Source organism: Ranitomeya imitator, chromosome 10 (genome assembly GCF_032444005.1).
Source record: "Ranitomeya imitator isolate aRanImi1 chromosome 10, aRanImi1.pri, whole genome shotgun sequence".
In the NCBI taxonomy this organism is placed as follows: Eukaryota; Metazoa; Chordata; class Amphibia; order Anura; family Dendrobatidae; genus Ranitomeya; species Ranitomeya imitator.
The window spans coordinates 107,158,713-107,302,891 of record NC_091291.1 but is presented as its reverse complement, the minus strand read 5'-3'; the positions used below and the strand labels follow the sequence as shown (position 1 = coordinate 107,302,891).

The window sequence follows — 144,179 nt, the reverse complement described above, 5'->3', positions numbered from 1 at the left end:
GCATAAAAATGGCCAATTTACTTAAACATATACGAGTTGGCGACTCTGGGTTCAGCACCTGTTCACACTGTGTCTATGTTTGGATGTGCAGATCAGGTTTTTGAAATGTATTATCCCTGTACTGTGACATCACTGCGTGTATTATCCCTGTACTGTGACATCACTGAGTCTATTATCCCTGTACTGTGACATCACTGTGTGTATTATCCCTGTACTGTGACATCACTGTGTCTATTATCCCTGTACTGTGACATCACTGTGTATTATCCCTGTACTGTGACATCACTGTGTATTATCCCTGTACTGTGACATCACTGTGTATTATTCCTGTACTGTGTCATCACTGTGTGCATTATTTCTGTACTGTGACATTACTGTGTGTATTATCTCTGTACTGTGACATCACTGTGTGGATTATCCCTGTACTGTGACATCACTGTGTATTATCCCTGTACTGTGACATCACTGTGTCTATTATCCCTGTACTGTGACATCACTGTGTATATGATCTCTGTACTGTGACATCACTGTGTATATGATCTCTGTACTGTGACATCCTATGACTATGAGCATTATCTCTGTATAACAGCACTGTGTTCATTATCTCTGTACTGTGACATTACAGTGTACATACTGGACATTACTTGTGTAAAAGGAAAAGCTGAGCAGAATGATACACTGCTCAAAAAAATAAAGGAACACTAAAATCCCACATCCTAGATATCACTGAATGAAATATTCCAGTTGCAAATTTTTATTCACTGCATAATGGAATGTGTTCATAACAATAAAACAGAACAATTGCAACGTAAATCAAAATTAATATCCTATGGAGGTCTGGATTTGGAATGATGCTCAAAATCAAAGTGGAAAATCAAATTACAGGCTGATCCAACTTCAGTGGAAATGCCTCAAGACAAGGAAATGATGCTCAGTAGTGTGTGTGACCTCCATGTGCCTGTATGACCTCCATACAATGCCTGGGCATGCTCCTGATGAGGCGGCGGATGGTCTCCTGAGGGATCTCCTCCCAGACCTGGACTAAAGCATCCGCCAACTCCTGGACAGTCTGTGGTGCAATGTGACGTTGGTGGATGGTGCGAGGCATGATGTCCCAGATGTGTTCAATCAGATTCAAGTCTGGGGAACGGGTGGGCCAGTCCATAGCTTCAATGCCTTCATCTTGCAGGAACTGCTGACACACTCCAGCCACATGAGGTCTGGCATTGTCCTGCATTAGAAGGAACCCAGGGCCAAACGCCCTGATCAAAAAAAAAAAAAATAGTAATAGTAAATCAAACCTCCCTTTATCACCCCCCTTAGGTAAAAATAAAATAAAAAAAATATTTTTTTTCTATTTTTCCATTAGGGTTAGGGTTGGGGCTAGACTTAGAGCTAGGGTTAAGGTTGGGACTAGAGCTAGGGTTAGGGTTGGGGCTAGGTTTACAACTACTGTTAAGGCTGGGCTATTGTTGGGTTAGGGCTAGGGTTACAGCTACGATTAGGGTTAGGGTTAGAGCTGGGGTTAGGGTTGGGCTAGGGTTAGGGTTGGGGCTAGGGTTAGGGTTGTGTTGGTGTTAGTGTGGTGTTAGCATTAGGGTTGTGGTTAGGGTTGGGATTAGGGTTAGGGGTGTGTTGGGGTTAGACCTGTGTTAGGGTTGAAGTTAGAATTGGAGTTTTTCCACAGTTTAGGTACATCAGGGGGCTTCTCAACGTGACATGGCCCCCGCCATTGATTCCAGCCAAATTTGAGTTAAAAAAGTCAAACAGTGCTCTCTCCCTTCTGAGCTCTGCCATGCGCCCAAACAGTGGCTTTCCCCCACATACGGGGTATCAGCGTACTCAGGAGAAATTGCACAACAAATTTTGTGGTCCATTTTCTTCTTATACCCTTGTGAAAATACAAAACTTTGATTCCAAAGTAATTTTTCTGCGAACATTTTTTTTTCCTTCCATATTGCTTTAGTTCTCGTGAAGCACCTGAAGGGTTAATAAACTTCTTGAATGCGGTTTTGCGCAGCTTGAGGGGTGCAGTTTTTAGAATGGTGTCACTTTTGTTCTATTTTCTGTTATATTGACCCCCCCCCCCAAACACGCTTAAAATGTGTTGTCTCTAAAAAATTGTTTTTGTAAATTTAGTTGGAAAAATGAGAAATTGCTGGACAACTTTTAACCCTTATAACGTCCTAACAAAAAAAAAACGATGTTTCCAAAATTGTACTGATTTAAAGCAGACATGTGGGAAATGTTATTTTGTGCAATACGATTCTCTGATTTAAGGGCACAAAAATTAAAGTTTGAAAATTGCAAAATTTTCAAAATTTCTGCAAAATTTGTTTTTTTTTTTCATAAATAAATGCAAGTTATATCAAAGATATTTTACCACTAACATGAAGTACAATGTGTCACGATAAAACAGTCTCATAATCAGTGGGATCTGTTGAAGCGTTCTAGTGCTATAACCTCATAAAGTGACAGTGGTCAGAATTGTAAAAATTGGCCCGGTCATTAAGTACAAAATTGGCTGTCACTAAGGGGTTAAAGAGGTTGTCCACTACTTGGACTATTTCTTCTCGTACCCCTTGCTTGGCCCCCACAAAATAATAAAGCCTATACTCACCTTCCGTACCGGTGTGGTGTTGACAGTCACTCATCCTGGCGGCTCTCATGCGGTGTTGTGGCATGTGACACCGGGGCCCAATCAGCACTGGCGTTACTGTCCCCGCCCCCTTACGAATTGAGCAGGAAGAGGAAGCCAGAGATCAGCTGCAGCCTGGACTTCCTCTTCATGTTCGATTTGTCCGAAGGCGGGAACAGGGACACCAGCGCTGATTGGGCGCCGGTGTCACAACATCGCAAAATGGCCCCGGGGCCGCTATTGCTGACACCACTGGAATGGCGATGACACGGGAGGATAGTATAGGCTTTATTGTTTTATCAGGGCCAAACATTTTGATCAAGAAGGGGTTGTACTAGTAGTGGACAACCCTTTTTATACAGTCTCCAAAAAATGATGGGGTGAATCCCCCTCCCCAGAAAGTGATAGGAGATGTGAAGACAGAGCTTTACCTGTGTGGACAGTGTTACTATCCAGCCTTATATAATAATAATGAGAACACTTTGTTTATTCTGTTCCAGTCTATACAGTAAAGCTGGCAAGCATGGCTAGACACATAGCCTCATGAGCCCAGCTGATCATAAAGTTTTCCAATCCACCAGCGACTGCAAGCATGCAATCTATATTAACAGAGGGCCCCCTGTCATACTGGGCCATTGTGCAGGTGCACAGGTCATACATATGGTGGATCGGCGACTACTCACCTGCAGAAAACACGGAAGGGCCAGTGTAAAACTGACATATTTCAGGATTTTTAGATAGCCACATAAACAAATTAAATAATTTGTCATTTTATGATGTTCTTGTGAGAGGGTAGATGGGAAGCATGGTGGCTCAGTGGTTAGCACTGTATGGAGGTTCAGTGGTTAGCTCTGTATGGTGGCTCAGTGGTTAGCACTGTATGGTGGCTCAGTGGTTAGCACTGTATGGTGGCTCAGTGGTTAGCTCGGTATGGTGGATCAGTGGTTAGTACTGTATGGTGGCTCAGTGGTAGTACTGTATGGTGGCTCAGTGCTTAGCATCGTATGGTGGCTCAGTGGTTAGCACTGTATGGTGGCTCAGTGGTTAGCACTGTATGGTGGATCAGTGGTTAGCTCTGTATGGTGGATCAGTGGTTAGTACTGTATGGTGGCTCAGTGGTAGTACTGTATGGTGGCTCAGTGCTTAGCATTGTATGGTGGCTCAGTGGTTAGCTCTGTATGGTGGCCCAGTGGTTAGTACTGTATGGTGGTTCCATGGTTAGTACTGTATTGTGGCTCAGTGGTTAGCACTGTATGGTGGCTCAGTGGTTAGCTCTGTATGGTGGATCAGTGGTTAGTACTGTATGGTGGCTCAGTGGTAGTACTGTATGGTGGCTCAGTGCTTAGCATTGTATGGTAGCTCAGTGGTTAGCTCTGTATGGTGGCCCAGTGGTTAGTACTGTATGGTGGCTCCATGGTTAGTACTGTATGGTGGCTGAGTGGTTAGCACTGTATGGTGCCTAAGTGGTTAGCACTGTATGGTGGCTCAGTGGTTAGCACTGTATGGTGGCTCAGTGGTTAGCACTGTATGGTGGCTCAGTGGTTAGCACTGTATGGTGCCTAAGTGGTTAGTACTGTACGGTGTCTCAGTGGTTAGCACTGTATGGTGGCTCAGTGGTTAGCACTGTATGGTGGCTCAGTGGTTAGCACTGTATGGTGCCTAAGTGGTTAGTACTGTATGGTGGCTCAGTGGTTAGCTCTTTATGGTGGCTCAGTGGTTAGTACTGTATGGTGGCTCAGTGGCTTACCGGACCCTCACATGCCCCATACATTCAATGGGAAGGAGGTTGTGTTTGCACAGTCACATTTCTAGAGAATGCAGAGGGCAGGAATTGATGGAACACTCATGGCATGGTCGTAGCACACCACTACGGTTTTTGGACGCTTTTTGTGGTCGCTATACGTGAACTCACTGTTAAGAAAGTTCCTTTGAAGAAAAACTACAACTCCCAGCAGGTCCTGGATATCTGCAGCTGTCAGGGCATTGCGGAAGTTGCATATCCACATAGTGGAGAAGTAGAACTTGCGGCAGGAGGGCAGGATACTGGGTGGCCTCACATATTATGTATCTCAATTTTTTTTCTGCCCTCTACCTGAGCTCAGAAACCCGGATAGAAGCTGCGTACCTGCCAAACTGCAGGGGTTAAGAATAACATTTGTCCACGGTATTCACGGTGGAAAATGAAATGCTAGGTGAAATCCCAAGAAACAATGAAAACCCTATATTAAGGGTCACCAATCTAACCCAAGAAGAGGTGCGAAACCGGCTAAATAAGATTAAAATAGATAAATCTCCGGGTCCGGATGGCATACACCCACGAGTACTAAGAGAACTAAGTAATGTAATAGATAAACCATTATTTCTTATTTTTAGTGACTCTATAGCGACAGGGTCTGTTCCGCAGGATTGGCGCATAGCAAATGTGGTGCCAATATTCAAAAAGGGCTCTAAAAGTGAACCTGGAAATTATAGGCCAGTAAGTCTAACCTCTATTGTTGGTAAAATATTTGAAGGGTTTCTGAGGGATGTTATTCTGGATTATCTCAATGAGAATAACTGTTTAACTCCATATCAGCATGGGTTTATGAGAAATCGCTCCTGTCAAACCAATCTAATCAGTTTTTATGAAGAGGTAAGCTATAGGCTGGACCACGGTGAGTCATTGGACGTGGTATATCTCGATTTTTCCAAAGCGTTTGATACCGTGCCGCACAAGAGGTTGGTACACAAAATGAGAATGCTTGGTCTGGGGGAAAATGTGTGTAAATGGGTTAGTAACTGGCTTAGTGATAGAAAGCAGAGGGTGGTTATAAATGGTATAGTCTCTAACTGGGTCGCTGTGACCAGTGGGGTACCGCAGGGGTCAGTATTGGGACCTGTTCTCTTCAACATATTCATTAATGATCTGGTAGAAGGTTTACACAGTAAAATATCGATATTTGCAGATGATACAAAACTATGTAAAGCAGTTAATACAAGAGAAGATAGTATTCTGCTACAGATGGATCTGGATAAGTTGGAAACTTGGGCTGAAAGGTGGCAGATGAGGTTTAACAATGATAAATGTAAGGTTATACACATGGGAAGAGGGAATCAATATCACCATTACACACTGAACGGGAAACCACTGGGTAAATCTGACAGGGAGAAAGACTTGGGGATCCTAGTTAATGATAAACTTACCTGGAGCAGCCAGTGCCAGGCAGCAGCTGCCAAGGCAAACAGGATCATGGGGTGCATTAAAAGAGGTCTGGATACACATGATGAGAGCATTATACTGCCTCTGTACAAATCCCTAGTTAGACCGCACATGGAGTACTGTGTCCAGTTTTGGGCACCGGTGCTCAGGAAGGATATAATGGAACTAGAGAGAGTACAAAGGAGGGCAACAAAATTAATAAAGGGGATGGGAGAACTACAATACCCAGATAGATTAGCGAAATTAGGATTATTTAGTCTAGAAAAAAGACGACTGAGGGGCGATGTAATAACCATGTATAAGTATATAAGGGGACAATACAAATATCTCGCTGAGGATCTGTTTATACCAAGGAAGGTGACGGGCACAAGGGGGCATTCTTTGCGTCTGGAGGAGAGAAGGTTTTTCCACCAACATAGAAGAGGATTCTTTACTGTTAGGGCAGTGAGAATCTGGAATTGCTTGCCTGAGAAGGTGGTGATGGCGAACTCAGTCGAGGGGTTCAAGAGAGGCCTGGATGTCTTCCTGGAGCAGAACAATATTGTATCATACAATTATTAGGTTCTGTAGAAGGACGTAGATCTGGGTATTTATTATGATGGAATATAGGCTGAACTGGATGGACAAATGTCTTTTTTCGGCCTTACTAACTATGTTACTATGTTACTATGTATGGAGTTTTTTTGAGTTGGTAAAACAAAGCAGGGAAGGGGGTTGAGGTCAGGACCGGGTTTAGGAGTTGGTGCCGGTTTCGGTGTTCCATCAAAACTGAAATTGACAGATGTAGCAGAGCTGAGTTCATGAGTTGCATCAGGGCAGAGTTTATCAAATGTAGATAAATCCCCAAATCGTGTGCAAGGATCTGGTGTAACACGTTATCTAACATTCCTGGATCACGCTGCGCAGCGGAGGCAAAGTGACAAAGTGAGCTCTGCTGCGTGTGTACGGTGCGCGCCGCCATAGATACATAGGAGACATACAATGCAGACATGGATCATCACACCATTATCAGCTACACAGAAATCGTGCAATTAGTCAATATTTGTGCATGTTATTGATGGTATCTAGAAATTGTGGACTGTGGCAGAAAAAAACAGCTTTCACCCAGCTTTCCTGCAACCCTGAAGGGCAAATCTAGCTTACTATGTAGTGATGTATGACCACCTAGTAGTCTAGTGACATAACGTGAAGCTTGTGGGTCCCAATATAAAAGCTCCAATGGGACCCCCAATTATTGCAAGTCTTTAATAGTAATGGGCCAACTTTTTGGGGCCCTCGTGGCTCCAGAGCCGGTGTTATCTGCTCCTCTAATAAATATGTGCTACCTACCAATTATGTCTCTTCGGAGGCGATTGCCCTCAGATCCTACCTGTACCTGCCGGAAATTACACTGGCAAGATAATTTCCATACGACACCCATTAAAATGATCAAATATCTATAGCCTGCTATTCAAAAATACACAAAAATAAAACATAAAAAGCAATAAATTGTTATTAAAAAATAATCAGCTTAGTAATTTATTTTTTTTTAATTTTTTTGTAAGCATAAATAACATAACCTCCATTATGTAATACACAATAAAGGCTACTGTCAGCCAGGATGGCTTAAAAATGTTAATTATTTTGGCTTTTAATTAGAAAAATATATAACAAACTTAATTACAATCCTAAGCATAAAATACATTTTTACATTACAAATGTCAAATAGAAACATATATATATTTACATTTATTATATATATATTTTTATTTTTTTTTCATGTACCGTAATTTGAAATGTTTAAATGTATTTTTAGTCAGAATGTAATCTGCCAGCTCTAATATTATTATCATATTTTATGGGGGAAATATAACAGTAATTTATTAGTTTAATTATTATTATTATTTTATTTAAAAGTGAATATTATGAATATTAAAGGCTTTTCTCAATTCATTCTTAATTTCATATTAAAAATTCACAAATCATTCCCATTAGTTTCCGTTACCATTTTTTTTTATTTTACATAAAGTGCAATTAGTGTAATCTTTTGACATTATTTCCGAACCAGCTGGAAAGCAAAAGCAAACCAAAGTCAGACATTTCCTCCATTAATTTAGAACAAATGTAAACAATGTATATGACAATAACATCTAGGACAGTCATATTCTCTGCAGGGCATCATGGTGGAGGTGTGCTGTTTTTTTTTTTAAATATTAACCCTTTTACCACAGACGATTTTTTCATCATGGACAACGTTCCACATTTTCAGGAGATCTTTCGAGCTCAACTTGTGGACCACCAGCAAGTCCTTATAGAAACAAGGGTCTCTGTTCATGGCACTTGATCTCTTTTTACTAATTCCAAAGGTCCTAAATCCAGGATGCAACTTGGGCTCTACATCTATGGCCTTAAGACACAATCCCAAAAACACATCATCAATGGGAAACAACTGGATCTTCTCAGAAGCTACAAAGAGCTTTCTGGCGAGAGCAGATGCCATTAGAAAGCCACCTCCACCAGCGTAGACTGGATAGGCTTTGTCGTACAGCTCTTTGGGGATATAATATTTACTTTGCTTATTCCTAATTGGAACTGCCCTAGAAATAATGTCTCCTACAAATAAACTAGGAAGTAGAGGGTCTTCTTTTTTGAAGGCCAAGAAATCTAATATATTTTCAGTGTTCACAAAAATATCATCATCACCTTTAAAAATAAACTCAACATTTGGGCAATATATGTGAAACCATTTTAAGAAATTGACCTCTTTAAGAGTCAAGTTAAAGAAGGTGTCCATGAAATCCCATTGTAAAATGTCCCCATAAATCTGGTTCTCTTGCTCAATAAGTCTCTGGAGGTTCCTGTGGTCTTTACCTATGGATGTAGTTCCAAGGAGAAACAAAGTCTTTATTTTTTTGCCATCTACTTCTTTCTCCTTGCCCCATGTTCTCCTCACCGCTTCTCTTCGATCATGTTGCTCAATGATAGACTTCACCACGATGAGTAGGTGGACATCTTCTTGACATTTCTCAGGGTGGTTCAGCAACAGCGGGAAATACCTGCAATGCCTGTGCAGGATAAACTGATGGAATCTAGGATCCACGTGTCTGAACCAAGGTTGTCTTCTTAAATTAGTGTCTTCAGGACATTTACTCTCATTAACATCCCACCTTGGTGTAGGCAAACTTATCCCTACTGAGGTACCACCACCATCAGAGATACCAGTAGTTCCATCACTGATCCTTCTGGATGAAATATTGTCTGGTTGCAACCACTCATGCATGATTCGGGAGTGGAATGCCAAGGTTCCCTTCGTCCCTTCCTCAACCAATTTCAGTTTATGGATGGTGACCAGTGTGGCAAAAATTAGGGACAGGGTTATGCTTGTTTTTAGCAATCTCCTCCGTCTGAACAGGCAATCCATGGTTGAAGTTGTGATGGAAGGTTCTTGACTGAGGTTGGGAGCCCTCCTGCCCCTTTGTCTTCTATGGATATGAGATAGGTGATATAGGTCTGCATAGCATGGTGGCAAGAACCAGATCTCTAAAAAATGCATGAACAGTGAGGAAGCAGCTCATGAAATATTTTTCAGAATGAAGGAACTTGGATCTTTTCCCGTGCCATGGCAGGCTGCTTATTCAGTAGTCTGTTCATACCTGCTTTGCAGACGTTCTTCAGTCTTGTCCTGGTGGAAGCTGGAGGGCTCATGCCTTGTAGATAATGGACCTTCTTCTGCAGACAGTGGACTGTAGACATCTGTCCATGGTGCACATATGGATGAAGATCATCCTGCTTCTGAACACTCAGCCTGATGACTTGCCAGATGCAGACTGATGCTTAGAGTTTTGGTGTGTGCAGCCAGTAACTTTTCTGCAGATCACATTACTGGAAGCCACACTTGGTCGGTTTAAGAGCTTAACCCTTTCATAGCAAAAGGATTTCAGTTTGGCTTATGAGATTCTTGAGGGTTTTTTTTTTGAGAGGCGTTTCCTCAAACCTCCTGAGCAAATCACAGATCTGAGCGCCTTCGCACACATCTCATGATGTCTAGAATATTGAGCTGTTACATATTTAAAGTGACACTACACAATTTACGATATTGATTTCTACAGAACACCTCGAGGGACATGGAAACTGCTCTGATTTACTGATCTTCTATGGAGCGCTACATTATAAAGGCTCAGGTCTTTTGTGTCCAAAAGTGGCTTAAAGACCCTGCATCCACAGAAGAGGTCAATGGTTTAAAAGGGTTGTCCAGACTTGGGGCAAAAGTTTGCAGTTGCTTTATGTGACTGCTGAATTGTAACAGCGTCAGTTGGGCGCACTCTATGAACATCGCACGCTGTCATGATACCCCATTATTGCTGGTGCAAGCGGAGGGTCCCGTGACAGCTTGTATGTGATTTGCACACTTGCGGTCATGTCCAGACTAGACTTGTTTGGACTTTCTCATCAGAAGTGAAGTCAGAGAAGACTAGTCGGCATGTGACCGCAAATGTGCAAATCATAAACATGCAGTACGGTAAACGCACGCTTGCACCAGCAATAATGGGGAATCATGACCGCATGCGATGTTCACAGAGTGACTGCAGGCTTTTGCCTCAAGCTTGGACCACCATTTTAATAACTGAGGAGTAATCGTTTTGGACCTCTAATACAGATTTTGCTTTTGGGTTCTGAAGCTACATCCATGATTTGGCTAACTCCATCATGCAGATGTGAGACATGAAATCACTGCTCCTGTGATCGGTGGGGGGCCCAAGGATTATTCATATCCTACCTAACATGTAAGTAAAAAACACGGGCCCCCACCAACAAGAATAAAAGGATCTTGATCCATTGTGCAGTGCTGCACCAGGTGCTTTCATATAATGGATGGTAATTGGTGATGGCATCAGATAAGTCCCCATGTTATCGTTCAACACCCCCGTCCCACCTTCTTGAGGAAACACAAATGTATGGACATGGTTACTTTAACACCGAACTAAGCTGTGACTTATGGACCTCACTGACCTATATACTAGGGTCTGCTGAGGTTTCTGTCCTTTATTCTACCTGTGGGTCACACATTGTCCTCCTCCCTGTTGGATTACAGGACTCCAGCTAGTAAAGGGAGTGATCCTAATAAGTATACCTTAGGGAACGATTATTTGGGCTCTTGCCCAGTATATTAGGGCAGGACCTCCGAAGGAGACGCTTTGTTTCCCAAAACATTTATTGTGAAAGAAACAGAAGAAATATTATACGGTAATAGAAGGTGGAGGGACTTGTATCACTCAAGAAGAACTGGATTCTCTTAACCCTCAATTCTACAGTCTGAATATAATTATACAATCGTCGTCCTGGGCTCAATGTTGATGGAAAGCAAAAGTGACACCCATCATAAAGCCGGCGAGTTGGAGCCGAAAATCGTGTAATTTCCACTGTGAATGCTTCATCTGATGAGGTTTTAGTTTTCTACAATTAACAAATTATAGAGACAAAGAATTTAGAAATTAAGTAAACCTCCACAGTAATGCAAACCCTTCATCATATGACTAATGTTACACTCCCAAGACCCAGAGCAGTTGTCTAAGCCCAAAATGCTACAAATTTCTGCTTCTGATGCATTTTATAGGGTCCATCTTATGGCATCGAAAAAGTACGGTGATCTACACCGTATGGACAAAGGTATTAGGACACCTCCATATTCCTCCTTCAGGAGCTTTCATGACCTCCCATTCTAAAGCCAAGTCCTTTAAGGCCCCTTCCACATGTCCTGGTAGACTAGAACTAGAAAAACCAGTACCATGAGTTTAGTGTGCCATCTGTGTGTCACCATCCGTGTGCTGTCCGTGTGCACCATCAGTGTGACAAGTACTAGAATAGAATGACGGTGTTAGATGTGCAAAGGTAGAGATAGATAATAGACAGATTTTAGATGCATAGATAATAGATAGGTAGATAGATATGATAGATAAATAATAGATATGAGATTGATATACAGTACAGACCAAAAGTTTGGTCACACCTTCTCATTTAAAGATTTTTCAGTATTTTCATGACTATGAAAATTGTACATTCACATTGAAGGCATCAAAACTATGAATTAACACATGTGGAATTATATACTTAACAAAAAAGTGTGAAACAATTGAGAGTATGTCTTATATTCTAGGTTCTTCAAAGTAGCCACCTTTTGCTTTGATGACTGCTTTGCACACTCTTGGCATTCTCAAGACCTCCTTCTCTCCTCGACACTTATTCGCTCCTCACCCAACCGCCTCCAAGACCTCTCCAGAATATCCCCCATCCTCTGGAATTCTTTGCTCCAACACATCCGACTATCAACCACATTCGGGTCCTTCAGACGGAACCTGAAAACCCACCTCTTCAGGAAAGCCTACAGCCTGCACTGACCCCGCTGCCTCCTCACCACTACCGAAGCTACCGCCTCACCAACACCGGTGCTCCTACAACCCCCGACCTACTGTCTCCATCCCCACCATCCTGTAGAATGTATGCCGGCAAGGGCAGGGTCCTCGCTCCTCTGTATCAGTCTGTCATTGTTAGTTTGGCTTACTGTAAGTGATATCTGTAATTTGTATGTAACCCCTTCTCATGTAAAGCACCATGGAATCAGTGGTGCTATATAAATAAATAATAATTCTCTTGATGAGCTTCAAGAGGTAGTCACCAGGAATGGTCTTCCAACAATCTTGAAGGAGTTCCCAGAGATGCATAGCACTTGTTGGCCCTTTTGCCTTCACTCTGCGGTCCAGCTCACCCCAAACCATCTCGATTGGGTTCAGGTCTGGTGACTGTGGAGGCCAGGTCATCTGGCATAGCACCCCATCACTCTCCTTCTTGGTCAAATAGCCCTTACACAGCCTGGAGGTGTGTTTGGGGTCATTGTCCTGTTATAAAATAAATGATGGTCAAACTAAACGCAAACCAGATGGAATAGCATGCCGCTGCAAGATGCTGTGGTAGCCATGCTGGTTCAGTATGCCTTAAATTTCAAATAATTCCCAACAGTGTCACCTGCAAAGCACCCCCACACCATCACACCCCCTCCTCCATGCTTCACGGTGGGAACCAGGCATGTAGAGTCCATCCGTTCACCTTTTCTGCGTCGTACAAAGATCTCAAATTTGGACTCATCAGACCAAAGCACAGATTTCCACTGGCCTAATGTCCATTCCTTGTGTTCTTTAGCCCAAACAAGTTTCTTCTGCTCGTTGCCTGTCCTTAGCAGTGGTTTCCTAGCAGCTATTTTACCATGAAGGCCTGCTGTGCAAAGTCTCCTCTTAACAGTTGTTGTAGAGATGTGTCTGCTGCTAGAACTCTGTGTGGCATTGACCTGGTCTTTAATCTGAGCTGCTGTTAACCTGCGATTTCTGAGGTTGGTGACTCGGATAAACTTATCCTCAGAAGCAGAGGTGACTCTTGGTCTTCCTTTCCTGGGGCGGTCCTCATGTGAGCCAGTTTCATTGTAGCGCTTGATGGTTTTTGCCAGGGCACACCTGTGAAGTGAAAACCATTCCCGGTGACTACCTCTTGAAGCTCATCAAGAGAATGCCAAGAGTGTGCAAAGCAGTCATCAAAGCAAAAGGTGGCTACTTTGAAGAACCTAGAATATAAGACATAATTTCAGTTGTTTCACACTTTGTTAAGTATATAATTCCACATGTGTTAATTCATAGTTTTGATGCCTTCAGTGTGAATGTACAATTTTCAAAGTCATGAAAATACAGAAAAATCTTTAAATGAGGTGTGTCCAAACTTTTGGTCTGTACTGTATGTCAGTGAGATATATAATCAGTGATTTGCATGTGTAGCTTTCGGTATTTGTATTTAGCACAAAAATGAATGAAAAAAAATGGCATGGCGGTCCCCCTATTTTTAATAATGAGCTGAGTGAAAGCAGACAGCTGTGAGCTGCTCTAAATAGTCTGGGAAGGGGCCAATATCAATGGACGTTCCCAGTCTATTAATATAAGCTCACAGCTGCCTGCTTAGCCTCTACAGTTTATTAAAAGGAGGGATCCAAAAAAATAACTTGGGGTCCTCCCTATTTTTAATAACCAGCAAAGGCTAAGTAGACAGCTGCGGGCTGATATTAATAGACTGGGAAGGGCCATGGATATTGTCCCCTTCCCAGTCTAGTAAGGCCAGCCTTTAGCCGCCCCAGAAATGGAGTATCCATTGGATGTGCCAATTCTGGTACTTTGCGTCAGCTCTTCCTGATTGCCCTGGTGCAGCTGCAATCGGGGTAATGGTTGTGTTTAATATCCACTAATATCAAGCCCAGGGGTTAGTAATGGAGAGGTGCCAGTCAGACACCCCCATTACTAACCCTGTAGTGAAAATAAACACACAGACAGAAAAGTCCTTTAATTGTAAAAAGCATTCTGCTAAAGTTCCCTCTTTTACCCATTTATAAAAAAAAAAAAAAAGTAATCTACAGGGGTGTGTGGTAAATCTATAATAAGGAGGTCCCACGAGAATCGCCGACTCTGCTACATCCGGAGGCTGTGATGAGCAGTGACACCAGTAACGTGTGACTGCTTCCCATGGCCACCAGTACACACTGAACATGAGAACCCGACTGCAGTAATGGGCGGTGATGGCGTACCACAGGTCTGTATGGACCTTGTGTATTGGGCACAGTCATGGGGAACAGAAACCAGCCTTCCCCAAATTGTTTCCACAAAGCTGGAAGCTACAATTGTCCAAAATGTCTTGCGTGGTGCAACATTAAAATTTCCCGTGACTGGAACTAAGGGGCCAAGGATGACCCCTGAAAAACAACCACATAATATAATCCCTCCTGTAGGAAACTGGCACAATGCAGTCAGGCGGTGTAATGTATTCCTGGTATTTGCCAAACCCAGACTCATCCATCAGACGCCAGATCCAGAAGTGTAATTCATCCCTCCCTGGAAGACATTTCCACTGCTCTGGAGGACAGTAGCAGTGGGCTTTACACTACTCCATGCAAAGATATATATTGTGCTTGGTGATGTAAGGCTGCATGTAGTGGATCAGCCATGTTTGTGCTGATGTGAATACAAGAGAAGGTTTGGACTTTGCAGTTATGGGTCAGTCAGCCGAACGTTGGAGACTATTAAAGGGAACTTGTCACCCCCAAAATCGATGGTGAGGTAAGCTCACCGTCATCAGGGGCTTATCCACAGCATTCTGTAATGCATTCTGTAATGCTGTAGATAAGCCGCTGATGTTACCTGAAAGAGAAAAAGACGTTAGATTATACTCACCCAGGGGCGGTCCCGCTCCGATGGGTGTCTCAGGTCTGGTACAGCGCCTCCCATCTTCATTGCATGACATCCTCTTCTTGTCTTCACGCCGCGGCTCCGGCGCAGGCGTAGTTTGTTTGCCGTGTTGAGGGCAGAGCAAAGTACTGCAGTGCGCAGGCGCCGGAAAGGTCAGAGGCCTGGCGCCTGCGCACTGCAGTACTTTGCTCTGCCCTCAACAGGGCAAAGTACGCCTGCGCCAGAGCCGCGGCGTGAAGACAAGAAGAGGACGTCATGGAATGAAGATGGGAGGCGCCGGACCGGACCCGAGACACCCATTTGACCGGACCGCAGCGGGACCGCCCCTGGGTGAGTATAATCTAACCTCTTTTTCTCCTCTTTCAGGTTACATCGGGGGCTTATCTACAGCAGGGGTCCCCAACTCCAGTCCTCAAGGCCCACCAACGTCATGTTTTCAGGATTTCCTTAGTCTTGCCCAGGTAATAATTGCATCACCTGTGCAATGCAAAGGAAATCCTGAAAACATGACCTGTTGGTGGGCCTTGAGTTGGGGACCCCTGATCTACAGCATTACAGAATGCTGTAGATAAGCCCCTGATGACGGTGAGCTTACCTCACCATCGATTTTGAGGGTGACAGGTTCCCTTTAAACACTTTGCGTCTCAGCAGTTATTGACCCCGCTCTGTAACTTCCTGGTGTCTGCCACTTTGTGGTTCTGAACGCTTCCACTTTTCAATAATACCATTCACAGTTGACAGTGGAATATTTGAAACCATCATCAAAAAATTACCTATTGTTTATATAAGGTTTTTGTCTTAAAGGGAACCTGTGATGTAAAAAATGCTGTTAACCGGCAGTTATGTGGCTAATCATTCCAAAGCTGTGTAGCCGCCGCACTGAAAGTCCTCCGGCTACCGGGAGGAAATTAACTTTATCCCTCCTGGCATCCTCTGGCTTTCAGTCAACGATCAGTACAGTGAGCAGAAGCTGTAGTCACACCCCGGCACTGACTGACAGCCACCTCTGCAGTGCATCACTGGTGAGCCGGCTGTCAGTCAGTGCTGGGAGCGTGGTAACAGCCGCTGCTCACCGTACTCCTTGGTGACTGAAGCCGCATCTCTTTGACTAAGAGCCAGAAGCCGCCAGGATGAATAAAGTTAATTTCCTCCCAGTTCCTGGGTCACACGGCTTTAAGATGCTATTAATCTGCAGATTACCCTTTATCTGGAGGTTAGTAACGTTTTGGGACATAACAGGTTTCCTTACTATGTATTTTTTCCCATATCACAGTCTGTATTACAGACAACTTCCTGTTGTTTCAGGAAACAACACATGTACATAGCCACAATGGTCAGATGCCAACCTTATCTTTTATACTGAAGTGTCTAATGAGCCTTTGCATAAGGTTATTGTGAAGAGGGGAGCAGGTCAGAGGCAACATCAACAACTGTACAGAAAAGTGTTACCTGTCATTGCAATCCTGCCTCTGCTAATACGGAAACTGCTGAAAACTCTTCCTGAAAGGATAGAAAGTGTGAGCTTAAAAAAGGCCCCAAGTGCCCACTGTGAGAATTGCAAAATTACAACGTTTGTATTTTTCTCCTTTTAATAAAAATTGTGATACGAAATAAACATTGCCAAAATGTCTTTTAAAATACCTGTAACACAAAAACCTGATTTAAACTGATTCCTTTTGTTTATAGCTTCCCTTTAAGAGATCAGAAATGTAATGATGTGTTACACCGGTGGCTCCTATTACAGGCCGCGCTGGTATCAGGGAGTTCTGCACCACCGGCCGTTCTGTCACGTTAGTAAAGGCAGACGTCATGGCGGAGGTTATACACCGGGGGAAGGGGCCAGATGCTATATACCGGCAGATAAGGGGCGGATGTTATACACCGTGGGCGAGGGCCGGATGTTATACACCAGTGGATAAGGGGGCGGATGTTATACAACGTGGGCGAGGGCCGGATGTTATACACCAGTGGATAAGGGGGCGGATGTTATACACCGTGGGCGAGGGCCGGATGTTATACACCAGTGGATAAGGGGGCGGATGTTATACACTGGGGGTGGGGTGAGGGGTTGGATGTTATATACCACTGTATAAGGGGGTGGATGTTATACACTGGGTGTGTGGGGGTGGATTTTGTAAACTGGGGTGAGGGGCCGGATGTTATATACCGGCTAATAAGGGGGCGGATATTATACACTGTGGGTGAGGGGCCAGATGTTATATACCAGTGGATAAGGGGGCGGACGTTATACACTGGGTGTGTGGGGGTGGATTTTGTAAACTGGGGTGAGGGGCCGGATGTTATATACCGGCTAATAAGGGGGCGGATATTATACACTGTGGGTGAGGGGCCAGATGTTATATACCAGTGGATAAGGGGGCGGATGTTATACACTGGGTGTGTGGGGGAGGATTTTGTAAACTGGGGTGAGGGGCCGGATGTTATATACCGGCTAATAAGGGGGCGGATATTATACACTGTGGGTGAGGGGCCAGATGTTATATACCGGCTAATAAGGGGGCGGATATTATACACTGTGGGTGAGGGGCCAGATGTTATATACCAGTGGATAAGGGGGCGGACGTTATACACTGGGTGTGTGGGGGTGGATTTTGTAAACTGGGGTGAGGGGCCGGATGTTATATACCGGCTAATAAGGGGGCGGATATTATACACTGTGGGTGAGGGGCCAGATGTTATATACCAGTGGATAAGGGGGCGGACGTTATACACTGGGGGTGGCGTGAGGGGTGGGATGTTATATACCACTATATAAGGGGGTGGATGTTATATACCACTGTACAAGGGGGTGGATTTTGTACACTGGGGTGAGGGGCTGGATGTTATATACCACTGGATAAGGGGACGAATATTACACACTGGGGATGAGGGGGGGTAGATGTTATATACCTGTGTATAAAGGGGTGGATGTTATACCTCGGTGATGTGGGTCCGGATGTTATACACTGGCAGATAAGGGTCCGGATGTTATATGCTGACATGCTGATGTAATAAAACAGGCTTTTCATCATTTTTTGGGGGATTCTTTTTATTTTCATGCAATTCTTATCACTGAATCTAAGGGTAACATAGTAACATAGTAAGTAAGGCCGAAAAAAGACATTTGTCCATCCAGTTCAGCCTATATTCCATCATAATAAATCCCCAGATCTACGTCCTTCTACAGAACCTAATTATTGTATGATACAATATTGTTCTGCTCCAGGAAGACATCCAGGCCTCTCTTGAACCCCTCGACTGAGTTCGCCATCACCACCTCCTCAGGCAAGCAATTCCAGATTCTCACTGCCCTAACAGTAAAGAATCCTCTTCTATGTTGGTGGAAAAACCTTCTCTCCTCCAGACGCAAAGAATGCCCCCTTGTGCCCGTCACCTTCCTTGGTATAAACAGATCCTCAGCGAGATATTTGTATTGTCCCCTTATATACTTATACATGGTTATTAGATCGCCCCTCAGTCGTCTTTTTTCTAGACTAAATAATCCTAATTTCGCTAATCTATCTGGGTATTGTAGTTCTCCCATCCCCTTTATTAATTTTGTTGCCCTCCTTTGTACTCTCTCTAGTTCCATTATATCCTTCCTGAGCACCGGTGCCCAAAACTGGACACAGTACTCCATGTGCGGTCTAACTAGGGATTTGTACAGAGGCAGTATAATGCTCTCATCATGTGTATCCAGACCTCTTTTAATGCACCCCATGATCCTGTTTGCCTTGGCAGCTGCTGCCTGGCACTGGCTGCTCCAGGTAAGTTTATCATTAACTAGGATCCCCAAGTCCTTCTCCCTGTCAGATTTACCCAGTGGTTTCCCGTTCAGTGTGTAATGGTGATATTGATTCCCTCTTCCCATGTGTATAACCTTACATTTATCATTGTTAAACCTCATCTGCCACCTTTCAGCCCAAGTTTCCAACTTATCCAGATCCATCTGTAGCAGAATACTATCTTCTCTTGTATTAACTGCTTTACATAGTTTTGTATCATCTGCAAATATCGATATTTTACTGTGTAAACCTTCTACCAGATCATTAATGAATATGTTGAAGAGAACAGGTCCCAATACCGACCCCTGCGGTACCCCACTGGTCACAGCGACCCAGTTAGAGACTATACCATTTATAACCACCCTCTGCTTTCTATCACTAAGCCAGTTACTAACCCATTTACACACATTTTCCCCCAGACCAAGCATTCTCATTTTGTGTACCAACCTCTTGTGCGGCACGGTATCAAACGCTTTGGAAAAATCGAGATATACCACGTCCAATGACTCACCGTGGTCCAGTCTATAGCTTACCTCTTCATAAAAACTGATTAGATTGGTTTGACAGGAGCGATTTCTCATAAACCCATGCTGATATGGAGTTAAACAGTTATTCTCATTGAGATAATCCAGAATAACATCCCTCAGAAACCCTTCAAATATTTTACCAACAATAGAGGTTAGACTTACTGGCCTATAATTTCCAGGTTCACTTTTAGAGCCCTTTTTGAATATTGGCACCACATTTGCTATGCGCCAGTCCTGCGGAACAGACCCTGTCGCTATAGAGTCACTAAAAATAAGAAATAATGGTTTATCTATTACATTACTTAGTTCTCTTAGTAAACTGGTTTTCTGTCCTCGCTGTGAATTTCGCAGTATATGATGGGTTATTTTACTTTTATTAGGGTCTCCTCTGTGTATTTAAAATTCAAACAAATCTTCCGGATGTAGGAGAAGGTAATATTCTGAATTGACCGTTGTCTTCAGATGACCGCTACCTACAGCCTCATTTATACAGCGTCACCTCCAGCAGCGAGCCGTGCACATAGAAGAGCAGTATATGGGAAAGTATGACTGACTGTTTTCTTTTCAGGGCCACCAAACTCGCGGCCTGTGTGCTGCCAAAAAGCCAGAGAAGCACAGACTTCATATGGTGTGGAGATCGTGCAGGTGGCTGACACGACACTGAGGACACAGCGTTCTCTCATAGTCCACAGGAGAGTGACGACGCTGAAGAGGCCCCAGGGTGGCCATAAATTATCCTCATATACAGTTGTGTGAAAAAGTGTTTGCGCCTTCCTGATTTCTTATTGTTTTACATGTTTGTCACACTTAAATGCTTCAGATCAGCAAACAACCGTAAATATTAGACTAAAGGTACCGTTACACTAAACGATTTACCAACGATCACGACCAGCGATACGACCTGGCCATGATCGTTGGTAAGTCGTTGTGTGGTCGCTGGGGAGCTGTCACACAGACAGCTCTCTCCAGCGACCAACGATCCGAGGAAAGACTTCGGCATCATTGAAACTGTCTTGAACGATGCCGAAGTCCCCGGGTAACCAGGGTAAACATCGGGTTACTAAGTGCAGGGCCGCGCTTAGTAACCCGATATTTACCCTGGTTACTATTGTAAAAGTAAAAAAACAAAACAAAACATACATTCTGATGTCTGTCACGTCCCCCGGCGTCAGCTTCCCTGCACTGTGTAAGCGCCGGCCGTAAAGCTGTGCTCTGCTTTACGGCCGGCGGCGCTGACACAGTGCAGGGAAGCTGACGGCGGGGGACGTGACAGACATCGGAATGGAAGTATGTAGTGTTTTTTTTTTTTTACAATGGTAACCAGGGTAAATGTCGGGTTACTAAGCGCGGCCCTGCACTTAGTAACCCGATGTTTACCCTGGTTACAGGTGAACACATCGCTGGATCGGCGTCACACATGCCGATCCAGCGATGACAGCGGGTGATCAGCGACCAAAAAAAGGTCCTGATCATTCCCCACGACCAACGATCTCCCAGCAGGGGCCTGATCGTTGGTCGCTGTCACACATAAAGATATCGTTAGCGGGATCGTTGCTACGTCACAAAAAGCGTGACGTTGCAACGATATCGTTAACGAAATCGTTATGTGTGAAGGTACCTTAAGATAACACAAGTAATCACAAAATGCAGTTTTAAAGTGAAGTTCTTTACTATTAAGGGAAAAAGAAATCTAAACCTACAGGGTCCTGTGTGAAAAAAGTGATTGCTCACTAAGGCTACGTTCACATTTGCGTTGTGCGGGGCTGCGTTGGCGACGCAACGCACAACGCAAAAAAGAACGCATGCAAAACACATAGTTTTGTGACGCATGCGTCCTTTTTTGCCGGATTTTGGACGCAAAAAAAATGCATCTTGCTGCGTCTTATGCGCCCTAACGCTTGCGGCAAAAAAGACGCATGCATCGCAAAACGCATGCAAATGCCTGTCCGTGCGCCCCCTTGTTAAATATAGGGGCGCATGCGTCGCCGCGGCTGCGCCCGACGCAGCCCGGCAGAACGCAATTGTGAACGTAGCCTTAACCTAATAACTGGTTGGACCACCCTTAGCAGCAACAACTGCAATCAAGCTTTTGCAATAACCGGCAGTCTATCACAACGCTCTGGAGGAATCCTGAGAAGGTTCACCACTGTTCCATGTTTTCGCCATTTGTGAATAATGGCTCTCAGTATGGTTCGCTGTGGTCCCAAAGCTTTATTTCTTCCAGACTGATAGATCTCACTTTGATATTCAGCTTTTGAGGATCTTTTGGTCGACTTCACTTTGTCAGACAGGTCCTATTTAAGTGATTTCTTGATTGAGAACAGGTGTGGCAGTAAGCAGACCTGGGAGGGACTATAGAATTTGAACTCCGTTTCCCAAAGATGTGAAAAACCAGTTAATATATGTTTTAGGCTATGTGCACACGCTGCAGATTTTGCTGCAGATCCGCAGCGGATTGGCCGCTGCAGATTGGCAGCAGTTTTCCATGCGTTTATAGTACAATGTAAACCTATGGAAAACAAAATCCGCAGTGCACATGCTGCGGAAAAAAAAACGCACGGAAACGTAGCGTTGTTTATTCCGCAGCATGTCAATTCTTTGTGCGGATTCCGCAGCGGTTTACACCTGCTCCATAATAGGAATCCGCAGGTGTAAAACCGCAGGTGGAATCCGCACAAAATCCACGGTAAATCTGCAGGTAAAACGCAGTGCTTTTTACCTGCGGATTTCTCAAAACAGGTGCGGAAAAATCCGCAGAGGTTCCATCCACGTGTGCAGATACCCTTAAGGCTGGGGTGGGGGTAGACAATCACTTTTTCACACAGAGTGCTGTAGGTTTGGATTTTTTAATACTTTCATAATAAAGACCTTCATTTAAAAACTGCATTTTGTGATTACTTATGTTATCTTTGTCTAATAGTTAGACAACAAGTGCAACAAACATGAAAAAGAATAGGAAATCAGAAAGTGGGCAAACACTTTTTCACATGACTGTAAGGCTGGGGTCACATTACGTTATGGCAGTCCGTTCAACGCATGCGATAAAACGGACTGCGTTAACGCAAGTGCCGAAATGCGATCGCGCTAGCGCAGATAGAGCTAGCAGATGCTCTATCGGTGCTAGCGGTGACAGACCTGGAAACGCTGCAGCCCGCGTCCCAGGGTCCATCACTCAATGAAGGCACATCGCTAGCGCATGCCCATTATGGCATGCGTTGGCGATGCACCCGATGATAAGGGTTAATGGCGGCGTTAACGGACTGCGTTATACCACGTTATGCCGCAGTGTAACGCAATCCGTCTAACGGACTGCCATAACGCAATGTGACCCCAGCCTAAGCCATTGAGAAATAAAGCGATACGAGAAAAAAAAAAAAAGCAATACCAGAACATGGCAACACATATTAAAGAGGACCGTCCAACCAGGAGAAGTCCGAGTGCAACAGATCTCCCATTGATTGGCACTGGGCATGGCCAAGCCGCCACTGACTGTAAGATCGGCCAAAGCATCATTTGGTTGATAGCCATACTTAATCAATGAGCACACAATATTAAAGCAAATTTGTGCAGCCGATGGCCGACGCAACTGTGCAATGTTTTGGCCGCTGTCCCTTCTCACCATTTATCCTTTCCGGACTCAGCAGTGTCAATCCCAGTCTGTGATTACATGTGGATGGCATCACCTCAGCTACAATGTCAGTATTCTGGCACGTGATCGATGCGGCCACTGACTGGCTGCAGCGGTCACAATTAAAGACGTGTAGCGATGGGGGAGGAAGAGAATAGGTGCTGGTGCTACTTTTCTTATTTTATAACATTGGCAGCTGTTTTGTAAATACACTGTATACGATGGAGAACTCCTATAAGATCTTCACAGCAGTCACAGCGCCATTGTTCCTGATACAAAGCTCCAAATCCCCTACACAGACAGACGCACGTTTATTACAAGTGGCTTCATTTCAGCTTGAGTTAAAGGGAATCTGTCAGCAGTTCTGCATGCAGAAGAGTAAAACATAAAAGCTTTCATGTGGCTCATAAAAAGGAACCTTTTGGCAACTTACAGCCACCGCGCCATAAAGGCTGGGACCACACGGCGTCATGTGTCATCTGTCCGTCCGGTCTAGGACTTGTTGCGGTGTGACTTTTTATTTTGGCGCTGCGATTTTGCGGTAAATAAAAAAGCCAAGTTGCAGACATGATTTTTCATGCAGCTTCCATTGAAGTTTATGGAAATAGAGTTGTGTGTGCAGCACTAGATGGACCAGCATGCCTTTGACTTTTGGTCACATTCGCTGGCTGTTCTTAGATTATTATGAGGCCGTTCACCGCCAGAGAAGAGTGTGTTGTAATATCGATGGCTTGAAGAAAGAAGTAAACGTACAACGATGGGTGTGATAATGGGAGAGCCGTCCGCCTGCCCGGCATTGTGCAGACACACACAAGACAAATCATACACATCAAATGGCACCAATGTCATCAGATACAAATATATAATATATGTATTTTTATAACTGTTTACACTAGAACATACATAGCACAATCACAAATATGCAAAGACTAAATCACCAGCAGCGTTTAGCTATGGCTGTAATTCTGCATGGATGCACGATGCCAGCATAAGGCCCAGTTCAGATATCCATGTATCAAGGTCCAGGTACTGACGGCGAGGCTCAAACCGGCCACTGGTCTCCCACCGGAACTCAACAGCTTCATATATGCCTAAGAGGATGCTGAGTTTGGGTCGCAAGACCCACAACTGGTCAATATATCACGGATGTCTGAATTTAGCCTAAGACTCCATAAATCAGAATCGATCAATTAATTCATTTGCTCTCTGGGGGGCTCCACCTATCTTTAAGGTACAATGAAAAAACAGCTGAACATGCTGCCATTACAAGTATCCCAGACCTCTGAATACCAGACATCTGAGAGGAGAATAATTCCCGCTTGCTCTGGATGGTTTCTCAATCTGAGAGGAGAATAATTCCCGCTTGCTCTGGATGGTTTCTCAATCTGAGAGGAGAATAATTCCCGCTTGCTCTGGATGGTTTCTCAATCTGAGAGGAGAATAATTCCCGCTTGCTCTGGATGGTTTCTCAATCTGAGTGGAGAATAATTCCCGCTTGCTCTGGATGGTTTTTCAATCTGAGAGGAAAATAATTCCCGCTTGCTCTGGATGGTTTCTCAATCTGAGAGGAGAATAATTCCCGCTTGCTCTGGATGGTTTTTCAATCTGAGAGGAAAATAATTCCCGCTTGCTCTGGATGGTTTCTCAATCTGAGAGGAGAATAATTCCCGCTTGCTCTGGATGGTTTTTCAATCTGAGAGGAGAATAATTCCCGCTTGCTCTGGATGGTTTCTCAATCTCAGAGGAGAATAATTCCCGCTTGCTCTGGATGGTTTCTCATTCTGAGAGGAGAATAATTCCCGCTTGCTCTGGATGGTTTCTCAATCTCAGAGGAGAATAATTCCCGCTTGCTCTGGATGGTTTCTCAATCTGAGAGGAGAATAATTCCCGCTTGCTCTGGATGGTTTTTCAATCTGAGTGGAGAATAATTCCCGCTTGCTCTGGATGGTTTTTCAATCTGAGTGGAGAATAATTCCCGCTTGCTCTGGATGGTTTCTCAATCTGAGTGGAGAATAATTCCCGCTTGCTCTGGATGGTTTCTCAATCTGAGTGGAGAATAATTCCCGCTTGCTCTGGATGGTTTCTCATTCTGAGAGGAGAATAATTCCCGCTTGCTCTGGATGGTTTCTCATTCTGAGAGGAGAATAATTCCCGCTTGCTCTGGATGGTTTCTCATTCTGAGAGGAGAATAATTCCCGCTTGCTCTGGATGGTTTCTCATTCTGAGAGGAGAATAATTCCCGCTTGCTCTGGATGGTTTCTCATTCTGAGAGGAGAATAATTCCCGCTTGCTCTGGATGGTTTCTCATTCTGAGAGGAGAATAATTCCCGCTTGCTCTGGATGGTTTCTCATTCTGAGAGGAGAATAATTCCCGCTTGCTCTGGATGGTTTCTCAATCTGAGTGGAGAATAATTCCCGCTTGCTCTGGATAGTTTCTCAATCTGAGTGGAGAATAATTCCCGCTTGCTCTGGATGGATTCTCAATCTGAGTGGAGAATAATTCCCGCTTGCTCTGGATGGTTTCTCAATCTGAGTGGAGAATAATTCCCGCTTGCTCTGGATGGTTTTTCAGTCTGAGAGGAGAATAATTCCCGCTTGCTCTGGATGGTTTCTCATTCTGAGAGGAGAATAATTCCCGCTTGCTCTGGAAGGTTCCTCACTGTATTGCACATAGACAGGTGCTAGGGTCTTGTTGCTGAGCAGAAACTCAGGGCCTCTGGTCATTTCTTGACCCACAATGATTCAGATTACTGATCAGAAATCGGCCCGGAGCCATGTGCAAATCTATCCTTCTCCTGTACAATGTTTATGACAGCAAAGTCCCTTTAAGGAAGGAGCCCCCCCGCTAAGAAAATCACAATTAAATAGTCCCTTTATTTGATTGTATAAAAAGATAAGAACTTGATGTATATGTGACAGTGTGTGAACAGCTGCAATGTGTGTGTTGTGGGTGGGCTCACAGACCACCAGAGTTACCTCTACCTGCCCCTCCATGCTGCCAGCAGCCCATCTGCACCGATATTAGAATATGGAAACCCTTCTCTCCTTTATAAAAAAAAAATCTATCTATTCTTTAGCCAGGATTTGTCTTACTATGATGGAGCTTAGGAAGCAAAATTAGAAATAACAGAGAAACTAAACTTTTTACTAATATAATTATTTCACAGGCATCGCAAAGTTATTAATTTGTGTAATATACTACATTACCTTATTTTACTTCCTTCTCCCCCTAACACCACATCGCCATATATTACAGAAATTAAATTCTTAAATTATCCTCCAAGCAATGAAAAGTTAATAAAAAAAATAAGTTTAGTTATTCTTTCAGAAACCAAAGCTTTCAGAGGCAATCATAAGCCCTGAAGTTCATAAAATAACTTAAGAGGCTGTCAGGACTTTAGGTTTATAACAGTTTTTCTAGCATAAAAAGCACCTTTTTCATCATTTATACTCTCATCTGTGCTGCTGAGGGTGGACTTTGAACAGAATCAGTCTCCTTCCCCCTCTGGGAGCTGATAATATAAACTCTTCCTAACTGTCCCGCAGAAAGAGTCTATTCAGCTATACAGCCATGCGACTGTACATGCTCTGCTGCTTCCCTGACAAGCTGACCAGAAAGCCGTTTCTATTGGCTGCCATGCAGTAAAGAAAGGGTTGACTTCATTGTTATTTTTTTTTGGGGGGGAAGGGGGGGTAGTGACTGAGCAGGTGTCACCACTAGCGCTTGCTCATTAGGTGGATGGCTACATTGCTATACACTGTGAATACTTGCTCTTGTACTATGTAAGTATATTTGATAATTCTTCACTGGTTGGTCTTCTCCACCCTCTGGCAGCTGACACTATAGGCCATCTTACTTGTCCTGCAGCAGGGCTCTGCGATACTACTGTACATGCTCTGGTGGTAGGATCTGTTGTACAATGAGGCTTGTGGGCCCCAATGTAGGATCTCGGGGCCCCCAGCTACCTATAACACGGGCTTTGTGCATATTGCTACAGATTAGTGACTTTGTAGTGGAGCGCTGCGTGTACCGCTGTGATTAGAGGTCGCACTCGATGGCTTCTCTGTTACCCTCCTTATAAAACACGACCGTCGGTCAGATAATAGGAGTAGTAGTGGGAGACAGTGATTCAAACATTGAGGGCTTTGGGTTCAGGTACCAAACAATGCAATTAAAAAGCTCTTTTTCGGGTTCTCCGTGGCTCCGCGTCACGAGTTTTCGGTCACCGCTGCGGTTTGCTTGCAGTTTTATTCAGACCTGCTCTTGGGGCTGGGATCCTACTGCCGGCGATAGGGGGACGCTGCTTGGCTCCGGTCGTCCCCCCTTTTGCTCCTGTTGCCCCTCCAACTTTATTAGTAGCTGGGTAAAAAAAAAAAAAATTAGTGGAGTAAATGAGAATACCTGCTTTATGTACAGCAAATTATGCAAAAGGTCCTATAGTCTGCACTGGAGAGTAATGCCGGATTATCAGGCTTTCTATAATACGGAACGCAGAATTAACGGCGTTTTAGGATAATTAGGTGTAATTGTTCTACAATCCTTATTGCACACATCCGAGGACGTGCCGGTACGGCTTCCTGTGTGGTGACAGGCGGGCACAATGTATGGGCGCACACACACGCCGGCATCACTCTACTTTCATTATGTCTCATGGAGCAGAGCGGAAAATACCACAATAATAACTGTACTGAAACAAGTCTTTCCAAAGCTGCCGCTACCTGATTATATATGTCTGCAAACAAAAGGAAGAGCACAGCCGTCTAACCCCAGGGCGTCACCTCCCCGGACCCTGTGATTATATACACAGACCATAGGAAGCACACTATAGCCGCGCCTTAACCAGACAGGCAACCCTTCATTATCTATTTGCCACATAGTCAGATAAGAAGGGAATCAACTTAGGGTACCGTCACACAGTGGCATTTTGATCGCTACGACGGCACGATCCGTGACGCTCCAGCATCGTAACAATATCGCTCCAGCGTCGTAGACTGCTGTCACATTTTGCAATGTACGACGCTGGAGCGATAATTTCATGACGTATTTGCGATGTAGAAGCTGTTGGTTACTATGCGCACATCGTATACAATATCATACACACCTTTGTTACACCATGCGATCATGCCGCCACAGCGGGACACTAGACGACGAAAGAAAGTTTCAAACGATCTGCTACGACGTACGATTCTCAGCGAGGTCCCTGATCGCAGGAGCGTGTCAGACACAGCGAGATCGCTGGAACGTCACGGATATATCGCTGGAACGTCACGAATTGTGCCGTCGTAGCGATCAAAATGCCACTGTGTGACGGTACCCTTAGTGAAAACATTATATCACCTGTCTTTTACTGTTCGTGCGTTACATCTTGTATTATACCCCAGAGCTGCACTCACTATTCTGCTGGGGCAGTCACTGTGTACATACATTACATTACTGATCCTGAGTTACATCCTGTATTATACCCCAGAGCTGCACTCACTATTCTGCTGGTGCAGTCACTGCGTACATACATTACATTACTGATCCTGAGTTACATCTTGTATTATACCCCAGAGCTGCACTCACTATTCTGCTGGTGCAGTCACTGCGTACATACATTATATTACTGATCCTGAGTTACATCCTGTATTATACCCCAGAGCTGCACTCACTATTCTGCTGGTGCAGTCACTGCGTACATACATTACATTACTGATCCTGTACTGATCCTGAGTTACATCCTGTATTATACCCCAGAGCTGCACTCACTATTCTGCTGGTGCAGTCACTGCGTACATACATTACATTACTGATCCTGAGTTACATCCTGTATTATACCCCAGAGCTGCACTCACTATTCTGCTGGTGCAGTCACTGCGTACATACATTACATTACTGATCCTGAGTTACATCCTGTATTATACCCCAGAGCTGCACTCACTATTCTGCTGGTGCAGTCACTGCGTACATACATTACATTACTGATCCTGAGTTACATCCTGTATTATACCCCAGAGCTGCACTCACTATTCTGCTGGTGCAGTCACTGTGTACATACATTACATTACTGATCCTGTACTGATCCTGAGTTACATCCTGTATTATACTCCAGAGCTGCACTCACTATTCTGCTGGTGCAGTCACTGTGTACATACATTACATTACTGGTCCTGAGTTACATCCTGTATTATACCCCAGAGGTGCACTCACTATTCTGCTGGTGCAGTCACTGTGTACATACATTACTGATCCTGAGTTACATCCTGTATTATACCGCAGAGCTGCACTCACTAGTCTGCTGGTGCAGTCACTGTGTACATACATTACATTACTGATCCTGAGTTACATCCTGTATTATACTCCAGAGCTGCACTCACTATTCTGCTGGTGCAGTCACTGTGTACATACATTACATTACTGATCCTGAGTTACATCCTGTATTATACTCCAGAGCTGCACTCACTATTCTGCTGGTGCAGTCACTGTGTACATACATTACATTACTGATCCTGAGTTACATCCTGTATTATACTCCAGAGCTGCACTCACTATTCTGCTGGTGCAGTCACTGTGTACATACATTACATTACTGATCCTGAGTTACATCCTGTATTATACTCCAGAGCTGCACTCACTATTCTGCTGGTGCAGTCACTGTGTACATACATTACATTACTGATCCTGAGTTACATCATGTATTATACTCCAGAGCTGCACTCACTATTCTGCTGGTGCAGTCACTGTGTACATACATTACATTACTGATCCTGAGTTACATCCTGTATTATACTCCAGAGCTGCACTCACTATTCTGCTGGTGCAGTCACTGTGTACATACATTACTGATCCAGAGTTACATCCTGTATTATACCCCAGAGCTGCACTCACTATTCTGCCCACACAGTCATTACATTACTTATCCTGTACTGATCAGAATTTATTGCCTGAATTATTATAAGAATAAACAATAACAATAATCCTGTCTTCTGTGGAGCATTTTCGGCAGTAGCGGTCCGGGGGGAGCAGAGGTCAGTGCCTTTCACCTAATGCTGTATTTCTAGGGATCTGTTTATAGTCCGGCCTCTAACCTTGTGCTGCTGCTTGTGTTCTCTGAAGAGCCAGTATCCTGCGAGGGTTCATTTTGCATCCATCTTTCCCCATAAGGTGAGATTTCCAAGCCTGTGAAACCAAGATACAAAATTTTGCAATGACTCTTTACCATTTTTTTTCTCAATAAAAAAATAAAAGTTGTGATCAGAGATTTGGATCTTCCTGCGGAGAACAATCATTAGAAGGAACCTTGTCTATATCAATGAAGGTTTCCTCATGGATCCGATACTGAGAACCCAAACCCAGTACTGGGGGTGTCTAGTTCTGAGTTAACATTGAATAGTTAATGTCCCACGTGTGGAGTCGGTGCTCCCTGGTGCATGTAAGGAGACGCCAAAGACACTCAGCAGGAATTGCACTTGTTCAATAATTGGGCTTGCGGGGGAAAGTGCATAAAATAATAACAAATACATCACTCACCTGATAAATCTGCTGCTGCTCCCTGACAGCCTGTACAGAAAGGATGACATCCAAGCCTCCTTATGTGACTGCTCAGGTAGTGATTGGCTGCAGTGGTCATGTGAGCATTGCAGCACAGTTACCTTCCTGTGGCAGTGTTTGGCTGCAGTGCTCATAGCAGCATCTTCTACCAATGCAAGAAGATGGACGCCACCGCTCCTCCTCTGTGGAGAACTCTGCTCCTAGATAGGTCATCAATGTCAAAGTAGTTCAGCGCTCCTTGAAAGGGATTATCCAGGACGATTATATTTTTTTTTAACATTGGCCTAAAAACAAACAACCAGGTAATTGCTAACATTGACCGCTCCTGCCAGCGATTCAGCTGCTGCACGTCAACAGAGATCATCTTCTTTTTCTGTTATGTTCTGTCGACAGTGGGGGACTGCAGGCGTCATGCTGATTGGCAGCTAGCAGTTTGGTAGCGGGGAGCAGACTGTCAATCAGCATGACGGTGACATTCACGCCCCGAGCAGAGAGGAAGAGAAAACGTTGATCTGTTGATGTGACATCGGCAGAAGCCACTAAATAGCCGACAGGAGCGGTCTGCGACTTCTCTGTGCCGGAAGAGATTGGCGCCGGGCACCACAGGCAGGTAGGTAGCCACTACCTTCTTGTTAGTCCTTAGACCCATAGTAAAAGTAATATAGTCCTGAATAACCCCTTTAAGCTGCAGCTTACTCCCATCCTTCTACTGGGAACACGTGCATGCTCGGCTGAGCGTGCATGTACATAGAAGGGACAGCTTTCTTCGGCAGACGGCTATGGAATGTGTGTGGCCGGAGTTAGGGCATGTAATTCTCTTTTATCAGGCAGACCTGTGGACAATATACCCCCGTCTGGATGGTCCTCTCGATGAATGTATGACCTGGCTCAATGGAAAAAAGAACGTGGTGGCAGGTCAGTGGTATCCTTCATACTTGTGATATCACATATGAGGGAACTGGCGCTGGTGCAGTCCTCCAATGTGAGGTCTCGCGTGGCGGCAGGGTGACGCTTGACTACGGAGTGCGGGGGTCCTGGGTGTCACAGTTGAACAGGATTTAGTTGCTGGAATCATTTTAATCCCCCCTATCCAGCACTGCAGGGCTGGCTACATACTGACCCCCAGGAGGAAGCTGTCGCGAAACGCGCGTCGGGGTCTGGCAAGGAGTAGCGTGCCACGCGGCTGTCAGCAAGCATCACCAAGTTCTGGGGTAATATGCATTTGGCTGAGTTATTTGGCATTTTGATTCTATATGCACATTCTATAGTGGTTAGCAATATTTGCTTATAGTGAGGATAAGTTGTTAGATGACATGGCATGCACTGGTTGGTGAGTACGTACATATTGGATTATTGGTTGAATTGATCCGTACGGTTCAGATTCCGGCTCACTATATATACCTATATATGGCTTTTGCAGTGCCCTACAAATGGTTGTAGTACTTTTTGGCAATAGAAACACTGGATTATCTTAGGTGGTTTTGTAATCAATTTTGATATTGGTCTGGACTATTTTGGTCTAATTTAATTCACATTTGTCTATATACTGCTTATCCTTCGCCTTATATAAAGGAACTATACCTGTTATACAATATAGTGCCACGTCTGAGAGTGCATGTTTTTCCAGAACTATAATAACGCATTTAAATCTTTGTATTATACTATCAGTGATCTGCTAAAACAATTTTTGTTTAAAACGCTTACCTGTCAGTTATTCTTATTTATTCGGTTCAGAGGTATTGACTTGGATTTTAAGTATATGTGTATATGTGTGTTTTCAATAAAGTTATAACTTTTTATAAAAAGAGCATTAACACTTTTTTCCAGCGTACGATTTAATAACCGATTTTGTTGGTTAATATGTTGATATACATACTGACCTCGTCTACCAACTCTGTCTTTTAGAAATAGGTGCAAAGTAAAAGGCTGAAAACGTGCCCCCATCCCACTCTGCCAAGGCCCCTCGACCTAATCTTTTCTGGAATCAGGCGAACTATCATGTAACAAAGAAACCCCCCCCCCCTTCCTTCTGATTTTCTTTTCCAATTAAAAAAAAGCACACGACGTGAAGGCCATGCTGGAATTTCAGCAGCGAGTGAGCACAACATGCCTTTATCTGAGATTATAACTCTGTGTCCTTTATTACAGGTGCTCTGGGGAGATCGCTTACAGGAGCGTATAAAGCTGACGAAGAAATAAAATGGGAATATTCATCTCTGGACGGGGTCCGCAGGATAAATCGCGCCCGCCGCCATCCATTACAGTCATGCCAACTGGCACTCTGTCCAGGGCGACGTACATCCATGAAGCCTTAGAAAGAAAAACGATAACGACCGCAGAATGGCTACTACGAAGCTAGGATTAAAGTTACTCCAGCAATCCCACCCAAATATTGCCCTTGGGGGAGGCGTTGGCTCCGACTAAGGCAGTTCCTCAGCCCTCATACACAGACTAATATCGGCCACACTCACCGATATCGACAGGTTCAGCCGACACTTTATGCGTATGGGGGTGCCGGACGATCGTCGGTCAGGAATGTCCAAATTCAGACTGAGGATAGTTTTGTTCTCCTAGAGAGAAGCTGCTGGCAGAGATGTCTGGCTTCCTCATAGAGAACACAGGAGTGCTCGGCAGAGATGGCTAGTGTCTGAAAGTTTGGCCGGCAGCTCCCCGACTTACGCAGAATTAACAGTCACCGCTCATCCAGATCTATTATGTTGACCACACTCCGACCACACCTTGACCCTAGTGTCAGCTTAGTGTGATTACAGTGTGCTCTGATTCTATTGATGAGAAGATGGAAAAGAAAAGTCTCCATCCTCTCCATGGTTTCAAACGTGAAAATCAGACTGAACTTAGATGTCATCCGAGAGCAGTCTGATATTTTCCATGGACTCATTGACTTGCATGATTGAATATGGACGCAATTTATTTCCTCGGATAGTCTCAGTCATGGAAAACATCGGACATTTGTACGGCCCCATAGATTAACACTGGACCTAAAATACGATCATGTGTACGAGTCCTTAGAAAGATTATTTACTGTTCAGACTTCTAAGAAGGTTTACTCAGAAGCTTGATCAGGCATTTAACTGGGCAATAAAAAAATCAATTTTCTCTTAGTCGTAGGTTGTCATAAACAGTGTCTGCTCTGGGAGAGAAGACTGTGCCGTCAGCATGTCACAGGACCTCCGAAACCTGCAGCAGTCAGGTGACTGTAAGAGCGCGTCAGCACAGAAACATCTAATAACACCTGACCGCTGCCATTGGCGGTCCTGTAACATCCGGATGGTATAATTATTGCTTTAGGGAGTCAGCTCCAACCATGTGTAGTCAGCACTGGATCCACCAGGGTCACCGGAGCTGGGTACGCCGTCGTCAGCAGCTTTCCCAGAGATTACTATGAAATCAGCTGTCTTTTACAGCACTGAAGAGATTTTAGGAAGTCTCATATACACTCCAAAAAATATAAATTGTCTGGAGCTGCAAATGTGAAATCCACCATCTGTCAGTGTATCCTGCAGCTTTACCTTCTGCATAGGATGACGATTCGCCAATAATGATGAGCTAACGTGCTCAGATAACGTGTTATTCGAGTGTTTTGGGCGTGCTCATGTATTATGTTGGCGTCCCTGCGACTACATGATTTGCGGCTGTTCGAGAGCTTCAATACATGCCAGGATTGCCGGGACAGTGTCCGGACGAGAGCGGGACAGTGTCCGGACGAGAGCGGGACAGTGTCCGGACGAGAGCGGGACAGTGTCCGGACGAGAGCGGGACAGTGTCCGGACGAGAGCGGGACAGTGTCCGGACGAGAGCGGGACAGTGTCCGGACGAGAGCGGGACAGTGTGCGGACGAGAGCGGGACAGTGTCCGGACGAGAGCGGGACAGTGTCCGGACGAGAGCGGGACAGTGTCCGGACGAGAGCGGGACAGTGTCCGGACGAGAGCGGCACAGTGTCCGGACGAGAGCGGCACAGTGTCCGGACGAGAGCGGCACAGTGTCCGGACGAGAGCGGCACAGTGTCCGGACGAGAGCGGCACAGTGTCCGGACGAGAACGGGACAGTGTGCGGACGAGAACGGGACAGTGTGCGGACGAAAGCGGGACAGTGTGCGGACGAGAACGGGACAGTGTGCGGACGAAAGCGGGACAGTGTGCGGACGAGAGCAGTCATGCTTTTCTAATCTGAAAAACTCCTTTAAACTTCTTCATTTCACTTACCTCTTCTCCTGGTGTGAAGTTCTCATGGCATAATGGGCAGCGATTTGCAACTTTTTCGCCTTTAGCAGCTGTTAAAAAATAATAGAAATACAATATCAGATGGTTATGATGTGACTCTGTGATACAATTACATGGGTGGCCTTATTATAGTATTGTGTGCTAGTGGCAGTGGGACCCCAAGCAACCAGCCACAACCCCCTCCTTCATGCTTTACACACAGCAGGTTATCCTCCGCTTAGCCGCCTGTCTGCTACTTTATCTCTACCCCCATGGATTAGTCATTTTAAGGATAGAACATTCATAAGCTGATCGCATATTGCCGGCTATACTATCATTAGATGATTGGCAGCAGTCCAACTTCTGGGACCCCACAATTCTAAAAATAAAGTGATTATTCAGCAATGTGTCACCATCACTGTTTTCACTGTAGCAGTGTCCCCGTCACCTGGAACAGTGTATGGGAACAGCTGTAGATCCCTTCAAAGGGCTTGTCCAGGATTACATTATTTTTTTACTATGAGCCAAAAAAATAACGGGCGGGTAGTTGTTAACTAGTTCTATCCAGCGCCGTAATAGATTGGTCACTGGCTGCTCCTGCCAGCGATTCTCCTGCTCCATAACAGCAAATTTTCCTCTTCCGGGCTGCTCTGTCAATGGAGCGTCAGTGCCGAGGTCATGATGTACGACAGCCGACTCCCCGCAGTAAGGCCTCCTTCACACGACCTGTACAGGAAAACCAGTACTGGTGAGATCTGTGGTCAGTGTCCGTGTGCAGTCCTTTTGCTGTCCGTGTGTCATATCCGTGTGCCAAGTACTGGCGCCAGGAAAGAAGCAGTACAGTTTGTGCTGTTTCCTGGTGCCGGCGGCTGCTGAAGGAAGTGGTCATCATTGTCTCCTGGTCACGCTGATCTCAGAGAGACCAGGAGACAATGATGGGAGTTGTACTAAGCAGCAGCGGTGTACATCCTATGTAATATGAATAATTAAATAAAAGCCCCGCCGTGGGCTCCAGCGCAATTTTGCTAACCAGCAGAGGGAAAGCCCACAGCTGGGGGCTGATGTTAATAATCTGGGACAAGGGTCAATACCCCATAAGATTCCCAGGCTATTAATAACAAATCACAGCTCTTTGTTTAGCCTCTCCTGGTGAATTTATGGGGGACCCCAGAAAATAAAATTATGTAGGGACCCCCTATAAATTCAAACCAGCAAATGCTAAACAGACAGAGCGCTGAATCAGTGGTATGGCTTCTTCATTATCTGGATCTGTGGGACCTCAACCAATGATAAAATGGAGGTATATGGAGACTACTCCAAGTGGAGGAATACCCCGAAAATAGACTAGGAATAGTTAAAATTAGAAACTGATGGAAAGAATGGATCTTTCTGATGTGCATCACATAGATGAAGTCCTGACACCATAACAAAGGCCGGTGTTGTAAGGGAAGGCGGCCCTCGATACCAGAGCGTCAGATCGGACTACGTAAATTTGTCATGGCAGCAGAATAACAGCGAGGCAGCCTTCCCTCATCTCAGAGTGGAATCCTATCCACAGCTTGACTCCTGATTGTAGGACATGGACACTTTTCAGGAAAAAAAATAAATAGACATTTGTTTACTTGTCGGAGTCTTATGAGTGGAAGAACCTCGCTAATGCCTGAACTGGACCTCTCCTCCTGGCTGCCAAACAGTAACAATCATTGGCCTCCACAAGAAAAGTCGTCCAGCTGGTGAAGACGTCTCGTGTACATGGCACACCCAGGCCTTTGTGGATTCAGTCACAGTAACTGTAAGGACTTGGAATAATGTCCGCTTCGGATGAGGAAATTCTTTGGGAACGGTGCAGGAGCCGCGCCTGTGATCGTTGTATGGCCGGTGGCAGGCCGCCAGGGTGCGGGGCAAACTCAGCTGCCAGTTATAACGGTTGCGCTTCAGTTTTTGTTATTTCCTATGTGGATAAAATTATTCACTTGACAACTCTCAGATGAAAAAAAAATAAAAATCATGTCGCGCTGCCTTGTAGGCCGCAGCCAACCTGACCGTGGCACCGGGGAACACAAAGACCTCTACTGTTGTAATGTCAGCAGCTTCCATGCAGTGCACAACACGGTCATTAACAAGACTGCGAGCGCCAGATCAAGATAGTGAGAGGTTTATATAAGTCGTGCGGGTTGTGCCCCTACTGCTGGCATCAATTACTGTCGTGCTGACCCATTCCCTTGTGTAAGTCACTAAGGCGAGTATGTATAAGAAGCAGCTCTATAAGTAGAGCCCTGGTATTGTTACTACTGATAATACGCACCTATAACAGTCCAGCAAGATGGCCATCGTCTCTGTGTTTAGGCTTTAGGGTAACGCAGCGGTCATCTTGCTTGGTGAACAGTAATTCTACTTTTCACAGGTAGAAATACGGCCTACATATCTATCTTTGTATACCATGTAGGCACAGATAGTGTTGTCTACCTCTCTCTCTGTAAATAATGTAGGCACTGATAGTGCCGCCTTCCTGTGTCATGGCGGTAACGTGCATGACTCCTCAGTGACGCCTTACTCACCGTTGTCACTGCACTGCTTCTCCTCGTGTCAGGCAGACTCGCCGAGTTTGCCTCTTGCAGCACTTGCCAGCACTGCTGCATCTGTATGCTGCTTCTACATGGCTATAGGGAGGTGCGGCCAAATCCTGCAGGAATTTAACTCTGCTGTGTCCTGCAGGGTTTGATTCCCCAGCCAATCCCCAACGAGTGAGTGCTGTATCAGGCACAGGCAACGCCGCCCTCCACACCTTTGCCGGAGCTTTAGTTGCAGTTTGCTGTTAGCTAGTGATGAGCGAATATACTCGGTACTCAAGATTTCCCGAGCACGCTCGGGTGTCCTCAGAGTATTTGTAAGTACTCGGAGATTTAGTTTTCAGTGCCGCAGCTGAATGATTTACAGCTATTAGCCTGCTTGATTACATGTGGGGATTCCCTAGCAACCAGGTAACCCCCACATGTACTTATGCTGGCTAACAGATGTAAATCATTCAGCTGCAGCACTGAAAATGAAATCTCCGAGCACTAAAAAATACTCGGAAGACCCCCGAGCATGCTCGGGAAATCTCGAGTACCGAGTATATTCGCTCATCCCTACTGTTAGCATCTAGTTCTCAGTCAAGGTGCTTTGTTATTTATCCCTCCTGTTACTGACTCGTCCTGTCTGACCTCTCTGCTCCTGACTTCGGCTACGTACCCTGAAACAGTGCTGCTCGCCCCAACCCCGGACCGTCTGACTACACGTCTATCTCACCCCTTCTGCACCTCGTATACCTGCTCTGACCGGTGGGTCAGCTGCTGCAGGTCCGGACGTTGCATTGAAATGGCATCTGGTGGCTATCCTGCGGCCTAAGCCTATCCTTACCATCAGAGGAGCTAGTAAACACCAGTTAGCCACTTAGTCACGCCCCTCCAGGGATAGCCTGGCCCGTGGGCTAGTGGCTCCCCACCAACTAGCGTTACACCCTGTCGCTCTGTAAATGACGCAGGCACAAATAATACCGACTCCTGTCTCTTGCTGTAAATAATGTAGGCATGGATGGTGCCACCTCACTGTTTCTCTATTTTCAAATAATGTAGGCAGATACTGTCGCCTCCCTCTCTGTAAATGCTGTAGGCACAGATAGCACCGCCGTGTCTCACTCTGTAAATTGTTAACACACCTCTCCCGGGTATCCCAGGTTCCGTTTCCTTCCCCCAAGTTTGCTGCCCTCTGCTGTGCTTCATGCTGAGTTTTGCAAGTTGCTCAGTGTAGATCAATGACCTATTTAAGACCCATTTAAACCTAAACCTGTGTTTCTCTAGTAGTATATTGGATGTGCTCCACCATCTGTGCTTCTTATGTTTGTGTTTGCACTCATCCCTACTGGTATCCTCTCCATTCTTCCTGCTGCACCCGAGATTGCTGCGTGTGCCAAGTCCTCGCTCCCCACGGGCCTTCCTGCTTGCTACTCCAACGCCCTGGGTCCGTGTGCCCACCTGGAACTAAGGCTTAGAGGATCCACCTTACCTGGTGAGCCCAACACAAATTATGTAAATACAGATAATTCTAACTCCTTGTCTTTCTGTACATGATATAGGCACAGATAGTACTCTGTGTATAAATGAAAAAATATATATATATATATACTGTATATATATATATGCAAGTGCAGACAGCACTGCCCAATGTCTCTCCCTGTAAATGATGTAAATACAGATAGTACTTCCTAAATGTCTGTTTCTGTACATCATGTAGACACAGATAGTGCTGCTTCCCTATCCCCATCTGTAAATAATGTTGACACAGATAACACTGCCTACCTGTCATTATTGCAGGCACAGATAGTGCTGCCTCCCTGTCTCTCTCTGTAACTAATGAAGGCGCAGATAGTGCTGCCTCCCTGTCTCTCTCTGTAAATGATGTAGGCACAGATAGTGCTGCCTCCATGTCTCTCTCTGTAAATGATGTAGGCACAGATAGTGCTGCCTCCCTGTTTCTCTCTGTAAATGATGTAGGCACAGATAGTGCTGCCTCCCTGTCTCTCTCTGTAACTAATGAAGGCGCAGATAGTGCTGCCTCCCTGTCTCTCTCTGTAAATGATGTAGGCACAGATAGTGCTGCCTCCCTGTTTCTCTCTGTAAATGATGTAGGCACAGATAGTGCTGCCTCCCTGTTTCTCTCTGTAAATGATGTAGGCACAGATAGTGCTGCCTCCCTGTAAATGATGTAGGCACAGATAGTACTGCCCTGACTCTCCTGTAAAAATTGTTAACACACCTCTCCGGGTTATCCCATGCTCTATTTTCCTACCCCGAGTTTGCTGCCCTGTGCCGTGCTGCACATCATGTTTTACTAGTTGCACAGAGTGGATAATAATAATCTTTATTTTTATACAGCGCTAACATATTCCGCAGCGCTTTACACACATTATCATTGTTGTCCCCATTGGGGCTCACAATCTAAATTCCCTATCAGTATGCCTTTGGAATGTGGGAGGAAACCGGAGTACCCGGAGGAAACCCACGCAAACACGGAGAGAACATACAAACTCTTTGCAGATGTTGTCCTTAGTGGGTCTTGAACCCAGGACTCCAGCGCTGCAAGGCTGCTGTGCTAACCACTGCGCCACCGTGCTGCCCCGTAAACCTATTTTAGACCTATTTAGACCCACACCTGCGTCTTGGGATTGTTTCTTTAGTAGTATGCTTGGCGTGCTCCACCATATGTGCTTTTTAGGTTTGTACTGGCATGCACCCCTGCTGATATCCTCTTCATTTTTCCTGTGCTCCTGAGATCCTTGTGTGTGCCATCTCCTCGCTGCCTAAATGCCTACTGAGTACACCAATGCCCAGGGCCCACCTGGAACCAAGACTTTAGAGGATCCACCTTACCTGGTGAGCCGAACACAAATGATGTAAATACAGATAGTCTACCTCGCTCCCCATAAATGACCATGATTACGGTATGTTCCACGGGCTGATGTCTCTTATTGGAAATGTAGGCTACCAATCTTGTATAGAAGGCTGAGACACGAGTCATCTTTCACTTCCATAGTTGCACTGTAGGTTTTGGGGTCTGTCGGTGACCAGATCACAAGAGCTGCGCCCAAACAATATACCACTAATACGTATACCAATTTATGGAATCTTCTCTCACTCTTTTTCTTTTCTTATGTTTGGCTTTTTAGATCTTCTTGATTATCAGTTACCGTATGAGCTCAGGTGGATCATTTGCTGGGGATCTTGGATGCAGATAGAATTAGTACATAAGAAAAGTATGGCACAAGGCAAGAAAATCATTTCACAAAATCCCATTTGCATGTAGTAGAAAAAAAAAAAAAAAAAAGAAGCAGGCCATATAATTTCTAGATTTATTCCAAACACTCTGCTGTGGGTTTGCACCAATAAATCAAAGAGATGACTGATCCCTGCTAATTACAAGATTGAAGTTAGGAAAGATGTGCAACTTCATTTTCTGTTGGCTCTGGGCAACTTTTTCCTGGTGGTCGCCTTACTATGGAGGCCAATAGAGATGAGAGGATCAATTCGCACGACCCAGGTCCATGTGTCAGGTCAGTGCTCTCTGGCCGTGGACTCGGGGATCCCAGGATCTGCTTATGATTTGCTGTGCTGGCGCATCATCACCAGAGAGCAGTGACCTGGACCACGAGCGTGTAAAGTGGTCAGTTCATCCCTAGAGGCCACTCGTGGCCTCCTGGAGAAAGATGACCAGTGCTGAGCGGATGGTGTAGAAGCTTTAGTCTAGTGATGTGGAGGTAAGGGTACATTCACACGGTATCTCGGAAAGATCTACGTATACCTCTGACATGTACAACTGTATACGCATAGATATACCATAGGTAGTAAAAAAGAAACTCTTGCAGCCTCCGTCAGGCGAACTGGATCCAATGGATGTGTTTAACGTACACGCCAGGAGAATTTAAGCGCTAGTGCCATAATAATGCATCTTAAGCCACATGCCCTTGACATCCAGGATAAGAAAACCCAAGCAGGTACTTACGGTTACAAGTCTTGGCCTTGACATGCTCTAGTAAGTGATCCTTCGATATGGCTTCAGTGCAGCGCTGGCATTTGCCAAACAGGTCTTTATGGTCACACTCAGTCAGAAGGTGATCAGTCAGACTGGCAATTTCCACAACCTGGTTAAGATATGGAGAAATTACATAGGAGTTTTGTATGAGATATTGATGAAGGGACAAGATGACAGCTGTATTGTCAGAGATGGACAAGAAGCCATTTACCTGCTTGCAGTGTTCACAACGTTTCAGCATAGGGCACTGCTTCCAGTAATGGAGATCCAAGCCTTCCTCGGTGAACGACTCATCTCTTTCCCCACAGAAGATGCATAAACTGCAAATAGGACACATAATCAAAAGGAACAAGAAAACCAAGCAGCCATGAAGTCCCATAAAATAGTAAATTTTATTAAACAACATTAAAACCACCAGATAAGAAACAGTGATGCAACATAGGGGAATAGACATGCATTCCTAATGGCCATAAATAACGGGCCAGGACACCAACCCGGAACCTGTTATAGTATAATAGTACGCCTTATTATAACAAATGCCCATAGCTGTAAGAACAAATATTGGAACAGTGCCATAGCATGGGAAAAAAAAATAGATGTAAATCAATCGGCATAGGTACATACCCGATGTACGCAGGCTGGATGGGTGGCCGGACCCGACGCGCGTTTCGGAGCGGACAGCTCCTTCATCAGGGGGTCCCATGTACGTCAGAGCCGTAACCCGTCTCTGTACACAGTGGGGCAACGTTATAAACCCAGGGGCACCAGGGGGACAATTTAATAGGAAGCCAGTTAACCTTGCAGTATGTTTCCAGTGTGAGAGCAGTCATGTTTCACCAGCTGTTGAACAACTACAACTCCTCACATGATCGGAAATGGCGGACTGGAGGATAAAGGACCTTGGAGAAACCTGAAGTACCTAAAGGGAATCTGGTTGATCCAAACTCAAGACTCTAGACCACTGAGCCGCCTACAACCTGTGCTCTGACATAATGGCAAATCAATGTTTTGCCAGAAATTCTGCAGTCAATCAACAGGAAACATCGCGTGCACGTATTTTTTTTTTTTTTTTTTAAATAATTGTCAGAAATTGTCACTCATCCAGTTTGGGAAGACTTTTATTTTATGTGTATGACTAGCTCTACAAGTGCTGGCATATTGCTAGGATATCCCATCAGTTTCTGATCTGTGACGGTCAAACTCCAAGGATCACCAACATTAAATAATTGGGCTCCTGTGCCCTTTTAAAGGGCCATTCCTATTTCAACTCGTCATGGTAGAGATAAGAATAACTCTGTCCACAACAGGCCACAGGAGACCACGCAAACAACCGAGCGTGGCCGAATTACATTGCTATAGCTCCTGCATTCAGATCTCAGTCATGAAAGGCTCAGGAAGGAATATCCCTTTAAAGAGGACCTTTCATTGGATTTCTACACTCGAGAACCTCGTCCAATTTCTGCTGATTATGGAACTGCTTTTCTTTTTCTTCTGTGCCCCTCTGTTCCAAAGTTATGTCCCCCGGTAAGAATGGTGTAAAGTTTCCCTTCCTGGGCGTGTACCACAGAACTTCTCTGAGGGCATTTCTCTGATGTCAGCCAATCAAAACACAGCCACGCCCACATAGAAGTTCTGTAGTACACGCCCAAGAAAAGAATATTGTTATTATTATTTCCGGGGGACATAACTTTGGAACAGAAGGGCACAAAAGAAAAACTGTTCCATAATCAGCAGAAATTGGAGGAGGTACCGTACTCCGTTTAAAGAGAAGCTGTCAGCAGTTTTGGCCGATATAAGATGCGGTAATCACCTTTCAGGGCTTATACACAGCATTCTATAATCCACTATATAATTGTCTAAGGGTCACTTCCGTCTATCTGTCTGTCTGCAACGGAAATCCCAAGTTGCTGATTGGTCGTGGCCGTTTTGCCGCGATTAATCAGCAACAGGCACAGTCCGGGGACGAAATGGCCCCTCAAGAACCTGGAGCCGGCCCTGGCTTCACTGATTGTTCGCGGCCGGGCGTGACCAATCAGCGATAGGCGCAGTCCGCCCGCAAATTGGCGCAGAATTTGAAGCACGCTTCGCTAATTGGTCGCGGCCGGCCGAATCCGGTGTATAAATTATATTATTCTGAAAACTTCATAAATAAACTACATACATATTCTAGAATACCCGATGAGTTAGAATCGGGCCACCGTCTAATGCTGTATATAAGTCCCCATCCCTACCTGGAAGAACTGAAAAATAACTTTATTATACTCACCTGCGGGGCGGTCCAGTCCGATGGGTGTCACTGGTCTTGGTCTGGCGCCTCCCATCTTCTTATGATCGCCGCCCTCCTGCTTGCTTCTTGTGGATGACGCAACCCAGCATCATCCACACAGGCTCCCCGGCATTGCACTTCTTTGCAGGTGTACTTCTCTGCCATGTTGAGGGCAGCGCAAAGTACTGCAGTGCACAGGTGCCGTGGTTCTTTGGAAGCAATTACAGCATTGCAGACCTTTGGCATTCTAGCAGTTAGTTTGCTGAGGTAATCTGGAGAAATTCCACCCATGCTTACAGAAGCCCTTCCTACAGGTTGGTTTGTCTTGATGGCCACTTTTTGCGCACCATACAGTCAAGCTGCTCCCACAACAGCTCAATGGGGTTGAGATCTGGTGACTGTGCTGGCCACTCCATTACAGATAGAATACCAGCTGCCTGCTTCTTCCCTAAATAGTTCTTGTATAATTTGTAGGTGTGCTTTGGGTCATTATCCTGTTGTAGGATGAAATTGGCTCCAATCAAGCGCTGTCCACAGGGTATGGCATGGCGTTGCAAAATGGAGTGATAGCTTTCCTTTTTCCGTTTTACCTTATACAAATCTCCCACTTTACCAGCACCAAAGCAACCCCAAACCATCACATTACTTCCACCATGCTTGACAGATGGCGCCACACTCTTCTAGCATCTTTTCAGTTGTTCTGCGTCTCATAAATGTTCTTCTATGTGATCCAAACACCTCAAACTTGGATTTGTCTGTCCATAACACTTTTTTTTTCCAATCTTCCTTTGTCCAGCGTCTGTGTTCTTTTGCCCATATTAATCTTTTCCTTTTATTAGCCAGTCTCAGATATGGCTTTTTCTTTGCCACTCTGCCCTGAAGGCCAGCATCCTGGAGTCGCCTCTTCACTGTAGACGTTGACACTGGCGTTTTGCGTGTACTATTTAATGAAGCTGCCAGTTGAGGACCTGTGAGGCGTCGATTTCTCAAACTACAGACTCTAATGTACTTGTCTTGTTGCTCAGTTGTGCAGCAGGGCCTCCCACTTGTCTTTCTACCCTGGTTAGAGCCTGTTTGTGCTCTCCCCTGAAGGGAGTAGTACACACTGTTGTAGGAAATCTTCAGTTTCTTGGCAATGTCTGGCATGGAATAGCCTTCATTTCTAAGAACAAGAATAGACTGTCGAGTTTCACATGAAAGTTCTTTTTTTCTGGCCATTTTGAGAGTTTAATGGAACCAACAAAAGTAATGCTCCAGATTCTCAACTAGCTCAAAGGAAGGTCTGGTTTATAGGTTCTCCAATCAGCCAAACTGTTTTCAGCTGTGCTAACATTCCTGCACAAGGGTTTTCAAGGGTATTCTTACCATCCATTAGCCTTATTACATAGTTAGCAAAACACAAAGTACCATAAGAACACTGGAGTGATGGTTGTTAGAAATGGGCCTCTATATGCCCAACAAATCAACGGCACTCAATCTGAGAAGGTTATTTTTAAATTTGCAAATCCCTTCTGACAATGTCGGAAGACGGGTTGTGGTATCCTTAGACGCCCATAAGGCCTTTGATTGCGTGGAGTGGAGCTATTTGTGGTCAGTACTGGAACGAATGGGGTTTGGACCTAAATTTATTTCATGGGTGCGGCTGTTGTACTCTTCTCCGGTAGCCAAAATTAGAGTGAATGACGCTCTCTCTGAGACCTTTTCTTTGTCTAGAGGTACTAAACAGGGCTGCCCTCTGTCCCCGCTGCTCTTTGCCTTAGCAGTGGAACCCCTTGCTGCGAAGATCAGAGGGTCCCGGGAGGTGAGGGGTTTTATGTACGGGGAGGCAGAGGAAAAAGTAGCGTTATACGCTGATGATATTCTGCTTTTCTCGGAGGATTCTGAGGAGACCCTGGTCAAGACGGAAGCTATTATTGAGGAATTTGGGAGTTACTCGGGCCTAAGGATCAATTGGGACAAATCGAATATGATGTTGATAGATGGGGATAGTGGTGACGGTGGTGGGGGGGACTCTTCTACAAGGTTGAAGCTAGTTGATAAATTTAAATACCTGGGGATCCAGATCGCTCTCCCTTTGACTAGTTTTGAGGAACCGAATTTGGCACCTCTTTTGCGTAGGATACGTACCAAGGTCCAGGCGTGGAGGAGGTTACATTTATCAGTAATCGGCAGGATAAACTTGATAAAGACGATTGTGATGCCGCAGCTACTTTATGTGCTGCACAACTCCCCTATATGGATATCGCAGAATAGGTTTCGGAGGATTAGATCTTTGTTTGGGGAGCTGATTTGGGGTGGAAAGAGCCCCAGATTTAAACAGGAAACTCTACAGAGACCAAAGACGGAGGGAGGGGTGGCACTGCCTAATCCGTGGTTGTACTTTTTGGCCTCACAGTGTCAGCATTTCAAGGGATGGGGAGATGTGTCAGGTGGGACGCGGGCACCTTGCAGCCTGAAATCACTGATTGGGACGAAGTTACTGAGTGAGGGTCTGGAGGGGGGGCATTTCCGAGAGAAGGGCTCTAAATTTTGTACTATTAGGCTCATTCACAAGGTTTGGGACAAAGTTAAGGGGATTAGGGGTGTGCACGCACTCACTAGATTCTCACCCATTTGGAATAACTGTGTCCTACAGGAGTTTAGACAGATGGAGGGATTTCATATTTGGAGGGAGGCAGGCATCTCTCGGATGGGCCAGATTCTACATCAGGGCAGAATTAGAGACTTTGAGGCATTGCAGGAGGAGTTTTTACTACCGGACTCTGAGTTGTTTCAATACCGCCGTCTTTCTCATGCGCACCGGGCACAGTGTAGGAGAGGACTCGTTGAAATCCAGGTGGACCTTATGCTGGATTTTATCCTTGTAGGGGGTGGCACGAAGGGGGGTGATCTCGGGAATATACGAATTCCTTTTATTCTCTTTCTTGGAGGAACACCCTATTAGAGCAAGGGCAAAATGGGAGGCTGACCTGGGGGAGATTGATAATGATCAGTGGGAATCAGTACTGGACTATGTGCCCAAAATATCAATGAGCGAGCCTGTGAGGCTGTCACAATTATTTGTTATTCATAGGGCTTATAGAACTCCGGATATGTTATTCAAAGCCGGATTGAGATCTAGTTCAGAATGCCCCAGATGCTCGCAGTCCGAGGCGGGCATCCTTCATATGCTGTGGCAGTGCCCCAGGTTGTCCTCCTTTTGGGTGGTGGTGCTGAGTAAAGTGGGACTGGCATATGGTTGTACTGTGCCGCGTGATCCTTTGGTATGTGTTTTGGGCTATGTTGAGGAGATTATAATTGATAAGTTGTATAAAATGGTTATTGCTAGACTGTTATTTATCGCGCGAAAGTTGATCGCCAAATTCTGGATTAGGGAAGAGCCACCAACAAAGAGAGACTTCATGAAGCAAGTGAACCATATTATTGCTTTGGAGAGGAGTATCTACGTTAGGAGGAACAAGACGGACCTCTTTGACAGGTTGTGGAACCCGTGGCTTGAATCAATGTGATTTAAAGAACTTTCGCCCCATTAGGAGGATTATTGACAAGTCGTCTTCCTTTTCTTGTACTTTTATATATGACAATGTGGGGGGGGGAGTCGTCTCTCGACAGGTCTCTAGAGGGGGGGGGGAAAGGGGGGGAGTTTGATTTGGGACTAAATATGTTTTCTTTAAAAATGTATTGTACATTGGTATATTGCTGATAACAAAGTATCCCTTTTATTGTTTATGTACAATATTTATGGTTTAATAAAAAATATCTGATTTAAAAAAAAAGAAATGGGCCTCTATACACCTATAAAGATATTGCATTACAAACCAGACGTTTGCAGCTAAAATAGTAATTTACCACATTAACAATGTATAGAGTGTATTTCTGAATAAGGAAATTTCAAAGTGATCCTAAACTTTTGAACGGTAGTGTGTGCATATATATATATAGATCAATATATTCCCAGAATAGTTTGCTTTAACTTCTCTTACAACCCTTTAGGTACACAGGGGCAAATCTTAACGGCTTGTGCCTTTATCTTCTGGGCGGCTGCTATCAAGAAAGCAAATATTGGACTTACTTGTCTAAGTAGTTATTAACAGACGACTGGTCATCAGGGGTTTCGCTGTTTGGAGACATCAATAGTTTCTTGCCACGGTCGTCTTGAAAAATAAAGTAAATGGAAAATGTACAAAAAGGGGATAATTTAATAAATTATTTTCATACTTCAGCCCTAAAAAGACATTTTATCTTTTTTTATTATTGATTTACAGTATTTCTTGCACAAAAAAATACCCCGTCCATCATTTTTTACTTCCATCTTTGTGCTGCTGAGAATTCAAGTTGCTGGGGACAGCCGTTGGATAAAATCAGTCTTCTTCCCCCTCCAGCAGCTTACTATGCAGTTTATTCTAACTTCGTCTGCATCCGAAGTCTTCTCATCTAAACTGCCATACTATTACCGAGGTTCTGCGACTTCCCTGACAAGCAAGCCAGAAAGTTATTTCTGTGGCTCGGGGCTGAATACTAAATAACTATGAAGAGACCTGGCGGCTGTGGGGATGGTGACTGAGCATGTGCGACCACTCAGCTCATAAGGTGGATGTGCATATTGCTGTACACTGTGAACAACAGGTGGTACTATACTGTATAATAACATATTATAGCTTCACTGGCACGTTTTTTGCAGCGTGTCTATGGCAAAATTTGATCAGTAGCAATGGCATGGCAGTATAGATGACTCAGTTAGAATAGACTGTATAGTAAGCTGCCAGAGGGGGAAGGAGACTGATTTTATCCAAAGCCTGCCCCCAGAAATGTAAATTCACAGCAGCACCATGATGGAAGCAAAAATGATAAAATGGGTATTTTTAATTGTGCTATAAATACTGTAAATTAAATAATACAATTTTTTTTTATCCCATAATGCATCCTACATACCTATGTAATGATGTACACTAATAAACTTTACTGATTGCCATCCTCTCTGGTTCCTAGCACCATTCCAGTCCCACTTGACCGCTCCTTTTCTTAGCGCACTCATTGAGGGACAGTTATGAGGAGTGGAGGTTCATCTGAAGCTTCAGAAAGAGGCTCAATAGATGGATACTGAAAAGGCAGTGTACGGTTCACACACAAATCCCTGTCTGGGCCGGTTAGTCTGTTTGTAAGTCATTTGGGCCAGAAGAGGCCCGGAGTGGCGCTGGAAATTGGAGAAGACGGCGATCTATACGTATTTTAATGCACTTCCACATCATTACATAGATAATTAGGACTGATTAGAAAATAAACATTTTGATCTGACATCTTCTTTATGGTAGCACTGCTTTTTTTCTCGATAACTAGACCTGATTTTTGATTGTCTATCCCATTCAGCATTTTATTCCACTACACTCTATCAATCCTAGGATGTATCAGCAGACCATGTCATGGGCAGCCAGAGCTAGAACCATCTCTGCTTGCTAGGAAGGGGAGACATTGATCATTCATCTTTTTATATTCCCCTAATTAAGCGAATAGATTACATACAAGTATGCAGTCAGAGAGGCTGAAGTGGCATCTCCGCCATTATAACTGCATGACAGGAGCTGTTTAATCATAATCAGGAACTGTGATAGAAGTTTCTGTCACCATCTGTTATTCATTGGGAGAAGAGAAAGTGTTTAATTCCCAGGGTGGACATCAAGAGATCACATGATCTAACTGAAGAGAAAATGGCCATGAATTTTCAGATAGGGAGGAACCACTCCATAATGTGACTAGTGACCACATGAATTAAAAACACAACCTGTAGTGTTACTTTAATGATGGGACGACTCTTTTATAGAGCATCTGTTAGCAAGAATAACCCTACCCCCCTCAAAACTGCATGTATGGGCACGCAGGGCTTTGAAGGCTAAACCAATCGACACCTTTATATCTTCTATCTGTTGCTGCATTCCCAAGGAATCAGCATTTAATATCTATCTATCTATCTATCTATCTATCTATCTATCTATCTATCTATCGCAGGTGGCGGTAATTGTTGTGAATTCTGTGGTCGAGCTCCCTCCTGTGGTCATGAGTGGTACTTCGGCTGGTTGTCTATGAGCTTCCTCTGGTGGATGTGAGTGGGGCTGTGGCTTCTGAGTTTCCTTCCTCAGGTAACGAGGTTAAGTCATTAGGTGCTGCTCTATTTAACTCCACCTAGTTCTTTGTTCCTGGCCTCCAGTCAATGTTCCAGTATTGGTCTTGCTCTCTCCTGGATCGTCTTGTGGCCTGTCTGCCCTGCATAAGCTAAGTTCTGCTTGTGTTATTTTTTGTTTGCTATTTTCTCTGTCCAGCTTGCTATATTGGTTTTTCTTGCTTGCTGGAAGCTCTGGGACGCAGAGGGAGCACCTCCGTGCCGTTAGTCGGTACGGAGGGTCTTTTTGCGCCCTCTGCGTGGTTGTTTGTAGGTTTTTGTGCTGACCGCAAAGCTATCTTTCCTATCCTCGGTCTATTCAGTAAGTCGGGCCTCACTTTGCTAAAACCTATTTCATCTCTGTGTTTGTATTTTCATCTTTACTCACAGTCATTATATGTGGGGGGCTGCCTTTTCCTTTGGGGAATTTCTCTGAGGCAAGGTAGGCTTATTTTTCCATCTTCAGGGCTAGCTAGTTTCTCAGGCTGTGCCCGAGGCGCCTAGGTCTGGTCAGGAGCGCTCCACGGCTACCTCTAGTGTGGTGTGATAGGATTAGGGATTGCGGTCAGCAGAGTTCCCACGTCTCAGAGCTCGTCCTATGTTATTAGTAACTATCAGGTCACTTTGTGTGCTCTTAACCACCAGGTCCATTGTGTTTCTGAATCACCAGTTCATAACAGGTAATCAACTCTACCTTCCCATAAATTGTAGGTTTAGCCCAGAGTGACATGTTTTGTCCATAGTTGTAGACTGGTGGCCCAAAATTGGCATGTACAGTAGAGTAGGACCCATCAGAAGGAGATCACCTTGCCGTGGTTGATGGGCACACATGAATTGGCCAATTTATGCGCTAAGAATCTTCATTTCATCTATTACTGTAAGTTTTATGAAAAATATTTTTTTGAAAAAATTTGTGAAAAAAATATTTTTGAGAAGTATAATTCGTATTGAATATTTGTCTGTGTTTTCACATGGCCTAGATTCATGTACATGTGCTGCTCTGTTCTTTTTCATCTATATGATGCAGTTTGCACGTGCTCACATTAGGAGTGCTGGTTGTTTTTTTTTTTTCTTCTGTATTTAGTAATTGGATGTTGACTGCATCCAGACTGATCTTGCACTCCTCCAATTGACCTTGCAGGTGGCGGTAATCAACTCTACCTTCCCATAAATCGTAAGTTTAGCCCAGAGTGACATGTTTTGTCCATAGTTGTAGGCTGGTATATATATATATAAAAACGAGTGTATGTGTGTATTGACGCTGATGTCAATGGTTGTCATGGTGATGACGATGTCATAAAGGTTGCCATGGCGAAGAGGAGTTCAATGGTTGCCATGGCAACGATGTTGTCATAATAGGTTGCAATGGTGATGGTTATATCATAATGGTTGCCATGGCGACGATGATGTCATAATAGGTTGCAATGGTGACGGTTATGTCATAATGGTTGCCATGGTGATGATGTCTTAATAGGTTGCCATGGCGACAATGTCAGAATGGTTGCCATGGCGAAGATGATGTCATAATGGGTATATGGGCACGGAACTATGGGATAGAGGATGTGTGATGGTTATATGGGCACGGGACTATGGGATGGAGGATGTGTATGATGGGTACATGGGCACGGGACTATGGGATGGAGGATGTGTATGATGGTAATATGGGCACGGACTATGGGATGGAGGATATGTATGATGGTAATATGGGCACGGACTATGGGATGGAGGATACGTATGATGGTAATATGGGCACGGACTATGGGATGGAGGATATGTATGATGGTAATATGGGCACGGACTATGGGATGGAGGATATGTATGATGGTAATATGGGCACGGACTATGGGATGAAGGATATGTATGATGGGAATATGGGCAGGGGACTATGGGATGGAAGATGTGTGATGAGTATATCGGCACGGGACTATGGGATGGAGGATGTGTATGATGGGTACATGGGCACGGGACTATGGGATGGAGGATGTGTATGATGGGTATATGGGCACGGGACTATGGGATGGAGGATAATCATTATAATTTGTTATAACTAACTACAGTTAGTTACTATGACAGGGCAACGCCGGGCTCTTCAACTAGAAGACAAATAAGACATTAAGTGCTCTGGGCGTGATAGAGCACTTAACTAGCCTCTGCCTGTTGGCATCAAGACATCCCCTATATAACGCATAGTTGCTGCCAGGTCACACAAGCACAGCACTGGTCTCAAAGCTCAAAAAATGGGGCAACTTTATTCATATGTTATGGAGTGATCTATTTTTCTATGTAGATTTCGGTATAGTTATGGGACATGTGTTTCGCCATCATTGTGGTTCGAACGGTGTCTGTTAGCCAATAATTCCCAAGGACAGAATGGTGAATTTACAGGTTACAATTACAAGCTTCCCCGTAGACTAGGACATCAGCACACTGCCTCTGAGAGCAGGAACATGGTCTCTATGAGCGGATACCCCGAATAAATGACCACGGCTGTATCCTCTCCTTTATTTCTCTGCCTCAGACGTCTTTCTCCCTTAGTTTTGGTGCTGCTGTATTTTATAAGTTCTTTATAACTTGGCGCTTAGCAACTTTCTAAGACAAATAAAATCTGTTATTCCAAAGGCAGTAAAATGAGATTTAATCCAGAAACACCTATGTCAGCGCCTCTCATCTCATCACCCTGGCACATCAGCGGGGGGGGGGGGGCAATACACAGGCCAGTGTGTGTATATTAGGATTCCTGGTGCCCAGACAGCTATGCCAGACACCTTAGATGGCAATGTACCCACAACGACCCCACTGACCTATAAAGGGATCTGCCAGATATCCGGTATTTTTGGTGGCAGACCTATAGACTGCACTGCTCTTGAGAACCTTCATGGCAGGTATATCAGACATACGTTATTTGTTGCCATGTTCCGAGACCCCTAATTTTTATTTTCCTGTTCGTGGAGCTCTAAAACGGATCATTTTTTTTATGGGACGAGCTGTCATTTTCATATTGGAATACCTATAACTTTTTGATCACTTTTTATCTAATTTTTATTTTGGGTAGGTGGGATTGGGAAACACCAAGGATACTTACCGATAGCCGTTTTTCCCGGAACCCATGACAGCACACCTGAGAGAGGGGATCCGCCCAGTCTGGACAGGAACCCTACTGAAAATAAAAGGGCGGTACCTCTTCAGTTGGTTTTCAGAGCATGAGAGGCCCTCCTGGTTAAGTACACATGGCAAATCCATCACCACATCATGTCAACTAAAAAACACCCAAAACTATAGCGCACACCGAAGGGGTGATAAAGGGGGGGGGGGGGGGGGAAATATACGGGTGCTGTCATGGGTTCCAGAAAAACAGGCTACCGGTAAGTAACCTTGGTGTTTTCCCTTCACCCATGACAGCACACCTGAGAGACTTTTGTAGAATGAAACCTTAGGGAGGGACCACCGCTTGCAGTACCCTTCTACCAAAGGTTAGGTCAGCAGAGGAGGATAGATCTAGCCGGTAATGTTTGAAAAACATTGAGGGTGAGGACCAGGTAGCGGCCTTGCAAATTTGATCAATCGATACCTCAACCTTTTCTGCCCTGGAGGTAGCCACCGCTTTGGTGGAGTGAGCCTTGATGCCTTCAGGAACCGGAGTGCCACTCAGAGTAGGATTTACTAATGGCCTCCCTGATCCATCTGGCAATGGTACTTTTAGCTACCCCGCACCCTCTTCTGCTACCCGGAAAGGCTACGAATAGGGTTTGGTCTTTCCTCCACTGGCTGGTCATGGGCATATATTGTAACATGGATCTGCAGCGCCCCAGAGTCCAGGTCGTTGCAGTAATGTCACTCAGCCACTAAGGGGAGTGATGTTATGTCTGATTGCACTAAAGGAGTTCACCTGACCAGGTATCACAGTCACACATTACACTTCACACTCCGGCCACCAGGGGGAGCAAAAGGCACTATGTATTAGGCCATTCCTCACACTGGTAAAACTGGGGGTTGGATAGGAAGTTAGAACAGAATGCAGCCTGGGAGAGCTCCAGGGAGGACCTGTCAGGGGTGGGTTCCTGGCAGGTACCTAGCAGAAAGGAAAGAAAGTGACGGAGCCGCACCTGCACTACCTTGCGGCGGCATGCTAAGGAAGGACACGAAGCGAAGGATATTGTGGAGAAGTGAGAAACGAGATCACAACACAAAGAAGAACCAGTAGGAGTCGTGCCCCGAGAACGGCAACATCCTACTGAGGCGCGTAGCCGGTGGCCGGAACGCCGAGGAAGTAACTGACTCCAAGCATTACTTCAAACAGTAGCAGGACAGTTGATTATAGGTTGGCTGTCTACCATACATCACCTAAGAAGACATAGTGGGCAAACGTGAAGAGGGGCGTCTCTAGGGTCTCAGAATAGCTCCGAGCCTTCCCGTCAAACGGGTGCACCCTAGCCAGATATACTTGGGGGACGGAGAAGAGAGAGAGAAAGAACGAATACGAAAGTTGTGAGGACTATACCGAATGCTCAGCAGGGAAGAACTACAACACACAGGCGCTAGTTGGTAGGCACTGATTTCCACCTGCAAAGGGAACTCTGGATGTGCCTTCGGACCAGCCGGTCTCAGCCAGCCCTGTTAGCAGTGCTCTGGATTGCGGATCCCGAAGTCTTCAGTAAAAGGTAAAGAGACTGCAACCCTGTGTCCTCGTTATTAACTGCGCCTCACATCATTACCACCTACACTACTGGGAAGCCCTGGGGATATACTTCACCTGTGGGAAGGTATACCATCTAGCTGCCATAACATCACCCCAGTGGGCCCCAAGCAGCGTCGGTCATCCTGACCGAATACCACAGGTGGCGTCACGAAACCTTGGCCAACTTTCATCACCCTTTCATTGGACGCCCCTTAGCAGGGTCACGGACCGGGTCCAGCCACCGTGACAACCCTAGAGCCAGACAGAGAGGACCGGTACCGAGAAACCCGCGGCCCTGCGTCTGGGGGCGCTCCAGACCTTCTTACGTCAAACGTATGGAACTTTTGTTCCCCAGGATTCCTAGGATTATTACAAAATGATGGTAAAGTAATCTCCTGACTCCTATGGAATTTAAGGACTACCTTGGGGAGATATGCCGGATCTGGTCTTAGAACTATTCTGTATTCGAAAACCTGAGTATAATGAGAGCATATAGACAGGGCCTGTAAATCACCTACCCTACGGGCCGATGATAAGACTACCAGTAGCACTGTTTTAAGAGTGAGTAATTTAGGTGACAACTCCTGCAAAGGCTCAAAAGGGTCTTTGGTTAAGGCTTCTAAGACTAAATTTAGATCCCAAGGAGGGGTTTTTGGGATAATGACCGGCCTAGACCTACTACAGGATTTTATGAATCGTGAAATCCACCTATTTGATGCTAGGTTGCAGTTGTGTAGGGCACCCAAGGCTGAAACTGCCCTGCAACCCTGCCTGCAGAAACTCTAGGATGGGTCCCACTGGAGATACATCCCCCAACGGTTCACCCAGGAAGTCAAGAAACTTCTTTCATGTCCTACCGTAGATTCTAGATGTTATAGGTTTTCTGCTTTTCAATAGGGTGGAGACTAACCCTGGTGAGAATCCCTGGCGACTCAGTAAAGCCCTCTCAAATTACAGGCTGCCAGATGAAAGCCTTTCACCTGAGAGTGACTCACTGGCCCCTGGGTCAGCAGGTCCTGAATTTCTGGCAGAATCCATGGGTCTGTTATTGACATCTGCCTTAGAAGGGAGAACCATGGCCTCCTTCACCAAAATGGAGTTATGAGAATTATTCTCGCTTGATCCTCTCTGACCTTCCGGACTACTGTTGGAATCATCACTATTGGGGAGAACGAGTAGGCCAGAGAGAACCTCCAGGGTATTCGTAGGGCATCTACTGCAAAAGATGTTCCCTTGGATTTAGGGAGCAGAACTTCCTGACTTTTTTGTTGTGTGAGGTGGCAAACAAGTCTATTTCTGGTTTGCCCCGGGCTGGTACTATTTGTTGGAACACCTGGGGGTTTAAGGATCATTGCCCCTTTCTCAAGCCTCTATGACTCAGGAAGTCTGCTTGTGTGTTTTCGACGCCTCTTATGTGTAGAGCTGTAAGGGATGACAGGTGTTGTTCTGCGAACTGAAACAGTAGATCTGACACCTTCATGAGGCCCCAGGACCTCGTTCCCCCTGTTGGTTGATATAAGCCACCACTGCTCGATTGTCCGTCATGTTCTGAGTACGGCGGCCCTGAAGCAAGGGGAGAAAATGTCTCAAGGCTTTTTCTACTGCCCATAGTTCTTTTTCGCTTGAACCATGATTCCTATCTAGCAAGGACCAGGTTCCTTGTACTGAGTGAGACCTTAGGTGAGCTCCCCAACGTATACCGCTTGCGTCGGTCGTGATAATGTCCTCGACCGGTTTCTGCCACTGGACCCCCATTATCAGATGTTCCTTCACCATCCACCAGATTAGAGAATCTCTTACGCCCAGATAAAGATATAGATTTCCTTCTAAATGCCCTCTTAACAGTTTCTGTGCTGACAGAACTTCCCACTGCAGCTGTCTCAGGTGAAATTGTGCCCATCCTACAGCCGGTATGCATGACGTTAATGAGCCTAGTAGGGACATTGCTTTTCTTAGGGTCATTGATGGCTGATGTATTGCTATACAAACCAGGTTCATTATTTTGGCCACCTTGTTCACCGGTATGAGGTTGAGCTGACGCTCGGAGTCCAGTATTAACCCTAGGAAGAACTGTACTTTTACTGGCACTAATCTTGATTTGGGTGTATTTATTATCCATCCCAGCTCTATTAGAGTTGACGTTACCTCGGTTACTTGATGGGTGCAGTGGGTCTCCGACCTTCCTACCACAAGGAAGTCGTCCAGGTATGGGACAATCACTACGACCCAGGATCGGAGGTATGACATTACCTCTACCATCACTTTGGTGAAGACCCTGGGAGCTGTAGACAGGCCGAATGGAAGGGCTGTATATTGGTAATGTTTGATCTGATTTTATATGTAGAGGGCCACTCTCAAGTACTTCCAATACTCCTGATGCATTGGGATATGGTAATACGCATCTTTTAAGTCCATTACTGCCATGAAGCAGTGTTGGAACAGGATTTTTGTGGTTGTGTTGATAGACTCCATCTTGAAGGAATAGTTCTTTACTGATTGATTGAGATTCCTCAAGTTGACTATGGTTCTCCAGGAACCATCCAGTTTTTGTATCAAAAAGAAGGGGGGGGGGGGTAAAATCCCCTTCATTCCTCCTGAACCGGGACTTCCTGTAGAACATTTTTGTGAACAAGTCCCAAGACCTCTGTCTCCGGAGCCGATTCTTCCTTGACCCCTAGTGATCAAACAGAAAAAATGAACCCTGTTACCATAAGGGTGACATTCACGTAGATCACTCACCACCGCTGACAGTAAAGGGTACCGGTTTTGGAGGCTGGACAGATGCACGTACAGTGTCCCTTCTGGACGCCGAGGAGTCTTGCCGGACAGGACAACTGCTGCTCCTACCACTCGAGCGGCTACTTATCCTGGTATGCTGGTGGCTCGGCAAGGCCCCTCTTGCTGCCCCACTTCCATGATGAAGTTTTGGGCATGAGTGCATCTTCTGTGGTCATTCCCCATTTATGAGGGATCCACTGCACTCCCCCCGCCTCCTCCGGTGCCCAATGGTAGCCCATCCCCTGCCACACTGTGGGAGTCATTTTTCGTTGGCCGGCGTTTTCTTCATGGGCGCCGCCATCTTGGATCCGGTGCCCGCCCCAGACATCACACCCATTCCCAGCGTGACTTGCGCGTGACGTCAGACGTGCGACCCGGAAGCGGCTGCCTAACCTGGAGTTTCTGGACGCCGGCAGAGAGGGGAGGGCGGCGCGGCAGCCACGGAGGAGCCCTGGACACCCAACCATGCTGCACCGACACCCGCTCGGACGCTGAGGCCCAGAGGACTCGTGGACGGCGCTTCCGAGGTCCAGCGCACAGGTCCTGCCTGTTCTTCCACGCTGGGACAGGAGTGGGTAAGTAAGAATATCTTCTGCCGTGTTCAGCACGAGGGTCCCTGTCAGGACAGGAAACCCAACTGAAGCGACGGAGAGGTACCGCCCTTTTATTTTCAGTAGGGTTCCTGTCCTGACTGGGCGGATCCCCTCTCTCAGGTATGCTGTCATGGGGAAAAGGAAAAAAAGCAATATTAAAAGTAATTTTAATACATGGTTATTCACTCGCTACTTTCCCAAGAAAAATAGCTGTAGCTTCTAAAAGAGACGGTCGACCTTTCTGAACCTTGGACTGCACATACTTTGGTTCATGAGGAGTGAGAGTGCAGTTAACCTCAGAGACAAGAAACATCCTTGCGTGGAGTGGTCTCACTGACCTGTTGCCCACCCGGTGGTCTCCACTACGAGATAGACTTGCTGCTCGCCTTTCTGTGCATCGACTGTTTACGCGTGGTGCTTGCATTTCACCCCTGCCAAAATACTTCTTCATTTGTTAATATACAGATACAGTTTGGAGGAGAGTGTTTTCATTGTGAAAACTTATTGGAAAACTGAGTTCTTAGGCCGGGATCACACATGCGAGAAACACGGCTGAGTCTCGCATGTTAATACCCGGCACTCAGGAGCGGAGCGTGCGGCTCAATGTATTTCTATTCGGCCGCATGCTCTGCTCCGGAGTGCAGGTGGCAGGGCTGGGTATTAACATGCGAGACTCGGCCGTGTTTCTCACATGTGTGATCCCGGCCTTAAAGAAGTGCCAAAGTGAGTTTCTAAAGTAGTTTGGAGGTCGAAAACTGCCACCAAAACGGTGTATTCTGTCATTGGTGAATAACTGGATAGGCACAATGGAGGACGTCTGAAAATATCTGAGGAAACAATTCAAGAAGTGAAACAGCAACTTCTGGCATCTCCACATAAATCGTTGCACGGTCTTTGCCAGGAGGCAGGCAGGTCGTATTTCACATGTCAACGAGCGGCCAAGAATGGTCTTGTTCGACTGTGCAGAGTCAACGAGCGGCCAAAAATGGTCGTGTTCGACCGTACAGAGTCAACGTGCGGCCAAAATGGTCGTGTTCGACCGCGCAGAGTCAACGAGAGGCCAAGAAAGGTTGTGTTCGACCGTGCAGAGTCAACGAGCGGCCAAGAATGGTTGTGTTCGACTGTACAGAGTCAACGGGCGGCTAAGAATAGTCATGTTCGACCGTACAGAGTCAACGAGTGGCCAAGAATGGTCGTGTTCGACCGTACAGAGTCAGTGTTGTTCAGGAATTGAAAGGACCAGATCAAAAAATTAAAAATTCGTTATTGCCGGATTTTTTTTGTTTGGGGCCATTTGAAGAGTCAGGTGTACAGTAACAAGCCACGAGCATTACAGACACTCAGAGTAAACATACAGCGACAAATTCAGGCTATGACCCCGGACGTCTTGCGGAATACATTCACCAATATAGAATGGCGTGTGCAGCGGTACTTAAATGCGAACGGTGGACATTTTCAACACCCGCTTAAAAACATCAGTTTCTCATGAACCAAGGAATGTACACTCCAAATTTCAGTACGGCAGACCAGTGAGACTTCAATGGGCAGCATCTGCTAGGACAACTCATCAACACTCCCGTGATCATGATGTTGGACATGTAGTGGCAGAGGGGACCTTCCCTCGGTCTTAACACTTAAGATGCCACGATTACTGTTGACTATAGCAGTAAAACTGTGGGGGTCGGAGTCATCTCTGATCCCGGCAGTTCCCAGTTGTATGCTACATCTGCTGAGCACATGTCAAACATTCCCTTCTGACACGTGATGTACATATACACCACATGTTGGGTAGTGGTTAAAATACTTTTTTTCTTTTCCTTTGGGTGCAAATTGGAACCTTTAAAAAGGATTATCTCCTCCCCTTTCAAAACAGCGCCCCTTTTTGCCCATGGGCTGACACCGGTACTGCAACTCAGCCTCATTCACTGGCTGTAAATTTAAGAAGTTCCTAATAAGACACATGATTACACAGTTAGAGAACCAGTCCGCTTATTAAAATCCCAGATAATGTGATAATTGAGGTATTAAGCTGCCCGAAACGCGTTACCAGCCAGGATCATCTTACTAAAGACACAAATGTTTTACTTTGAGGTTTCAAGGCGAATCGTCACTTTGCATATTAAGATACAGGTGGGAAAGTTATGAAGGCATGTAAGTAAGTGGAGGGTGACGGTGGAAATAGTTGGAGACTACCACTGCTCTGGAGAGTGATAATGGAACTATTTCTTGAAATGACGCCATTACACCAGCGGAGAAGAATTAGTAAGAGAGAAGAGCGACCTTTCTTCTATAGAAAAGAATATGATACAGAGTGGAGTTTGCCATTTGGAATTTGGAATAATGAACCATGGTAAATCAGTGGTTAAACATCTAAACTCACGCTCACACCACGTATGTGGAGTACGAGCCACGCATCTGTAGTCTCTGATGTAGGACTATACAGATTCTTTTTGCTATATGTCTCACGTTATACTTGCCATGGCAATAATTTTCCACCAAACCTCTTGAATGTTATCGCCCCCCCCATACATAGTAGACGAAACTCATCGCTATCAGACCACAGTCTATTGTGCATGAGGGCCTCTCGACTCACTTCCACCCAAGATTACCGTATTATTATTATTTATTTATATAGCACCATTAATTCCATGGTGCTGTACATGAGAAAGGGGTTACGTACAGAGTTATAGATATCGTTTACAGTAAACAAATTTACAATGACAGACTGGTACAGAGGGGAGAGGACCCTGTCCTTGTGGACTTACATTCTACGGGGAGATGATGCCGGGGAGAGAAGGATCCAGCCTGTTGGATTTCCAAATGTTGTTCCATTTGTTCTACCCCAAGACAAGCTGCTGCCAAAGGATTCTGGCAGCGCCTCTTTCATAGAGACACAGGACTGTCTGGCCTGTAAGGCGGAGAGGTAACTGTTGGCCGGTTCATCATTGCGCCCGCACAGCTAGGCGCAAGGGGGCTACAATCGGGCATCTGAATAATACTGTTTTACAAGGTCTACAAGGGTCATGAAATGAAGTATGTTCTATGTGTTTCTTTCTTTCTTTCCGACTGACTTGTTGGACCGGTTATTTTCTCTTAAACCTTGGTAAATATATCATTATAATGATGGACACTAAACAAATCATCAATTTTCCTGACTTCATCATTGCTGTACGGTGTGTGACATAGATGGGCACAGTCCACACCAGGTCTAAAAATAAGATCAAAGTCTTGGGTGTAACCACGGCCCACATTTCCTGCATCTAAAGGTATAATTAATGATACCTAGAGATAAGAGTCCTTGTGGTCTGGTTAGTTGTATCATAAAAATGCTAAAAATACAGTGCAAGGAACCATGGACACGGGGAGAATATTGGACATCGCCTAAAGGTGAGATGTTAAGGATAAGGGTTCCTAGAAAATCTTGTTTCAAAATAATGTGGTCTAAACAGGTTGCCGACCACCCGAAAAACAAGAAAAACTCTGATCTGACACCTGGCCTGAAAAGTTAGCATTTATTTTCCAGTGTTACACATGTGTAGATGAAAACTAATTTTCCATAGGTTTCGGAAAAGCAAGAAGACCAGACAGACGTTGTGTGAACAGAACCTTCATGTCTAGGATCCGAGCAGCAGCTTCTGCTTATTACTGTCACATACAGGAGTGTATACAATGAATGCAACCTACTCACCTGTTTTTGCTTTTTGGATTTGTTCCTTCCCCTAAAACAAAGAAAAGAAAGTTCAGATGAATGTGCAATTTGGAAAAAAACAAAACAAACAAAAAATAAATCACAAGGAAATTCTGGTGGACTCGTGAATGGGAACATGCCACATCTGTTGCACAACTAACAAGTGGCATCTAAAGGTACCTTCACACATAACGATATCGTTAAGGATATCGTTGCAAGGTCACGCTTTTTGTGACATAGCAACAATCCCGCTAACGATATCTTTATGTGTGACAGCGACCAACGATCAGGCCCCTGCTGGGAGATCGTTGGTCGCTGGGAGTGATCAGGACCTTTTTTTGGTCGCTGAACACCCACTGTCATCGCTGAATCGGCGTGTGGGACACCGATCTAACAATGTGTTCACCTGTAACCAGGGTAAACATCGGGTTACTAAGCGCAGGGCCGCGCTTAGTAACCCGATATTTACCCTGGTTACCATTGTAAAAGTAAAAAAAACAAAAACTACATACTCACATTCCGATATCTGTCACGTCCCCCGGCGTCAGCTTCCCTGCACTGTGTCAGCGCCGGCCGTAAAGCAGAGCACAGCGGTGACGTCACCGCTCTGCATTACGGCCGGTGCTGACACAGTGCAGGGAAGCTGCCGCTCCACCCGGGAGGGGACATTTGGTGACACAACGGTGTGACGTTCAGTAGGTCATGATTGTGTCCTTTTCTAATGAATAAAACACACGTACGATACCTGCACCGGGAGCTGTCCGCCCAGTGTGCACCATGGAGGATAGGAAGGACAGAGAGAAGCTGCACAAGCCCTCGCACTAGGAGCTGTCCGCCCAGTGTGCACCATGGAGGATAGGAAGGACAGAGAGAAGCTGCACAAGCCCTCGCACTAGGAGCTGTCCGCCCAGTGTGCAGCATGGAGGATCGGAAGGACAGAGAGAAGCTGCACAAGCCCTCACGCCGGGAGCTGTCCGCCCAGTGTGCAGCATGGAGGATCGGAAGGACAGAGAGAAGCTGCACAAGCCCTCGCACCGGGAGCTGTCCGCCCAGTGTGCACCATGGAGGATCGGAAGGACAGAGAGAAGGTGCACAAGCCCTCACGCCGGGAGCTGTCCGCCCAGTGTGCAGCATGGAGGATCGGAAGGACAGAGAGAAGCTGCACAAGCCCTCACGCCGGGAGCTGTCCGCCCAGTGTGCAGCATGGAGGATCGGAAGGACAGAGAGAAGCTGCACAAGCCCTCGCACAGGGAGCTGTCCGCCCAGTGTGCACCATGGAGGATCGGAAGGACAGAGAGAAGCTGCACAAGCCCTCGCACTAGGAGCTGTCCGCCCAGTGTGCAGCATGGAGGATCGGAAGGACAGAGAGAAGCTGCACAAGCCCTCGCACCGGGAGCTGTCCGCCCAGTGTGCACCATGGAGGATCGGAAGGACAGAGAGAAGGTGCACAAGCCCTCACGCCGGGAGCTGTCCGCCCAGTGTGCAGCATGGAGGATCGGAAGGACAGAGAGAAGCTGCACAAGCCCTCGCACTAGGAGCTGTCCGCCCAGTGTGCAGCATGGAGGATCGGAAGGACAGAGAGAAGGTGCACAAGCCCTCATGCCGGGAGCTGTCCGCCCAGTGTGCAGCATGGAGGATAGGAAGGACAGAGAGAAGCTGCACAAGCCCTCACGCCGGGAGCTGTCCGCCCAGTGTGCAGCATGGAGGATCGGAAGGACAGAGAGAAGCTGCACAAGCCCTCACGCCAGGAGCTGTCCGCCCAGTGTGCAGCATGGAGGATAGGAAGGACAGAGAGAAGCTGCACAAGCCCTCACGCCGGGAGCTGTCCGCCCAGTGTGCAGCATGGAGGATAGGAAGGGCAGAGAGAAGCTGCACAAGCCCTCACGCCGGGAGCTGTCCGCCCAGTGTGCAGCATGGAGGATAGGAAGGGCAGAGAGAAGCTGCACAAGCCCTCACGCCAGGTGCTGTCCGCCCAGTGTGCAGCATGGAGGATAGGAAGGACAGAGAGAAGCTGCACAAGCCCTCGCACCGGGAGCTGTCCGCCCAGTGTGCAGCATGGAGGATAGGAAGGACAGAGAGAAGCTGCACAAGCCCTCGCGCCAGGAGCTGTCCGCCCAGTGTGCAGCATGGAGGATAGGAAGGACAGAGAGAAGCTGCACAAGCCCTCGCGCCAGGAGCTGTCCGCCCAGTGGGCAGCATGGAGGATAGGAAGGGCAGAGAGAAGCTGCACAAGCCCTCACGCCGGGAGCTGTCCGCCCAGTGTGCAGCATGGAGGATAGGAAGGGCAGAGAGAAGCTGCACAAGCCCTCACGCCAGGTGCTGTCCGCCCAGTGTGCAGCATGGAGGATAGGAAGGACAGAGAGAAGCTGCACAAGCCCTCACGCCGGGAGCTGTCCGCCCAGTGTGCAGCATGGAGGATAGGAAGGACAGAGAGAAGCTGGACAAGCCCTCGCACTGGGAGCTGTCCGCCCAGTGTGCAGCATGGAGGATAGGAAGGACAGAGAGAAGCTGCACAAGCCCTCGCGCCAGGAGCTGTCCGCCCAGTGGGCAGCATGGAGGATAGGAAGGGCAGAGAGAAGCTGCACAAGCCCTCACGCCGGGAGCTGTCCGCCCAGTGTGCAGCATGGAGGATAGGAAGGGCAGAGAGAAGCTGCACAAGCCCTCACGCCAGGTGCTGTCCGCCCAGTGTGCAGCATGGAGGATAGGAAGGACAGAGAGAAGCTGCACAAGCCCTCACGCCGGGAGCTGTCCGCCCAGTGTGCAGCATGGAGGATAGGAAGGACAGAGAGAAGCTGGACAAGCCCTCGCGCCAGGAGCTGTCCGCCCAGTGGGCAGCATGGAGGATAGGAAGGACAGAGAGAAGCTGGACAAGCCCTCACGCCGGGAGCTGTCCGCCCAGTGTGCAGCATGGAGGATAGGAAGGACAGAGAGAAGCTGCACAAACCCTCGCACCGGGAGCTGTCCGCCCAGTGTGCAGCATGGAGGATCGGAAGGACAGAGAGAAGCTGGACAAGCCCTCACGCCGGGAGCTGTCCGCCCAGTGTGCAGCATGGAGGATAGGAAGGACAGAGAGAAGCTGCACAAGCCCTCACGCCAGGAGCTGTCCGCCCAGTGTGCAGCATGGAGGATCGGAAGGACAGAGAGAAGCTGCACAAACCCTCACGCCAGGAGCTGTCCGCCCAGTGTGCAGCATGGAGGATCGGAAGGACAGAGAGAAGCTGCACAAGCCCTCACGCCGGGAGCTGTCCGCCCAGTGTTCAGCATGGAGGATAGGAAGGGCAGAGAGAAGCTGCACAAGCCCTCACGCCGGGAGCTGTCCGCCCAGTGTGCAGCATGGAGGATAGGAAGGGCAGAGAGAAGCTGGACAAGCCCTCGCGCCAGGAGCTGTCCGCCCAGTGTGCAGCATGGAGGATAGGAAGGACAGAGAGAAGCTGCACAAGCCCTCACGCCGGGAGCTGTCCGCCCAGTGTGCAGCATGGAGGATAGGAAGGACAGAGAGAAGCTGGACAAACCCTCGCACCGGGAGCTGTCCGCCCAGTGTGCAGCATGGAGGATAGGAAGGACTGAGAGAAGGTGCACAAACCCTCACGCCAGGAGCTGTCCGCCCAGTGTGCAGCATGGAGGATAGGAAGGACAGAGAGAAGCTGCACAAACCCTCACGCCAGGAGCTGTCCGCCCAGTGTGCAGCATGGAGGATCGGAAGGACAGAGAGAAGCTGCACAAGCCCTCGCGCCAGGAGCTGTCCGCCCAGTGTGCAGCATGGAGGATAGGAAGGGCAGAGAGAAGCTGCACAAGCCCTCACGCCGAGAGCTGTCCGCCCAGTGTGCAGCATGGAGGATAGGAAGGACAGAGAGAAGCTGGACAAACCCTCGCACCGGGAGCTGTCCGCCCAGTGTGCAGCATGGAGGATAGGAAGGACAGAGAGAAGCTGGACAAGCCCTCGCACTAGGAGCTGTCCGCCCAGTGTGCAGCATGGAGGATAGGAAGGACAGAGAGAAGCTGCACAAACCCTCGCACCAGGAGCTGTCCGCCCAGTGTGCAGCATGGAGGATAGGAAGGACAGAGAGAAGCTGCACAAACCCTCGCACCAGGAGCTGTCCGCCCAGTGTGCAGCATGGATAGGAAGGACAGAGAGAAGCTGCACAAGCCCTCGCACCGGGAGCTGTCCGCCCAGTGTGCAGCATGGATAGGAAGGACAGAGAGAAGCTGCACAAGCCCTCACGCCAGGAGCTGTCCGCCCAGTGTGCAGCATGGAGGATCGGAAGGACAGAGAGAAGCTGCACAAGCCCTCGCACCGGGAGCTGTCCGCCCAGTGTGCAGCATGGAGGATCGGAAGGACAGAGAGAAGCTGCACAAGCCCTCGCACTAGGAGCTGTCCGCCCAGTGTGCAGCATGGAGGATAGGAAGGACAGAGAGAAGCTGGACAAGCCCTCGCACCGGGAGCTGTCCGCCCAGTGTGCAGCATGGAGGATCGGAAGGACAGAGAGAAGCTGCACAAGCCCTCGCACCGGGAGCTGTCCGCCCAGTGTGCAGCATGGAGGATCGGAAGGACAGAGAGAAGCTGCACAAGCCCTCGCACTAGGAGCTGTCCGCCCAGTGTGCAGCATGGAGGATAGGAAGGACAGAGAGAAGCTGGACAAGCCCTCGCACCGGGAGCTGTCCGCCCAGTGTGCAGCATGGAGGATCGGAAGGACAGAGAGAAGCTGCACAAGCCCTCGCACTAGGAGCTGTCCGCCCAGTGGGCAGCATGGAGGATAGGAAGGACAGAGAGAAGCTGGACAAACCCTCGCACCGGGAGCTGTCCGCCCAGTGTGCAGCATGGAGGATCGGAAGGACAGAGAGAAGCTGCACAAGCCCTCGCGCCAGGAGCTGTCCGCCCAGTGTGCAGCATGGAGGATCGGAGGGACAGAGAGAAGCTGCACAAGCCCTCACGCCAGGAGCTGTCCGCCCAGTGTGCAGCATGGAGGATCGGAAGGACAGAGAGAAGCTGCACAAGCCCTCACGCCAGGAGCTGTCCGCCCAGTGTGCAGCATGGAGGATAGGAAGGACAGAGAGAAGCTGCACAAGCCCTCGCGCCAGGAGCTGTCCGCCCAGTGTGCAGCATGGAGGATCGGAAGGACAGAGAGAAGCTGCACAAGCCCTCGCACCGGGAGCTGTCCGCCCAGTGTGCAGCATGGAGGATCGGAAGGACAGAGAGAAGCTGCACAAGCCCTCGCACTAGGAGCTGTCCGCCCAGTGTGCAGCATGGAGGATAGGAAGGACAGAGAGAAGCTGCACAAGCCCTCGCGCCAGGAGCTGTCCGCCCAGTGTGCAGCATGGAGGATAGGAAGGACAGAGAGAAGCTGCACAAGCCCTCGCACTAGGAGCTGTCCGCCCAGTGTGCAGCATGGAGGATAGGAAGGACAGAGAGAAGCTGCACAAGCCCTCACGCCGGGAGCAGTCCGCCCAGTGTGCAGCATGGAGGATAGGAAGGACAGAGAGAAGCTGCACAAGCCCTATAACTCATTAGTTTCCTCATTATAAGGAAATCTATATCTGCACTGACATTTTCAGCCTTACACGTGTTAATTACTGGTTTAAAGCTGCGGTGGTTTCTGTCAAAACGCATTAGCCAAGAAGAGCAAGGAGCGCGCTCCATCCTGACACTTTGAGGCCTTCTGGCTTATATCTGCAGCCATTCTGGCTTCTGTCAGTAAGTGACAGTGTATACATGAAGAATAAACCTGGAAGAAGCCAAGTCTCCTGGATACGGGACACGTGCGGCCTGTATACACAGCTGTGTACCTTGCCAGCCTGGACCTCAGACTGCATCTCCTTGAGAGCCGCCAACTGTTCCTGAAGAGCTCGGATCTCCTCTTTCTTCTTCCTTTCTGCTTCTTCTGCTGCCGCCTTCTTCTGTGCCTGATAAATGTCACATTAAAGAAAGAAATCTGATTAAAAAAAAAAAATCCAATACACACGAATATAGAAAGGGGCTTTAATCTAGACACATATTACATACACATTGGCCTGTGCATCTGCAAGCTGCATTACAGCATCTGGCAGAGCCTAATTCCCTATCTTTTATCATATGAAAGTATTTGCTCAATCGTGCGATGTAAGTATAGATATGGGCAGCTTTGTACTGATAACTGTCTGTTCAGTACTCAGTACCTTAATAAAGGGGATCTGTCAGCCGATTTTTGCTATTTAATCTGAGAGCAGCATAAGATACAGCATAAGATCCTGATTCCACCGATGTCTCACTTTTTAGGCCGTGTTGTAGTTTCAATACAAATCAGTATTTTATCAGCAGGAGATTATCACTGTAGGACTAAGTTTCACATGCAGACCAGTCCAGCTAGTCTGTGAACCCCGCCCACCAGCACAGATTGGCAGTTTACACAGAAAGCTGCCAATCAGTGGCGTGGGCGGAGTTATATACAGCTCAGCATTCCGAGCTCTGCTACATCTACAGCAGGGTAAACTATGATACTAGAGAAACTGTATCAAACAGCCCAATAAGTGATACATCACTGGAATCAGTGTCTCTGTCCCTACATCATTCTGCTCTCAGATTATATAGCAAAAAGCTACTTACATACTCCCTTTAAGTAAATCTTGGATACAAATTTTTATAGATGTGTACCCTCTTAATTGCAAACTGATTGGCGTTAGGGGGTTTTGGACCAAAGCCACAACAAAAAGTAAAAAGCAGCCCACTTAAATCTGGACTCCTACCTTTAGCTCAGACTCTGTGGGTCTACCATCAATTTTTGAAAATCCATCAAACAGGGTTTTATAAAGGATGTTCTTGCGTATGGTGGCTTCGTCCGTCGGCATGTGCTCGAGAACCTGGGCTCTGTCCTGCTGGTACAAGTGGAGTATAATCTGCACTGCGCGGTCACGGACTTCTGCCGTTGTGTAATCCAGTGCACCTAAAGCAAACTAACAAGAAACCATAGATTACAGTCATATAAGAAGGATATGAGAAAGGCTGCCTCAATGCCAGGCAGCTGCATCAAAATGATAACTTTATATAAGGGCGTCAGCTGCATGCGGAGGAAAGGTAATAAAAGGAATAACTGCAATACAGAAATAAGTGGCCAGACCTCTTTTCATTTTATTTTCTAGAAACAATAAAGAAATATGGACTTAGCCATATCATGAGAAGTTGGTGAACAGTCCTGATCAGGTCATGAAGGACTTATTTTACCCTGCACTTAGTTTGGTCACTTTTGCCGTCACTTGGATCAAGCATTCAGGCCCTTTAAAGGTTGAACCTGATCAACTTTTCAAAGCTCTGTAAGTTTTGTTAAAGCGAAACAAACGGCATTTTCCACTAGACGTCAGATAAGTCCATGAGCCCATATGTACCCGATGGAGGACAATACCGTGTCCTTTTGGCCGCTGCTTTTTACCTTGGGAGCCTTTGGAGAAACTTTGGGATACGTTGGAGATACTCATCGGGCCCTAACGTCACTTCTCCTTTTCTAATCTAGGCGGCATTGCACAGCACTATGCTCCAGCGCGATGATGCCTGATGGGGGCGCTGTCGAGAACCATCAGAAAAGATTTCCTGCATTCTTTTACTAATTTGCAAAAAATGCCACCTCGTTAGAGCCTCTTCACAATGTAACAGCTGGTTGGCACGGCCCACTGGCGTTCACCGTGTCCGATCGCCTCGGGGGGTGGGGATGAAGTCATCAAGGGTGTGCACGTCAGCTAGAAAAATGTCAGCGAGCAGACAAAGCAACAACACAAACAACTCCCTGCAAAGCCCGGACTAGGAGACAGCCGGCTCCGCTTTAACCCCTTTAGGACCTGAAAATATATATATATATATTTTTTTTTTCGTTTTTCCTCTTTGCATTCTGGAGGGTCATAACTTTTATTTTCTGGTTTGATGTCAGAAAAATTAAAACTCGATTTACTCACCCTCCCCAGGTCCAGTGCTAAATCTCTGTTTGTCTGCAGCGCTGAAGCCACATCAACAGGACTGCAGTTTAGCAGCTGGTGCCATGTACATTGGCAGAGCTGCAGAAGTCAGTGATTGACTGCAGCACTGCGGAGGCCATCGCTGCACACAACTGCCTGTAACAGCAGCAAGCAGAGCTTATTCTGATCGCTGCTGTTTAGTCACTTAAATGCCGCTGTCAATCTCAGACAGTGACCTTTAAATTGGCCGGATCGTTTAGCGCACGAGGAGAAATTGAGGAAGATAACGGAAACAAATAGGTTAACCTGCACTGCCGTCGAAGACTGATGAGAAAAAAAAGGAATCCAAGTATTGCAGTTTGTTCGTCAAGAACTAAAACTTCATCAAGGCAATCCACGATCAATGACGATCGCGGTTTGTCCTGACGAAGAAGTTTTAATACTGCGAAACGCGTTGACAAACAAACTGCAATACTTGGGATTCCTTTTCTTTCTCATCAGTCTTCGCCGCCTGCGTAAGTTAACCCATTTATTTCCCCAAAAAAATAAAATTAGAATATAAAAAAAGTAAAAAATAAAAAAAAAAATTCAAAATGAATCGTATTTTAAAAAATAAATGAATAAATACTAATAAAAACATATATTTGGAATTGTTGTGTCCGTGAAAGTTTGATCTATGAAAATATGAAATTATATAAACCTTACTTTAATTGCTGAAAATTAAAAAAAAAAAATCGAAACGTCAGAATCTGCGTTTTCTTTTAACCGCGGCAATTCCCCTCTCCCCAAAAAATATAATAAAAACTCATCAAAATGCCAGAATGGAACTCAAAATGGTATGAAAAAAACAAACCTCTGTCAATGTAAAAAACCCAAAACAAACAAACGAAAAAAAAAATACAAAACCCCCGATACTGGCTAATTTGGTGGGTATGAGGGGATTAATGGGCCGTTATATAAAGATTAGGCTTTAATTCCATGAAATGCCTCCCGTGTTTCGGGGGTCCGGGGCGATCCGAGCACATTTACCTTCATCACGTTGTCGGCTGTGAAGCCAGAACTGTCTGCGCCCATCTCCTTCAGCAGGTTTTCCACCAGCTCCACTTGGCTTAAGGCCAGCCGTGACGGGAGCGTTCCCTTCAACGGTTGAACCAAATGAACGGGAATTATCTGCAGGGGTTTCACTTCCTTGAACAGCGCCATCTCCTACAGAGTGAAAAAAAAATAAAAAGAATTTTATATGGATTTATATGCGGTTTTGCATACACAGGAGCCATGAAAAACAGTAAAAGCTGCTGAAGTTCATTTTCCAGGAAAACAAATCAGAACATCCTGGCGTACGGTGACCCCAAAAATATTCCTCTAACAGTAATGGGCCTGACATGCAGCAGACCGAGGCGGACTCCTTAATATATGGCAGGAATGTATCCTTTCCTCAGTTATTGGAAGGAAAACCCTAGGGATTATCTGTATGAACTTTAAAGGGATTGTCGCCCTTCACCAAACTTCTTCCTATAGCTCAGAAAACTAAAAAAAAAAGAAAAAAAAAGAGAGAGTTTGCTCACCCTCCCCAGGTCCAGAGCTGCACCTCTGTTAAAATGAGTATAAGTTGGTATGCATGCAAAATAGGAGCATGTTCACACAGGTAATTACACAGACAAGGGCGTCAAGGTGTACCAAAACCGGGATGATGGTAGCCTCTGGTATTTAAAGTCTTATTTGTCTGCAGCGCTGATGTCACATCAACAGAACTGCAGCCAATCAAATTTCAGCTACACGCATCACTTCATTACTTTCCACCTCCTACCCATCAGGTACACGGACAAGGTGGATTCTGTGCCACCAAGGGAGGCCGGGTATAGCAAGCAGAACCAGGGCTATTCATATCGTACACTTTATCTCTTCCTTATCCATCCCTGCCCTACTTTTCTCTATGTTCACAAACTAGCAACGTGAAGATCTTAATATAGCAGTACTGAGCAGAGTAGCTGCGCATTCTGCTCTGGTGGGAGATAAACACTCACCAGAAAGCAGCAGCAATGGACCAATTTCAACCTGGTTTTATTCCTGCTTTTCCCTCATTTTTTTCCATCACTGGAACCGTATGGTGGAATTTAAAAAAAGAAAAAAAAAAAACGTAATACAGAGGGGAGCAACGAAAATAAGGACTACTAGAAAAAAAAAAAGAAGAAGCAGGGGATCCACAGGAAATATAGTGCCGTCGCTGAGGGTCCTAACAATCAGTTTTTTCTACGCGGCAGCGATGGAGCGGTCTTCGGCGCCGCTCCTTGATCATTTGAAGGTTTTCTTGCGGAGTTTCGCGTTGTGAACAAAACCAAACTATCGTATTAAAAACTCTTTGACATTGAATTGCAGCGGTCTCACGTAACGCCTCTGCTAGAGTTTCTCCTGCGTCTGTTCACTTCGGCGCTCCGTCTCTGACCGGCACAAAAGTGCGAGGGTAATGAGTTTCCCCGCTTCCTTTCAAGTGTACGATTACGAATCTCTTGTGCTGGAGCCAAAATCTGCCCATGAAATAATCCTGTGCCACCGGGGAGATGAGCGAGGGGGCTACGGCCCTCACAAGGCGGCCATTAACTCCACGTCTGCGTCGGGAGGAAACGCGTGTTTTATTTTCCGCGCTGGTAAAATCACTGCACACGTCCCCGGAGGCGGGGGGCTCACACAGAGCGTTACTGTTTCCCTGGCTGAGTGGGAACATAGCAGAGCCCGTCAGGCTCGTGCAGGACAAGGCACGCATTGTTCACACCACGCAGCCAACAGATTTGCCCTTTTTGTTTGCTATGGAGATTTACATTGTGGCTTTCATGAAGTATTGTTGTTCTGCGCTCTGCAGACATTGTGTGCACTCACCTGTCAGTGCGGAGCAATTACACAATCTAGTCCTAGAAGAATGCAGTGGAGTTTGTGGAATGCTGGGTGACGACCACTAGGGGCGCTCTAACAGCTGCTATTAGAAATGTGCTATGGCACTCACATCATGGGTGCAGTGTGCGCTGGAGCTATACCATAGGCAAATACGACAACTTATAGCCACCATCATTTTTTTTTTAGTATGTCACTATATGGACTATTGCTGCCTTTTGCACTTAAAAAAGACATGTCGGCACTATTTTGTTCACCCTGTATGGGGGAGTCCGGGTACATCAGACCTATACACCTGGAGCTTCCCGGTACATAAGGCAAGCAGACGCGGCTTGTGCAGTGTGGATGTTGTTTTACCTGTGTAGCAAATAATTCAGAGAGAGTGACATACCGGCTCTGGCATGCCAAGGTAAGGAGGCAATGCTCCTCTGGGAAATTTAATATGCAAATTGCCTGTACAGAGAGGGAGAGGTTTTAAACTCTGTAGCGCCACCTGTTGGTAGCAGGACTCCTATAAGTCACTATTGATCCTTTAACGAGTCTTGCAATAAGACTTAGGCTAGGTTCACATTGCGTTAGGGCAATCCGTTAAGCGCATAGCGCTAGCGGATTGCGCTAACGCAATGTTTATTTTGGGTCCGCGTTCGCTGTCCCCGCTAGCGCAGAAACCCTGATCTGCGCTAGCGAGGGACGGACCTCGGACGTCCGTCACAAAAGAATGGCACATCGCTAGCGCGTGCCGAAAATGGCATGCGCTACAGGCACAAATCACATTGCTGTCAATGGGTGCGCTAACGGACCCGTTGCACGGCGTTAATTGCGACATTTTCGCCGTGCAACGCAGTCCGTTAGCGTTAACCCATTAACACAATGTGAACCTAGCCTTAGAATACCTGCCATCTCAGAATCTCAATTTACAGACACGATGTTTCGGGCTGTTGGCCCTAGTCAGTGCAAAGTATGAGATTTGATTTGGCTAGGTGAGAGGCTCTGGACTGGGGTCTAAGAGGGAATGTTTCTCCTTGTAGAGAATGACATACTGGCTCTGGCATGAATAAGCCTCCTTACCTTGACATGCCAGGGCCGGTACATCACTCTCCACATGGAAAAACGTTACCCCTTAAACATTGGTCCAGAGCTTCTCACCTAGTCAAATCAGTTCTCATGCTTTGCACTGATGAGGGCAAATAGCCAGAAACACCGTGTCTGCGAATTGAGATTCTGATTTATCTTTTATCCTAAGTTGTATAAGGCGTCGATAGTGACTTGTTCAAGTCCTCGTCCTCTCTGAAGAGGCAATTTGCATATTAGACTTAAAAGAAGAAAGAGGTCTAGATAAAATCTCCATCTGAGCCAAGTTACATAGCACACGGACTTGCCATTGATGTCTTATTAGTTGGGAACCGCTGCTGTCACTCCTTTTGAGCCCAAGTCGCTAAAACAAAGTGGCCATGATACTTGAAGGCAGGAAAAAGCATAAAGTGAAATAACCAGAACTCCTCCACATAATTCTCTGCTGCCTCTTCTCCAGTCCTCCTGACCGTCTTCTGTTATGTGTCTAAAGTGATAAAGTCCCCTATACACGTCCATGACTGGCCTCAGTGGTCTTGTGCTGTAAGCTGCTGAAGTAGTGATTGGCTGCAGTGGTCTCGTGGCATATACAGGAGGTCATCACTGCAGCCAGGTAAACCGGGGACCAGAGAAGCCATTCTGGAGTGATGGGGGAGTAAATGGGCGAGTACAGCTTCTTTGATGTTATCACTATTCTTGGCGTGGCCTCCTTCGGGTCCCCCCTCCACATATGGTATAGATATGGCACGGAGTAAATCTTTACGGCAAGCATTAGACCTGTCCCAATTTCAGATCAGCCATGTTTGTTATTCTGATACCTGAATGAAGTTGAATGCGATCACCCGCTGCCTATTGGCGGTATCGCCCGTTCTGGACATCAGGTCTGGCAGCGTTTTCTCCACGCAGTGCGTCGTTTCCCCTTTGCCCAGTTTATGTTTGGGAATATAATGTGTGATGATCATTTTCAGAAGTCTCAGCGAGGCCAGAAAAACCTGATCAAAAGAAAAAATAAAACACATTTGGTCACAAAGACATGAAATTCAATATTAGAAGTACAGTTAATTTAATGCAGCAAGGGATCAATCAGCTGTGGCACAAAGGGAACAATACAGTGGACTTTGCCCGGCGGTACTATAGACAATGAATGGAGCATGTGCACCTTCTCCTCCATCCAACATCAGCTCTAGATCCAGAGCTGATTCTTAGGATCACTGAGTGATAGTCACCTCTCTTCAGCCAGTTCCCCAGGATCGTTCTTCTCCTCCAATCCAAGCTGCAACTGTTCATAAGAACTATACAAGAGACTTCAAGGGGGTTTCCAATATCGCACCTTCTCTCCTATCCATAGAATAGGTGTTCTGACATCTGGGACCCCTAACAGACCCCACTGCAGAGACCCATCATGAATGGAGTGGAGATATTCATGCTCAGTTTTTGCTTTGATCATTAACAATAGGAATGGAGTAACTAGGCGAGCTCTGTGCTCCACTTTCTCCAGCAGTCCTGTAGACAATGAATGGAGCGGAGGTTGAGTATGCACACTTTATTTTCATTCAATATAGGGATCTGCTCGGTCAGGTTATCGCGGCGGAACTCAGTCAGACCCCTGCGAACAGTAAGTTATGGTGATGACTTACAATTCTGTGAGCATCCGCATTAAATGTCCTATATGCTGAAGCAGTAAATATTAAAAGAAATTATTAGTAAGTTATCCCCTATATATAGGGGATCAATGGGGTCTGACTACTGGGAACCTTGACGATCCTGAGATCCGGGACTCTCAAGGTCCCTGTGTGAATGGAGCAGAGGTCCATCATGCCCATGGGAGCAGAGGTCCATCATGCCCATGGGAGCAGAGGTCCATCATGCCCATGGGAGCAGAGTTCGATCATGCCCATGGGAGCAGAGGTCGATCATGCCCATGGGAGCAGAGTTCGATCATGCCCATGGGAGCAGAGTTCGATCATGCCCATGGGAGCAGAGTTCGATCATGCCCATGGGAGCAGAGTTCGATCATGCCCATGGGCGCAGAGTTCGATCATGTCCATGGGAGCAGAGGTCGATCATGCCCATGGGAGCAGAGGTCGATCATGCCCATGGGAGCAGAGGTCGATCATGCCCATGGGAGCAGAGGTCGATCATGCCCATGGGAGCAGAGTTCGATCATGCCCATGGGAGCAGAGTTCGATCATGCCCATGGGAGCAGAGGTCGATCATGCCCATGGGAGCAGAGGGCGATCATGCCCATGGGAGAAGAGGGCGATCATGCTCATGGGAGCAGAGGGCGATCATGCCCATGGGAGCAGAGGTCGATCATGCCCATGGGAGCAGAGGTCGATCATGCCCATGGGAGCAGAGGTCGATCATGCCCATGGGAGCAGAGGGCGATCATGCCCATGGGAGAAGAGGGCGATCATGCTCATGGGAGCAGAGGGCGATCATGCTCATGGGAGCAGAGGGCGATCATGCCCATGGGAGAAGAGGTCGATCATGCCCATGGGAGAAGAGGTCGATCATGCCCATGGGAGCAGAGTTCGATCATGCCCATGGGAGCAGAGGTCGATCATGCCCATGGGAGCAGAGTTCGATCATGCCCATGGGAGCAGAGTTCGATCATGCCCATGGCTGCTTCATTCATTCTTAATGGGAGTGCCGAACACCAGCTGAACACTGCGCTCGGCTATGAATGAATGGAGCCGCATTGCGCATGACCGACCACCCACCGCTTCATTCACACGGGAGCCTTTTTGCCCCGGTTTGGAGGAATGGTGGGGGTCCCAGTGGTCTGACTCCCAGCAATCAGGAAGTTATTCTATTTGATAGGGGATAACTTTCAGACTTGGTATAACCCCCTAAAAGCCTATAATATACTTCAGAGCTGAATTCAAAATTCTGCCGATTGTTACTGAAAACACCTTTAATAACTGTTGGCCAAATGTTCGCTTGGTCGACAATCATGCCAACTCTCCCCTACTGAGTGTGGAGGTGATTTTCGCACAGAGGGGCTTATTTCCTGTGTGAATAAATCACATATGTTGAAATCTGATTTTTCTGCAAAAATCAACCATCATGGTTAGAGTTGGGACACCTGCATACATTAGATGGTCATGGAACCTGTCAAAAATTGGCAGGCTGGAAGTATTTTCCTTTAGTGCACGATCACCTTTAGATTTTATTATTGTGCAGTGCTGGGTGTAAAGTCAATCCTTGCCGGAATCATTATTTCACATATATTGGGAGATTTCAGCTCTGAAGGCGTCAGAATTATAAATACAGGATAAGTGATGTATTTGTGGAGTTGCGTGGAGATTCATCTTCAGATGTGTGGTTTACACCAGTTTTTAGGAAATGTAACAATTTTCAGACAATGGTAAATTTTGGAACCGGAGCTGCCAGTCAGTGGTCGATAGTCAAAATTGTCCTGGTGCTTTACACACTGACTACGAGGCTCAATATCAGAGTACAGACTACTGTGATTCCCAGCGGAGGGTCCATATTGGGCAGTGGTCCTCTAGGTACAACACCGGATCGGTTCTGCCCGGCCTGTTCCTTTAATGGCTCGCTTACGGTTGCACCGTTTGATCACGGAGTATCGACATTAAGCTATATGAACCCAGTTTTGGCGGTAGACATAGGCTTAACTGTACCTTGTCACATTGTGACATGCCAGGAAGAGGCGCCAGTCCTGGAAACAGCGCTGCACAGAATGCCCTGAATTACTGTGGTTATTCAAGTGATCTAACCCAGGGGAAGGGGGGAAAAAATCTAACAAATCATCACATCCAAGTATCTAAATAATAGTTTCCACATAAAAGTGAATAGAAATTGTCACTGACTTTACATGCAACGCTTCTTAGTTGCTAAGTACGGTCCTCCTTTCGTTCACACTTACATAGCACGATACCTGGAGGAGTAGGAAGCAGGGCTGTGGAGTTGGAGCCCATTTTGGTGGAGTCGGAGTCATGGAAATTGCGGAGTCGGTTTGGCTTACCGTGTCAGGGCTATGGAGTCGGAGTCGTGGAGTCTGAGTCGGTATTATGGAAATTGCGGAGTCGGTTTGGCTTACCGTATAAGGGCTGTGGAGTCGGAGTCCTTTTTGGTGGAGACCGAGTTGGTATTATGGAAATTGAAGATTCGGTTTGGCTTACCGTATTAGGGCTGTGGAGTCGGAGTCCTTTTTGGTGGAGTCTGAGTCGGTATTATGGAAACTGCGGAGTCGGTTTCGCTTACCGCGTCAGGGCTATGGAGTCGGAGTCGTGGAGTATGAGTCGGTATTATGGAAATTGCGGAGTCGGTTTGGCTTACCGTGTCAGGGCTATGGAGTCGGAGTCGTGGAGTCTGAGCCCTTTTTGGTGGAGTCTGAGTCGGTATTATGGAAATTGCAGAGTCGGTTTAACTTATCGTGTCAGGGCTGAAGAGTCGGAGTCCTTTTTGGTGGAGTCTGAGTCGGTATTATGGAAACTGCGGAGTCGGTTTCGCTTACCGCGTCAGGGCTATGGAGTCGGAGTCGTGGAGTATGAGTCGGTATTATGGAAATTGCGGAGTCGGTTTGGCTTACCGTGTCAGGGCTATGGAGTCGGAGTCGTGGAGTCTGAGCCCTTTTTGGTGGAGTCTGAGTCGGTATTATGGAAATTGCAGAGTCGGTTTAACTTATCGTGTCAGGGCTGAAGAGTCGGAGTCCTTTTTGGTGGAGTCTGAGTCGGTATTATGGAAATTGCAGAGTCTGTTTGGCTTACCGTGTCAGGGCTATGGAGTCGGAGTCGTAGAGTCGGAGTCCTTTTTGGTGGAGTCCGAGTCAATGTCATGGAAATTGAGGAGTCGGGAGTCGGAGGTTTGGCTTACCGACTCCACAGCCCTGGTAGAAGGGTCCATCACAAACTTTGGTAAAGCAGATTGTTCTGTAACTTCTTGTGTGACTTTTTGAGAAAAAAAAAGTCTATCATGCATACACGTGACGGTTCCTAAATATTGGAATGAAATGATCATCAGAGCCACATGGTGCTGTGGCGAGGCACCAACGTAAAGATGGGTCATTGGGTTACTGCGTTTACACAAATTTGTAACGTAAGTGAAAATGTGAGAGCGAAAGTTTGACGAGTAGTTATGCATTCAGATAATCAATGTCTAATCACGTGTGACCCAAAAGCAGGACAAAACTATAAACTGGTTCAACGGAAAAATGTAGAAAAAAAACCCTCAAATTCAATTAAAATGGCCTGGACAAAATATTATGGTACTCCTTAAAAAGACTGAAAATAATTTGACTACATGGTAAACCTTGGTGTGTCCTGTAACTAGCATCACAGGTGACTACAAACGTGTAATCAGTCAATCTGCGTATTTAGAGGGTGAAAAGTAGTCACTGTGCTGTTTGTAATCATGGTGTGTACACACTGAACATAGAGCAATGAAAGCTAAGGAGAGAGTTGTCCCAGGAGATTAGACAAACATGGTAAAGGTTATAAGACCATCACACAGCTTGAGGTTCCTGTTACTACAGATGCACATATTATTCGGAAGTTTAAGGTCTACGGACTGTGGCCGACCTCCCTGGACATGGCTGCAACAGGAAAACTGATGACAAGTTGAAGAGATGGATAACACGAATGGTCTGAGTTGCAGGTGATGGGTACTCCAAAAGGATAATGACACGAAACACACAGCTATAAACACCCAAGAATGGCTGAGAGCAAAGCATGGGATTCTTCTGTAGCTGTCTTCTATGAGCCCAGACCAAAGCCCTACTGACCATCTGCGGAACAAGCCGAGACCTGCCGTCTGGAGAAGACGCCTCCACACCTGAGACCGTGGGACAAGTTTGCTACGAAAGCGGCCAAAATATCTATGGACAGGAGCAGACGTCTCATTGACAGATACAAAAATAGTTTATCTGAAGTGATTGCATAGAAAGATTAGGCAGCAAAATAATAGTGGATATTCAATAAAAAAAAGGTACAGAAAAAAAAAATACAGGGGACCGGACACAGATCAAAAGTGTCCAGTTTTTGCTATTATTTTATTCCTGTTGTTCCCCCATGTATACCGCTTTTTCCTTTTTTAAAATACGCCATATAGTTCCAGAGATATGGGCCTTTTTTTTAAAGTGTGAATTGTTATGGTCTTCACGGAGGAGCGGCTCACAGGATCCTCTGGGGCGTGTCTTTAGTTGCTCTGCATAATTATGCCATTGGCCACGCCCCTTTAGAAAAAAAATGCATAAAAATGAGTACTAAATAAAAAGGCCCATATTTCTGGAACCGAGTGATGGATTTTAAAACTGAAAAAAAAAGCTAAATTCTCAGAAGAGGAGCAGGAATAAAAAAAAAAAAAAAAAAAAAGAGAAGACACTTTAGCAGGCTCTGGTAGCAGGTGCCACCATAAAAATGATTGCCTTCTATAGCCTCGGTGTGTGCCATTTCTATTTCTGAGAAGGAGTTAACTGAGGGTCCGTCGGTGAGCTCGTTACGATAATGAGACGTGGAGTATGTCACTGTTATCTGTCTTTTTCTGAGCTCCTCTCAGCTGAATCATGTCTATGGACAACAGTAAAATTGAATCTGCAGCAAAACAAGCCAAACTTGTTAGTGAAACCCAATAGCAAAAATTATTATTAGCCCCAAATACGTACATTTAAGTAGAATAAAAAAAAAAGTTGCCCCAAGGTGGACAACCCCTTTAAGAAGCTGGAAAGTCAGCTCATCCTTTTCTCTTGTATGCTAAGTGGGACCACTTCCCAAAAGCAGCTGTTCCCCATTAAGATATCATCTCCACTAAACCCTCGCTGGCTCCCTCCGAGGGTGGTTTGCTTTCCACTAGCTCGTACATTACTCATATAACCATTGTCACGGTCCTGCGTACGCAGCCCAAGTCCAAAAAGTGGAGGAAATTACACACACACGGGGTATCTGAGACCTCTTTGTTCAAAACGGAGGGTATGACAAGCCTGGGATTCTGTGCAGAGACGCCGAGGGCCGCGGATCCAGCCGGGCAGCGCTTCACTATGGCAGCGACACGGAAAAACAATGCCCAGAATCAGGATTTATTATTGTAATTAGTCATCCGGACTCATTATCGTCCCTTTGGCGGCACTGCCCTGGAAAATATAAGCGTGGCTTGGTCCATGCTGGGCAGATATTACCGCAAGCTGTGTGTATCGCTCGATCTTCCATGGGGGAATACTGAGACCGCAGCTGCGGACGGGGGTAATGCAGGGGACCTCATTAATAGTCTGTATATGGGGGCTTCTGCATCTATTAGAAAACAATTATTTTGGGGGTCCTTTACCAGTCACCCGCTAATTCACCTATATACACAATTGCTCGGAGGACAGGTATCGGTCACGACTTCTCCATACATGAGCGCTTGGCGTTCAAGTGTTTTCGACAGGAATATGGAAGAAAGCCGCCGCCAGACTCTTGGCAGCAGCTCAATCTCCTCTTAAAAATTAAAAGATTGCATGCCCAAACTCCAACAGCCCGATCCTTCTTCTCCCCGACATCATCTGTTGGGAACGAGGCAGGAGGCACCATTCACATCGGATGGTCAGTCGGTCACATGGCTGCCCGGTCTCACCGATGGCATCGGAGAAACCTGACAGCACAGGCCGGGTGCGCTGTGAGGATTCGCAAGTCTGCAGTGACAGATGACAGAGTGACTGCAGACTTTTGTGCCAAACGTGGACAACCCTTTTAAGGGGAGTGTTACCTTTATTCATAGTGCTAGGAATGTAATCGTCCTTTGTGGTGGGGTTCTACAGGTTTGCACGGATGATATTAGGATGGACAGAACGGAGTAGAGACGGTTGTGGCTTCCTGCACAGTTGGTGACCGTGATCTAAGATGCTTCGAACCTCTTGAAAATCTTCACTTCTCGGACTGATATTTGGTGCAGGGCATAATGTGACTTTAGAGCTGGCACCAGGAGTGTGCGATCACATCTACCGGTCTCCTTACAATTTGTACAGTTCAGGGAAGGGAAAATAAAAAGGGAAGAGAGTGTGAAAAAAATGATCCTAGATTAGATTAAAACCATATTGTTTGTGCAGATGCGTAATTAATACATATTGGCACAGTGTCCCGGCTATTCACTTCCATGGATGGGGAGACAGAGATGACAGGGACACACAGAATGTGAAACAGGCCTCACCTGGTCTTCTGGAGACTGGGATTTCTCCCGGGGGATCCTCCACACTGGCATTAGTATATAAAGTGTGGGACGGGGGAATGAAACTGATGGGTATAAAGGGATTCACCGAATACACACCGTTATGGCGAAATCCCACTCTGGGCAAAGTGTCAAAGCTCCAGGGCTCCTCCGATTGTCCACATTCCTGTTTGCTCCCAATTATTTACAAACTCCGTTCTTAAGTTTTAAACCGCCCCATGACGAATTCAACTTATTGGGTAACACTTTGTACCAATACCTACAAATCCGACATGATCCCGCGGATCAATCGGGTCTGATGGATCCCAGCATACATCATCCCCTAATAGATACTATCGCCTCTACCGGCCAGATGAAGGGTTTATTCTCTACCGTATAGAAATATATTGTCATTCCTCTGACAGCGGAGGTGGACGTAGGCGCGATAATCTGAGGAGCCATGGAGAGAAACTTTAGAATCTGTTCCAAAACCATCACTATGTTTTGCATCATGGCCATATCCCAGGTGTGGGATGGATGATGCGCCTCTGATGCATAGGATGTGGGGTGAAGACAGATAGGCCCATGTTGGAATGATAGAATGGGTGCATGGAGTGAAATTATTCACAGATCCCCGTATATATGTATATTGGGATTATTTGAAGATGGAGTAGATCCTGTCTCGCCCCGATTCATAGGAATCTCTTCTATCTTATTTCAAGCACGTAAACTTCTTGCTAGACGCACAACCTACGACTAAAGCGAAAGATAACAGTTAGTGATAAGCGAACGTGCTGGGATAAGGTGTTATCTGAGCATGCTCCGGTGCTAACCGAGTGTCTTCAAAGTGTTCAAAAAATATGTTCTAGTCCCTGCGGCTGCACGTCTCGCGGCTGTTTGTTAGACAATCCCTGCATGTGTTGTGTCTGTCGAACAGCCGCGAGACGTGCAGCCGCGAGGACTAGATCACATTATCCCAGCGCGCTGAAGACACTATTAGCACACGAGCATGCTCAGATAACACCTTATCCCAGCACGGTCGCTCATCATTAATAATAATATCTGGTTGGAAAGAGGAGTCTACCCTAAATGCAAGCTGATTCACAAATTCGAAAAGATATGGAGTCCTTGGCGGGATACTCCAGGGCTGCCCACGAATGTCCCAATTAGAGATAGACTATGTCTGATCTTATTCCCTAATCGTCAGCCCCTCTTTCCTTTATTCTAGAAAAGCCATGTAAAGGACAATGGTTCTGTCTGGAATATTGGGTTATGGGAGGGTTAGGGAACTGAACTTGTGACGTTTTATCTTTGCTTTATAATATGAAATTATTACGTTAGACATGATTATTGAAAATGGAAAATTTGTACTTTTCAATAATTATCTGATTAAATAAAAAGATGATTCAGCTATCCCTCTGTTCATATCACTAAATTAGTGTCTTGACAGGATAACCCCAGAGTTACACTATTCTTCTAGGGGTGGGATTGAGCAGTCACACGGCCTATTTAAAAGAAGGTGTCATGATTGACAGTTATGTCAGCCGATAGGGACAATGTTCCCATATGCATAATCTGTAACTGCAAGAATAGAAAAGACATCGCACCGTGTGTCAGGCCACGCAGGAAAAACAACGGCAATAAGTAGATTGTATAAGAATTGCCAGCGCATTTATATATACATCACATGCAAGCCTTCCTCATAGGGAATAGCTGGTTAATATTCAGACAGCTGTTTTCCATGGTTGGTAAAAACACTGCAGAGCCCAGGATGCCCGCGGATGTGCGGCCTGAACCAACAGACTCATATATGGACCATGAAATACGGCAGTCCGGTCCGGGACGGTGTTTGATACCCAGATTATGTTTCCACTGCATGTTTTTCATGTGAACCGTATTTGTCCCAGTATCGGCAGCAGAAATCTGAGGCTGACCCTCATCTGCCGCAGATCCGCACACGGATTAACCCCACCGTAAGGGAAAATCTGAACAGGAACCGTTTTAGCAAGCGACTTGTTTATTAAAATGGCTTTCAACTCTGCAACGCATAAAGACGCAGCTGTAAGAACAGAAATGAGGGTGTCCCAATTAAAGCCATAGGAGGTGGCACGTGGGCGCCGAATATGCACCAAAATCGGATAAGGAAAACACTCTGATCGTACCGTAATACAGCAACTTGTCCTTCACATGCCACTTCATAGACAGGGGCCGATTCATTAAGACTGGCGCCGTGCACGCTGGCGCTGCCTCATTCTTGATGGAGTAAAAGGCGCAAAGTTCATTATAAGGTGTACGCCACTTCATGAACTCGGCACAACGTCTCAGTGGCGCGCGCCTGTGTGCCGGAGATGTCAGTCCAGTAAGATGTGCCGTCACTTTTGATGATGTTGATGGGTGGGTATGGCCACGTCCCGTCCCAGCTTACCCCATTTAAACTGGCGCGAAAATGCCAAAAGTCGCTACATTTTTGTGTAAGTTCTTGTTGCCCAAATATTTTGTGACTTTTCAAAGCTTTTACTCCAGTTATCTGATGTAAAGGCTTTGATGGAGCAAAATAGAGTTAACACTGTAAAACACATCCACTAATGCCGCTTTATGGCACTTTCCGTTAACAATAACCTTTGTCCTGAATGCACGCTGTCTAAGAATGGATCTGTGCCACGGTGCCCGCAGGATGATATACACTCACCTGTGCTCCACAGGGAATTTTTAATAATTGCAAAGTCACAAGGAATCCTGGCGGAGAAGACGTTGCAGACACGCAGGGCGCCCGTGTGCACAAGCTGCGAGCACGTGGCTTGTCATGTGCTAGAACCGGCCTGCAGCGCCAATTTTCACCAACTATTAGAAAACTGCTTAGACATCAGCTTCATAATAGTCACAGATCTGCCCGCGGCCGCAGAGCCAAGAGTGGCAGGGATGGGAGAATTCCAGTGGCCGCCCACCCACCGAGCACAGGCTGCTGGCAGCAGGTTACAGCAGCTCGCACTCGCCACTGATTAAAAGGTGATGTAGCTGGAAAACAGGAGCTGAAGTTATTAATTCTGCTGCCTAGATATGGCAGACGGTGCTGGAACTAGATCTGATAAATTACATATAGTAAAAAAGAACCGAACTGTCGAGTTTAGCATTGTACATTTTCCTAAAAACTGGAACCGTCTCGGTAGCAGGAATATTATTTTTCATTTCCAATTTCAGCTTCTATTCCAAAAAAAAACCCGCGTGTGGTTGATTTTAACGGATGGCATTGAACCTGATGTCCGCAGAGGCTCAGAAAATAGCTCACAGCATGTAACACATGGGTCATATTAAAGGGAACCTGTCACCCCGTTTTTTGAGATTGAGCTATAAATACTGTTAAATAGGGCCTGCGCTGTGTGTTCCTATAGTGTATGTAGTGTACCCCGATTCCCCACCTATGCTGAGAAATAACTTACCAAAGTCGCCGTTTTCGCCTGTCAATCAGGCTGGTCAGGTCGGGAGGGCGTGGTGACATCGCTGGTTCTTCCTCAGCTTTACTTTGGTGGCGTAGTGGCGTAGTGGTGAACAAGCGATCTGCGCTGTAATCCCTTGCATCGGTGGGGGCGGCCATCTTCCTGGGGCCGCGCGTGCGCAGATCGAGTGCTCTGCTGCACGGGGCTTCAGGAAAATGGCCGCGGGATGCCGCGCGTGCGCATTAGAGATCGCGGCGGCAATTTTCCCAAAGCCGAGATGCAAACTCTCAAAAAACGGGGTGACAGGTTCCCTTTAACTCTAGACCTGTGCGGGCACAGAGTCCCAGTGTTACCTTCCGCTGGGGGGGGTGACTGAGCCGGACGCAGGGGAGGCATATCGGGAAAGGTGTCTAACCACATGGATTTACCAAGCTAATGTGAAAAGTGGTCCTGGGGGTCAGAAATAATAGGTCACCCACCGCAGTGTGGATCTGGCGCAGTATTTTTATTAAAGGGCTTCTTTAAGATTGAAGCAAATTTCCTAAATAAAGGAAAAGGTAAAAAAATAAATAAACCTCACCTGAAATTGCTCTGGGGCTCCCCACAGGTCTACGACTACCTTGCCATGATGGCATCTACCTACATGACCACTGCAGCTAATCACTGGTGTCACAAGTATATTACTCAAGACCAATGCAACCAATCACTAGTGTCAGAGGTGTACAACAGATGACTGCTGCAGCCAATCACTGATTTCAAAGTTGTACAACACGACTGCTGCAACCAATCACTTGTGGCAGAGGTGTACAACAAATGATAGCTGCAGCCAATCACTGGGGACAGTAGCGTATAAAACAAGACCATTGCAGCATAATATATGCTGAGTATAATAATAATATGCAGAGTATAATCCTTAAATAAACTTTTTATTAAGTGACATAAATGTAACAAGGTCACAAACAATGGATAAAAAGAAACTACTGGATACCACAAATCAAAGGGAGCACTGTGACCAGCATAAGACCAAAGTCCAAGTAATCACTATAGCTAAATGCCTCTCCAATGTTCATGTGCCAAATTTAGACAAAATAGTCTGTGCAAAAAAGCTATGGTTCATATAGCAGCATTACATTTATAACTAAAATGCATAATGTCCATCATGGACTATAGTTAAGAATTGTCTATATTTGGCACATGAACATTGGAGAGGCATTTAGCTATAGTGATTACTTGGACTTTGGTCTTATGCTGGTCACAGTGCTCCCTTTGATTTGTGGTATCCAGTAGTTTCTTTTTATCCATTGTTTGTGACCTTGTTATATTTATGTCACTTAACAGGATTTTTGGTTGCTTACCGTAAAATCTGTTTCTTGAAGCCTCCATTGGGGGACACAGGAACCATGGGTGTATGCTGCTGCCACTAGGAGGCTGACACTATGCAAATAAAAAGTTAGCTCCTCCTCTGCAGTGTACACCCCACCGACTGGCATTATACTCTTCAGTTAGTGAGAAAGCAGTAGGAGATAATGAACAAGGTTGAAAACCATAACCACAAACTTGAGAACTGTAAACGTGAGAACAGTCATAGAACAGATAACAACAGAAACATTGGGAGGGAGCTGTGTCCCCCAATGGAGGCTTCAAGAAACAGATTTTACGGTAAGCAACCAAAAATCCTGTTTTCTTTATCGCCTCTCATTGGGGGACACAGGAACCATGGGACGTCCCAAAGCAGTCCCAAGGGCGGGAAAAACAGACTTCCATCAGGTCACAGGACTCACCACTGCCGCCTGCAAGGTCCTTCTGCCTAGGCTGGAGTCCGCCGATGCGTAGGTATGGACCCTGTAAAATTTGGCGAACGTGTGGATGGAAGACCAAGTTGCCGCTTTGCAAAGCTGTAGGGCGGAAGCCCTGTGGTGCACCGCCCAGGAGGCGCCGACTGCCCGGGTAGAGTGAGCCTTAATCCCAGGAGGGGGCACTCTGTTCTTGACCCGGTAAGCCTCCAAAATTGCCATTCTGATCCATCGAGCAATAGTCGCTTTAGAAGCCGGTTGGCCTCTGCGCGTGCCATCAGGAATGACGAAAAAAGAATCCGTCTTCCGGAAAGAGGATGTTCTATCCAGATAAATCCTCACTGCCCTGACGAGGTTTAGCTTGTTCAACGATCGCTCCAGAGGATGAGTCGGAGCTGGACAAAAGGAAGGTAGAACGATGTCCTCGTTGAGGTGGAAGGTGGAAACCACCTTAGGAAGAAAAGAAGGTGGGGGTCGGAAGACCACCTTGTCCTGGTGAATGACCAAAAACGGAGGGCGGCAAGACAGTGCCGCCAGCTCGGAAACGCGGCGAATGGACGTGATGGCCACAAGAAGGGCCACCTTCCAAGATAAAACTGATAGAGGAATCTCCCTAAGAGGTTCAAAGGGAGAAACCTTCAAAACGTCCAGTACCAGGTTTAGGTCCCATGCCTCCACAGGGGCCCTGTACGGCGGGACGGCGTGGGCTACCCCCTGAAAGAAGGTCTTAACCTGTGGCTGAGAGGCCAAGGTCTTCTGAAAGAGGATGGAAAGCGCAGAGACCTGACCCTTCAGGAAACGAAGAGCCAGGCCCGAATCCAGCCCTGCCTGAAGGAAGGCCAAAAGAGAAGGCAGGGAAAAAACCATAGGCGGAACGCGGTTGGACTCGCACCAACAGAAGTAGGCCTTCCAGGTGCGGTAGTAGATCCTGGAAGACGAAGGCTTCCGAGCCTGAATCATGGTGTGAATCACCCGGTCCGAAAGGCCGGACGCTCTTAAAACCGCGGTCTCAACAGCCACGCCGTTAAACTGAGCGACCGAGAATTCGGGTGGCAGATCGGACCCTGGGACATCAGATCGGGCCTGTCTGGAAGGCGCCAGGGAGCGTCCGCGAGAAGGTTGACGAGCTCCGCGAACCAAGCTCTCCTGGGCCAATCCGGGGCGATCAGGATGACCGGCACCCCTTCCGCTTTGATCTTCTTCAACAGTTTGGGAAGTAATGGAAGGGGTGGGAACAGGTAGGGCAGCTCGAACTGTGACCAAGGAATGGCCAGAGCATCGACGCCCACTGCGAGAGGATCGGGGGACCTGGAGACGAACTGCGGAACCTTCCTGTTGATTCGAGACGCCGTGAGATCCACATCCGGAGTTCCCCATCGAAGAGAAATCTGATGGAAGACCTCCGGATGCAAGGACCATTCCCCTGCCGCGAGACCCTCGCGGCTGAGGAAGTCGGCGGCCCAGTTTTCCACGCCGGGGATATGCACCGCGGATATCACCGGAACCGTTGCCTCTGCCCAAAGGAGGATCTTGGATACCTCGGCAAGGGCCAAGGAGCTCCGAGTCCCCCCCTGATGGTTGACATATGCCACAGCCGTGGCGTTGTCCGTCTGGATCCGAACTGGAAGGCCCCTGAAGATCCTTTCCCAATGGCGGAGGGACAGAAAGATGGCCCGAATTTCGAGGACGTTGATCGGCAGAGAAGACTCCTGCGGCGACCAACGGCCCTGAACCGTCAGGTGGCGAAAAACCGCACCCCAGCCGATCAGGCTGGCGTCCGTTGTCACCACATGCCAGTGAACCGGAAGGAAGGACCTGCCCTGGGAGATGAGAGGTGACGTCAGCCACCAGTTGAGAGACCGCTTGACCCGAAAGGAGAGTCTGATCGGCCGATCCAGGGAGAAGATGGACCTGTCCCACTGAGACAGAATGGCTTGCTGAAGGGGTCGAGAATGGAATTGGGCGAAGGGAATCGCTTCCAAGGTAGCTACCATCCTCCCCAGAACCTTCATGGCCGATCGGAGGGAGGGAGGCCGAGGACCCTGGAGCAAGCGTATGTCCCGACAAAGGGTGGATCTCTTGTCCTTGGGAAGGAAGACTCTGGTCTGACGAGTGTCGAAAAGCATGCCCAGAAAGATGATGCGCTGAGAAGGAATAAGGCAGGACTTCTTCCGGTTGACCAGCCACCCGAAACGGGATAAGGTGTCGAGAACAATGGACAGGCTTTCGTGGGCCTGAGCAAAGGACGGAGCCTTGATGAGGATGTCGTCGAGGTATGGAAACAGGACCAAGCCTCTGACTCTCAAGATGGCCATCAGCGCCGCCATGATTTTCGTGAACACCCTTGGCGCGGTTGCGAGACCGAACGGCAGGGCAACAAACTGAAAATGATCTTGTTGCACTGCGAAGCGCAGGAAACGGTGATGTCCGGGAAATATTGGAACATGTAGGTAGGCGTCCTGGATATCTATAGAGCATAGAAATTCCTGAGCCTCCATGGAAGCAATTACTGAACGAAGGGATTCCATCCTGAAGTGTCTCAGGCGAACCCTCCTGTTCAGCAATTTGAGGTCCAGAATGGGACGAACCTTGCCGTCTTTTTTCGGTACCACAAAGAGGTTCGAGTAGAAACCCGTGTACCGTTCCTTTTCTGTAACGGGAACGATTACCCCGGATTTGAGCAGAGAAGCGATGGCTGCGAAGAAGCCCGGAACCAGAGCGGGATCTTTTGGAGGACGGGATTGGAAGAAACGATCCCTGGGTCGGGAGGCGAACTCTATTTTGTATCCCGAGGATACAACTTCCCTGACCCATGCATCCTCTACTGCGGAAATCCAGACGTCCCTGAAACGGAGAAGACGGCCCCCCAACCTGGGAGTTGGGCTGGAGTCTTGCCGAGAGTCATGCGGAGGTGGATCTTCCAGTCCTGGGCCTGGACGATCTACCCTGGGAATAGCGAGGACGCCAGGACGGAGTGGGCCTGAAGGACAACGCCTTCTTCTCTTGACGTGCCTGTGGCCTCTGTTGCTGCTGGGAAAAAGAGTTTGATGCAGCGAAGCGCCGAACAGGCCGAAAAGAGCGAAACTGCCGTCTAGGAGGAGGGCGACGAGCTTTAGCCTGGGGGAGAAGAGAACTTGTTCCCCCGGTGGCGTCCTTAATGATTTGGTCCAGCTGGGAACCAAAGAGACGAGAGCCCTGGAAGGGCAGACTAGTGAGGGACTTTTTGGAGGACAAGTCCGCCTGCCAGGCCTTGAGCCAAACGGTCCGGCGGATGGCAACGGCATTGTTGGAAGCCTGAGCCGCACAAGACGCGACATCCAGGGAGGCGGAAACCAGGTATTCACCAGCGTGGGAAATCTGGTTGGCAAGTTCCGCTAATTGCGCGGGAGGTGCCCCGTCCAGGATACCTCGCCGTAGATACTTGGCCCATTTTGAGATGGATTTTGAAGCCCAAGTGGAAGCAAAGGCTGGACATAGCGCTGCTGAAGCCGCTTCAAAAGCAGATTTCGCGAAGGATTCTATAACTCTGTCGTTAGAATCCTTCAGAGACGCTCCGCCGGACAGTGGAAGCACCGTGTTGGTGGACAGCCTGGAAACAGGGGGATCCACCGAGGGAGAGACCGTCCAATTGGCGGTAAGTTCTGGTGAAAAGGGATATAACACCCCCAGGCGTTTTCCCCTCTGAAAACGTCTGGTCGGATTCTCTCTCCCTCTGGCCAGGATTTCCTCGAATTCAGGATGAGGAGCGAAAAATTTTGAAGGTGGTTTGGCCCGTCTAAACGAAACCGCCTGATCTGCGGGTTCCGTAGAGGGACCCTTAATGCCACAGGTTTGGTTTATAGCCCGAATGAGGTTCTGGACCGACTCACTCATGGTGGCGATTTGGTTAGGATCCAGCTCCGAAATCTCCTCTGAGGGCGCATCAGATAATGCCTCGCCTGACTCAGGGGAGGAGGATCGGTGGGACATCAACCGCGGGGGAAGGCCGTGCGGCGAGATGGAACGCGAAGAGGACTCAGACCGACATTCCTGTCTGGACCTTTTGTAGCTTAGCAAGGAGGTCTCGGGCGGCGGTTCCTGCGACCCGCTGGCCACGACAGGGGTCTGCAGGGGTAACCGATCCAGCGCGGACACCAGGGTTTGAGATACCCGTGTTAAGTCAGCCACAGTTTGTGACAGAGAGGCGGCCCAGCCTGGGATGGGGGGATCACTCTCGGGCGGAACAGCCGGGGGATCCTGGGCGGTGGGAACAATCGGGTTGCTGCAGGACTGACACAGCGGGGAGGACTGACCTGAGGGAAGTTTGCTGTTACAGGACGAACATGCAAAGTACGTGACTAAGGCAGAAGATGAAGAAGTAGGGGGGTGAGAACGGCCCCCTTTAGAAGACATTTTGAGAGATCCCTGAAGATGCCAGTGGGTTAGGGGACAGTGGGGCAGAGAAGGGTGTCAGTCTGCAGTGCAGCTACTCACGGACCCGGTCCTGGAAGATGTCCCACTTGTCCTCGGCGGAGAACTTCCCTGAGGTGCTGATTCTGCGATGCTGAGCCACAGAAGATGCGAGTGAAGGAGCGTGGCGCGCTGTGTGAGGCACTGCGAGGGCTGCTGCTGCTGTGAGAAGCGGTGCACACCGGCCGAGAGACCCACGAGGAAGGGGGTGGAGCCAGACGCAGAGGCGCCGGTGGGCAGGGCGCAGAATGTCGGGCGGGAAAAAGCCCGCCTGCAGGAGCGGAAATGAAGAAGCTGAAAAACCGGAAGTAGGCCCCGGCCGAAGTCGGGGCCTAAATTAGGCACCGGTGGCCGAGAAAAGAAGCCGCGGCGCCGAAATAGCGCGCCGGGAACAATGCGGCGAGAGGAAGGCTGAGCCGCAGGCGCCGCGACCTGCTAGGCTGCGCCGCTGAAGGGCGCCGCAGAAAACACCCTCCTGCGGCGCCAGGGCGATGCGCCGCAGGGGGAAGCGGCGCAACCGCCTGCAGGGCTGCGTCGCAGAAGGGGGCCGCAGATAACAACCTCCTGCGGCGCCAGAACAATGCGCCGCAGCGAGAAGCAGCGCGACAGCCTGAAGGGCTGCCGCGCTGAGGATGTGCCCAAAGAAGAAACCGCAGCGCCGGTCTGTAGGAGCTCCGAGAAAGTGCTGGCCACAGGGGATAAGAGCGCGGTGGCCTAAAAGGAGCCCCGCGCTGAGACAGAAGGCCCTTGTCAGAAAAAGGGGAGAAGGAATACTGGCCGCGCCACTGGAAGATACAGACGATGACCGGGTAAGAAAGTCGACAGGGAGCCCCTAACAAGAACCCCCCTATCAAAGATCTGGGATGGGAAGGGAGAAAATACTCACCTAAAAACATCCCACGCCGGTACTAACCTTAAAAGGGGGTGAGACGTCCAGGGGCTAATGGACGTCCTTGTCTCCGCCGACCGACAGGCTCCGGTGGGCGAGTGGGTGGGGGACGGAGCCAGGACCGGACTTCTGAGCACGCTTGTGTGCTAGTCTCTTGGTCCTGGAGAGGGATCTATGAGGATACGGGGTGGCAGTACACGCCGTACTCATAGTCCGCTTTGTGGGACTACAGGTGTGACTGCTCACCCTGTATCCCTCCGAGGAAATCTGTAAAGGAAACGACGCACATTGAGGTAGAAAAGGGTCTAAAGAAAGACCCGTGTCCACCTCCTACTGACACTAAGCTAAACTGAAGAGTATAATGCCAGTCGGTGGGGTGTATACTGCAGAGGAGGAGCTAACTTTTTTATTTGCATAGTGTCAGCCTCCTAGTGGCAGCAGCATACACCCCATGGTTCCTGTGTCCCCAATGAGAGGCGATAAAGAAAAAAAGTTTAAGGATTATACTCATTTTTGTGGTCATTACGTACCGCCTCTGATATGTAGCAACATAATCTAGTAAACTAGTAAGGTAAATAAAAAGTGAAGGTGAGCATGCGAACAGCGGAACTAGACTTACCAGATAACTATAGGTTATTTTTTTTACCATTTCCTCTAATTTGGCAATTTCTTCAAAATTCATGCACGCCTGCTCCTTTCAAATTTACTACTTGCCCATTTGGATCCTCTTTTATGTCATTTGTACGCGTGTCTAGGTTGCTGGCGATTACGGTCACTTACTGCAGACACTTTGTCTTTGATGGCCCTTCGGATAAGGAACACAGCCGCCCTCAGCATATTCTTTAAGTCGTCTTTGGAGGTAGTTGTGGGAACGTCCGACAGCTTCTTATACACAGCCACTAAGGCATCTTCTCTGTACGACCAAGTCTTAGAATAGGCTCCCGCAACCTAAGACATTAACAGATATTAAAAAAAAAAAACTATTTGATCGAATGCAGAAATCTTTCGTACCTCATCTATGAGCAGTTTTTCCATAGGCCGAAGCTTACCAAAGCCTCACCGAAAACCTCAATGGCAAATCCGGCCTCTCTCAGGGCTTTCTCGTTCAGTGGCTCCGGCTCCCCGGTAATCCGGCTTCTGGGGGTGTCCCCGGCGAAATCCTCATTAATGTCTGGCTCCAGGTACGTAAAAGCATCATCCTTCTGCTTCCGCTGAGCCGGAAGAGGACGCTCGTCGTAGGGTAAAGTCTCAACCTCAAAAAAGAAAAACATGGCTGCTAAATACATTGATCACTTATCCCCAGGGACCCCTAGGCTCTGAATCGATAACAGTCCTGCCAGTTGGACCCCCAGCGATCATATAATTTAATTGTACAATGAAAGTTATGTTTTAGTATTTTCCCATTGATGCTTGAGCCTAGTCATCATGGACCCTTCTCCCCATTGTCAGCACCAGGCAGGTTAATGATCTCCACTGCACCCAGTATCACCAATATAAATGATGTGGATAGGATTATAGGTTCCTTATGGGAGTTAGCAGATGGAAAGGTTAAAACACTTTTTTTTCTTCAGAGTCCATAATGGTTTTTTTTAAAGTTGTCTTTAGTGTTTGCATCAGGTGCTGGGGTATGCGCAGAGTATCTCGGGTATTAGAGTGACATGTTTGAGTCCCCGCCTGTATGTTTTGTGGCTGATAGACGGTATAAATAACATGCGGAGATTGCCTGGCATACACAGGTAATCCTTGCATGTTTTTTGGCTCCATTTAAGGTGGGCTCTCATTCTCAGGATGGCTGGAGATCCCAGTGATCAGCACGTTATCCTGTGGGTAGACAATAACCTCCCATACTGTGAAAACACCTTTAATGCACTTACATTGATTCCAGGAACTGTTGCAGCTGGTTCTGGAGGAGGAGGAGAGGGAGAACGGTGCTGGGGTACTGGCTTAGGAGAGGTGACTTTGGGAAGCTTTTCTGACACCTCTCGACGCTCCTTTTTAATCTTTTTCTCAGTCCTTCGCTCCTTCTCTGGCTGCGGTGAGGTTGCTGCTTTGTGCTGCTGGGTAGGCGGAGGGCTGGATGACTGCTCCAGTGGGTACAGAGACGTCTCAGCAGCTCTGTGCATCTTATGAGGAGGAGAAGCATTAGATACATCAGTTAGATACAGAACATGAGACAATCTGGATAGAAGCAATCACAGCACAAAGGGGTCATCTCCTCATTACCCATCAGATCTCAGCACACGGAGAGGACAGTCCTGACACCTGCACATGGTGGACGGAAAGACGGTCCCTGCTGTACAGCAAAGTACAGTAATGTATGTACACAGTGACTGCCCCAGCAGAATAGTGAGTGCAGCTCTGGGGTAGAATACAGGATGTAACTCAGGATCAGTAATGTAATGTATGTACACAGTGACTGCACCAGCAGAATAGTGAGTGCAGCTCTGGGGTATAATACAGGATGTAACTCAGGATCAGTAATGTAATGTATGTACACAGTGACTGCACCAGCAGAATAGTGAGTGCAGCTCTGGAGTATAATACAGGAGGTAACTCAGGATCAGTAATGTAATGTATGTACACAGTGACTGCACCAGCAGAATAGTGAGTGCAGCTCTGGAGTATAATACAGGATGTAACTCAGGATCAGTAATGTAATGTATGTACACAGTGACTGCACCAGCAGAATAGTGAGTGCAGCTCTGGAGTATAATACAGGAGGTAACTCAGGATCAGTAATGTAATGTATGTACACAGTGACTGCACCAGCAGAATAGTGAGTGCAGCTCTGGAGTATAATACAGGAGGTAACTCAGGATCAGTAATGTAATGTATGTACACAGTGACTGCCCCAGCAGAATAGTGAGTGCAGCTCTGGGGTATAATACAGGATGTAACTCAGGATCAGTAATGTAATGTATGTACACAGTGACTGCCCCAGCAGAATAGTGAGTGCAGCTCTGGGGTATAATACAGGATGTAACTCAGGATCAGTAATGTAATGTATGTACACAGTGACTGCCCCAGCAGAATAGTGAGTGCAGCTCTGGAGTATAATACAGGAGGTAACTCAGGATCAGTAATGTAATGTATGTACACAGTGACTGCACCAGCAGAATAGTGAGTGCAGCTCTGGGGTATAATACAGGATGTAACTCAGGATCAGTACAGGATCAGTAATGTAATGTATGTACACGGTGACTGCACCAGCAGAATAGTGAGGGCAGCTCTGCGGTATAATACAGGATGTAACTCAGGATCAGTAATGTAATGTATGTACACAGTGACTGCACCAGCAGAATAGTGAGTGCAGCTCTGGAGTATAATACAGGATGTAACTCAGGGTCAGTAATGTAATGTATGTACACAGTGACTGCACCAGCAGAATAGTGAGTGCAGCTCTGGGGTATAATACAGGATGTAACTCAGGATCAGTACAGGATCAGTAATGTAATGTATGTACACGGTGACTGCACCAGCAGAATAGGGAGTGCAGCTCTGGAGTATAATACAGGATGTAACTCAGGATCAGTACAGGATCAGTAATGTAATGTATGTACACGGTGACTGCACCAGCAGAATAGTGAGGGCAGCTCTGCGGTATAATACAGGATGTAACTCAGGATCAGTAATGTAATGTATGTACACAGTGACTGCACCAGCAGAATAGTGAGTGCAGCTCTGGGGTATAATACAGGATGTAACTCAGGATCGGTACAGGATCAGTAATGTAATGTATGTACAGAGTGACTGCACCAGCAGAATAGTGAGTGCAGCTCTGGGGTATAATATAGGATGTAACTCAGGATCAGTAATGTAATGTATGTACACAGTGACTGCACCAGCAGAATAGTGAGTGCAGCTCTGGGGTGTAATACAGGATGTAACTCAGGATCAGTACAGGATCAGTAATGTAATGTATGTACACGGTGACTGCACCAGCAGAATAGGGAGTGCAGCTCTGGGGTATAATACAGGATACCAGGATCAGTAATGTAATGTATGTACACAGTGACTGCACCAGCAGAATAGTGAGTGCAGCTCTGGAGTATAATACAGGATGTAACTCAGGATCAGTAATGTAATGTATGTACACAGTGACTGCACCAGCAGAATAGTGAGTGCAGCTCTGGAGTATAATGCAGGATGTAGCTCAGGATCAGTAATGTAATGTATGTACACAGTGACTGCACCAGCAGAATAGTGAGTGCAGCTCTGGAGTATAATACAGGATGTAACTCAGGATCAGTAATGTAATGTATGTACACAGTGACTGCACCAGCAGAATAGTGAGTGCAGCTCTGGAGTATAATGCAGGATGTAGCTCAGGATCAGTAATGTAATGTATGTACACGGTGACTGCACCAGCAGAATAGTGAGTGCAGCTCTGGAGTATAATACAGGATGTAACTCAGGATCAGTAATGTATGTACACAGTGACTGCACCAGCAGAATAGCGAGTGCAGCTCTGGGGTATGAAATAGGTAGTAACTCAGAATATATTTTCAAAGCTGACATCAGGGTGAAAACCCCATAGAATTAAACCCTTTTAATACCCATGATAGCTGGTTGATCAGGCCATTAGAATTTAACTTACAGATTGATATACACCGAGAAACCTCACGTTACATGAGACCAGAGAGAATCTTCTCTCCTTGTGAATACTTTGTCTTAAAATAGAATAAGTGTAAATTAATATGAGCACAATGTACTTTGTCACTTCTGGCAGTCGATGAATGGAAAAGTCGCTGCTTAAAATAATCAGATGGAAGAAAAAAAAAATATTGCATTGTATTATACACAGGCAAGATATGTCAGCTCTGTCTGCTTGCTGTGCTCCTACTAATGGCACATCACAAACTCTTCTTCTCTCTTGGCACTGTCTGTATAATGGGGGCTATGTGACCAGGGGGGCTCCCAATACAGAAGGGTATACCATCAATCAGTTGGTTTGGGCTGTCAGGGGAGGCTGGGGGTTGTAGTTCTGCAACAGCGAAGGAAGCAGAGATTTAAGACGGTCCCTTCAGCCATCAGCCGATTCATGCCGCCTGAGCGACGAGAACCATAAACTTGAGTTTGGCGCCTAGAAATCCAACCATGTATGCGCCACTGTGAAATCCTGCAGCGTTTAAAAAAAAAAACATCCCTAGAAAAGGGGACGATGCATTTAGGGCGACCAGTGTACGGCAGCTTCTCCCTGCCCCGTTCCTCATGACGGACAGGTCTCTCCCCATGTCGGTGTATAAGGAGAGCTCTGCAGGGTGGAAGCCGCAGCATTTCAGAGGACGGCTGTGTTCACATCGGTGTGAAATGTCCGAGTGCTGCTCGATTTGTTATTCGACAGCACAGGGACCTTGTAGAATGGATCCACACAGTCGTCCGTTAAAATGACAGACCTGAGAATGAAATCCGTGAGACTCAAAGCATCTCAGATCCGATATTGAGGATCAGAATAGGGCACATCCAATGGGATTTTGCTCTGTCTGCTAAAGAAACAAAAAAAACAAACAAAAACAAAACACTGATGTGTGAAATCAGCTAAAATAAAAGAGCCGGTCTTTGATTTAGGTCGTCACGCAGCATGAATCAGCCGACAGGGGCCCTTTAAATGGGCTTTTATTCCCACAAAAAGCTTTGGTAACATATCATCTAGATATTTCCCCTGATTATCAAATCTCCAAGGGATTCAAAGATCAATATTTCAGGCCCCTCATGGTACTCCGTGGCTTAAGACGTGCTGCATTACGTGTAACAATCGCTGGAAAGGATCTTTAAGCTCCGTCTCACATGGTCAGAGATCTTATCTCCCCGTCCTTCCTCTCCTGTCATTAAAAAGTTATTAGGAACCTGATCTCCATCAGTTAGGGAGGGAATGGGGCGGTAATTCCCCAGGAATGTCCTATCACTTGAAGAAATATCAAACTATTTATTAACTTATAGAAAAAAGGAACTACTATCAATGAGAGGCAGAAACAATGATGTATTCATGCTGTGCCTGAAGACTTCCCATGGACACATTAAAGAAAGCGTCGATTTAAATGAAATAATTCTATCTAATATATCTACTCTAATCAATCAAACTGGGTCATGTGCTATGTCAAGTTTTGGGATTTTACCCCTGTAAGTAATATGTGCTTTTGACCCTTAGTTAATAAGAAAAACCCCCCAATTATGGTATAACATGATTATGGATGTCCCTGCAGTAGGGGAACAAGTAGTCAGATGTTCTCTTCACCGTCCTCTGACTTGACAAACACATATTTAAGGGAATCCTTTTGGTTTTGCTTTTTAATCCGAGAGCAGCATGATGCAGGGGCGGTGACCCTGATTACAGTAATGTGTCACTTGCGGGGCTGCTTGCTATCATTTCCATACAAAAACAGTTTTCTCTGCATGCAGACATAACCCCACCCACATCACTGATTGGCAGCTTTCTGTGTACAGTGTGCAGAGGCAGAAAGCTGCCAATCCGTGGTGGGAAGGGAATGAACCAGGTGGCACAAGACACCTAGTGCTGTAGTGATAATATCCTATTAATGAAAGACTGATTTTATTGAAACAGTAATACACAAATGACATATGGCTAGAATCAGGGTCTCAGCCCCTATACCATGCGGCTCTCCGCTTACATAATAAAACCTGCTGAAACATTCAGTGCCTACCAGGGCAGTGTCCATCAGGTCATGCAGCTCTAACTGCTGGTAAACTTTCTGCCGATATTCTTCCATCTGTTGTTTCTTCTGTTTAGCTAAATCGTAGTCTTCCTTTTCCACGGCGCAGCGTTTCTCCACTTCATACCGTCCAAGACGTTCCCCGACCTGCGGAACAGAAGAGTTACATAATGGCCCAGGTATCTCTCATTAGTGATAGAGGAGCCCTGCTTCTCCTGGGTGCTTCAATCTGCAGATCCAAGAGGATCAGGCAGGACTCCATCATAAAAGTCGATAGTCTGGATAACTTTTGCACTGTGGTTATGAGTAAATGTTACAGGGTCCATCTACCTTAAAGGGGTTGTCCAGCCTTGGTTTACAAGTCTCCCTCTGTGACTGCAGACTGGTAAATCCTCACAGTGCGCAGAACGGTGTCTCCATGGTAACAGACTACAAACAAAAACTGTGTGGTCGGATCCTACAGTCACATTGCCGTCCAAGTGGGCCTTAGTTCTTGGTGGCCTACCAAATATATGCTGTTAAGAAGGAGATGAAAGGGAATATGACTGCTGGATCCGACTACACAGGGTTTGTTTGTAGTCTGTTACCATGGTGACACATAGGCTTGATTAGGAGCTGTATACAAGAGTAGGATATTTCTAAAGGGAAACTGTCGTGTCATCAAATATATATAGGGTTAATCTACAGGTAAACAGCATTTTGATGCTGTTTTACCTCTGCACTGAAAGCCCGGCTATCGAGAGAAGATTACACTTTACTCTTCGAAAGAGCCGCCAGCTTTCAGTCTTAGAGTCGCGCCCAGAGCGGCTACAGTCATCGCTCACAGAATTATGTGTGAACACGCCGGCACGTTGACAGGATGAGTCTTTCCGCATTTCCTTCACTTCTGTCGACAGTACGGAGCCCCCACCTTCTGCAGATCGGCAATGGCTTGCTTCAGTTTCTTGGCGTAGTCGTAGTGCTCATGGTGGACGGCTTCTTGCTTCTTCTCATCTAACTTGCGAATTATTTGTGCCACTTCCGGATCCTGGTACATATCAAAGGCCAAGTCATCGAGCGGGGAAATGGCATCAGGTTTCCTGCAAAGTAACAAAAATTCAGCGAATAGCAGCAAATTGGAAATTCCAGGACTGTGGTGCAAATCCTGGGTGGGGGGAGCGATCCGACCCGTCACGGATATTCAAGTGCTAATTAGGCTTTATTTATGCGATATGGATCATCGTCTTATAAAAGGATATATACATTTGAGGGAGATAATTTAATTGTATTTATTTTAACTTAGCTGGGACTAAGAAAAAAACACTTTTTTTGCTATTTTTTTCTCCATGTAGGTGATTTATGAATTATGGGTGCATTATGGACTTCCACCGATAGGTATGATGGTATACAGTATGGAGATTGTCACTATTCACATCATTGCTTGTCTCCGATAGCCCTCACAATTTAATTACAATTGTGAGTTTACTTAGGGCAGTCATGTCTGCAAATTGCAAAAGTGACCTGGTCCCTGTGCATCACAGACGGGTACAAAAATATGTAACCTATATCGGGCACCCACACACAAACACGTAAGCTACGGACACCTTTGACATTTACAGATTTTTTACATATGGAGAACTGTTGCGTTCAGTTTTATTCTCCAATGCTCATCCCTTAATTTTGAGCCCCCTGGATGTGAAGTTTGCAGCTTGATCCAAGTTTCAGATTTAACTTTTGTGGGAGTGTCCCTCACAGTAATACATGCTGGATGTGATCTCTGTGTGTGTCCAAGGTGCTACTGCCTTCACTAGCTCTCATGTATTGGCACAGCTTCATTCCTGGAGTGATTTCCAACTTTCACATCTCATAAAGGACTGTGTGCTTAAGGCCGGAGTCACACTACAGCGAGATACGGCCGAGTCTCGCTCTGTAAAAACAAGCTCTGGCACCGGCACTCCGGAGCGGAGCGTGCGGCTCCATGTATTGCTATGCGGCCGCACGCTCCGCTCTGGAGTGCCGGTGCCAGATCTTGGTTTTACAGAGCGAGACTCGGCCGTATCTCGCTGTGTGTGATCCCGGCCATACTCCCAGCATGAGTAAGCGGCCATTGTTACTAACCTGAAGGTTTAACCCACGCTCTGTTCTGCAATGTACGACCTTCAGCGGATCACTGCTGCTATCTCTAACATGAAGAGAAGGGAAGGGGAGAGGAGGGAGCCGGCAGGAGCAGTGTGGAGAAGGATGGTGTCAGAATTGGCAGAGCAGCTAGGTAAATGAAGGCCTGTGCAGCAGGACATTTTTAATAAAGGCTATGTAGGAATTTGCCTAATTTAGAAAACAAATTAACAATAAAGAATGAGTGCACAGGTGTCCATAGCTTTCAGTGAACTGATCAGGCTGTTTCGATGATGAATTTGATTTTTTACCCAGCGTATGAGGCGTCAATGGCAGCATCCTCCAAGCTGCTCCCCAGGTACTGATCAATAAGTTTATCTCTGGTCGGCTGTCAAAAGATGAAGAGACAGTCAGTGGCATATATCAGACACTATAACATCCATTAGACAGAGCGTGTAGTTAAAGACATTAATATTCTACACCTCAAAGAGACGACTCGGAGTGAACCCAGAAAAGGTTATCGCTATAGAGGCCTCATCTGCATTGCCCCCGTGTCACTTATGGACAAGGGCAGTTGTTACAGTAATCCTACAGACGCTCTGACAACTTCTTAGAAGACAGTCTTGGGTCTGCCTCCTGGAAAGCCCGCTGTCAGGAACACAGGCCACCCCTTTAATTAAACAAGGGTTTTTCTGCTTATTGCTGTTATAACGGGACTGTTGCTGTCAATCACATTCCTCCTCCCACTGCTGCATTGATAAAACAAGGGTGGTATATTCTACTGAGAGATGCGCTTCATAGATACTTTACTCCTTTATCAAAGGGGTCTCTAAGAATCGGGGCTTACCAGGTTTTCTTCGTTAAAGTCCACAGGATCGCCAATTATATTTATTGCTATTAGTGCAACCTGGAAATAAAAGAAAAATTAGAAATCCAATAAGCGGCATCTGAATGACACGGAGCGAGAACCTGCAATAAGATAAAGGCGTTGTCCAGCCATAGTAGGCATAGTATGTGACTGCAGACTTGTGAATCCTCACATTGCATGTAGTGCGCGCTGTCAGGATTCTCCAGTGACGGCACCTGGCGGTTAAGATACGAGTTACACACTTCTGGCCTCATTCGAACTAGAATTGTCCATCCTCGCTTAATACACTCACTTGCATTGAGTGAGGCTGCGCCCGACTAGTCGGCATGTGACCGCATGAATGGAGATCACATCCTTGCTGTCTCGTGCCCGCCGCTCCCTGGCCATACGCGAGAGCCGCCGGGAAAACAATCTGTCAGCGGACAGCTATGTCTCCCGTCTCCCCCATACACATTGTGCTTTCAGCTTGTCTAAGTGTGCGTGTATTTTCAATGGGGAGAGAGGAGACGGCCTCTGGCAGCGACTTATCTGCTCTGAAAGGAAGAAATTCCAACTGCCCAATCCTTCTCTCCCCCAACATCATCTGTCGGGGAGGACTTAGGAGGTCCACACACACATTAGATGGTCAGCTAGTCCGACGGCTGGTTTGCCCGACATTTCATAAGAATCTGGCAAACAAAGCACTGGCTTCAGATTACTCTTTGCTGATTTAAAGGCAGACCATGAACTGTAATAACCCGTGTGTTATTCTGAGGCTGGATTAGGATTCCCTATGTGGCGCTCAGCTCCATTATTGCATAGAATAAATAGAATAGAGCAATGCTCACAACAGAAATATACTGTACAATTGCTGTATACGCAGACTCCTTCTATATAAAGTGTATGCTTCCTACCGAGGAGCCTCCATACATACCCAAGCATGGTAGTTCCCACAATTCCCAGTTATCCCCGATCTATAGGATAGGGGAAAACAAACTGATTGCTGGGACCCCCTGCAATCCTGAGAATGCGGCTATGGATCCCAGGTACCCGGCTCTGCAGCTCAGTGTTTAATGCTGGACCTGTACTCCATCCATTGTCAACGGGACTGCTGGAGAAATGTGAGCACATCGATCCATTATTTCCGGCAGTTCCAGAGACAATGAATGAATGAAGAGGAGGTTGAGCATGTTCATCCATACGACACGGAGGGACCCGTTCTCAGAATCGCTGGACATCACACAAGTTGGACCCCCAGTAGTGATGAGCGAGTATACTCTTTGCTCGGGTGGTCTCTGAGTATTTGTTAGTGCTTGGAGATTTAGTTTTTGTCGACTCAGTTGCATGATTTATGGCTGCTATCCAGCCTGAGTACATGTGGGGGTTGCCTGGTTGCTAGGGAATCCCCACATTTATTCAAGCTGTCTAGCAGCCATAAATCATGCAGCTGTTGACAAAAGCTAAATCTCCGATCACTCACAAATACTCGGAGACCACTCGAGCGTGCTAGGGAAAACCCGAGCAACGAGTACACTCGCTCATCACTAACCCCCAGCAATCAGCACGTTATCCACTACCCTATATAAATGGGATAGAGAATAACTTACTATATGACTTGTTAGATGAGATTTGTAGATACCTGATTGTAGAGATTGTATCTATTGGCATAGTTCTTATGAAAGATCAGTTTCAGGTACTGCCCCACTGCGTCCACGTACACAGACTTCAGTTCCCGGGCCTTGTAGACGGTCTTTTCATTATCTGAGAGCGCTACGTAGCTGAAACAGAGACACAAGGCTGTCAAAGTAATACACGGTAATAACCATTAACCAAGTAAATGTACGACAGATGCTGAACGAGGGAAGTAAACGGTACATCCAAAAGAAACACATTACAGATTGTGTCGGATTGGAGGCAAATCTCTGACACTAGATCTCTGCTGCACGATTACCGACCCTGACTCTCCCATTACTGACACCGCTTTTACTAAGGGCTCATGTCGACGGCTGTAGATTCTCCCATCGGAGAGAATCGGGCTGATTAGGAGAATCACACCCTGACCCCAGTGTCAGCACAGTGTGATCTGATTCTCTCAGATGAGAAGATGGAGAAAAAAAAAATGTCTCCATCTTTTCCATTCTGTCAGTCCATGGAAATCAGACTGAACTCAGATGTCATCTGAGTGCTTTCTGATGTTTTCCATGGACTCGTTGACTTGCATGGCAGAGTGTGATCTGATTAGCAGATAAAACTCGAACATACTACAACTTTTTCATTGAATGTCAGAAGAAAGAAAAATAAAAAAAAATCAGACGTGCACACAGCCCCATAGAACATTGGTCCGAGTGCGATCCGATGTTTTGCACGACTGAACTCGGACCGATAACACGATCTTCTGCAAGAGCTCTAACAATGATCTGAATGAAGGTGTCGCTGCTGGAACCCCCCGCAATCGTCTGTTTCCAATGGGGGAAGTGGTAGAGTCACCTGAAAAAAACCATCATTGCACAGCACCCACTGTAGAGCCACTGGGACCCTGAACTACGCTCAACACTGAAATTGTAGCACCAGGAAGGAAAGGCCATGGCATTATGGAAATCAAAGGACGGATAGACATGCTAATTATATGCAAATGATAAAAAAATGGAGACAAAAATGATCAATATATCTGGATTTCTTCAGTCTGGAGTGTGAACGTCTTGTGCAGAAATCCCGGCACTTACAGCCTCGGCTGCCATCAATGCGCCTGTGTATATAAATGGTCCATGATTTTGCCTTCTTGGTGCTGCTATTTCAATTCTTAGGAGCGTATATAGCTGCACAAATAATTAAAACCCTTGATGACATATATCATTGGGTGCGGAGTGAGCAACCTCCAAACCAAAGCTTCTTTTCCCATTTTGGATCACACCACTGATTGGCAATGTGACGTCAGCACTGCAACCAATGCCAGTCAACGGGAGCAGCGGCAGAGACTCGTCAATGGACCGGAGGAAGGAGGGTATAGCTTGGTTTGTATCTTTATAATAGCCTGTAGAGAGGTACCAAGGGCACAATCCCTTTAAGGACAGAAGATACTGGGGCCCCCAGAAACCCACCGTGCTGCCGTTCATTGTCACCAGCACCCGGTCTTTTAGGGAGTTCTCAGGCAAAGAACTAACCATCAGCACCATCTACTGGTATGATTACGGAATGACATTCTGCACTGGACACTCGCTATACCTTCCATCAGAGTCTTGGAATTCACGTAGTTAAATCCCATCGCCATGTCTTATAAGGGGGCGTATCATTGATGCTACAACGAAAGACGCCCCTCTATTACCAAGAACAGAGAGCCGCTCCATAACAACAGCTCCCTTTGGATGACTTGGGCAGCCCTTGTATTACATGGACACTCAATCATATAGGGGGCAAATTTAAAGTCCCTAAATTTAGAGCGCAGTAACAGCAACTGCTAATCGGCTGCAGGGGGTACGTGGCATAGCAATATGATACGACACCGAGCATCCACATCGCCGGAACCGTGCTGGGATTGGAACTGAGTAGCGTTTTTTTATTTATTTATGTTTTACAAGGGGAATTCAACTTCATTTAGAAATGGCTTAACTGATTGCTCAAAAATCCCTTTAAATGGTTAAAATGGCAAAGTGCTTGTGAACAATAACCAACTTTGCGCCTTATTAAAAATCCGATCGCTTATCATTAATGCAAGGAATTTTAATTCTATGACTTGCTGATGGCTGCCTAGGTTACTGGCCACTTCTACAGTCCATCAGAGGTGGTCGGCCTCCTAGGTATGGAGCGCAGCGCTTACAAACTCTTTGGTTTAGGGTTTGGAAGCATCACTCTGAAGCTGCGCAGATGGCTGGATCTGGCCAGTTTCGGTTCCCCTGAGCCCCTCCAACGCTGCAGAGGCAAAGCTGACTCATGTAGTATAATCGGAGAGAGCACAGGTCAGACAATCGCCACTGCCATGCGTCCGGTCGGGACCCTCAATCATCAAGAAGCCATGAGGGTGAGGAGCGGTGCGCTCAATCCTGAGAAAACACTTTAAAATTGACATTTAAAAATACTTCCTAAACCCCATGACCAACTTTGCAATTTTTTGGGGGGCATTTTAAAGCAGTAAAAATAAAAAATAAGCCATTTTTTTCCAATAATTTTGATTCTCCTTGGCTTGCTCCAGTCATTTCTATGGGAATTACTGACTACCTCCCCATTGACAGCAGTGTGCCGCAGAGCCCTTGTGCCGGAGACTCCATTGGGGGGACCTGCATCCGTTTACAGCATATTAGTGGTCATGCCATAAGATAGCAAGATGGAAATAACCCTTTAAATGCAAACCTTATGGATAATGCACTTACCCCAACCTCCGGAACCGCTCCGTCTGGTAAGGGGTGAAGTATTCGGGAAGACTTTCTGAAATGTAAAACTCGATTTTGGACGAGATCATGTACTGGTGAGCGAGGAGCTGGAGCTTCCGGATTCGGCATCTCTCCACCATTTGTATGACGATTTCTTGAGGATATTGACAAAACCTATATAAAAAAAATATAAAATACAATAAAAAGACTGAAACCGCAAAGGAGGATTATCAGTGCTGAAAAACACTGCGACTGGGAGGTCGGAGGTGAAGTGTCTTTAACCCCTTCCCAACACCTGCTGTACATATATGGCACACACTGGGTGTATGGGGTGTGCTCAGGGGTCTGCTGAAGACCCCCGCCCCTGCCATCTTGGTGGTCCTATGAGGCCAAGATCATCATTTTCACTATAGAAAGCAATACTATACTGTGGTACTGCAAGATATAGAGCAAACAATTACAAATTTATGGGAACGAAAAAGGAAAAAAAATATGTTTCTTGAAAAATATATATATAAAAAAAACAATAATTAGAAATAAATAAAAATTAAGCATATTTAAAAGTTAAAAGTTCAATCTATCAAACTATTATATCATTTAGCCCTAACTGTATGCATTGAAAAGCAAGAAACAACAACCCAGAATTGCCATTTTTTTTTAATAGCCTCTCATCACTAAAAAAAAAAAGCAATAAAAAGTGATTAAAACATTCTATGGGCCCTACAATGTTAATCAATACAAAGGCAAAAAGGAAACAAAAAACACAAAACCCTCATATGTTGATGATAAAATAAAGTTATGGCTCTTGGAATAAGGGAAGAAAAAAAGGAAACAAAATAGCAAGAACCTAAATTGAAGTGACGGATGGGGTTAACATTGGGCATTGCTTAAAGGGTATTCTGGGTCCCGATTCTAGCGATGAAGCGAAGTCTTACATTTCCTTCCTATTCTGTAATAAGCTGGGACATTAATTTAGTGGTAAGGGTACAACATGGCGTAGTGTGCACCTTACCGGGGGGATCTCCAGCCGCTCACTGTAGGTGCATGGACCATTAACTCTTTGGCACTAAAGCCATCCTCTTGGCCAGAGGAGCTGATCACAACGAATCCTATCTTGTGTGGCATCCTGGGGAATTGAGGACCCTGCGAGAAAACAGAAGCAGAGATCATGTCCTGAGCTCACAAGCCAATAATGGTGCTGCAAAGCCAAGATAGGCAGGAGCTCGCTGCACCTGCACAGACAGTGCGGGCAGCACTTATAAAGGGTCAACACTTGCAAAGATGCATGCAGCAGATTCTGCTGTGTCTACCATAGATTCCTATGGAGTGCGAGATACTGTGCATGCACTACTCCGTCTCCTGGAAATGGGGGTCTCTCACCACTATCCCCAACGTCAGTGGAAGTCTCCGCAGTCAAACGCCCTCCGATCAGATCATACAATAGGTTACCCTCCCAAAAGCAACGATGCTGCCCTCCAGGAGGCCACCGATGACCATGGAGGGCAGACGCCTGGCACCTGATATACAGATCTAGACGAGGAGGATAAGCGGCCCTGAGGGGCACACTGTGCACCCATCGAGCTGCATCATGGGGACACCGACCAGGCACCACAGACAGTGATGGGACCCTGACAGTGATACCCCACAGTACAATCCTCATGGTGACGCAGCCAGATGGCATCACAGCTTACTAATGGGTTTACTGAAATCTGGGTAAATCCTGGTCACGGAGATGGGCTGGAGAGCAGCCGAGCGAGAAATCTAACAATGATAACACTGGGGGGGAGGACGAAATACAGGATGATTAATGACCACCATGTTCAGGTCGAGGAATAACAGAAATCTGATATAAAACATAAGACTTGGGATTATCAGCGGCTCCCTACGAGGTCTCCGCTGCCACAGCCACTACAGACACCTGCAGGGGTGTTAAATCACACAGGGGCCACAATACAGTGGGGTGAGGGTCAGACACGAGCCCATTGGCCGCACACAGACATATCTTCTATTCAACAGTCCAGGTCTCAGGTTTTCCTTGCTGACCGATGGTCCACATTAAGGAAAATAAATTGCTGACATGTCTCACTGTGCTCCAAAACTCATAGATTCAAGGGGATGAAAAAGAATAAAGAAACTGGACGGAGAGCGGAGGAGAGGAAAGGAGACACAAGGAGGGTAAGAAGGATAAAAGCAGAAGACGAAGTGTAGAGCCGAGGAGACACAAGGAGGGTAAGTAGGATAAATCAGAAGAGGAAGTGTAGAGCTGAGGAGACACAAGGAGGGTAAGAAGCATAAAAGCAGAAGACGAAGCATAGAGCCGAGGAGACACAAGGAGGGTAAGAAGGATAAAAGCAGAAGAGGAAGTGTAGAGCCGAGGAGACACAAGGAGGGTAAGTAGGATAAAAGCAGAAGACGAAGCATAGAGCCGAGGAGACACAAGGAGGGTAAGAAGGATAAAAGCAGAAGACGAAGTGTAGAGCCGAGGAGACACAAGGAGGGTAAGAAGGATAAAAGCAGAAGACGAAGCGTAGAGCTGAGGAGACACAAGGAGGGTAAGAAGCATAAAAGCAGAAGACGAAGCGTAGAGCTGAGGAGACACAAGGAGGGTAAGAAGCATAAAAGCAGAAGACGAAGCGTAGAGCTGAGGAGACACAAGGAGGGTAGGAAGCATAAAAGCAGAAGACGAAGCGTAGAGCTGAGGAGACACAAGGAGGGTAGGAAGCATAAAAGCAGAAGACGAAGCGTAGAGCTGAGGAGACACAAGGAGGGTAAGAAGCATAAAAGCAAAAGAGGAAGTGTAGAGCCGAGGAGACAAGGAGGGTAAGTAGGATAAAAGCAGAAGAGGAAGTGTAGAGCCGAGGAGACGCAAGGATGGTAAGTAGGATAAAAGCAGAAGACGAAGCGTAGAGCTGAGGAGACACAAGGAGGGTAGGAAGGATAAAAACAGAGGATGAAGAGTAGAGCGGAGGAGACAAGGAGGGTAAGAACGATAAAGGCAGAGGATGAAGAGTAGAGCGGAGGAGACACAAGGAGGGTAAGAAGGATAAAAACAGAGGATGAAGAGTAGAGCGGAGGAGACACAAGGAGGGGAAGAAGGATAACAGCAGAGGACGGAGTGTAGAGTGCACCTGTTCACACTGAGTCTATGTTTGGATGTGCAGGTCAGGTTTTTGAAATGTATTCTTTAGCCTTCTGATCGTGCACTCCCTGCCTCCTAGCTTCAGGTGTTTTAATTACAGCAGGTCCAATACCCCTCCATAGAGAGAGAGAATTTCAGTCTAAGAAGAGGTTCCACATGTACCCATTCAGATGGAGACGTTTATTCTCAGCGAGGTAAGGCAAGTTTAGGACCTGGTATAAGAGAGATGCCGTAAAGGGGCTACCAGGTACACATAAAATTGGCCATTTTTATGCGCTAAAAGCTCTCATTTTTCATATTTCTAGTGCAGTAATGCAGTTCAGGCTGCACCTCCAGGGTGACGCTCGGGCTGCACCTCCGGGGTGACGCTCGGGCTGCACCTCCGGGGTGACGCTCGGGCTGCACCTCCGGGGTGACGCTCGGGATGCACCTCCGGGGTGACGCTCGGGATGCACCTCCGGGGTGACGCTCGGGATGCACCTCCGGGGTGACGCTCGGGATGCATCTCCGGGGTGACGCTCGGGATGCACCTCCGGGGTGACGCTCGGGCTGCACCTCCGGGGTGACGCTCGGGCTGCACCTCCGGGGTGACGCTCGGGATGCACCTCCGGGGTGACGCTCGGGATGCACCTCCGGGGTGACGCTCGGGATGCACCTCCGGGGTGACGCTCCGGCTGCACCTCAGGGTGAAGCTCAGGCTGTACCTCAGGTTGTAGGTCAGGCTGTACCTCAGGGTGTGTAACTCAGGCTGTACCTCCGGCTGCTCCTCCGGGCACCACACAGGGCGGCAGCACAATATCAGCAATCAGTAATGTCCTCCTCTCTGTTTCCAGACTTCCCCCAGGCTCAGCACAGAGAAGGCCCCATAGCAGTAGCTGACAGCCCACCCAGCACTGCTCCCAGGACATCACCCGCCGGGCGGCACATCAGTTCCGGCTGCTATATCCCCGTAGTCATCTCCATAACCACCGCTTGATGACAACAGTTTCCAACCTCAAGGGATTCTGGGAGATGTAGTTCATTGGAGAAGCCCATATTGACGTGTACGCATGTGTCAACTCTATATTTAGATAGTGCGCATGCGTCTAAGGATAGCCTAGGAAGCGATGTATTCTTCGCTCGACAGTCGGGTAAGGAGGCGCATGCGCGATAGGAAGTTGTACCGTAATGTGCAGTGTAGTAGGGGGCAATGGGGAAGCGCATGAAGTATTTTAAAATAAGGACAGTGACAGGGACTGAGAAGTATGGGATCGGCTGCAGTAACATGGGGGAGCTCAGAAAGAAAGGCTGTGCCAAGTTCAAGGTACAGCACTGTGTGTATGTAATGTGTGTATGTGTATAATGTGTGTATATATGTATTACATGCGTATGTGTAGTGTATAATGTGTGTATATATGTGTTACATGCGTATGTGTAGTGTATAATGTGTTTGTATGTATTACATGCGTATGTGTAGTGTATAATGTGTGTATATATGTGTTACATGCGTATGTGTAGTGTATAATGTGTTTGTATGTATTACATGTGTGTGTAGTGTATAATGTGTGTATATATGTATTAGATATGTGTGTGATATATCTATAATATATATGTATATTCCTGTTTGTGTAATAGTATTACAGGTCGTTATGTATTCTGTGTGTTTATATATATACTAGCTGAAGAGCCCGGCGTTGCCCGGGCATAGTAAATATCTGTGGTTAGTTATAGCACCTCACTCCTCTCATTTTCCCAATCACATCTTTCATTTTCCCCCTCATTTCTCTCATTTTCTCCCTCACTCCTCTCATTCCCCCCTAACACTTGTCATTTCAACCTCACATCTGTCATTTTCCGATCACTCCACTATTTTCCCTCACTCCTCTCATTTTGCACTCACACCTTTTCATTTTCACCTCAGTATATACATGTTTGTCATCTCCCTTATATATAGTATACACCTGTATGTCATCTCCTGTATATAGTATATACCTGTATGTCATCTCCCCTGTATATATAATATACCTGCTGTGTGTCATCTCCCCTGTATATAGTATATACCTGTATGTCATCTCCTCCTATATATAGTATATACCTGTATGTCTTCTCCTCCTGTATATAGTATATATCTGTATGTCATCTCCCCTGTATATATATAATATACCTGCTGTGTGTCATCTCCCCTGTATATAGTATATACCTGTATGTCATCTCCTCCTATATATAGTATATACCTGTATGTCTTCTCCTCCTGTATATAGTATATATCTGTATGTCATCTCCCCTGTATATATAATATACCTGCTGTGTGTCATCTCCCCTGTATATAGTATATACCTGTATGTCATCTCCTCCTATATATAGTATATACCTGTATGTCATCTCCTTCTATATATAGTATATACCTGTATGTCATCTCCCCTGTATATATAATATACCTGCTGTATGTCATCTCCCCTGTATATAGTATATACCTGTATGTCATCTCCTCCTATATATATATATATATACCTGTATGTCATCTCCTTCTATATATAGTATATACATGTATGTCATCTCCTCCTGTATATAGTATATACCTGTGTGTCATCTCCCCTGTATATAGTATATATCTGTGTGTCATCTCCTCCTGTATATAGTATGCGCGTGGCGAGTTTTGAGTGGCGACTTTTGTGTTTAGACTTTTATGTGGCGAGGTTGGTGTATTTGTGGTGAAATGTGTGCTGAGGGTAATATGTGTTCAAGCACATGGTAGTGTGTGGCGCATTTTGTGTGTGTGTTCATATCCCCGTGTGTGGTGAGTATCCCATGTCGGGGCCCCACCTTAGCAACTGTACGGTATATACTCTTTGGCACCATCGCTCTCATTCTTTAAGTCCCCCTTGTTCACATCTGGCAGCTGTCAATTTGCCTCCAACACTTTTCCTTTCACTTTTTCCCCATTATGTAGATAGGGGAAAAATTGTTTGGTGAATTGGAACGTGCGGGGTTAAAATTTCGCCTCACAATATAGCCTATGACGCTCTCAGGGTCCAGACGTGTGACTGTGCAAAATTTTGTGGCTGTAGCTGCGACGGTGCAGATGCCAATCCCGGACATACACACACACACATACACACACACACACACACACATTCAGCTTTATATAGTAGACTAGATGGTGGCCCGATTCTAACGCATCGGGTATTCTAGAATATGCATGTCCTCGTAGTATATTGCCCAGCCACGTAGTATATTGCCCAGCCACGTACTATATTGCCCAGCCACGTAGTATATTGCCCAGCCACGTAGTATATTGCCCAGTCACGTAGTATATTGCCCAGCCACGTAGTATATTGCCCAACCACGTAGTATATTGCCCAACCACGTAGTATATTGCCCAGCCACGTAGTATATTGCCCAGTCACGTAGTATATTGCCCAGCCACGTAGCATATTGCCCAGCCACGTAGCATATTGCCCAGCCACGTAGCATATTGCCCAGCCACGTAGCATATTGCCCAGCCACGTAGCATATTGCCCAGTCACGTAGCATATTGCCCAGTCACGTAGTATATTGCCCAGTCACGTAGTATATTGCCCAGTCACGTAGTATATTGCCCAGCCACGTAGTATATTGCCCAGCCACGTAGTATATTGCCCAGCCACGTAGCATATTGCCCAGCCACGTAGCATATTGCCCAGCCACGTAGCATATTGCCCAGGCACGTAGCATATTGCCCAGCCACGTAGTATATTGCCCAGCCACGTAGTATGTTGCCCAGCCACGTAGTATATTGCCCAGCCCACGTAGTATATTGCCCAGCCCACGTAGTATATTGCCCAGCCACGTAGTATATTGCCCAGTCACGTAGTATATTGCCCAGCCACGTAGCATATTGCCCAGCCACGTAGCATATTGCCCAGTCACGTAGTATATTGCCCAGCCACGTAGTATATTGCCCAGCCACGTAGTATATTGCCCAGCCACGTAGTATATTGCCCAGTCACGTAGTATATTGCCCAGCGACGTAGCATATTGCCCAGCCACGTAGCATATTGCCCAGCCACGTAGCATATTGCCCAGCCACGTAGTATATTGCCCAGCACAGAGCCACGTAGTATAGAGACTTAAAAAAAAAAAAAACATATACTCACCTTCCGAAGGCCCGTTGGAAGTCCTGCTATACTCACCATCCGCCGCCTTTCCCGCTCCTCGCCACGCTCCCGGGATCGCTCCATTGCAAGCGGCAGCTTCTGGTCCCAGGGCTGGTGTGAGCAGGACCTATGATGACGTCACAGCAGGTCCTTGTCGCACACAAGTGCTGGGACGGGAGCGGAAGCTAGTGCTTGCAATGGCACGGTCCCAGGAGCGTCGCGAGGAGCAGGAAAGGCGGCGGAGTGTTATGGCTGGCAATCAGGCAACACAGCGTGCAGTAATGAGCGCACATACAGAGATCTGGCAATAACCAAAAACAATAGGACGAGCTCTGAGACGTGGAATCTCTGTAGACTGCAGTACCTGATCTATCCTCACACAACTATAAGCAGCAGTGGATTGCGCCTATCACTACCTATGCAACTCGGCACTGCCTGAGGAGCTGACTAGCCTGAAGATAGAAATACAAGCCTGACTTACCTCAGAGAAATACCCCAAAGGAATAGGCAGCCCCCCACATATAATGACTGTTAGCAAGATGAAAAGACAAACGTAGGAATGAAATAGATTCAGCAAAGTGAGGCCCGATATTCTAGACAGAGCGAGGATAGCAAAGAGAACTATGCAGTCTACAAAAAACCCTAAAACGAAAACCACGCAAAGGGGCAAAAAGACCCACCGTGCCGAACTAACAGCACGGCGGTGCACCCCTTTGCTTCTCAGAGCTTCCAGCAAAAGTTAATAGCAAGCTGGACAGAAAAAACAGAAAACAAACTAGAAGCACTTATCTAGCAGAGCAGCAGGCCCAAGGAAAGATGCAGTAGCTCAGATCCAACACTGGAACATTGACAAGGAGCAAGGAAGACAGACTCAGGTGGAGCTAAATAGCAAGGCAGCCAACGAGCTCACCAAAACACCTGAGGGAGGAAGCCCAGAGACTGCAATACCACTTGTGACCACAGAAGTGAACTCAGCCACAGAATTCACAACAGTACCCCCCCCTTGAGGAGGGGTCACCGAACCCTCACCAGAACCCCCAGGCCGACCAGGATGAGCCACATGAAAGGCACGAACAAGATCTGGGGCATGGACATCAGAGGCAAAAACCCAGGAATTATCTTCCTGAGCATAACCCTTCCATTTGACCAGATACTGGAGTTTCCGTCTAGAGACACGAGAATCCAAAATCTTCTCCACAATATACTCCAATTCCCCCTCCACCAAAACAGGGGCAGGAGGCTCCACAGATGGAACCATAGGTGCCACGTATCTCCTCAACAACGACCTATGGAATACATTATGTATGGAAAAGGAGTCTGGGAGGGTCAGACGAAAAGACACCGGATTGAGAATCTCAGAAATCCTATACGGACCAATAAAACGAGGTTTAAATTTAGGAGAGGAAACCTTCATAGGAATATGACGAGAAGATAACCAAACCAGATCCCCAACACGAAGTCGGGGTCCCACACGGCGTCTGCGATTAGCGAAAAGCTGAGCCTTCTCCTGGGACAAGGTCAAATTGTCCACTACCTGAGTCCAGATCTGCTGCAACCTGTCCACCACAGAATCCACACCAGGACAGTCCGAAGACTCAACCTGTCCTGAAGAGAAACGAGGATGGAACCCAGAATTGCAGAAAAATGGAGAGACCAAGGTAGCCGAGCTGGCCCGATTATTAAGGGCGAACTCAGCCAACGGCAAAAATGACACCCAATCATCCTGGTCAGCGGAAACAAAACATCTCAGATATGTTTCCAAGGTCTGATTGGTTCGTTCGGTCTGGCCATTAGTCTGAGGATGGAAGGCCGAGGAGAAAGATAGGTCAATGCCCATCCTACCACAAAAGGCTCGCCAGAACCTCGAGACAAACTGGGAACCTCTGTCAGAAACAATATTCTCAGGAATGCCATGTAAACGAACCACATGCTGGAAGAACAAAGGCACCAAATCAGAGGAGGAAGGCAATTTAACCAAGGGCACCAGATGGACCATTTTAGAAAAGCGATCACAGACCACCCAAATGACCGACATTTTTTGAGAAACGGGAAGGTCAGAAATGAAATCCATCGAAATATGTGTCCAAGGCCTCTTCGGGACCGGCAAGGGCAAAAGCAACCCACTGGCACGTGAACAGCAGGGCTTAGCCCTAGCACAAATTCCACAGGACTGCACAAAAGCACGCACATCCCGTGACAGAGATGGCCACCAGAAGGATCTAGCAACCAACTCCCTGGTACCAAAGATTCCTGGATGACCGGCCAGCACCGAACAATGAAGTTCAGAGATAACTTTACTAGTCCACCTATCAGGGACGAACAGTTTCTCGGCCGGACAACGATCAGGTTTATTAGCCTGAAATTTCTGCAACACTCTCCGCAAATCAGGGGAGATGGCAGACACAATGACTCCTTCCTTGAGGATACTCGCCGGCTCAGATAACCCCGGAGAGTCGGGCACAAAACTCCTAGACAGAGCATCCGCCTTCACATTTTTAGAGCCCGGAAGGTATGAAATCACAAAATCAAAACGAGCAAAAAATAACGACCAACGGGCCTGTCTAGGATTCAAGCGCTTGGCAGACTCAAGATAAGTAAGGTTCTTATGATCAGTCAAAACCACCACGCGATGCTTAGCACCCTCAAGCCAATGACGCCACTCCTCGAATGCCCACTTCATGGCCAGCAACTCTCGGTTGCCCACATCATAATTACGCTCAGCAGCAGAAAATTTCCTGGAAAAGAAAGCACATGGTTTGAGCACTGAGCAACCAGAACCTCTCTGTGACAAAACCGCCCCTGCACCAATCTCAGAAGCATCAACCTCGACCTGGAACGGAAGAGAAACATCAGGTTGACACAACACAGGGGCACAGCAAAAACGACGCTTCAACTCCTGAAAAGCTTCCACGGCAGCAGAAGACCAATTAACCAAATCAGCACCCTTCTTGGTCAAATCGGTCAATGGTCTGGCAATGCTAGAAAAATTACAGATGAAGCGACGATAAAAATTAGCAAAGCCCAGGAATTTCTGCAGACTTTTTAGAGATGTCGGCTGAGTCCAATCCTGGATGGCCTGAACCTTAACCGGATCCATCTCGATAGTAGAAGGGGAAAAGATGAACCCCAAAAATGAAACTTTCTGCACACCGAAGAGACACTTTGATCCCTTCACGAACAAGGAATTAGCACGCAGTACCTGGAAAACCATTCTGACTTGCTTCACATGAGACTCCCAATCATCTGAGAAGATCAAAATGTCATCCAAGTAAACAATCAAGAATTTATCCAGATACTCACGGAAAATGTCATGCATAAAAGACTGAAAAACAGATGGAGCATTGGCAAGTCCGAACGGCATCACCAAATACTCAAAATGACCCTCGGGCGTATTAAATGCCGTTTTCCATTCATCTCCCTGCCTGATTCTCACCAGATTATACGCACCACGAAGATCAATCTTAGTAAACCAACTAGCCCCCTTAATCCGAGCAAACAAGTCAGAAATCAATGGCAAGGGATACTGAAACTTAACAGTGATCTTATTAAGAAGGCGGTAATCAATACACGGTCTTAGCGAACCATCCTTCTTGGCTACAAAAAAGAACCCTGCTCCCAATGGTGACGACGATGGGCGAATATGTCCCTTCTCCAGGGACTCCTTCACATAACTGCGCATAGCGGTGTGTTCAGGTACGGACAAATTAAATAAACGACCCTTAGGGAATTTACTACCAGGAATCAAATCGATAGCACAATCACAATTCCTATGCGGAGGTAGGGCATCAGACTTGGACTCTTCAAATACATCCTGAAAGTCCGACAAGAACTCTGGGATGTCAGAAGGAATGGATGACGAAATAGACAAAAATGGAACATCACCATGTACTCCCTGACAACCCCAGCTGGTTACCGACATAGAGTTCCAATCCAATACTGGATTATGGGTTTGTAGCCATGGCAACCCCAACACGACCACATCATGCAAATTATGCAGTACCAGAAAGCGAATAACTTCCTGATGTGCAGGAGCCATGCACATGGTCAGCTGGGCCCAGTACTGAGGCTTATTCTTGGCCAAAGGTGTAGCATCAATTCCTCTCAACGGAATAGGACACCGCAAAGGCTCCAAGAAAAATCCACAACGTTTAGCACAATCCAAATCCATCAGATTCAGGGCAGCGCCCGAATCCACAAACGCCATGACAGAATACGATGACAAAGAGCACATTAAGGTAATGGACAAAAGGAATTTGGACTGTACAGTACCAATAACGGCAGAGCTATCGAACCGCCTAGTGCGTTTAGGACAATTAGAAATAGCATGAGTAGAATCACCACAATAGAAACACAGTCTGTTCAGACGTCTGTGTTCTTGCCGTTCTACTTTAGTCATAGTCCTGTCGCACTGCATAGGCTCAGGTTTACTCTCAGACAATACCGCCAGATGGTGCACAGATTTACGCTCGCGCAAGCGACGACCGATCTGAATGGCCAAGGACATAGACTCATTCAAACCAGCAGGCATAGGAAATCCCACCATTACATCCTTAAGAGCTTCAGAGAGACCCTTTCTGAACAAAGCCGCTAGTGCAGATTCATTCCACAGAGTGAGTACTGACCACTTCCTAAATTTCTGACAATATACTTCTACATCATCCTGACCCTGGCATAAAGCCAGCAGATTTTTCTCAGCCTGATCCACTGAATTAGGCTCATCGTAAAGCAATCCCAGCGCCTGGAAAAATGCATCAACATTACTCAATGCAGAATCTCCTGGTGCAAGAGAAAACGCCCAGTCCTGTGGGTCGCCGCGCAAAAAAGAAATAATAATCAAAACCTGTTGAATAGGATTACCAGAAGAATGAGGTTTCAAGGCCAAAAATAGCTTACAATTATTTCTGAAGCTCAGGAACTTAGTTCTGTCACCAAAAAACAAATCAGGAATCGGAATTCTTGGTTCTAGCATCGATTTCTGATCAATAGTATCTTGAATCTTTTGTACATTTACAACGAGATTATCCATTGAGGAGCACAGAGCCTGAATATCCATGTCCACAGCTGTGTCCTGAAGCACTCTAATGTCTAGGGGAAAAAAAAGACTGAAGACAGAGCTAAGAAAAAAAAATGCTGTCAGGATTTCTTTTTTCCCTCTATTGGGAATCATTGGTGGGGCTCCTTGTACTGTTATGGCTGGCAATCAGGCAACACAGTGTGCAGTAATCAGCGCACATACAGAGATCTGGCAATAACCAAAAACAATAGGACGAGCTCTGAGACGTGGAATCTCTGTAGACTGCAGTACCTGATCTATCCTCACACAACTATAAGCAGCAGTGGATTGCGCCTATCACTACCTATGCAACTCGGCACTGCCTGAGGAGCTGACTAGCCTGAAGATAGAAATACAAGCCTGACTTACCTCAGAGAAATACCCCAAAGGAATAGGCAGCCCCCCACATATAATGACTGTTAGCAAGATGAAAAGACAAACGTAGGAATGAAATAGATTCAGCAAAGTGAGGCCCGATATTCTAGACAGAGCGAGGATAGCAAAGAGAACTATGCAGTCTACAAAAAACCCTAAAACGAAAACCACGCAAAGGGGCAAAAAGACCCACCGTGCCGAACTAACAGCACGGCGGTGCACCCCTTTGCTTCTCAGAGCTTCCAGCAAAAGTTAATAGCAAGCTGGACAGAAAAAACAGAAAACAAACTAGAAGCACTTATCTAGCAGAGCAGCAGGCCCAAGGAAAGATGCAGTAGCTCAGATCCAACACTGGAACATTGACAAGGAGCAAGGAAGACAGACTCAGGTGGAGCTAAATAGCAAGGCAGCCAACGAGCTCACCAAAACACCTGAGGGAGGAAGCCCAGAGACTGCAATACCACTTGTGACCACAGAAGTGAACTCAGCCACAGAATTCACAACAGCGGAGGGTGAGTATAAGCAGCATCAGTAGTAAATAGTTGGGGACACACAGGGTTAATAGCATCAGTAACGGAGTGCGTTACACCGCGGGCCGTTACCGCTGCCATTAACCCTGTGTGAGCGGTGAGTGGAGGGGATTACGGAGCGGGCGCCGGGCAGTGAGTGCAGGGGAGTAGGGGAGGGACTAATCGGACTGTGCCCGTCGCTGATTGGTCGCGGCAGCCATGACAGGCAGCTGCCGAGACCAATCAGCGAATGAATAACCATGACAGTAGGACGGACAGACAGAAGTGACCCTTAGACAATTATATATATATAGATTATGTTGTGCATGTAATGTGTGTATGTTTAGTATATCTGTATAATCTGTGTATGTATTATATATCTATAATATGTGTGTATTTGCATATGTATTATATGTGTGTTTATGTTGTGTATGCATTATATATGTGTCTGTGGATTATATTTCTATAATGTGTGTATATGTATGTATAATGTGTGTATATATGTCTTGTCATGTGTGAATTGTGCATATTTGTAAAGTATGTTTTACATGTGTGTTTATGTTGTGCATGTATTATATATGTGTGTATATCAGCTCTGTAACTCTCGGTGGGGTTGTTTCTGCAGCACTTGCATGGATCTCTTTATACCCCATGTGCCGCAGGTGCATATAATATATATATATATATATATATATATATATATATATATATATATATATATATATATATATATATATATTTATTACAGTTTTCAGCATATTTACAATTTATACCTGTTGTGCGCTTGGAGGAATAGACTGGGAGAATCTAAGACTCGCTTCTTAAAATTCCCATATCCACGGCTGAGTACCCCTGTACCTCACTCCTTTCCTGCTCTCTTGTGTTACCCACGGTTTAGCCCCGGCACAACCCCTTTAACATAGATAAACCCTGTCATCTATCTCAGTCCATAAATCAAGGCTGGAATCCCATGCTGACTGTGTTGGGGTCTGCACACTATGGCCCTTGCTGTGGGGACCTACTACCCCCATCGTGCTCTGATGACACTCAGCCCCAATTCCTCATTGTTGTTTCCTCGTGTTGGCTTATTGGCGGTGCACAGATTGAGATCTCGGCTCGTCATGCGCTGACTCCGCCAGGAGATCAATGTGCGCAGTGGGGACTCCGCGCCTTCCTCCTATCTCAGGGGTCACAGCATCACCCCATTCCTGCCGCCGGCTTCCTGCAGCAGGGACCCCACTCCGCTCCACCGCCGCCCTCTTGTAACCTACATTCAGACTATAAGACGCACCCCTATTTGAGAGAATAAAGTGCATCTTATAGTCCGAAAAATATGGTAATTTACTTAAAAAAAGCACTCCCATCTAATTATTTATTCATTAAAGGGAACTTGTCATGTGAAAAACCCTATTAATCAGCAGATATGGGGTGAATCCGCAGGTTAATAGATTTGTGAACCTGCCCAGCTCCTAGGGTGTGAATGTTTCATATGGGCGTTCATTACAAACGGGAATGTTTTATAGCACATTTCTTTTCCTGATTTACAAATTCACTAATTTCTGACTTTTTTTTATCTTACTTGTAGCTGCCCCCTAAGACCACCCGGGTGTGTTTGTATGAAGACGGCACAGAATTAAGTGATGAATACCTGATGAGTCTCGCAGATCACACAGAGCTGGTCCTACTTTCTCCTGGACAGACTTGGCCGGGACGTGAGTATTTTACTTTTGCAGATGCTTAGGCTATGTCCCCCCCCCCTCCCCAGCTGACGGGTGCTGGGGGGGACAGCGAACGGCTTCTGGGTGTGTGGGGAGGTACGGCAGGCAGCTCCCGGGTGCGGTGATGGGGCGGATGGCTTCTCTGAGGGGGGTTATATGGGAAGGCTGACCTCAGGCATGATGTTAGTAACGAGTCTGTACCAATTATTAGCATTCATGCTTCATACGATTGCCCCGGCGTGCAGCAGTACCTCTTACGCTGTACAATCCCTTTAAGGGTACGTCCACATGCTTCTTCATTGATATATATATTTTGCTGATATAGGCATCGTGACGGACTTTCACCGCTTTCTAAATGCAATTCACATGGGACAGCCAGAATTTATTGAAGCAGCTAGAAAGATCCAGAGTGACGGACAGGATCCACAGATGAGGAAGATTATTCAGGACATCGTCCAGAACCTGGATGACAATGCTGAGGCAGAAGAGCGGGACGATGACGAGGCTTGGTTTCAAGGTTTGTTGCCGTTTTCTCAACGTAAAGTGGTTGGCGTGCCACAGATCTTGGTGTCACACGGCTAGGATACACCACCAATGGTAGAAACATGGCGCTGATTGCTGGGTGGGGTTGGCAGGAAAATGATGGGCCATTATGATTAGCCAACTCCAGGTCAAAGTAGCCCATCACTTACCTATCACCCATTGATCTGCGCGGGGCACATTCTGGCCCCATAGATCATAGTGCAAGGGTTAAGGTGTATTTCGTAGGAGAACGTTCTGATTAAAGCCGCCTGCAGAGGACATCGGACATGCATGTCCTTAGTCACCTATGAAACGCAAAAGGTTTTGTCCCCCCTCACCCTTCCCATCTCTTTTCATTTTTTGTTAATTACGTCCTATTTGTATCTTAATCCTTGATATGGATCAATACCTTCTTCTATTTTTATACTTCTTTTTTCCGGTGCTGGATTTTCTCCTATTTTTATTTTTTGGTGGCTCTACGGCCGATGCTGGACCAGCGGCTTTTTCCGTGCATGGCTCCTGTAGTCCGGTATTGATGACAACTATGGTAAGCTGACATATTTTTGTTTTTCTTGCTATCAGCTTGATATTCTCACCTGATGTCCGTAACAACCCATCCAATCCACAGAGGTAAAGAAATCCAACCGTAGATGTCCATAAGTTGTGTGTAATAATGAGAAATAACAAATGGGAAAAAGAATTGAACACGCTTACTGAAATTCAAGCAATTGTTCTTACAAAAGCCTTTGTTCAAGATGCCTCCTGTGTGGAGAAACTAGTCGCAGGCATTGCTTAGGTGTGATTTTGGCCCATTCATCCACACAAATACTCTTCAAATCCTGAAGGTCCCATGGGCTCCTTCTATGAACTCTAAGCTTTAGTTCCTTCCATACATTTTCTAATGGATTCAGGTCCGGTGATCAGCTCGTTCATTCTAGCAGCTTTATTTTCTTTCTCTGAAACCAAATGAGAGTTACTTTCCCTGGCTGTGTGTTTGGGATAACTGTCTTGCTGAAATGTCCACCCTCTTTTTATCTTCATCATCCTCGTAGATGGCAGCAGATTTCTATCAAGAATGTCTTGGTACATTTGTCCATGCATCTTTCCTTCAATTACATGAAGTTTGATAGTGTCATATGTTGAAAAACAGACTACACAATGGTGTTCGGATTTCCAAACTTCACTGTTGATATCGTTTTTGGGGTGATGCCTTTTGGCCTCACAAAAGTTCAAGTTTCGTCTCATCTGACCAGACTATATTCTCCCAGTATTTCACAGGCTTGTCGAAATGTTGTTGAGCAAACTTCAAAGAAACTTGAACATGCTTTTTGTTCAACAATAGAGTCTTGCATGGTGAGCGTGCAATAAAGGTGCATTACTTATTGTTTTCTTTGAAACAATTTTGCTGATTCCATGTCTTTTTGTAGCTCTCCACAGGTGGTCCTTGGCTCTTGGACAACTCTTCTGATAATTCTCTTCACTCCTCTGTCTAAAATCTTGTGGGGAGCACTTGGTCGTGGATGGTTTATGTGTAAATATTGGTCTTTCCACTTCTGGATTATGGCTTCCAACATTGTTCACTGAAACCTTATGTAGTTTAGAAATTCTTCTGTAACCAAGGCCATCAATATGTTTTGCAACAATAAGGTTGCGAAGGTCTTGAGACAGCTCACTGGTTTTACCCGTCATGAGATGTTTCTTGTGGGATTTTGCTAATGAGACACCTTTTAATAGACCATCAGTTGAACCAAGTGATATTTTTCACTAAGTGGCAGGATTGCTTTCTAAATACTTATAGATTTCAGTTGGTGTAATGACTTTACATGGATTTTTGCACCAGCTCTTTCTTCATGTGTTGAATACTTTTTCCCTGTGTCATTTTTTCAGTATTACACATAATTTATGGACATATGGTTTGATGTCTTTATCTGGGTGGATTGGATGGGTTGTTACCAACATCTAGTGAGAACTTCATGTCAATAGCACCTTTAGAAATATGTTTACTTAGAAAATGGCTGAAGTGTACAATACTTATTTCACCCGCTGCATACCATCACAAGGCCCTCCCAAGTGATAGCGGTAGATCTCCAGTTGCCTACTCCTGTCTTAGAGTAAATGAAGGTGTGTGTAAAGGAAAGCTGTATACCTCACGCCTTGGAATTTCGCCACAGTAAACAGATACGGGGCAGCACCTCTGTAATGCATTGGGATTGTTTGCTCACAGCCCTGTGGGTTTTCTCCTTTTTTTCCTAGGAGTAGAGAAGCGATTCAAGAACAAGTCCAGTTACATGAGGGAAAGCTGCAAGAGAAGAATCCGCAGTTACATTACGGAGGTAAATAAGTAGCCTTACAGTCAAGATACTTTACTGTCAAGGAGTTTTCCAATAAGACAAAAGGACAACCATCTATTGAGGTCCACAACCCTCCTCCTCCGACTATACAGCCGTCATGGACGGGAGCCCTTCCCCACCCGGAGAGCTTCTGTAGAGAACATCTCTCGCACTGCAGAACTTCGCATGACCAGATACTTCATGAAGACACCTTGATTTCGGAGGGTGCTTAGTAATAATATGAGGCTGCAAGGCAGCTTTGTAGGTATTGGCAAATCCCTGAGCCTACGTGTAAGAGTCTGCTCCCTGGAGAATGATCCGCATACAACGCCTCGTGGCCAATAATTCTAAGGCTACGTTCACATTTGCGTTGTTGGGCGCAGCGACGCAACCAACAACGCATGTACACAGCGCAGCGTTTTGCGACGCATGCGTTGTCATAAGATCCTACAGATCAGGAATTTCAGCGCAGGGAAAACGCTACAAGTAGCGTCCTCTGCGCCCTGTCTTGTGCGTCTATATGACGCATGCGTCGTAAAACGCAGTACAACGCATACCGGCGCATGTCCATGCGCCCCCCATGTTAAAGATAGGGGCGCATGACGTATGCGTCGACGCTGCGCCCAATAACGCAAATGTGAACGTAGCCTAATGGTGGCTCCTAGTAGCTGCCGACGCCGGTACGTCAGGAACACCGAGCAAAGCTGCAAAATCTTATTCATCATTCAGAAACTTGTGAAATCAAAAGATCCACTGATGGGCAGTAAATCAGGGAGGGCGATGTGGAGGTAAAGAGTAGCAATCCTTTATGTCCTGTTATTTTAGGTTCAGAACTTTAACGTCGATCGAGCGGTGAAAGACGAATATGAGGAGCTCGTCCAGACCATGCACAATGCTCTCAGCGCTGTGGACTTCAATGGAAGTTACTTCGATAGAAGCGAGGTGGAGGCCACCCGTCTTTGTACTGCACACGGATGGTTTTCGTGCCAAGTAAGACCCCCATCAGCTGTGTAGAATGAGGCAAGATTGAACATTCTTGCCAATTATTCTGGGTATGTAAATACATGGGGAAGCAAATGATCCCCTAACGGCCATCAGGTCCTGGACATATTAGACTGATATGTGCACCAAGTCCAAGTTTATTGGAAAAAGTGATAATTTGGTGACCAACCACTGGGACCTGCACCGATTGCCACTTTTATTTTCTTTCCTAGAATGATCTGTTGATAATAACTACCATTACTTGTATTGTGATGCTGCTCAGCTTTTGTGTGTCACTTGTATCTGCATTTCTGTCCTGTAGGGAGCCTTTGACCAGAGCGACTGCCTTTCCAATCATTCCATCAATCCCTACAGCAACCAGGAGAGCAGAATTTTATTCAGTTCTTGGAACCTGGACCACGTGTAAGAACCTAGAAAAATGTGGTAACTAATAGCGCCTTTCCACATCATTCAGTCACTTGATATTATACCACTATTTCATTACAGCTCCTGAATGGTGGAACTAGGAACAATGTTAAAGGTTACATCCGGGACTTTCTGAAAAACAAAAAATGTGCCTAAGCACTAACAGGCCAGTAGTTGTTACCTTCGTGCCTGTTGTGCTTCCCCATCACAGTCCTCTCCTGCTGGAGATTCAGCTGCCTTTGCTGACGTCACGTTGACAGAGCAGACGCCTCTTTTCTGCTCTGCTTTGTTGACAGGATGAAACTTCCGACGTCATTCTGATTGACAGCCGGGAGATGGCTGTCAATCAGAATGATGTCCCAAGTCCAGCCCTGTCCTGTCAACAGAACAGAGCAGAAAAGAAAGCAGCTGAACCTCCGGCAGGAGCGGTATGTGCTGATGGAGAATGGCGCCAAGCACAACAAGCAGGAAGGTAACAACTACTGGCTTTTTAAGTGCTTAGGCGTGTTTTTTGTTTTTCAGAAAGTCCCGGATATACCCTTTAATATACATATAATTAGAATTTAGAGCGGGGCATGTAAAAGGCACTAGAACTCTATAATATGCCTCAAAACGAAAAAAAAAAATGAATACAAAAATGAAAAAATATTTTATTAAACACGGAGTGAACAAACAAAATTAAAAATATTTAAAAGGTAGAAAATATAACGGTCTCCACGAGACAATAAAAGTGGAGATTCAACCGTAATCCAAAAATACAAATGCTATTAACAATAGTAGTATCGGGTAGATGGAAAATGAGCCAAATAGAAATAAAGAAAAAATGAAACATATATTGACTGTGATGCACCAAGAAAACACACAGAATAACTAAAATACAAGAGATAGCAAAGCAATCAAAGTGTAAAATAGAAATACTAAGTCCTCAAGACGTGTTACCAAATGGTACTACCAGAAAGAATATAGGGTAAATGGATAAGGTATGAGCCCCATGCGTTTCACCAACTAAGATGACTTAATCAGGGGTGCTAATTACATGTACATATACGTAAGCACTTAGGAAATAAAGAAAACCTGCATTACACTCATAGGCACCTTTAAGAGAACCACAGAGGTGATACATGCTGTCCAAAACATGGGCAGCAGGTACCCGACACTGGGTCTTTCATTTCAGCCAGATATGCCTGTAGCGTTTCTATGAAAGCAAATATTTAAAAGGCATACGGGGACTAGATGTCTTATAGGAGTAGTTGGAGAGACCGGTACTCGATGGCTTTTCTCCACCCTATTTCTCTTGACTGTTAGGTCTTTCCCTAATCACACACTAAGGCCGGGATCACACATGCGAGAAACACGTCCGTGTCTCGCATGTGAAATCCAAGCTCTGGCGCCGGCACTCCAGAGCGGAGCGTGCGGCTCCATGTGTTGCTATGCGGCCGCATGCTCCGTTCCACAGTGCCGGCGCCAGAGCTTGGTTTTCACATGCGAGACACGGACGTGTTTCTCGCATGTGTGATCCCGGCATTAGGAAGAGACCTGTCACTCAAGAGAAGCGAGGCTGGGGGCTGCTAGGTACCGGCCGCATGAACAAGTCACCCGAGCGGCATGGTCCATGGCCAATGATAATGGAGCCGGTGTCAGATACATGCTGCATGTGGTTTGAACATCAGCTATCAAGTTTCCTTTTTATTGCAGTTTTGCGTCAAAAAGGAAAGTTTTGTGGAAATCATGTTTGTGGCTAAATGTAAGACCCAAGTAGAGTTGTACAACACCTTGTAATTAGGGATTAGTGTACCCATGGAAGTTTTGGTTCGGTACCCGACCCAAACTTTTAAATTCGGGTTCGCTCATCTCTACTCGTAATTATAAATGTTTGGGATCAGTACATCCTAAGAGCAAATATTCTGGATGAAATATTCCACAATTCAATGGTCTGTTCAGTTCTGTAGAACCACGGGGGTTTCAGGATGTTACATCTCGACTATGGATCCTTTAATTTATTGGTATTTGGCCTAAAGAACATTCATCTCCCAGTAACAGATAATGAAGTAGTGCCCGCATTCAATTTCTAGCAAGTTAACTTTTTTTTTTTATTTTTTATAAGGATCGAAAAGAAACGAACCATCCTCCCTTGTCTTAACGAAGCTGTGAACAAAAGTAAAGGGAGACAAATCAACTGGAAATATTTCTTTGATCTCTTGTTCACTACTAAAAATTTGAAACTGGTTTCCATTGTATGCCATAAGAAAACGGCTCACAAACTGGAATGTGACGAGGACATGGTTTACACTGAAGTACCTGCTAAGAGGCTCAAGACCTGAAAGAAATTCAAGACTAAAGTTTTGTCCCTTTTTCATTCTCCTCCTCACCACTGCAATTTTTTGGGTGCTGATGTTTATTTTATATAATTTTAATTTTTGTGTGGCAGCTATCTACTAACAGGCCTACATATTATCGAGAACGTCGAGGATATGGATTTCAGCCAACAGTGACGTGGATGGCATCCATGTGATGTTCTTTCACATCACTGGACTATTCATTAAAATGAGTTTTTATGCTTGAGGACATATGTAAAACAACCAAGGGCTATAATGTGACTATTTTGTTGAAAAAACAGAGCACAGATACAAGGCAAAGGTTCGATCGGGGCCTCAGTCAATTTTTATTTATTTATTTTATCTGAAATTTCCCAGTGCTCTTAGATGCTCATGTATAGCTCTTACCATGTGACAGATACAGTGACTGCCGCCCGCTCTGTCAGCAGCTCTACAAACTTGCTAGTTGAGATTACAACCCCCGACTCCTTCTGCCTTTCCTTAGTACACGCCTAGACATGATTTGTATCAGTGCCAAGGCTGCTGCGATCACAGGCCAGTGCCAAGGCTGCTGCGATCACAGGCCAGTGCCAAGGCTGCTGCGATCACAGGCCAGTGCCAAGGCTGCTGCGATCACAGGCCAGTGCCAAGGCTGCTGCGATCACAGATCAGTGCCAAGGCTGCTGCGATCACAGGCCAGTGCCAAGGCTGCTGCGATCACAGGCCAGTGCCAAGGCTGCTGCGATCACAGGCCAGTGCCAAGGCTGCTGCGATCACAGATCAGTGCCAAGGCTGCTGCGATCACAGGCCAGTGCCAAGGCTGCTGCGATCACAGGCCAGTGCCAAGGCTGCTGCGATCACAGGCCAGTGCCATGGCTGCTGCGATCACAGGCCAGTGCCAAGGCTGCTGCGATCACAGATCAGTGCCAAGGCTGCTGCGATCACAGATCAGTGCCAAGGCTGCTGCGATCACAGGCCAGTGCCAAGGCTGCTGCGATCACAGGCCAGTGCCAAGGCTGCTGCGATCACAGGCCAGTGCCAAGGCTGCTGCGATCACAGGTCAGTGCCAAGGCTGCTGCGATCACAGGCCAGTGCCAAGGCTGCTGCGATCACAGGCCAGTGCCAAGGCTGCTGCGATCACAGGTCAGTGCCAAGGCTGCTGCGATCACAGGTCAGTGCCAAGGCTGCTGCGATCAAAGATCAGTGCCAAGGCTGCTGCGATCACAGGCCAGTGCCAAGGCTGCTGCGATCACAGGCCAGTGCCAAGGCTGCTGCGATCACAGGCCAGTGCCAAGGCTGCTGCGATCACAGGCCAGTGCAAAGGCTGCTGCGATCACAGGTCAGTGCCAAGGCTGCTGCGATCACAGGCCAGTGCCAAGGCTGCTGCGATCACAGGCCAGTGCCAAGGCTGCTGCGATCACAGGTCAGTGCCAAGGCTGCTGCGATCACAGGTCAGTGCCAAGGCTGCTGCGATCAAAGATCAGTGCCAAGGCTGCTGCGATCACAGATCAGTGCCAAGGCTGCTGCACCCAGAGGCCAGTGCCAAGGCTGCTGTAATCACATTTTCTAAAACCCATACAGTCTCCATTTTTTGGTATCTGGGGCTTCGTGAGGGCTTATTTTTTGCACCCTGAGCTGACCATTTTGGGGTAGATATGATGCTTTGATCGCCTCTTATTGCAATATTGCGGCGACCAAAAAAATGTTATTCTGGTGTTTCGATTTTTTTTTCTTGTTACACCATTTACTGATCAGATTAATTTACTTTATATTTTGATAGATCGGACATTTCTGAACGCAGCGATACCAAATGTGTTTTTTTTTAAATTTTATTTTGAATGGGAATACAAGAAGGTGATTAACTTGCATTTTAATTTATATTTTTCTTTTTTACTAGCTTCAGTAGTCCACGTAGGAGACTTGAAGCTGCGATCGTCTGATCGCATGTGCTACATATATCAGTGCTTCAGCCCTGCTATGTGTAGAATAAATCATGATCTGCTTTGAACGCTGGTCACAGGCCGGCGTTCATAGTTATTTTCGCTATCTATTTGCTTTTGCAGCAGACATCCGCTCGGAGTAAGAATCAGACAAGTCTTTTTTTGCTCCTTATTGTAATGAATTAAAGTGACAAAGCACAGAACTATTAGTATTTAATCCTAGATTATAATCATGAATTGACGCTCTCAGGTTGATATTTTAAGATTTTTTTTTTTAAGTGAATTTCTAGAGGCGCACATATACCTCATTTTCTAGCCATTGTAGGCAGAATAATAGCACATGCACTGATGATTTTTACTTTTTTTTGTCTCAAAGTAGTGTCAGAATAAACTTTTTCTGTAACCTGGTGTTGATCTTGTCATACAGTATTAAAGAATGTTTAATGTCGTATAAGGGGGTATTCAGCTGATGATATTCCGTGTTTACACGTAGCATAAATATTGTGATTTTATCTATCTGCACCAAAATAAGTAATAATCTCTGAATAAGGCATTTTTTTCTGGATTTTCCTCTTTATTTGAAGAGTTTTTTTATGCATTTTTTTTTTAAAGGAAAGTCTTAGTTGTTTAGCAGTAACAGGATTTTTCGGAACCCATGACCGCATCATGAAAGAGGGGATCTGCCCTTCATGGACAAGCAACCTACAGGCTAAAAAGGGCAGCACCTCCCAGCATCAGTTGGATTACGAAGCACGAGAGGATCTTCAATGGACACCAAAATGTTATCAGCGCCACATGTCACAACTTAAAATGTGAACTTATAACACTAGCAAAAGAAGTGCTTACCCACACGTAACGGGAGGTAATATAAGGGTGCTGGTTATGGGCTCTGAAAAACACATATTACTTACCAGTAATGTCTTTTTTCGGAACCCATGACATATCCAACGAGAGAGGTGATCCACCCTTCAAGGACAGGAAACCTTCAACATAAAAAGGGCGGTTTCTCTCTCCACATTGGTTGGTTTAACCCCTTCCCGACCTTTGACGCATACGCTGCGTCATGAAAGTCGGTGCCATTCCGACCCATGACGCAGCATATGCGTCATGGAAAGATCGCGTCCCTGCAGATCGGGTGAAAGGGTTAACTCCCATTTCACCCGATCTGCAGGGACAGGGGGAGTGGTAGTTTAGCCCAGGGGGGGTGGCTTCACCCCCTCGTGGCTACGATCGCTCTGATTGGCTGTTGAAAGTGAAACTGCCAATCAGAGCGATTTGTAATATTTCACCTAAAAAAAATGGTGAAATATTACAATCCAGCCATGCCCGATGCTGCAATATCATCGGCCATGGCTGGACACACTAATGTGCACCCACCCCACCCCTCCGATCGCCCCCCCAGCCCCCTGATCTGTGGTCTGCTCCCCTCGGTCCTGTGCTCCGCTCCCCCGTCCTCCTGCCCGCTCCCCCCGTGCTCCAATCACACCCCCCGTGCTCCAATCAAACCCCCCCGCACTCCGATCCCCCCCCCGCACAGCGATTCCCCCCCCCCGTGCTCCGATCCACCCGCCCGCACAGCGATCCCCCACTCCGTGCTCCAATCCACCCCCCCGTGTTCCGATCCATTCCCCGTGCCCTGATCTCCCCCCCCCCCTTATACTTACCTAGCCTCCCGGGGACCGTCCGTCTTCTTTCCTGGGCGCCGCCATCTTCCAAAATGGCGGGCGCATGTGCAGTGCGCCCGCCGAATCTGCCGGCCGGCAGATTCGTTCCAGAGTGAATTTTGATCACTGAGATAGGTTATATCTCAGTGATCAAAATAAAAAAAAAAAATAAATGACCCCCCCCCCTTTGTCACCCCCATAGGTAGGGACAATAAAAAAAAATAATTTTTTTTTTTCCACTAAGGTTGGGGTAAGAACTAGGGTTAGGGGTAGGGCTAGGGTTTGGGGTAGGGCTAGGGTTAGGGTTTCGGTATGTGCACACGTATTCTGGTCCTCTGCGGATTTTTCCGCTGCGGATTTGATAAATCCGCAGTGCTAAACCGCTGCGGTTTTATGGCGGATTTACCATGTTTTTTCTGCGCATTTCAATGCGGTTTTACAACAGCGATTTTCTATTTGAGCAGTTGTAAAACCGCTGCGGAATCCGCAGAAAGAAGTGACATGCTGCGGAATGTAAACCGCTGCGTTTCCGTGCAGTTTTTCTGCAGCATGTGTACAGCGATTTTTGTTTCCCATAGGTTTGCATTGAACTGTAAACTCATGGGAAACTGCTGTGGATCCGCAGCGTTTTCCGCAGCGTGTGCACATACCTTTAGAATTAGGCTATGTGCACACGGTGCGGATTGGCTGCTGCGGATCCGCAGCAGAGTTCCATCAGGTTTACAGTACCATGTAAACATATGGAAAGCCAAATCCGCTGTGCCCATGGTGCGGAAAATACCGCGCGGGAACGCTGCGTTGTATTTTCCGCAGCATGTCAATTCTTTGTGCGGATTCCGCAGCGTTTTACACCTGTTCCTCAATAGGAATCCGCAGGTGAAATCCGGACAAAAAACACTGGAAATCCGCGGTAAATCCGCAGGTAAAACGCAGTGCCTTTTACCCGCGGATTTTTCAAAAATGGTGCTGAAAAATCTCATACGAATCCGCAACGTTGGCACATAGCCTTAGGGCTAGGGTTGGGTTGGAATTAGGGTTGTGGTTAGGGGTGTGTTGGGGTTACGGGTGTGTTGGGGTTAGGGTTGTGATTAGGGTTACGGCTACAGTTGGGATAAGGGTTAGGGGTGTGTTGGAGTTAGAATTGAGGGATTTCCACTGTTTAGGCACGTCAGGGGGTCTCCAAACGCAACATGGCGCCACCATTGATTCCAGCCAATCTTGTATTCAAAAAGTCAAATGGTGCTCCCTCACTTCCGAGCCCCGACGTGCACCCAAACAGTGGTTTACCCCCACATATGGGGTACCAGCATAATCAGGACAAACTGCGCAACAATTACTGGGGTCCAATTTCTCCTGTTACCCTTGAGAAAATAAAAAATTGCTTGCTAAAACATCATTTTTGAGGAAAGAAAAATTATTTTTTATTTTCACGGCTCTGCGTTGTAAACGTCTGTGAAGCACTTGGGGGTTCAAAGTGCTCACCACATATCTAGATAAGTTCTTTGGGGGGTCTAGTTTCCAAAATGGGGTCACTTGTGGGGGGTTTCTACTGTTTAGGCACACCAGGGGCTCTGCAAACGCAACGTGACGCCCGCAGACCATTCCATCAAAGTCTGCATTTCAAAAGTCACTACTTCCCTTCTGAGCCCCCACGTGTGCCCAAATAGTGGTTTACCCCCACACATGGGGTATCAGCTTACTCAGGAGAAACTGGACAACAACATTTGTGGTCCAATTTCTCCTGTAACCCTTGGGAAAATAAAAAATTCTGGGCTAAAAAATTATTTTTGAGGAAAGAAAACGTATTTATTATTTTCACTGCTCTGTGTTATGAACTTCTGTGAAGCACTTGGGGGTTCAAAGTGCTCACCTCACATCTAGATAAGTTCCTTTCGGGGTCTAGTTTCCAAAATGGGGTCACTTGTGGGGGGTTTCTACTGTTTAGCCACATCAGGGGCTCTGCAAACGCAACGTGACGCCTGAAGAGCATTCCATCAAAGTCTGCATTTCAAAACGTCACTACTTCACTTCCGAGCCCCAGCATGTGCCTAAACAGTGGTTTACCCCCACATATTGGGTATCAGCGTACTCAGGAGAAACTGGACAACAACTTTTGGGGTCAAATTTCTCCTGTTACCCTTGGGAAAATAAAAAATTGCGGGCTAAAAAATCATTTTTGAGAAAAGAATTTTTTTTTTTTTTTTTTTCATGGCTCTGCGTTATAAACTTCTGTGAAGCACTTGAGGGTTCAAAGTGCTCACCACACATCTAGATTAGTTCCTTTGGGGGTCTAGTTTCCAAAATGGGGTCATATGTGGGGGATCTCTAATGTTTAGGCACACAGGGGCTCTCCAAACGCGACATGGTGTCCGCTAATGATTGGAGCTAATTTTCCATTTAAAAAGCCAAATGGCGTGCCTTCCCTTCTGAGCCCTGCCGTGCGCCCAAACAGTGGTTTACCCCCACATATGGGGTATCAGCGTACTCAGGACAAACTGGACAACAACATTTGGGGTCCAATTTCTCCTATTACCATTGGCAAAATAGGAAATTCCAGGCTAAAAAATCATTTTTGAGAAAAGAAAAATTATTTTTTATTTTCATGGCCCTGCATTATAAACTTCTGTGAAGCACCTGGGGGTTTAAAGTGCTCAGTATGCATCTAGATAAGTTCCTTGGGGGGTCTAGTTTCCAAAATGGGGTCACTTGTGGGGGAGCTCCATTGCATAGGCACACAGGGGCTCTCCAAATGCGACATGGTGTCCGCTAACAAATGGAGCTAATTTTCCATTCAAAAAGTCAAAAGGCGCGCCTTCCCTTCCGAGCCCTGCCGTGTGCCCAAACAGTGGTTTACCCCCACATGTGAGGTATTGGTGTACTCGGGAGAAATTGCTCAACAAATTTTAGGATCCATTTTATCCTATTGCCCATGTGAAAATGAAAAAATTTTTACGGATCAATTTGTGAAGCACCTGAGGGTTTAAAGTGCTCACTAGGCATCTAGATAAGTTCCTTGGGGGGTCCAGTTTCCAAAATGGGGTCACTTGTGGGGGAGCTCCAATTTCTTTATCGCCTCTCATTGGGGGACACAGGAACCATGGTGTATGCTGCCACTAGGAGGCTGACACTATGCAAATAAAAAAGTTAGCTCCTCCTCTGCAGTATACACCCCACCGACTGGCATTATACTCTCCAGTTTAGCTTAGTGTCAGTAGGAGGTGGACACGGGTCTTTCATTAGACCCTTATCTACCTCAATGTGCGTCGTTTCTTTTCAGGTTTTTCCGGAGGGATACAGGGTGAGCAGTCACACCTGTACTCCCACAATGCGGACTATGAGTACGGCGTGTACTGCCACCCCGTATCCTCATAGATCCCTCACCAGGACCAAGATCCTAGCACACCAGCGTGCTTAGAAGTCCGGTCCTGGCTCCGTCCCCCACCCACTCGCCCACCAGAGCCTGTCGGTTGCGGAGACGAGGACGTCCATCAGCTCCCTGGACGTCTCATTTTTTCCAGGTTAGTACCGGCGTGGGATGTCTAAGGTGAGTATTTTTTATTTATTATTTTTTTCTGCGGCCCTGTATCCTCAAAAAGGGGGTGCCTGTTAAGGGGTTCATTATGTGGGTCACATTTGTTCCCAGCCGCCGCGCCTATTCGGCTGCGGCCGCCCTCTCTCCTAGTTCCGGCGCGGCTGCCTTTTCGGTCTACCGCGCCGCTTATTATCTGTCACTGCGCTGTGCTCTCAGCGGCCTCCTTAAAAGCGCGGCCGTGCCACACCGCTTCGGGCCCCTGCGGCTTCCCTGCTCCGGCGCTGTAAGCGTCCGTTCCTTTCCTCTGAGCGCGGCGGCTTTGCCAGCCGCCACATCGCTTTGGCCCCCGGCGTTCTCCCTGCTCCTACAGCGGCCATTCTTTTTCATCAGCGCGGGGGCTCTGACAGCCACCGCATTTCTCCACCACTACTATCCGGCCACGGTAAGCGGCCGTTCCTTCTCCCTCAGCGTGGCGGCCTGCCAGGTCGCCACACTGCTTGGGCATGCGGCCGCTGTTAACGGTCGCTCACCTGCCGCATCGCTTCCTCCATGCGGCGCACTGTGCCTACGCCGCGGCCCTTCTCCGCCGGTCTCCTATTCCTAATTTAGGCCCCGGCTTCTGCCCGGGCCTACTTCCGGTGGCGGGCTCCGCCCCCTTCCCTCTTTCATCGGGCGGGCTTTTCTCCCGCCCGACAATTGCACTGAGGCACCGCCTCTTTTCCCTGCCCACCAGCGCCATCTTGGGACTCCCTAGCCACGAGCCCTCTCCTCCACACAGGATACAAGACAGCCGCAGATCGGCAAAATTGCGCCAGGAGGCCATTCCACCCTCCTGCCTAAGGGTCCACTTCTCGCCAGAGGTCCATGCATCAAGCTGGTCAGCTTCACTCCGCAATCCGTCTGCCGTGAGTAGTTCTGCAATTGCAGACTGACACTCCCCTCTGTCCCCTAACCCTCTTGCATTTTCTTCACGGACCTCTCTAAAATGGCTAACTCTAAAGGGGGCCGCTCTCTTCCTCCTACTTCATCCTCTTCTGCCTCTCCGCTCTGTCAGGCCTGCAGCAACCCGATTGTTCCCACCGCCCAGGATCCTCCGGCCGGTCCGCCCGAGAGTGATACCCCCATCCCAGGCTGGGTTTTCGCTCTGTCTCAATCGGTGGCCGATCTAATGCGGGTGTCTCAAAATTTCTGTTATCCGTGCTGGACCGATTACCTCCGCAGCCCCCACAGTGGCCAGCGGGTTGCAGGAGCCTCCGCCCGAGCCCTCCTTGATAAGCCGCAAAAGGTCCAGACAGGAACATCGGTCTGAGTCCTCTTCTCGCTCCATCTCGCCACACGGTCCTCCTCTGCGGTCGGCGTCCTCCCGATCCTTCTCCCCTGAATCAGGCGAGGCGTTATCTGATGAGCCCTCGGAGGACATTTCGGAGCTGGATTCTAACCAAATCGCCACCATGAGGGATATGGTCCAGAATCTCATTGGAGCTATAAACCAAACCTGTGGCATTATGGATCCCTCTACGGAACCCGCAGATCAGGCGGTTTCGTTTAGACGGGCTATACCACCTAAGTTTTTCTCCAGAACTTACTGCCAATTGGACGGTCTCCCCCTCGGTGGATCCCCGTTTCCAGGCTCTCCATCAACACGGTGCTTCCACTGTCCGGCGGAGCAGCCCTGAAGGACTTTAACGATAGTTATAGAGTCCTTTGCGAAGTCAGCCTTTGAGGCAGCTGCAGCCGCTTCAAATGCCCAGTTTTTGCTTCCACCTGGGTTTCGAAATCCCTTTCCAAATGGGCCAAAGAGCTCCGTCGAGATATCCTGGACAGAGCACCTCCTGAGCAACTGGCGGAGTTTGCCATCCAGATTTCCCACGCGAGTGAATACCTGGTCTCCGTCTCTCTGGATGCCGCGTCTTGTGCGGCTCAGGCGTCCAGCAATGCCGTTACCATCCGCCGGACCGTTTTGGCTCAAGGCCTGGGGGGCAGACTTATGTTCCAAAAAGTCCCGCACCAGTCTCTCCTTTCAGGGCTCACGTCTCTTTGGTTCCAAGCTGGACCAAATCATTAAGGACGCCACCGGGGGTACAAGTCCCCTCTCCCCCAGGCTAATCCTCGTCGCCCTCCTCCTAGACGGCAGTTTTGGTCTTTTCGGCCTTTTTCATCGCCTCACGGCACCAACCTCCTTTTCTCAGCAGCACCAGAGTCCACAGGCACGTCAAGAGAAGAAAGCGGTGCCCTTTAGGCCCACTCCGTCCTGGCGTCCTCGCTACTCCCCGGGTAGATCCTCCAGGCCAGGACTGGAAGATCCACCTCAGCATGACTCTGACAAGACTCCAACCCACCTCCCAGGTTGGGTGGCCGTCTTCTCTTTTTCAGGGACGTCTGCACCTCCGCAGTAGAGGATGCATGGGTCAGGGAAGTTGTATCCTCGGGATACAAGATAGAGTTCGTTTTCACGACCCCGGGATCGTTTCTTCGAAACCCGACCTCCCAGAGATCCCGCTCTAGTTCCGGGTTTCCTCGCAGCCATCGCTTCTCTTCTCAAAGCCGGGGAAATCGTTCCCGTCCCAGGAAAAGAACGGTTCACAGGTTTCTACTCGAACCTTTTTGTGGTACCAAAAAAAAAAAAAAAACGACGGCAAGGTTCGCCCCATTCTGGACCTCAGATTACTGAACAGGAGAGTTCGTCTGAGACACTTCGGGATGGAATCCCTTCGTTCAATAATTGCTCCCATGCAGGCTCAAGAATTTCTGTGTTCCATAGATATTCAGGACGCCTACCTCCATGTCCCGATATTTCCTGGACATCACCGATTCCTGCGCTTTGCGGTGCTCCCGGTACATTTTCAATCCGTTGCCCTGCCGTTCGGTCCCACAACCGCTCCAAGGGTATTCACGAAGATCATGGCGGCGCTGTTGGCCATCTTCAGTCAGAGGCCTGGTCCTTTTTCCATTCCTCGACGACATCCTCATCAAGGCTCTGTCCTTTTCTCAGGCTCACGAAAGTCTGTCCGTCGTTCTCGACACCCTAGCCGTTTCGGGTGGCTGGTCAACCGGAAGAAGTCCTGCCTTATTCCTTCTCAGCGCATCATTTTTCTGGGCATGCTCTTCGACATTTGTTAGACCAAAGTCTTCCTTCCCAAAGACAAGAGATCCTCTCTATGTCGGGACATACGCTTGCTCCAGGGTCCTCGGCCTCCCTCCCTCCGATCGGCCATGAAGGTTCTGGGGAGGATGGTATCATCATTGGAAGCGATTCCCTTCGCCCAATTTCATTCGCGACCCTTTCAGCATGCCATTCTGTCTCAGTGTGACAGGTCTGTCTTCGCCCTGGTCCGTCCGATCCGACTCTTATCGGGTCAAACGGTCTCTCAACTGGTGGCTGATGTCACCTCTCATCTCCCAGGGCAGGTCCTTCTTTCCAGTTCCTGGTAAGTGGTGACGACGGACGCCAGCCTCCTCGGCTGGGGTGCGGTTTTTCGCCACCGCACGGTTCAGGGCCGTTGGTCGGCGCAGGGGTCGTCTCTGCCGATCAATGTCCTCGAGATTCGGGCCACCTTTTTCTGTCCCTCCACCACTGGGAAAGGATTCTCAGGGGGTCTGCCTATCCGGATCCAGACTGACAACGCCACCGCTGTGGCATATGTCAACCATCAAGGGGGGGACTCTGTGCTCCTTGGCCCTTGCTGAGGTATCCGAGATCCTGCTTTGGGCAGAGACGACGGCTCCGGTGTTATCCACGGGGCATATCCCCGGCGTGGACAATTGGGCCGCCGACTTCCTCAGCCGCGAGGGCCTCGCGGCAGGGGAATGGTCCTTGCATCCGGAGGTCTTCCATCAAGATTTTTCTTCGATGGGGGACTCCGGACGTGGATCTCTCGGCGTCTTGAATGAACAGGAAGATTCTGCAGTTCATCTCCAGGTCTCGTGATCCTCTTGCAGTGGGCGTCAATGCTCTGGCCATTCCTGGGTCACAGTTCGTGCTGCCCTACCTGTTCCCACCCCTTCCATTACTTCCCAAACTGTTGAAAAAGATCAAAGTGGAAAAGGTGCCGGTCATTCTGATCGCCCCAGATTGGTCCAGGAGAGCTTGGTTTGCGGAGCTCGTCAATCTTCTTGCGGACGCTCCCTGGCGCCTTCCAAACAGGCACGATCTGCTGTCTCAGGGTCCGATCTGCCACCCGAATTCTCGGTCGCTCAGTTTAACGGCGTGGCTGTTGAGACCGCAGTTCTAAGAGCGTCCGGCCTTTCGGACCGGGTGATTCACACCGTGATTCAGGCTCGGAAGCTTTCATCTTCCAGGATCTACTATCGTACCTGGAAGGCTTACCTTCGTTGGTGCTAGTCCAACTGCTTTTCACCTATGTCCTTTTCCCTGCCTTCCATTTTGGCCTTCCTTCAGGCAGGACTGGATTCGGGCCTGGCTCTTAGTTCCCGGAAGGGCCAGGTCTCTGCGTCTTCCATCCTCTTTCAGAAGACTGTAGCTTTTCGGCCACAGGTTAAGACCTTCCTTCAAGGAGTAGCCCACGCTGTCCCTCCGTACAGGGCCCCCGTGGTTTCATGGGATTTAAACCTGGTTCTGGACGTTCTGAGGGTTTCCCCCTTTGAGCCTCTCAAGGAGTTTCCCCTGTCGGTTCTATCTTTGAGGGTGGCCTTTCTTGTGGCCATCACCTTTATCTGCCGCTTTTCCGAGTTGGCGGCCCTGTCCTGCTGACCTCCGTACTTGGACATTCACCAGGACAAGGCGGTCTTCATGCCTCCGCCTTCCTGCCTTCCTAAGGTGGTTTTCCACCTCACCGAGGTCATCGTTCTACCTTCCTTTTGTCCAGCTCCGGCTCATCCCCTGGAGTGATCGTTGAACAGGCTGGACCTCGTCAGGGCAGAGAGGATCTACTGGGATAGAACGTCCACTTTCCAGAAGACGGATTCCTTTTTCGTCATTCCTGATGGCACGCGCAGAGGCCAGCCGACTTCTAAAGCGACTATTGCTCGCTGGATCAGAATGGCAATTTTTGGAGGCTTACCGGGTCAAGAACAGAGTGCCCCCTCCTGGGATTAAGGCTCACTCTACCCGGGCAGTGGGCGCCTCCTGGGCGGTGCACCACAGGGCTTCCGCCTAACAGCTTTGCAAAGCGGCAACTTGGTCTTCCATCCACACGTTCGCCAAATTTTACAAGGTCCATACCTACGCTTCGGCGGACGCCAGCCTAGGCAGAAGGATCTTGCAGGCGGCAGTGGTGAGTCCCCTGACCTGATGGAAGTCTGTTTTTCCCGCCCTAGGGACTGCTTTGGGACGTCCCATGGTTCCTGTGTCCCCCAATGAGAGGCGATAAAGAAAACAGGATTTTTGGTTGCTTACCGTAAAATCTATTTCTTGAAGCCTCCATTGGGGGACACAGCTCCCTCCCAATTCTTCTGTTCTATGACTGTTCTCACGTTTACAGTTCTCAAGTTTGTGGTTATGGTTTTCAACCTTGCTACTTATCTCCTACTGCTTTCTCACTAACTGAAGAGTATAATGCCAGTCGGTGGGGTGTATACTGCAGAGGAGGAGCTAACTTTTTTATTTGCATAGTGTCAGCCTCCTAGTGGCAGCATACACCATGGTTCCTGTGTCCCCCAATGGAGGCTTCAAGAAACAGATTTTACGGTAAGCAACCAAAAATCCTGTTTTTTAGGCACACGGGGGCTCTCCAAACTTGACATGGTGTCCGCTAAAGAGTGCAGCCAATTTTTCATTCAAAAAGTCAAATGGCGCTCCTTCCCTTCCAAGCCCTGCCGTGCGCCCAAACAGTGGTTTACCCCCACATATGAGGTATCAGCGTACTCAGGACAAATTGGACAACAACTTTCGTGGTTCAGTTTCTCCTTTTACCATTGGGAAAATACAAAAATTGTTGCTGAAAAATCATTTTTGTGACTAAAAAGTTAAATGTTCATTTTTTCCTTCCATGTTGCTTCTGCTGCTGTGAAGCACCTGAAGGGTTAATAAACTTCTGGAATGTGGTTTTGTGCACCTTGAGGAGTGCAGTTTTTAGAATGGTGTCACTTTTGGGTATTTTCAGCCATATAGACCCCTCAAACTGACTTCAAATGTGAGGTGGTCCCTAAAAAAAATGGTTTTGTAAATTTCGTTGTAAAAATGAGAAATCGCTGGTCAAATTTTAACCCTTATAACTTCCTAGCAAAAAAAAAATTTTGTTTCCAAAATTGTGCTGATGTAAAGTAGACGTGTGGGAAATGTTATTTATTAACTATTTTGTGTCACATACCTCTCTGGTTTAACAGAATAAAAATTCAAAATTTGAAAATTGCGAAATTTGCAAAATTTTCGCCAAATTTCCGTTTTTATCACAAATAAACACAGAATTTATTGACCTAAATTTACCACAAACATGAAGCCCAATATGTCACGGAAAAACATTCTCAGAACCGCTAGGATCCATTGAAGCGTTCCTGAGTTATTACCTCATAAAGGGACACTGGTCAGAATTACAAAAAACGGCAAGGTCTTTAAGGTCAAAATAGGCTGGGTCATGAAGGGGTTAAAGAGCACGAGAGGACTTCTCAGGTTAGTGTACATTATATATAACCTTTTTATCTTCCATCTATAAAAAAAAAAGAGGGTGTATAACAAACAACCCACCAAACAGAAGGTGATCGTTTTAGTAAAGGGAGGAAATATAAGGGTGCTGTCTTGGGTTCCGAAAAAACACATTACTAGTAAGTAATATACATTACCATGACAGCACCAACGAAAGAATTACAGACAATTAATCATCTGTTAGGGAGAGTCTACTGCCTGTAGAATTCGTCTCCCAAATGTGAGATTAGAGGAGGCAGATAGATCTAGTCTATAGTGCTTACAATAGGTAGAAGGAGAGGACCATGTTACCGCTTTACAGATCTGGTTGATGGAGTCATCATTGAGTGGGCCTTCAGGAACAGCCTTACCTGCACTCACATAAGCTATTTTAATAGTTTCTCTGACACATTTTGCTAAGGTACCCTTTGACACCTTAATACCCTTTCTAGATCCCTGGAATGATACAAAAATGGCTTTTTCCTCAAAGTTCTTGCGACTGATAGATATTGCAGTAAACACCTTCTGACATCTAAGGTATGTAATTTTTCTTTCTTAGGATTAGAACAAAATGAAGGCAACATAATCTGTGACCTATGAAATTTTGAAACTACCTTAGGGAGATAACCCGGGTCTAATTTCAAAACTAGCCTATCAACTAGACTATCATCCAAAAATTGAGTAATTGGAGGATCTGCCGACAAAGCCTGGATGTAATTTATTCTGAGGGCTGATGTTAAGGCTACTAAAGGATGTTTTTAGCGAGACTATTCTGTCTGAAACAGAATTCAAGGATTCAAAGGGGGCTTCTGTTACGCCGTTAAGACTAGATTTAAGTCCCAAGGAGGGGCTCTACAGGAAGGCACTGGCCTAGATCTGCTACAGGCCTTGATAAATCTAGAGACCCATTTATTGCCTGCCAGGTTATAACTCTACAACGCCCCTAAGGCTGAAACCTGAACCTTTAGGCACACTGGCGTTTTTTGCAATACGTCGCAATGCGTCGTTTAGGGAAAAAAACGCATCCTGCAAAGTTGTTTGCAGGATGCATTTTTGCCCCATAGATTAACATTAGCGACGCATTGCGACGCATTGACACACGTTGCAACCATCATGCGATGGTTGCGCCGTGTTGTGGCGGACCGCCGGGAGCAAAAAAACTTTACATCTAACGTTTTTTGCTGCAGACGGACCGCTTTTTCTGACCGTGCATGCGCGGCCGGAACTCCGCCCCCACCTCCCCGCATCGTACAATGGGGCAGCGGATGCGCAGGAAAAATGCATCCGCTGCCTCCGTTTCACTGCTAGCGTCAGAACCTCGGCCCGTCGTCAGACGCTAGTGTGAAAGTAGCCTTAGGAGTGCTGAATAAAAGCCCCCGCTCTAGTCCCTTCTGAAGGAATTCCAAGATAGATCTTAATGGTACCTTTCCCCCTAGGTCCGTCCCCGTAGAGGATGGAGATTTTTTTCCCAGGTACTACCATAAATCTGTGTAGTTACTGACATCCTACTGCTAAGCAGGGTAGAGACAAATCTAGACGAAAACCCCTTCCTTTCTAAAACCGACCTTTTAAGTTCCAGGCTGTTAAATGCAGCCCGTACACTTGGGGGTGATGAAATGGTCCTTGGGACAGAAGGTCCGAGTCTTCTGGGAGAACCCAGGGATCTGTGACAGACATCAGTCGTAGCCAGAAGAACCAGGCCAAAAGAGGGCTATGAGAATAATCCTTGCTTTGTTCTCCCTGATATTTAGGACTGACGGAATCAGACATACAGGGGGAAATGCATAAATTAGACTGAGGGTCCATTTCATTTGGAAGGCATCTACCCCGGTTTAGGGAACAGAATCTCTGGCCTTTCCTGTTCTGCCTAGATGCGAAAGGTCTATTTATTGGAGACCCCACATGTCCACAATCTTGTGGAACATGGATTTTTTAGCGACTATTCTCCCTGACAGTTGTTTGCGGCTTAGAAAATAGCCTTGTAATTTTCCTTTCCTATGATATGCAGGGCTGATAATGAGAGGAAATGTCCTGCTATCACAAATACCTGATTCGCTATGGACATTAGAGATCTGGAACGAGTCCCCCCTGGTGGTTTATGCAGGAGGCTCCTGTAACCCGGTTGTCAGAGAACAAGAGAGATTTCGCAGGAAGGGTAAGGCTGTGTGCACACGCTGCGGAGTTTGCTGCGGATCCGCAGCGGATTTGGCCGCTGCGGATCCGCAGCAGTTTTCCCAAAGTTTACAGTACAATGTAAACCTATGGGGAAAAAAACCGCTGTGCACATGCTGCGGAAAAAGCCGCGCGGAAACGCTGCGGATTATTTTCCGCAACATGTCAATTGTTTGTGCGGTTTCCGCAGTGGGTTTCAACCAGCACCAATTGGAAAGTGCTGGTAAAAACCCACAGAAGAATCCGCAGAACAAACCGCAAGAAAATCTGCAGTGAAAACCGCAGTGGTTTTGCACTGCGGATATTCCAAATCCGCTGCGGAAAAATCCGCAGGAAAATCTGCAGTGTGTGCACATACCCTTACAGTCCGCTCAGTGCCCGTTCTACAGCTGAAAATTCCCACTTTTGGAGGAGGCTAATCTTGCTTTCCCTGACCAAGTTCCCTGCACCAGAAGGTTGTCTAGATAGACCACCCATCCCTTGGGGCTGGCATGCATAGTGACTACCCTGGATATATTGCTTACCTAGGTTATCCACCTCGGAACAGATCTTATTCCCAACCACCAAAGGAGAGAGTAGATTAGCAAGGGGAGCTGACAGCTTGCCCTCTAAACTTCCCTGTAAGGCTACCTCGTTTTCCATGATACACCACTGCAACTCCCATGTGTGGAATTGGACCCACTTGACCGCCAGAATACAGGAGGTTAGACAACCCAGCAGGGACATCGGCTTCCTGAGGAACATGACCGG

General features: G+C 46.8%; 3 protein-coding genes across 8 annotated transcripts; 1 reads left to right on the top strand and 2 right to left on the bottom strand.

Annotated features, from left to right (window-relative positions):
* Positions 1 to 7,639: 7,639 nt before the first annotated feature.
* On the bottom strand, positions 7,640 to 9,750 carry LOC138651144 (UDP-GlcNAc:betaGal beta-1,3-N-acetylglucosaminyltransferase 7-like). Its single transcript, XM_069741162.1, has one exon. It carries the CDS (start codon positions 9,367 to 9,369, stop codon positions 8,023 to 8,025), a length of 1,347 nt encoding a protein of 448 aa, XP_069597263.1. The 5' UTR covers positions 9,370 to 9,750; the 3' UTR covers positions 7,640 to 8,022.
* A 14,614-nt stretch (positions 9,751 to 24,364) lies between these two features.
* On the bottom strand, positions 24,365 to 110,245 carry CEP104 (centrosomal protein 104). 5 transcript variants are annotated; one of them, XM_069741638.1, is made up of 22 exons: positions 110,085 to 110,245; positions 107,071 to 107,201; positions 106,059 to 106,232; positions 103,334 to 103,472; positions 101,695 to 101,754; positions 101,159 to 101,235; positions 99,664 to 99,832; positions 98,745 to 98,900; positions 93,957 to 94,205; positions 93,132 to 93,335; positions 92,863 to 93,030; positions 74,194 to 74,367; positions 70,448 to 70,624; positions 68,222 to 68,428; positions 67,286 to 67,402; positions 61,502 to 61,532; positions 47,686 to 47,767; positions 41,559 to 41,667; positions 41,318 to 41,456; positions 34,784 to 34,851; positions 30,097 to 30,187; positions 24,365 to 27,388 (listed from the first exon to the last, which is right to left on the bottom strand). In XM_069741638.1, the coding sequence occupies exons 1-22, from the start codon at positions 110,103 to 110,105 to the stop codon at positions 27,252 to 27,254; spliced, it is 2,880 nt and encodes a 959-aa protein (XP_069597739.1). In that variant the 5' UTR covers positions 110,106 to 110,245; the 3' UTR covers positions 24,365 to 27,251. The 5 variants fall into 5 exon arrangements, with proteins under 5 accessions (XP_069597739.1, XP_069597740.1, XP_069597741.1 ...); XM_069741639.1 differs by having other exon boundaries at positions 109,926 to 110,210; XM_069741640.1 differs by having other exon boundaries at positions 109,952 to 110,193.
* A 76-nt stretch (positions 110,246 to 110,321) lies between these two features.
* DFFB (DNA fragmentation factor subunit beta) lies at positions 110,322 to 129,935 on the top strand. Of its 2 annotated transcripts, XR_011315591.1 has the most exons (8): positions 110,322 to 110,500; positions 120,835 to 120,961; positions 121,293 to 121,484; positions 123,743 to 123,822; positions 124,645 to 124,809; positions 125,123 to 125,223; positions 127,331 to 128,684; positions 128,825 to 129,935. XR_011315591.1 is itself a non-coding variant. In XM_069743081.1 (7 exons), the coding sequence occupies exons 1-7, from the start codon at positions 110,387 to 110,389 to the stop codon at positions 127,545 to 127,547; spliced, it is 996 nt and encodes a 331-aa protein (XP_069599182.1). In that variant the 5' UTR covers positions 110,322 to 110,386; the 3' UTR covers positions 127,548 to 129,935. The 2 variants fall into 2 exon arrangements, 1 of the variants encoding a protein (XP_069599182.1); XM_069743081.1 differs by having other exon boundaries at positions 127,331 to 129,935.
* The last annotated feature ends 14,244 nt before the right edge of the window (positions 129,936 to 144,179 follow it).

Bases quoted from the DNA above. Each gene is read 5' to 3' on its own strand.
- LOC138651144 (XM_069741162.1), bottom strand. From the start codon at position 9,369: ATGCATTTTTTAGAGATCTGGTTCTTGCCACCATGCTATGCAGACCTA.
- CEP104 (XM_069741638.1), bottom strand. From the start codon at position 110,105: ATGTCCTGGGAGCAGTGCTGG. The intron at 103,473-106,058 runs GTAAGTGCATTA...TCTCTGTTTCAG, and splicing joins GAGCGGTTCCGGAGGTTGGG to CTACGTAGCGCTCTCAGATA. The intron at 94,206-98,744 runs GTAGGCACTGAA...CCTCCTCATAAG, and splicing joins ACCTGATGGACACTGCCCTG to ATGCACAGAGCTGCTGAGAC.
- DFFB (XM_069743081.1), top strand. From the start codon at position 110,387: ATGGGGAAGCGCATGAAGTATTTTAAAATAAGGACAGTGACAGGGACT. The intron at 123,823-124,644 runs GTAAATAAGTAG...CTGTTATTTTAG, and splicing joins TCCGCAGTTACATTACGGAG to GTTCAGAACTTTAACGTCGA. The intron at 125,224-127,330 runs GTAAGAACCTAG...ATTTTTTATAAG, and splicing joins TCTTGGAACCTGGACCACGT to GATCGAAAAGAAACGAACCA.